Here is a 144,179-nt window from a genome sequence, read left to right on the forward strand (position 1 = left end):
TCAACTAGTACCTGGTATAGTCACAAAGTTATTGTTCCCCCATGTGAATAACGAATCAAGTAGCCTGGTCTCAACAGTCGCTATGAGTTAGAATAGTGTTTCTCAACAGGACCGTACAGCCCCCCAGGGACTGTACAGAGGAGTTTGGGGAACGCTGCCAGCAGTATTTTTTGAAGGGGGGCAGTGAGGTGCTCTTCTATATTCATTATATTAAAAAATATTCAAGTGCACATTTTCTTCACTTCATCTTTGTGTCGAGATGATTATGGAAGGTTGTCTAGATTTGAGAGTGTTGAATGGGGTTTGTACAGGTGAAAGCATGTATGGAAAGGCTACTAAAATGTAATCCATCGTACGACGGCGTTGCTGATCCTGATACCGACGTCAGTAGCATGGTCAGTGACGTCACAGGGATGTGTCAGCCAGGGCCTGACATCATCATTACAGTACCATGTTACCAGCACTGTGACATCCCAGTCACAGGGATGTCACAGTGCTGGTACCATAACAGGGCCTGTGACAGCCCTACCATTCAGTGCTGTGAGAGGGTCCTGTCTGATGTGACAGGGCCAGAAATACACATACTGTAGAATTCACTTATAATCGTGACAGTCTTTTTTCTCTCTCTCCCCCTGGGGTGTAGGCTAATACCAGTCTAGTAAAATCTTATATTTGGAAATGTTTAAGACAATATGCCAGTGACCCCGATAAGGGAGGATCTTTACGGCTCTAGCAGTGATTCCGAAACATTAATTTCATGGACCCCCAGTTTGACACTCATTATGCTACGGACCCCAGATTTAATGGCATTTCTATCTCTCGTACTCCAATTTATATTGTAAAACCGCTGTTAATTTAACTCTGAGAGTGTACAAATAGCTAGTTAGAGCTAGTTAGGAACCAAATGGACCCTAACGGGTCATTTGGTTCCTAACTAGCTCAATTGAGCTAGGTAACCCCACTTTGGGAACCCATGGGCACCTCCCCCCCCCCCCCCCCCCCCCCCCAAAAAAAACTGAGTTAGAATAAAACATGGACATACGAGATCACATTTATAGTATTTTAAAGATTTTTACGGGTACAGTATATTCTCTAAAATCATGACGCCTCTAACTGAGGAGAATAGTTTTGAAGGAGTACAGGCCCGGCTAGTGACTAGCCCGGCTAGTTAGTGACATTATATCCACACCAGGCCGCATGCTAACACTGGAAAACCAGTTGATACAGGTCTAATCAGTCTGGAGACAGGGAGCCAACGGAGGGGGGCAATAGATCAAGCCAGGCTGTCGTCTTGATCACTGCGATTCTTGAACAGGTCATATCTGCTCTCTCAGTGCGTGCCGTATTTCAAAATTAATTGTTCCACCGCCGCAGCGAGAAACCAATAGTGTACTGAAATTGATTGATTCCACGTAAACGGAATCGCCAGCTTCACACATACATTAATGTATATAGCTGCCCCTGTGTCTTTGCTCTTCGCCGCCTAGCCCCACTTGCTTATTCATTCAAAGGTAGGCTAACGCTTAGGGGCCAGGAATGCCGTAATGCTCTCGCAATGCTGCGGTACAGAATTTTACATCGATAGGCTGGGTAGCAGCATCCATCTTCTCAAAGTCCACCAAAGGTCAGGGGCGGCATAACTTAAAAGCTGGTTTGCATTTTATACTAGTCTATATTCTGCATGCTCACTGACAGGGTGGTTCTGTGACCATGCTTGTCACACTTGCTCTGCCAGGCAGACTCTGAGCTAGGATAGCAGCACACTAATGAATAAGCTATGGTAGAGGGTGCTGCTGGGGAGAGATCGTCCTGCGGGCTATAAAAGGCATCGTCGTGAGGAGCTTGGAAAATTGCTAATCCCCTCCCCCCCCTTTCCAAATAGAACATCTTTGAGGAGCATCTGGGGAGACGTGAGCAGAGTTCTCCTTATTCATTTTTTATTTTTTATTTTTTAAGTTAATGCTTTGCCTAAACAATAACCCAAAAAACAGCATACTGAATCTAAACCTCCACAGAAGTTATTGCAGTTAAGGATTGAGCCATGGGAAATCCACACAAGAGAGCCAGATTTAATTCCGAAATAAACAAAGTCAACAATGGAAGCCAACGTGATCACATAATTTCTGAATTATTTACTGTCTCTGTGTCCCCAAGCTGTTCGTCTTTTTCATGTTTGCATAACAATACTAATGGCATCTGTGTTAACTTCTGACAACTCTGTTAAAAAATCAATTGTCATTGTTATCCAATGTTTTGCAAATAATGTAAATTCAAATACTTTGTCAGCTAGATAAAATGTGCAATCTGGAAAAACATGGCAAAAAATGATGAAAGCATGCCACTCACACAGTAGGCTAGTCCTCAGTTGACCTACTGTACAGTAGAGGCAGAGATGGGTGGAAATACATTAAAATGTATTTCATAAAAATTACAAATACAAGGTTAAATTAAAAAAAATCAATAAATGTTATATAAACTAAACTTATGCAATGAGTAGTCAATTCATAGATTCATTTCCAAATATAAAAAATATATAAATTGCCTATATTTAAATTTCTAAGAATAAATGTAGTGTATATTAAGACCCTCTCGTTCCCAATCTCCTTGGTTCGAACTTCAAATCCCACCAAGGGTGGCCTACTCTTTACTGGAAAGCATCTTTTGAAGACTTAGCATCCATAATAATTACTTAAAGACACAAGGAAAAAGGTAAAATACCACAATGAAGAAACACACTGTTACAAGTAAAAGTCTGGTATTCAAAATGTACTTGATTCTTCTTCTTTTCCTTACGGCTGCCCTTCAGGGCTCGTCACAGCGAATCATCTTCCTCTATCTCCCCCTGTCCGCAGGACACCCCTCTGATTTCACACCAAATAACTCTTTCACTACATGTACATCCATAAAATAAATCCTCCTCTTTGGTCTTCCTCTAGGCCTCCGGCCTGGCAGTTCCAACCTCATCATCCTTCTATCTGTCCGCTGTACATATCCAAACCATCTCAGTCTGACCTCTCTGGCCTCTAATGTACTCGTTCCTGATCCTTGTTACTCCCAGAGAGAACCTCAACATTTAATCGTGGTCGCACAAAACATGGAAGACAGTTGACTGGCCTCAAGTAGCCTACCCGCTGCTATATTATTATAACATAATGTTATATCATTATCATTGATCCAGGTGACGCGTGGTTATAGATTCACGGTCGGGAAAACGTGGGATTCCCTACAGGCGTACCAGTGGGACATGTCCCGTGTACCAGCACAGGTACACATACCAGTGGGACATGTCCCGTATACCAGCACAGGTACACATACCAGTGGGACAGCACATAGGTACACATACCAGTGGGACATGTCCCGTGTACCAGCACAGGTACACATACCAGTGGGACATGTCCTGTGTACCAGCACTGGTACACATACCAGTGGGACATGTCCCGTGTACCAGCACAGGTACACGTACCAGTGGGACATGTCCCGTGTACCAGCACAGGTACACATACCAGTGGGACATGTCCCGTGTACCAGCACAGGTACACGTACCAGTGGGACATGTGACCCGTGTACCAGCACAGGTACACGTACCAGTGGGACATGTCCCGTGTACCAGCACAGGTACACGTACCAGTGGGACATGTCCCGTGTACCAGCACAGGTACACGTACCAGTGGGACATGTCCCGTGTACCAGCACAGGTACACGTACCAGTGGGACATGTCCCGTGTACCAGCACAGGTACACGTACCAGTGGGACATGTCCCGTGTACCAGCACAGGTACACGTACTAGGGGTTGGGAACCTCTGCGATAGAGGACAGAGCCCGGACCCTCCTTTATGGTGAAATGTACACACAATGCACTCAACCAAATTCGCTGCATTCAGCAAATGAAAGAAAAAAAGAATATCGTCATATCCCCAAATGGGTATGGACTAGTGATGTAAATTACAGCAACAACATGCACTGACTGTAAAGTGTAAACAAGTATGCATAGCTCTATTGATTGATGCAAACACAGTAAAACACTGACTACTAATGTCTCTCTCTCTCCCTCTCTATAGAGGGTATGCGCTCAGATTTTTCTGTTTTGATGTCAAGGCCAGAAAGTAGTGTTTTGCCACTCAGTAGGCGTTCCTGCATGACTTCCGGGTATGATGATGTCACGCACATACCCTCTATATTTCTCTCTCGACGACAACAACAACAAAGCTTGAATTCCATAGTCGACAGACTCGACACATTGAGCAGCAGTGGCAATAATAATACATATTATTCCTAGTGCGCATTTATACATAAAGAGTAAGACATAAAGCATAGCGTACATCAGCCATAGAACACGTCCATGCTATCCTGGGAAGGGGACAACTTAATAGTTGTAACGCTTGTTTGTAGGCTACACACCCAATAATGAGGGTGTGTGGCGGCTGTGGCCACTAGTCAGCTAATTGCACAATTGACAGGTGCTTTGACGTTGGGGCGGGGTAATTAATGACTAGAAAGTAATGTCATCCCGACACTTTACCAAATTAATTTGGGAAATATTAGATATTTAGAGAAGACATAGTTTTTTAGTGACATTATAATTAAGTAAAAAAAATCTCTAGCTCGAACAAAAAGAAATAGCAAATTCACTTCTAGGATTATTGAAGTGATCAAGAGCCACATACACATATACTAGTGTTCCCTGTTGCAACTCACACCTTCAACGGCAGATATAACACCAGATACAACACCAACAACCAACTAGAATCACACACACAGCAGCATACAACACAAGATACAACACCAACAACCAACTAGAATCACACACAGCATACAACACAAGCAGCAGCAGCAAGCAGAAGCAAAAAACTATGTTCCTACCTTGCCCCCGGCTCTCTCTCTCTCTAGTTCATGTTGAGCCCTCCAGCGGCGTCTCCAGTCATCTCCATCCTCCATACAGTACATCTGGCTAGCTGGCCAGTACTTTCCTCCAGGTATCAATGGCACCTGACCTCACCAGCCTCACTCTCCTGGCTGCCATCTTCTCACTCAGCCTTTGATGTTTAGAACGGCAAACATAGCATTCTGGTGTAGTAGTGCAGTGGTTAGGGATTTAGGGCAGGCTCTAGGGTCCAGCATTCACAGCATGTCACTGGAGAATGGACTCAGGGCTGAGAAGAGGCTGAGCTTGGGGGTCTGGGCTGGGTCATCACCCTGGTTCATGTACCTGTGGAGCAGGTTGAGAGAGACACCATAAGCTTTATATGGAGTATAAATGAGTAAGTAAGGTAGAAACTCACTAGCAACAGCACAGCAGATAAACATACACTGCCTGTACTGCATCCTTCCGGTTACAACAGTATACAGTACATAGCCTAGTATATCCTGTCACAACAATGACATCATACAGTATACAGTACACAGCCTATATGTAATAATGTTAGTTTTATATCGGATAAATAATACATTTTAGGAAGGAAGCTGTTGGGACTTAGGACATGCCCTGGACTAGGGTATGCCTTGGAAAAATAGAAATCTAGATGTGCAAATCAGGTTGTAACACTTGGTTCAATATCACTTTCAATGAAACCATCATTGGTAAACAATAAGAATTACGTTTCTTACAAGGATTTGCCAGGTGCTGTGAGTGACACACCCCAAACAAAACTGTAGTGTGTATTTATTCTATAAATAAATAAATAGGAACCATGCACAGAGCATGCACCTTTGTTTAAATTGTTCATTTCACACTCAACCTCCCTCACTCACCTGCAAAATAAACAAATCGCCAAGCAGCAGTTTGTTTTGAAGATGGATTAACTTCTCTTTCAAACTGTCACACACTTGTGACTAGTGTGACTGTATGAGGCTGAGCCGTTGGCGTTTTCAATTCCTAACAACCAGACTACTACTACACTCAACTTCGATGAGGTGAGGTAAGGTTACATTGATTTATAAGTTGTTCATTTCACTCTATTTACTAGTAGGCTACCAATGTATCCTAATCCTACCAAGCTGCTAGCTCAGAGCACTGAGAGCAGTGCGTGTGGTGGAGGGGGGAGGGGCGTGGCTACCGGAGGATGAAACGCCCGCCTGCCTCTGGTTGGCCAGAGCTCGCTGCCTTATCAAGGCACGTTACTTTGATACTTTATAAAAACAAATTAAACTGATGTTTCAATTACGTTATCTTTTATAATACAAGTCGTTACTCGTTGCTTACCAATTGTTTACTTTCTAGAGAGGTGGTTTTCTTTTCAACCTTTTCATGTCAAGGTCCACTGGACACTGGTCCATTGTTCTCCATTAGATGACTCCCAACACCTGTTTTATATTTTGTTGTTGTTGAATAAGATGTGGTCTACAATTCCATGCTGTATTGATGTAGTACCAATGAGGAGAGATAAAAGGCAAACGTTGAATAAAATAACAAGTAAGTTGCCTACTCAGCCTATAGTGGGAAATTGGAATAGGCATGCACGGCTTGGGAAGCCGTGGATATGCACGGCTTGGCTTGGGATACACTGCCATGTCTTCCTTCTCAGAATGCATTTCTTTCATGTGGATTCAATCGATTTCCCAAAAGTTGCGTGACTGATCTGACAATGCCTGTTCCTCTCCGACGCTGATGTGCATCACTTCAATGTCCACAACTTCAGTTATGATATTTAGCGTGGTGACTTCTCCTTGCACCAGCCATCCAAATACACTTTCCAGTGCAACCAGTGAATTCATTCAGTCTCTCCATTCTTCCTGTGACCATTTTCCAATATTGGTCTCCGCCAATTAGGACTCCTAATTCCACTGCATCCTATGATGGGTAGGCTACATCTGCTATGGGCATTCCTTTTGCTTCCAAGTCCCTCCTTATCTTTTGGCGCTTTTGGCCACTTTTGCCGCTACTGGTACTCTAAACATAGGGACGGACATAGGGACAGGTATAGGGACATTGCTGTTCCTTGGTGTGGTTGCACCACTTAAAAATTACGGCACGTTAAGTTTAACTGGAGGCCACCTGGAACCCCCTCAAGGGCCACTGCATGGTGCCACAGACGTCCCAAATACAAAAACTGTAACCAAGGGCCGCAAAAGGGGCTAAGAACCACTGACCTATACTATTTCAACCTCAAGACAAGAGTCTATAAAAGCTACAAAATTGTATTTTTGGGGTGAATATAAAGTGAGGTAGCAGTAGCAGTCTAACCACATCCTAGGCTCAGTCAGATTGCTCGGATTCCCTTGGGGATAATCCATAGAGGGAAATTGAAGTGCAGAGCTAGAATATCATTTCTTTTCCCCTCTCCTATACTGAGGGTTAAAAAATGAAACAGGACTTATACGTTCTTGATGGATATGAACCCATCTAGCTGAGCATCAGAATGACAATGCAATGCTATATTTTGCCTGTAGACTGTAGATGCTTGGACTGTAGATGCGTTTGGACTGTGAATGTTTGTGTGTGTGTGTGTGTGTGTGTGTGTGTGTGTGTGTGTGTGTGTGTGTGTGTGTGTGTGTGTGTGTGACCTACCACGCCGACAATGGACCCTACTGAACCGCCTGCGCACTGGAGTCGGCTGCTTCAAATCAGCAATGAATAAGTGGGACTTGACAGACAGTGCAGTATGCGAGTGTGGCGAGTCTGAGCAGTCTGCCGAACACATAATTAACACCTGCCCCCTGTACAGACCTCCTTCGGAGGCCGGCCTCTTCCACGTGGGACCAGAGACAAGGGCGTGGCTACTCGATACTGAGTTGGACATTAATGATATACACGAAAGAAGGTGTGCAGACTTCCTCCTTCTCTTTAGTTTAACTCTTTTGTTCGAGCACCCGTTGAATTTCTTTGGATGTGCGTGCACCTCCTGACGACTATTGATTGAGTACATCTCAATGTCAAATCATAGTATGACAGCTGCCTGGTCAGTCCGACTGGTCCATGGACTTGATGAAGTCCAGTATGCAGGCAGCTGGTGAGGCACTGCTAACCACATCCATGTCTATTGGGGCCGGTGCAAAGTTTAGAGTGGAGTCATGAAAAGGCTCTCTCTAAGCTGGCATGCTTGAGAGGAGAAACCATTATATTAACAGAAAGGAGCCACATTAAAAGCAGGCGTCTGGATTGAAAACCTCAAAGTTAAAGGAAGTGACCTTTACTGAACCAAATCTGACTCAGCTGCAGTTAAAAAAGCCCTCTGGGTCAGGCACTTTAGTGTTTAACATCATTTCCGACTTGAAGAACATAAAAATGTGTGTTTCTTCTTCTGGGAAACAGGGCGCTTAGCTAAGCACATTGAGGGATAAGTGATATGCACCAGACAAGGCCATCCGAACACAACTCAGTGGGAGAACACTCAAAGGGTCACGTAGGGGACTATGAAAATACACAAAGGTTTTTGAGAAACGACTGGAATGGATGAGACCAGCGCAGCTAATGACAAGAAAGGCTTATAAAGGCAGTTGTGGCTCAGCAGCGAGCTACTGTACTATAGACATCTGTTGTATTCCGTCCAAGAACTACAACTACTCTTGTCCAATTAAATAGAATTAATAAGCCTTGTCCACATCTATTCAACTAGGTGCAAGTGGCAGCTCCCTGAATTACAGGTCCCAGAGCAACAGAGGGGACAGGGAGAGAATTCAGGGGAGCAGTGGGCTAAGCGGTTCTGTGTTTTGTAACAGCCAGGAACCACAGACCCACTTGTCCCAGGAGTCCAAATACATGCATATTTCACAGTCCCTGCGGGCAGTGGCTAGCCGTGTGACCTTCCTCTCGAGGTCAAGGTCACTGTGGACTGCTGTACTATGCATTCCAAGATGCCAGAGGATACTTGCTCAGCAGTGGATCGATTTGGTCTTTCCACGACCTCTGGCCTTGAGTTACCTAGGGGACGCATTAACAGCACAAGTTTGATAGTTTATTCTTACCTCCCAGACAGCATCATCTATATTCTAAGATCATGGCAGCATTTAACTCATGTATTCAACACGTGAAAACAATAAACAGAATTTTTAATTGGCCTTATTCTAAATTCTGCCAAAAAAAAAAGAACAAAAAACAATGAACAATTTTTCATCTAGTTATTTCCCTGTGAGATACTGTAGAGATGCAATTTGCAACCTCATTAAGCCCCTGAACCAACGCTGAGCTCGAGGAAAACAAACAAATAATGACGCAGTGGTTAGCTCCAAAATTAGCATTTTATTTGGATGGTTGGGGTCAGAGATGTATACGGTAATTTGTATTCCAGTACATAACGTTTCTCCACAAGGCTTCAGTTCAAAACCTTTCCCAGTCTTAAAGCTGATTCAGTAATTAGTGCCCACTGCCTACAATGCCCCAGGACCCTTACTCCCTCCCCCTCCTCCTCCAACCTCTTTTTGGTAGAATTTGGTATTCAAACAGTTGTGCTGACAAGAATGCATTTTTTTTATTTTCTTTTTATTTATTTTTTCACTCAGATGATTTTTTTCTTTTTCTTCTTTTATACAAAAAAATTTAACTTCTACACATTTAATGTCACCCAGATTTTTTCTTTTTCTTTCACTTTGTAAATAAATTTTGGGATCAACATTTTTCTTGTGAAAAGATAAAAACATGCAAAAACTTTTAATTTGTAGTCCAAATTACACATTTACAAGTTTGGAACTTTTTGCACTTCATCATCATACTACATCAAAAGAAAAAGGAAAGAAAAAAAGAAAAAAAAACATTATGTACACACGTCTTTTTACAGTGAAGTAAAAGTTGAAAATATTCAATGATGAATAAGGCAAATGAAGTGTACATGTACTGTATTATAACAAAACACTTTTGTTTTATTTGCAAAATACTACACCACTTCAGAAATAAAGAAAACAAAATCTGCTACAAAAGTATGATTTATGACTCCCTTTATTTGCAACCAGCTGCATAAGTTTAAATTCTTTTTAGTGAAAAAGTCTAAAAGTCTAGCATACTGTACAGTGCTGTTCTTAACTGTTCCTTCCCATCCAAGCTTAACAAGGGATCCTTCATGTCTTCATCTTCATATTTGTATTTAAATAGTCATTTTCAACAAACAGCAGTATTGTGTAACCAAAAAAACAAAAAAAGCATGTAGAAGCATACCATAGTGTAACATACTTTCTTGTTTCGAAATCACTCCAAAAGTCAGTACCATTAAAGCCTTGAACATAAAACTAATCATTCAGATCCAAAAAATGTACAAAAAGGCACATTATATCCCAGTGCTTCTGTACTGTGAAATTCAAGTGTAACTGAGCGCGTTCAATACCAACGATCCCAATGGTGACAGTCCACCAATGTCCCGATCCGCCTTGCTCCAAACCTGGACAATAGCCTATAACCTAAGCCTTCAACAAGCATATGTATGCGCAGACTACAACAATAAGCCTAGGTTGGTTGTTTTTTGAAAAACAAAACAAAAACAAAATTGATACTCATTTAAATTTTTTGTACTTTTCTGTCAAATCCTCCTTCACTCTGTCAGAGAACATCAGTGTATCAGAAGCTGTCCACGTCCCATCAACAGGGGAGGGGGAAAAAAAACAACAACAAGATCCTCTTTCCTTCTCTTCACCGTTCGTCTTCATTCTTCCACCTCTGTGAAGGGGGCTGCATGCGCCCTAGTCGTCACTTCCGCCATACATGTCTGCCAGTTTTCTGAAGCGAGGGCCCCAGTCGTTGAGGTAATCGTAGTCCTGGTCGCCCCCGCTGCTAGACGAGTTGAGGGAGCTTAGGGAGCCGGCGGTGGAGCCACTTCCCTCATAGTCAAACACCAGCAGGGAGTCATAGGGAGGGGCGGTGGGATCGTTGTCCGCTGCCTTAAGTCCCTGGACACAAGGAAATACAGAAACATGGTTAGCTGAGCAGACTGCAGGCAGCGTTGTAAACGTACACCAATGTTGCCTGCCAGGAATAATGGATATCAACACATCACCACCCCACCCTGCTCTGCTCTGCTCTCGCGCGACCCCAAAAGTATAATGTATTTGTGAGCTCCAACAGTGGGGTTTTCCCCCTCTGCACACATGTTCAGGATATCAGGTCCTTGTCCAGATTAGTCAGGCTCTAAAGTTCCTGTGAACGTTTCCACGGCATTTTGGTTGTCGGGATTCTCCCGATGGTTTCTGGGTTGGAGGATTATACATTGCCTGATCAAAAGCCAAGAAAAAGCATGACCAGCCGCCTCAGATCTCTGGAATCCTCTCCTCTAATGAGGCAAGTCAGGCAACCCCTTTCCCCCTCTGAACCCCCCTACCATCACCACTGCCCTCCCCATCCCATCTATCCGTGGGCCGGCATTGGCCAGGATAACTCTGGCACTGACACTTTGTAATCTAGTGCCTGGGTGGCAATCATTTTTCTTTCCATTTCACATTTCTCCTTCCACTTTCTACTGCTATCTAAAACTAGGGGTGGCCATTTTACTCAAAAACATGTCCTTGCGTGAGTGCATGCATACGTGCGTGCACTCCATGCGGCGTGCGTGCGTGTGGTTTGTGGAGGTGTTTCCATTTTAGAAGATTGTGCTTAACATTCCCAGAAGCCCTCATATAGCGTCATGAGAGGTCCTTATGGATTGGTATTGATTTCCCAGCCCATTCCTTAACGGGACTCAGGAGACTTGATGGATTGCTAATCTAGCGGTGGAGATGTGCTTTGGCCATGAAGCACTTTGGATGTGAGCCTGGTGCCTGGTCTCTCTCTCTTATCGCGCAAACTGAGGACATCTAACAAATAATAACTGAATTAGAAGAAACTGTGCAACACAACACAGAGAGAGAGAGAGAGAAGAGCCCAGCTCATTGGGAACATGTCAGAGATTTATAGGGCCCTCTAAGCCTGTCATTATAGAACTGCAATGCCCTCAAATGAAAAGATGGATTGAAACAAAGTGCCTGCACACTTAGTGATTATTTTCTACTTGTTAGCCTTCGTTAAATGTTTGCTCAGGGCTGTGGTGCTGATAATTTGGTGTGAAATATGACAGATGGATCATTCATTACAATTACAGTCATCACTGCTCTGCTGGTTATAGCCGTCTCCGTCTAGAACCCAACGCGGCGCCCCAACTAGCGGTCTTATAAGGTTAGTCAATCATAGAGCTCTCCCTGCTAATTCCATTAAAACAGACTTATTCACTGTACTGGAAACAATGCCCCTCTTAGTCAAATGGTGAAATGTTCTCAGTTCAGGGGATTTGCTCATCACTCTCTGTCCGACTGAGAGACAATGGAGATCTGTGATCAAATTGACTAAGATCCGAGTAAAAAAAACGACCATGCCATTGGAAACAAGGGGTATAGTAGTCCAGCAACCAATCCATCACTTAATTTCCGCTCGCTCTGTGTGTGTGTGTGTGTGTGTGTGTGTGCGCGCGCGCTTTCTCACTGTCTTACACTTAAGATGTGCACATGCCATGGCACTCTGCGCTAATATGCCAGACATTAGCCCCCTCAGTGAAAACAGAATATAAGGTTGAATAAAAGAGCATTGTTGGACCCTCTGAAAGGTTAAATTCCTGGGCAGATTTGCGACCTAGGCTTACTTTTTTTTGTATCCCTCCCATTTAATTAGGAGCGAAAAGCTCCATGGCTATGGGGTTGTATTCACCCATTGCATGCACAAAATAAGAAACCCCCCCAAGCTTCTCTGGAGGCCAGCCAGAGCAATGAATGTTCAGGTCAAATTCCAGCTCCCTGTAAGCTGCAGATTCACCATGACTGAGCTTTAGCGATGTTCAAATCTGGGATTGAACACAGGCCGTCATTTGGGGGCCGTAATGCGAATTTCTGGGACGGAGTCACGGGACACTGACTGGAGCCCCCCAAACCAACACACACGCACAGTTATTGGGGGAAAAAATAAATGTAGGCACCAGCAGAATAGTCACTCCCTTAAGTATGCACCTGTCTTGTTTTTACAGAGCAGTGTAAAGACACTCAACCTCTCTCAATAGCGAGTTGGTATGACAAGTGTATCACAGTATGTGCATTCAAGACACTATGTGGGGAAGGGAGTTACAGAATGTGTGTGTGTGTGTGTGTGTGTGTGTGTGTGTGAGACTGTGTGTTTGTGTGTGTGTGTGGGGGGGGGGGGGGGGAGAGACGATGTGGGAACGAACTAAAAACTGTGCTCCATTTGTACTGCTGTGAAACTCCGGTCTGTTGGAGCTGGTGAAAAATACATGACCGTCCTTTTCATTTTACATTCTCCCTTCTTGCTGGAGTCAATGATGGCCTGGGGCAGCTCAGGGTGCAGAGCAGTGTGCGTCTATGGAAAGCTGAGGTTTCTCTCATCCCTTATTCCTCTACGCTGTCACATCTATTACTCACCTCACTTTAAGGCGAGGAACAAGCGGGTAAACAATTATATCCAACTAAATGACAGTATCATCATGTAATGTTCTGACTTTACATAATGTCTGGGTTGAGAAAAGAACATCATGTAATGTTCTGACTTTACATATTTGTCTGGGTTGATAAAAGTCAGATAAGAAACACTTTCCTGTCTTAGTAATTGCCTTGAATATAGAGGTAAGTAAGCAACCACAAGATATTACACTCGTTTCATATAAACAAATTGTTAATTTAGATACAATCACTGTCATTCAATTTCAAAATGAAATTGAAAAACGAACTCAAAACTCTAATGAACAATTACCCATACATGGATAGAAAAATGTGTTTAACATTTAGTTTTTTCTGAAATTACTTCCTCCGTGTGTGTTTGTGGACACAACACAAACACACACACACACACACACACACACACACACACACACACACACACACACACACACACACACACACACACACAATGTGAAAATCTAACAGATTTGAGTTAAAGACAAAAGACTGATTGGTTTCTTCTCCAAACAGTTCCTGAACAGTCTCAGAACATCTGATACATGCATCCGTTTGACTGTCAAAGATATCCATTTCAAATCTTAAAATAAGCACTGTACATCTTAAATAAACCGCAACGGAGAACGTGATAGATGTGTCATATCATTATTCATCCAGCGTTTATTCCAAGTGTTATATATAGTTTTTATTAACACCTTAAACATTCCTAATTAATCGCATGACTTTAGAAAGATAATCCCTTTTTTTCCTTTTCTTTTTTTTTTTGCATACACAGGCATGCAGCATGTGACGGCTGTTTGGCTGCTGGGTTTTTTTACCTCATTGATGAAGTCGCCGATGTCTCCGGGGTGTGGAGCCGCTGACCTCATGGGGTACTGAGGCTCAGGATGGAGGGGCCTCTCGTCCATTCGGCGGATCCCCACAGGCTTGATGGCGTCGGGCTCTATCGTGTCTGGCTGCTGGAGCTGGCTGAGGTCGTAATCCTGGGGAAAGACGACAAGATGGACAGATGGGGGTTGAGAACCGACCGAGCCAATAGTGCCTGGAGACCCCCGAAACCACTTGACGACAGCAGCTTTTGGGCTTTTCTTTTTGGGCTCGACCGAGAACTAAAAACGCCTCGAGAAAAACGGCACGTCGGCACCCATATGAATAGAGGCAAGAGTGTGTTCGTATCAGGTTGGATTTCTCAACAAAAAAAACACTAAGAGAAGAGAAGTTTATTGAAGTGGGATATAAAAGGTTCCAAAGTTAGAACGCAGGGTTTAATTTGAGCAAAAGGCTACGGCAGGTGGAGGGGAACTTTAATCTGGTTGTTTGTGTGAAGCACAAGCTTGGGGGCGAATTGATGCGTTTAATAAAAATACAGCCAACAGTGAGGGTGTCCAAGCTTTCGGGAGCAAATCATAAGTCGCAGAGCTTTTCCACCATGCGAGGTGTGCTGCAGGAAGTGTGTGTGTGTTAGCGACTGTTTTGCTCTAATCAGGCCCCAGACACGGGATGGTGGATACGCATAAGCTATGGCTAATCCTATTAACATTACCAAGGCAACCTGAATGGCTTGCAGTTTGCACATACAGTCACAGGCAGGGGAAGAGGATGGAGCAGAGGATGAGGTGAAGAGTGAGGGAGTGAGTTTAGAGTAACGCCCAATCTATATAGGCCTACATCATCGCATGATGGAATCATACAAGGAAGTATAACGGCAAGCTGATCTACACATAACTGATCTACAAGCTCATCACGATTTGATACATTGTGGGCTATTTTTAAGCATGAGAGAGAGGACGTGAGAGCGACAGAGAAAGACAATATAGGCAAGAGAATGGGAGACAGGATTTGAGCGAGGAGTACTCAGTGCACACGGGCGAGAGAGAGAGAGAGAGTGAGAAATGTATTGTGATGAGAGAGTGCAGCTGGGTGAACTAGACGGTATCATGGCCACCGAGCGGACACGATAGAGAAAACGCCATCTAAGAATCGGGACATGTGTGCCTAATAGGCGTGCATGATGGATTGTCTCTCTTTAGAAGATTTCGGTAATCCATCCAACTGTGATATCCGTCTTCAAAATTGTCTTTGCCCGGTTTGCACAAATATGTACTTACGCGCGCACACACGAACACGCACTCAAGCACACAGACTGCAGACACTCCGATTTAAAAATAAACATGGGGATAAAATACCGGTATATAAACCCTATGCTGTCGCGCAAAGAAACCGAGACATGCAAACAACACAACTGAGCATGCGGACACTCGACAAACAAACACCTACTCAATTTCACACTAATAAGTATCATCCCAAATCCAAAAAACAAAACGCATAGATTATTCATGTGTAATTCGATGTCACGGCCAATGACAGTAACCCTCAGGCCGGCAGCAAAAAGGACAGTGGCCACCACACATCGCACACACACACAGGATGTGGTCTGTCGGCTCGACTTCACGTCAGCCTGCCCTGACCCCTCTGGGTCGTTGTGGGGGATGCAGAGGTTCACGACAAGGGTCAGGAGTTAGTGACAGCGACTGCAACATGGTTTCATAGTGATAGAGTTAACCTGGAACATCTAGCTCTGCTGCCGCCCTCAGTGGAGGACCTGCTATTCACATAACAGTAACGTTGTTTATGCTACTGCAGAGTTACCGCAAAAGTGTAAAAAGACTTCACTTTAACCCATTTTGACCTGAGATCAGATTCTAAAAATGTCTTCTACATCCTGACAGTTTTCTGAAAAAGCTATGTTTCTATGTCAGTGGTTCTTCGTTTTTTCAAAAATGGCAGACCTACAAGCTCGTAGCGCGCCACTCTACGAGCTTGTAGATCTGCTATTTTTCAATAACTAAAGCATAACATAATGCTAACACCAAATGGGGTTCCCGCCCCCAAAATGGGTTAAGTTAACTTTACCACATCGCTTGGCATTGCTATTTTGGGCAATTATAGGCAACAAATCCATAAGCTCACAGCGTGACACAATGCGACACGTTGTAAGCTCGTAGATCGCTATTTTTTTTTTTAATAGACGCTTGACACTGATGATTTTACTGTGTAGTACCGCTGTACCACCTTATGCCTGATCTACATTCAAATACAATACACTAGCTGGCTGCTTACACACTCCGGTCTGAAAGATAGACCTGAACAACAAACTGTATAATGAATGAATGAAGGAGTGAATATATTACACTAATGGAACTTGAATTTAAAATGGTTTGGCTAGAAGTGGTCTTGCGGTGCAGTTGAGAATTCTGTTTATTTACAGGCACAAATGAGAGAGACACCTGCAGTTTTTGAATAAATAGGCTTAAAATAAATTCAACAAAAAACAGTGGCAGGTTATATATTGACTGGATTTGAAAGGTATTTCCATGCTACATTTTACTGCATGGTCATTTAAAGAGGATTGATCTCCATCCTGTTGCTTTTCACTCTCCAACAGTAACACAAACAACTTGACATTATGTCTACATGATGCGTTTCTTTCTTTGGGTGAGCGTCGCCTGCGCAGTCACCCACTCTCCTGAAAATGATTATCCCGCAAACCCAATACAAACAACAGCAATGGCAGCAGCAACAAAACTCAAATACTGGCAAAGCGACCAATGGTCTGACACTTCAATTTCCTCCCCAGCGGGAGATGGGGAGAACAGAGGTGGGCATTATAAAGACCACATCGCCAGAAAAGTCAGGCTCTTTTTTTTTTTTTACCCAACACTGACTCCTCGATTCTACGGCCGACGAGACCATTTCGTCCTGGCAACCTGCCCTCCTCTGCAGCACTGAGCACTCCAAATGGAAAACTTGTTTTCCTTCGATCAGTCTGTTCTCTACTTTCTCCTTTTTTTGCCTTTCAGAGGCGTTATATCATAAAACGGTTTTATTTCAACATGTTCCCTTTCACAACAGTTTAGAGATCACCGAATGGGATTTTGTGTGGGTGCATATCCGTCTGTGCGTGTGTGTGTGTGTGTGTTTGTGTGCGTGCGTGCACACTACCGCCTGCCTAATCACCACCAGATGTGTAATGGCTTTGCAGTCATATCGTTACCTTAGACAGAGCTCCATTATTACAGCCCAGCAGCTGTCTGTCTCTAAATGACATTAGCTTTCCAATTACAAGTCTCTGAGGCTAATTTAGCCCCGGTCCGGCCCGGGGAAGGGAAGGGAAGGGCTCTCCCACTCATCTCTGCCGTACCTGAGCTCCATGTGGACTCGGGGAACAATTTAGCCAGCAGCAAGAAAATAGCCCATTTCGTACGACTATGAAACGATTCCCAGCTGCTAACCAGAGGTCATTATGACAATTGAATTTGAGAGTGTAGTACGGTGTACGTGTGGCCATGAGGCTGGGCTATCAGCATATTGCCACTGTCAGGTGGGACCGTTGCATATTCCAAACTATTCATTTTCATTAACTAGGAAAAAAAACGGAAAATAAATACATATTTATCTACAAATAAATAAAGCAGGTGATTCCATGTTTTCACCGGACAGTGACGATAGTGTGAAGTGTGTGTGGGTGTGTGCGTTCCACCGTACCTGATCCTCCTCTCCTCCTCCTTCCTCGTCGTACTTGAGGATGTTGTCTCGGACGTCGTCCTCGGGGTCGATGAGCAGCAGTTTGGCGTGACACTCCTTATCGCGTCGCTTCATCCACACCACAAACAGCAGCACCAGGACTGCAGTGAGAAAGAGACAAGACCTCACGTTACTCAAGCAAAAGAACAACGGTACATATTTTCTCCAGATAAAACAATCCAACCCAGTGTTTTTAGAGGTCGGGACAGGGGACTGATCGTGTTTCTGAGCTCGGGACACGGGCCTGATCAGGGCTATCTTTTTTGGTAATCCTGCAATAATCTGGCTGTATCTCGGATGATGTTTGTCTGTTGTTGTCCATCTTTATAATCCCTGTGTCCGTGTGGTAAAGCCTTATTTATACTTAGAAAATACCAGACCGATTTACTGAAAATAGCACATAGCGGAAAATAGCAGATCCACAAGCTCATAAACGCAGCACGGATGCAACGTGTTGTGAGTTTATAGATCGGGTGTTTTCAGTACAACGGAGCATAAATTGGGCATAATAAGTGTGGGCACAGCTGTCCGGAGGAGGAGGCACTCACTGAGGAGGATGATGATGCAGAGGAGAATGGCGATGATGGCGCCCGTGCCCAGGCCGGCGGCCATTATGTGCTGCGCGTCGGTGCAGTAGCCGTTGATGTCACACTGGCACACTTTGATGCGCAGGTAGGACGTGTTGGACATGGGCAGGTTGCCCGAGTCGGTGATGATTATGGGGATCTCGTAGATGCCGCTCTCCAGAAAGCCAATCTTCATGCTCACCTGCGCATAGTCACCTGAGAGAGTGACATAGAGAGAGAGCGAGAGACAGAGAGAGAGAGAGATTTGTACTTCAGTGTTATAAAATAAGCTTTTAGAAGAATACAATGAAGCCATTTAGAGAAAACATTTTCAAGCGAGGGGGATTAAGTCAAAACAGACATTTGTAGTGCCGGTGTTCACAATATGATTATGACCTTATTACCACTTTGCAATGAGTATGCGGCATGAGTTCCTACCTATCTAATCCAAAATATGGCCAGGATTTAGATTTGCAGCTCAGAACTCTACTGAATACCTTTTGATAATACCGCTTAGAATAAATTCCCTGCCACTATAATCCATATGCCCGTTATCCTATTAAGATATACTCACTGCGTTATGACTCACTGCATCTAATCGCTAACGCACAATAATACACGAGCCATTTCCCTCATATTTGTTCTGAATGAAAATAATCAATTAAAGGCCGTTTCCCAATGTAAACATGTATTACCATCTGCATACGGTATATGGAATGTAAGTTATATTTGTACAATGGACGTTTATATTTGCTGACATTGCCACATTTAACTGCAGGTCGTCTCCAGACTGTGGCACGAATTAAACGAAGAACAACATTCACAATATTACAGGCGCACCAATCTTTCAATAAATGAATGCCAGTAATAAGCAACAATGTTCATTAGAGCTCAGTTGTTTTTCTAATCTCCAAAGGATGAATATGAACCGTGATTAAATGATTGGTGATGATTATGTTTTGTTGTTGTTTTAAGGTCATATTTAACTTGCAAATGGTAGTCTGCTAATACAATATACTGATAATACTGTAACTAGTACATGTGCAGTTGTTGTCTGCCTTCTCTTCTATGGAGAAATGTGGAGACTCGTTGTGTGTGAAGTGATCCTGCCTGAAACTTATAAGCTTATAAGCTCTTTTAGCTCAGAGGTACAAATTTGATGGAGACCCAGTACAGTTTGAATCACCACATTGCCGTTTTAAAAAGAGCTACTACCAGTTAATAACAACAATAATGACAACACAATATAAACCAATTGCTATAACCCATTCTGGGCGGGAACCCCTTTTGGTGTTAGCATTATGCTATGCTTTAGCTATTGAAAAATAGCAGATCTACAAGCTCATAGCGCGAGTGGCGCGCTACGAGCTTGTGCCTTGTAAGTCTGCTATTTTTTTAAAATCGAAGAACGACTGACATAGAAACATTAAGAGTGCTCGTGTTATGTTGTGTCTTCTCCCTCACCACTGAGTCTGGTGATGGTCCAGTTCCTCCTGACGTCCAGCGGCTTGTGGGCCAGCTCGAAGGCAAACGGCCCGGCGTTGGGGTTCAGGTCTCCGTCCAGCGCCGTGATGTTGATGGCGTTGGGCTCGGGTTTCTCACACACCTCGGCCTCCTGGGGGAACACCCGCGGGGCGTTGTCGTTGATGTCCAGCAGGAAGATCTGAAGAGTGCCTGTGCCAGTCGCTGTCGGTATGCCTAATGGCACGCATAACGACAAAAATAACAAAGATATTTATGAGAATATTGTATAATGCAACGCAAAAAACACAAAACAAGTCTTTTTTTTCCACATTCAAATAGGGCACTTCAAACATCGGGTTCATGTGGGCGAAGACCGCATACTGATCTGAGAAGCTAATCGCAAATGGGGTGGGTGAGAGAGAGTGACGGACTGATATTTGGGCAATATCTGCACACCCACATTGTGTGTGTGCGCACTCGCGCATTTGCGTGCGCACGTGAGTATGCATGCGTGCGTGAGCGTAAGCACACATGCATGTGCCTGAGGAATATCTTCCTGGCGACGGCCACGGGATGGGAATACTAAAGGGCAAAGACAGACAGAGCCCACTGTCACCTCCTCTCAGCGTCCTCTTCTATGCATTCACTGAGTTAAGAGGCTTTTTTACCATTCGGGCCACGCTCAAAGGGGCTAGTCATCCAATCCTGACCCATTAAGGCTGAGAAACCTCTTTATTGGTGGAGTTTTTAAGCTTATTGGCCTGATCGCATGCTCCACGGAACAGGGTAAACCTGAACAGAGGTAAATCCTGTCAGGTTGCAGGAGAGGTGACTATGCCCCGCACGCCGCACCATGGTTCTAGGATCGCTGCGACCACATTAACCTTCAACTAAAGCTAGCCGGCGTACCAGACATGCCAAGTGCTCGCCGCGGAGCTGCCCTTCAAGCATGGATGCTGCTTTTGTGCCTCAGAGGAAAAGAAATCCTCCACAGATTGGGTGCACTGATATAGCCGTGCCTGGTATAAAAGGCAAATAACAAAAGCAGTCTATTTGGTGTGCCGGGTAGAAGAGAGACCTTCAAAAGATTGTCCACACAAGGCCACCTTGTGCCTCGTATACTTTCATAAACATGACTCTTGTCTGTTCCCGGTGGCGCCGACAATGACAGCCTGCAGTGGGGTTGGCTTTTGAAAAGAGGCAGGCTACATTAAAACAACTCAAACTTTAGTCGAGTGCATTACAGGGACTGTTAGCAACATACCGTTATCCGAGGCCATGAATGTTGCATTGTACAAATTGTTCTTCACAAAGGGGGACTCTCGGTCTAGAACGGCTATCGTGGTGATTCGGCCAGTGTTGGGGTCTATCTTCAGCCAGTTGGCAGGATCCGTGAGTTTTGCGTATCTGAGAGGAGACAAAAGAATGAGCGATTAAACAAAAGGCTCATAATCCTAAGAGTTCAAAACAACATTCAACATCATTGTGACTTTTTAGCACAGCTTTATCCGTAGTACATCCAGAGTAATGGGCATTGCCTTGAAAATGCATAAACACAGGCAGAGAGGCATAAAAAGGGACTATATTATTCTCTCTCTCTCCACCTGGTTTCATGAGCTTCCTTTGAAAATAATACGCTGCTTCAATTAGGCTCCACTGTGCCTTGACAGACACAATGGCCCACCTCCAGTCCTTTTCCTAAAGCGGTGGTTCCCAAACTTTTTCGTTTCAAGGACCCCCAAATCAACATTTATTAGGCCACGGACCCCCCATTTTAAGACAATATGCCAGTGACCCTGATAAAGGAGGATTCTTACGGCTCTAGCAGTGATTCCGAAACATATTAATTTCATGGACCCCCAGTTTCACACGCATTATGCTACGGACCCCAGATTTAATGGCATTTCTATCTCTGGTACTATATTGTAAAACCGCTGTTAATTTAACTCTGAGAGTGTACAAATGGAACCACATGGACCCGTTAGGGTCCATTTGGTTCCATTTGTACACTCTCTGAGTTACAGACCCATACGGGTCCATTTGGTCCTTAAAGTACCTGATGTTTTGCTGCATGAAGCGGTCGGGGTCCTGCGCCGTGAAGGTGGTCAGCGTGGACTCGGGAGGCACGCCCTCCTCCAGCTTCACCAGCTTGGGGTTGGGGTCGAAGTAGGGGCTCTCGTTCATGTCCAGCACGCGGATGGAGACGGTGGCGGTGGACTGGCGCGGCGAGTGGATGCCGCGCGCCAGCGGCACCTCGTTCACCGCCGCCACCGTCAGCACGTACGTCCTGAACGACTCGTAGTCGATGGGCTGCCGGGGGGGGGAAATGATAGAGAGGACGCATGAATGTGAGACGGAGCATAATGTGATGCAAGATAACACATTTTGAGCGGGAACCCCTTTTGGTGGTTATGTCATAATTTAGCTATTGAAAAATAGCAGATCTACAAGCTCGAGCTTGTAGGTCTGCTATTTTTGAAAAATCGTTAAAATGTGCCTCAAATCTTTCAGAAAATTGTCATGATTTACAAAAGAAATCACACCCGTGTGAACTGAGTGGTGCAATTCCCCCCCACCACCCCCCTCTCTCTCTCTCTCATTAGCAGGCAGCAGGCACAGCCCTATGCCTCTCTCTGTTTCTGGCGCCCTTTACTGGTACTAATAAGTCACATACTCGTGCTCATGACCACTGATACATAGATACTCGTATACATAGATACTCATGGACATTGCTGGTTGTAGGAGTGGTTGCACGACGAAAAAAATAATACTAATTTCGACGTCAGGCCTGAACGGGATAAACAGAAGAAAATGACACTTGTCAGAATGTCAGTAATAAGTGACAATCTCCGAAAATGTCCATCAAGTGCAAATGGGGACATAACGATAAAGATGGATTCTCTCGCGTCTCGCCGCTGAGGAGCTCATGACGGGAATGACCCCTAACCGCACAATACCGAATCTGAACGAGAGTCGATGATGATGCATGATCATAATCAAGCTTCGTCATCATTGTGATGATGATGATCACCTTAAATGAAGCAAATGGCATCGTTCTGTGATGACAATTCCAAATCGGCCCCAGCGTATGCCAACGAGCGGATCTCCCATCCGACTCTTATGAATTCCTCTCGTGTGCCTCTCTCTCATCGCTCCCCCTTCCACAGACACAGTGGAATGGAAGGTTCCACCCCGCAGCCGTCATCAGCATACATCAGTGTACTGACAACACTGATGATAGCTACAGGCTGGAACGTCTGTACTCTTGTCAACCCCCTCGTAAAAAACTATCCAAATGCCTTTTGGCCTCCGTGGTAATCTTTTTGAGTGCAAAACCTGCAGAGCGTTTGCACTCTCTGAGCGTCCCGGTGACTCCCACTGTGTGCCTCGAGTGGAGCAAAGCTTCATGATTGGAATTTAGATTAAATACCAGGTCTCGACAGAAAGAAGCTAGTATTGATAAGGTTTTAGTTCAACTTGCGAGCATAAAGATTGACCCATAAGGAGTGAAACCAACATGCTGTGTGCACTACCGCAGAAAGGACCATGTGTATGTAATCTATCTATGTATGTACAGTATGTATGTATGCAAACTATGCATGCATGCACGTATGTATGTCTTTAAACATTTATTTATTTTTCATTCATATTCATTCACACATAGACTGACCGGCACACCACAGCTCACTACAGCATGTGGTGTGGTGCACTAACCCCACCAGCAGCATTATAAAGAATTTATCCGGATCTCATACATTCAAGGTGAACATCTCTCGGGGGAGATTCCAGCAGGCGTGTGGAAAGCTGGTCTTACCTTGACCACGGTTACCAGGCCCTCGTTAGAGGTGGGGTCAGTGGGCACGGAGAACCTGCCCGTGGGGTCGCCGCCGGTGATCTTGTAGACGGTGTTCCAGGCCTGCGTGTTGGGCTGGTCTTTGTCCGTCACCGTCAGGTTGGCCACGATGACGTTCACCCGGTTCTCTGGTACCTCGCCGAAGAACTGCATGAATAAGGCATGAGTCAGGAGTCAACAACGGTGAGCCGTTAGGTGATACTGCTGGGCCAGCAGAAAGTACACAGGGAGAGAGACCCGCGACCGAGCCCCCAACCAGGACACATTCCAGGTAAATAGATATCTACGGCAACTTATCATGTCATCGCGATCATCTCACGCGCTCCCCTGCTACTGATGGCACAACAATTGCAATAGACGTTTCAGTTATTCACAACCGCCATAAGTGCCTCATTCGCCCTGATGTACAGCGGGGCCGCTTGCCATCACAGCGCTCGCATGTGTCAACATTTGGAGCGGAGGGGTTATAACAGCGAACGCATGGCTGGCTGCCGGGTTGTTGACGCGGCACCCAAACATGCTACGCAAGCAAAAAGTGAATGTGCGAGTGCGTTGGCTGAGTGTGTGTATAGCCACACTAGGGAGGAAGGTGGGGAGGCGTCCGGGACGGGTGCTGCGTCAAGGCCTCAGGCCTGATTTATACTTTGTACTAGTGTGATGTGAAATGTGAGCTTTAGTCATATTCCATCATATTCAAGTGCTTTTGGAGAGAAATGAGAGTCACTTTCAGTAGTAGAGCACTGTAGAGGGGAGCTGTGTGTGTCTGTGCCCAGGTGATGATGGTCGTTGATGCTCATCAAGGAAGGCAATTATGTTTCTGCACTGTCAAAAGTAATGCTACTTCTTTTGCAATGTAGTTAAATAAAAAAATCTCAGGGGGGAAGATAAATTATATAAAATTTTAAAAAACGGTAATTTTTCTTTAAAATATATATTTTTTTTGAATATCGTGAAAAGTCGTATGGTGAACCTCATATCGTGATACGAATCGTATCGTGAGTTGAGTGAATCATTACATGCCTACAAATAACCAATGCAAAGATTGCCGGCGAGTACTTTTTGCATCAGAACAATACACGTACTGTACTTTCATATGCGTGGCATATACCGTATAAATCTGCCGTTAGATATGAGTGGCATTTTTACCGTGTCGACCGTGAACTCTGGGGGGTTGTCGTTGACGTCGGTGACTTTGATGACGGCGGTGGCGGTGTTGGAGAGCCCATACATGGGGTTGCCCTCCATGTCGGTGGCCTGGATGATGAGCGTGTACTGAGGCACTTTCTGCAAGGAAACGGGACAGACCATGTTATAAAACATGCACTTTCTATATATATCTGATAACATTAGTCTGAGAAAAAGAAAAAAAAAACAATATCAGTCAATGTATACAGATTTCAATTTGTGATTTGCTCGCCAGTCGCCACCTAATTGCGATGACTAATGCCAGCTTTCCCCAATAACGCGTTCCCATTTATTCCCCCCACAGGAGGAGGAATTTGAGGCGTTATGATTTTGCTACGTGTGAAAGAGACACCTCCGCTCTGTGGAACATCATGAGGCATGATGGGGGATCCGGAGGTAACAAATGGCTCCTTTCACATTAAAAGGCACTCAGGTGACGGACCAGTTGCGAGGTAATGAGAACTGGGCAAATTACTTTCACGGTGGCAACTGGCGGACATCTAACAGCGGCCCCAGGGCGGAAGTGATTGAACAGCCAGCTAGCCAGATTGCTCTCACCAGAATTACACCAACTGGCTCTCGCTTGGTATTCCCCCCCCCACCCCCCACCCCCCACACAGCTGTGCAATCCAATTAAATTATTTTATTGTAAAGGAAAGAGAACAAAAATAAAAAAGGTGGAAAAAGAGATAACATTTTAATGCACAACGGTGCACGTTGCCACCATGTAATAGTAAATAAGTATGACGTGCCTGAGTCCATTTGTACTCATTTTTATACTTACTATTATGTACAACCAAAAAGAAAATGAATTCATGTCATGGATGGCTGTGCTAATGAGAATAAACTCTCATCAACCCATCATTTTAATAGAACTCAAATATACGAGGGAGGGAGGAATTTAATGAGAGAGAGAGAGAGAGAGAGAGAGAGAGAGAGAGAGAGAGAGAGAGACACAGAGAGAGAGAGAGAGAGAGAGAGAGAGAGAGAGAGAGAGAGACAGAAAGACAGAGAGAGAGAGAGAGAGACCCACCTCTCTGTCCAGGCCTGCTGCCACTGTAATGATGCCTCCTGTCTTGTTGTTAATGGTGAACATATTAGAGGTCGGGCTCTCTGGGTTCTGGGACAGGATCTTGTAACGCAGCATTCCATTGGCTGTTTTAGGGTCATCTTTGTCAACAGAAGTTACAGTCATGACAAATGTCCCTGAAGGAAAGAATGACACAAATGACAATGAAATTAGACAGACAGACAGACATGCACGCGCACACACACACACACACACACACACACACACACACACACACACACACACACACACACACACACACACACGCACACACGCACTTCCTTTTGTCTCTCAGTCAAGTACAGTATCAAATTTAGCTACACTTAATGCACTATACTTTGGCAATGAAGAAGGCATTAGAATTGGAACGGTGCAGTGAGTGAGTCTCCAGATTTTTAAACCCTCGTATTATACACCGCCAGAGTACTTCTCGTGAGGTTTAAGAATGGCATAGATCACATCAATACTTAACGGCAGCCACCTTAACAAAGCAGCTGTGCCCGCGAGTGCCCTCAGCGCTATGTGATCTGTTCAGTACTGTGACGGAGAGTAGAGCTGGATTACCCAGACCACAGTACACTACCAGAGCAGTGCTGGATTACCCAGACCACAGTAAACTACCAGAGCAGTGCTGGATTACCCAGACCACAGTACACTACCAGAGCAGAGCTGGATTACCCAGACCACAGTACACTACCAGAGCAGTGCTGGATTACCCAGACCACAGTACACTACCAGAGCAGAGCTGGATTACCCAGACCACAGTACACTACCAGAGCAGAGCTGGATTACCCAGACCACAGTACACTACCAGAGCAGAGCTGGATTACCCAGACCACAGTACACTACCAGAGCAGTGCTGGAGGTTGGTTGGCCTGGCCTTGGACTGGTCGTCTTACCTCACTGTTATGGTTCCCCTTAGTTTTTGTTTCCTACATTTGGTTTTTAATTATTATTATTATTTCAAAATATATATAAAAGAAAAACATTCCAAAAAAAAGCTAAACTTTTCATGATTTAATAACACAATCCAATGATTATTTTTTCAGTAATGTCATGAAGAAATGAAAGAAAAATCTAAGAAATTCTATAAATTAGATAAATTAGATTGTGAAAATAGGCGATCTCCAAGCTCACAGCGTGGCGCGAAGTGACACGTTGTGAGCTTGTAGATCTGCTATTTTCACTAGTTTGGGTCCCGGGCATAATATTTTGTATGTTTTGGGGTCACGGACTGAAAGGTTTGGGAAGCAACTGTCTTACCTGGCTTGGAACCTTCAGGGACGGTGCCGTTCCAGATCTGATGGATGAACTCTGGCCTGTTGTCGTTCATGTCGATCACATTGATCACAATGTCAATGGGATTCTCCACTTGGTTTCCGTTGAGGTCGACCGCATGAGCTCTCAGCTGGGAAAAGGATGTAAAAAAAACATAAATAAACAAATATAAACACACACACACACACACACACACACACACACACACAAGAATGAAACCCATCAACCAACAAGCATAAAAGCCTTAAGGGCCTTACAAACGTGAAGCGAGGAACGCAGGCGTTGTTGCCAGGATCAACACAGGTCTCCCTCCAGGTCTGTTGAAGAGGGGCGCAACAACAACTTCTCCGAGCAAAAACGCAGGTCTCATTGAAAATGAACTATAGGCGTGTTTTATCGCTCCCCGTTTGCAAGGCACTTTAGTTGCATTTTAAAGTTTCCCCTTTTATTCAAACAGACACTGTCTGGAGCTGAGAAAAATACTTCATAGCCATACAGCCTTTTTTTGAAAGAATAGAATGCTTTAAATTCTCAGACGGATAAGTCAGATTTCTTCAAGGACCAACGGCCCAGGCACGCCCCAGGCTCTATGAGTGGACTAGTATGTGCATATGGGGGGCTGCAGAGTGCAGTGTTTGGGCTACGTGGGGTCCTTGAGCAGAGGCCAACAGGCCAGACTGGAATGTACAATCCTCACCATGCAGCCAGAACACATACCATACCACGAGATAAAAGCAGGCTGGGAAAACATTCACAAAAGAGATTGTCGCGGGCAACACTTTAGCTCAGAAAAGGCACAGAAGTAGGTTTGTTTGACAAAAGTGATTGGAACACTAGTGCCAAAACCCTGAGTGTTCAGCTCGCTGCTGTCGGGTGGAAACCTTGTATGTTAATTTTTTTCTTTTTTACAGTCTAGAGACTTACGTGGAAGTTGTTGATGTGCTCTCTGTCCAGGGGCTTGTTGACGGACAGCTCTCCGTCGATGGGGTTGATGATGAAGATGCCGGTGGGAGGCTGGTCGGCGCCGGGCCCAGTCACACTGTACCTCAGGGAGCGGTTCTTATCGTGGTCCGATCGGATCTGTGTGCAGGCACAGTTGAGAGTTAACACCTATGATGCTAAAATCGTGTATACACGTCTTCTCTAATCAAACCGGGATGTGACTTGGACGTGTATACGAACGAGTCTTTTTAATGATATAAAACGGCTGTAATCTATTTTTTGACAGCTCTCGTTGCTAGGCAACGTCTTGTGCAGTGCTCCTGGACATGTTTTGCACTGCATGCTCGCAGCCGTTCACTTCCTTATTTATGGGCCGACAAATGTCATATCTCTGAATATGAATCTAAGTTCTCCATGGTTTTGATCAGAACGGCAAGGTTCTGTCCTAATTTCTGACTTAACCAAGCATCTGGTTTGGAATAGCAACGCTTCTAGAGAGAGATCATAACATCATACCTCCCAGTTTTGGGGGGAAATGGAAGGCGGGGCTTTTCAGAGTAAGATCTGCCCATCTGCTTAGTGCTTACCACTCTAGTGGCTATATTCTGAAGAACTCTGGCAGCATCATAATAATAATTAATATGGATACACAACAGTATTAAGTAGTAGTAAGACCTGTATATAATGGTGTGTGTGTGTGTGTGTGTGTGTGTGTGTGTGTGTGTGTGTGTATAGGAAAGACTAGATGGCTCGCCTGCAATTTTCAACCAGTTTTTAAACGGTTTGGTTTGTTATAAACGTCAGATGATACTGCATACTTATAATAGACTTTCATATAAAAACAACGTTAAGCAGATAATCATCCTGAATCAAAGGCACGTTGATAACGTTATGTAATAAATCAAGATTTCAGAGTGAAGAGTATTTTTGTTTGAGCTGATCACCAGCTACCACAGAACGCACCAGAAAGGTTCACTGTAGCAACTTACAAGATGGCCTCCGGTGAACGACGCCAGAGACTCTCTGCCTTGCTCCATCTAGCCTTATATGTCTATGGTGGTATCTATTTATAAATCCAGGAATCTCTGTCTGTCTGTCTGTGTCAATGTTTTTGCCCAGATGCACAATCATGGTGCACCATAGAATGGCTGACGTCAAAGACTTGCCTCTCAGAGTACTCCGATAAGGGATACTGTAACAGCACAGCACTAAGTACTGTGTGCTGCACAAGTGATTAAAAAAATAAAATAGGACCCAGCAGCTCCCACCCCGCTGTGTAGGTAGCGGGGAAGCGTTTCACTACCGTCGTCAATCCCACTACGCCGGCCGTGTAAGCCAAGACACACCGCGTACGTTCCACACATCCTGGAGCCACGCTGAGCAAACAGGCGATTTCCTCACCCTCACATCATCCATTAAAGCCCAGAAACATCCCCCCCTTAATACGGCTGGATTAAATACAATACATACAGATGGTATATACAGGACTTAGCAGTCAGTCAGGAAGTCAGCTTATGGTGAGAAGGGATCTACTTCTTTAACAGACATGAGAAGGATTTCTGGTGTTCCGTCGGGCCGCCCACACCCTGCCGTGACTCGGGAGAGTCGGGAAATGGATGTGGCAGCCAGTAGTGTCCTTGAGCCATGATAAAAGGAGGATAATATCTCAACAGACAACGTGGGGTAACAGCCCACTGGTGGGCACTTTAGATTCCACTGTGTTTTAAAGTAACGCTGGGTACCGAAAGAAAAGATAAACATCGTGAGCAAAGTGTCCTGACCTTTAGCAACGGGATGGTAAATATTGAGACTTTTGTTGGACGTGGAAGTATATATGCGTTTGAAAGAGTGTGGGAGAGGCGGGGGAGGCTAGAGTGTGTGTGTGTGAGTGTGTGTGTGTGTGTACGTACTGTACATGAGTGCCTGTCTGAGATTTGTCTTACCCGAACAAGTTCCTGTGGGAATGGCCCTCGGGAGTTCTCTGGGACGTTGATTGGGGGGATGACCCAGTCTCTCTTCATGCGCTGGAGCTTGCTGTTTGTTTGTCGTGGCTGGAACGCTATTTCCCTCAAAGTCGGGGGCGTCCCTGGAAGGTCAGCGACATCCTGGAAGAGGAAATGACAACATTTTAGAAGTCAGGTCCATACACGACAACGACATGCTTGAGTCTAAAAGCTCTTTTGGTATGGGGTCAGGGGTCAGGTGTGGGAATCACACCTTTGGTATGGGGTCAGGTGTGGGAATCAAACCTTAGAAACCCTGTTTTGGTATGGGGTCAGGTGTGGGAATCAAACCTTAGAAACCCTGTTTTGGTATGGGGTCAGGTGTGGGAATCACACCTTAGAAACCCTGGAAAGGCCCACGCAATGCATGAGCTAAATTACAATAAGTTATTGGCAGCGAATATTGATTAATGCCTACCCTTAAAGGCCATTCACACCAAGCACTACTACTATAACAATAAATAAAAGATAAAATAAAATAATGTACATAGTGCTTGATTGGTGCGTAAAGCTTTTTGCCATTCCTATTGCAATGGTATGAAATTGTAAATCTTAAATTGCGTGTGGTTTCCTACAATAAATTATTTTAAGACTCCTTTTGTGGCCTTTTGTGCAAGTAATGGTTTGCGATGATATGCCTTTTAAGCACGTGTATTAAAGTCTATGGTGGCACAACTGCAGCAGCCAACACCCCCCCCCCCCTCCCACCCCATGTTACGGAAAAACAGATTGCTATAAATGGCAGACCCCCACTCTCACGTCCCGATAAAACATGCCCACACAGACACGCAGGCTTCCATAATGGATCTGCCACCCTCCCTTGGCTGTAATGAATGAGATCTGAAACAAAGGAGGATGGTACCTGCAAGCTAGACACTAAACACCCAGATGGCTCAAATTGCCTGCGCTGCTCCAGAGACGCGAGAGAGACTGAAGCAGTGCCAGCGAAAGTTAAAATAACCTTGAACAACACAGGGCCAGAAAGCAGCGACAACAGAAAAACATTATGTACAGCTCCTCAGAGTCGGCGAATGACAGCTGTAGTTCTCGTGGCGTCGTTCGTCGTCACACACACCTCGAGAAAAGAAAGACCTACGACACCTACGACAAGGTACCTTCCCCTACCGCTACGGTTGCTAAATGCTATAAAGTAGCGGAAACTTCAGTGTGGAAAGGAAACCGAAATTAATTAAGAATTTGGCGCCTTACGACATGACCCACTAAGATCCGGGGAGGTGTCGAAGTGCTTCCACTAATCATGTTTGAAATCCGATTATACTGTGCTTTCGCACATTTGAAATGCAGAGAGGCAAGCGGACAGATAGCGAAGGAGCACGCTTCAGAGATATCTATTACCCTATTAAAATGGGCACGAGTGAGAGCAGTAATTATTTGCGACCTGTGTCTGGAATGATGAATGACGTGGCTGGTTTTGCTCAGCCCAGCACACATCTATCTCTGCAGTGCTGGAGGTCTGTGCGAAAATGGTGCAAAAAAAACCTCCTTCTGACTAGGGCATGGATCTTCAACAGGGGGTTCGGGGGCCCCTATGGGGTCTTTCGGAGTCACTACAGGGGGTCCGCCAAATACATTTTACATTAAAGGGATATTTCACTTAAAAACACCCGTCCTTTTTTGTTCTGGTGACTGATGCTGCCCTCCTATAATACGTGAGATCGGTGCCCGTGTTTTTTTTTTTTTAATAATTCTTTTGTAAAATGAAAAGCATCAGGGAAAGAATAAAAAAAAAATGAAAAAGTAATAAAACAAACATGGGCACCTCACATATTTGGAGGGCAGTATTCTGAGTCACCAGAAAAAAGGATGGGTGTTTCCGATGAATCGAACATGGTTAAAATGGAGGTTGAAGTTACAATGTGTTTGTATAGGAAGGGGGTAGGGCAGCTAAAATGAATGTCAGATATCTAAATACTGAATCAAGCAACTTAGTGTAACAACTGTCTGGGGTGTTCGCATAAGCCTGAGTAGACGATGAAATGATCGAGAGTTGTTTTGAAAGTGAAATATCCCCTTAACCACTTGAACCCTAGTATCCCTATTCTGGAGGTAACATTAGCCGAAAATAGGCGATCTCCTTTGATCTTTGTACCTAGATCGCCAACTTTTGGTGAAGAGATTTGATGTACTGTAGTGGGGAAAAACAGAAGACCAGAGTACAGAGCCAAATGTCAAGTTGACTAAAGTATTCAAGTGGTTAAATGTCTGAAAATAAACTGGTTAGTCGTGACAGTGCTGTCAAACAAGTCAATCTATGAAATCTATGAAAATGATCAATCTGCAACACAGTTTTATACAATAGGCCAGTGGTTCTCAACCAGTGGTCCGGGGACCACCAGCGGTCCTTGAGGGAGTGCCAGGTGGTCCCCAGCTAAATGATGCAGAGTTGGTAACTAAATGGACCCTTATACAGTACTTTAAGAGTCAAGAGTTCAATAATTGTTAAACATCTGCATTACTTAATTTACAAGAAGTTTACACATCTAGAGAAAGTAGCAGAATTGTACGTTTGCCTGTTATCTTTCCTAATGGCACCAATATCAGTACAGCATGGAATTGTGGACAAAATGTTATCAAACGACGACAAAATATTCCTAAGTTTTGGGTATGCGATGCTAAATGTCATCAAAATGGTGGTCAGTGGCGCAAAGACCACTGCAATAGGCGTATGTAGTGTGTGTGGGGGCGGGGGGGGGTCCCATACATCTCTCAGCTATGTTGTCCTTGGCCGTAAAAACATTGGAGGACTAATTCCGTTCCGACACTAGGAGTAATGGGAGGCTGCTGAATGATAGTGTTGGGTGAAAGAGTGTGGCAGGACCAGAGATTGCTGCGTATACCGTACGTGACTACGTGCGTCTTATGCTTTCACATTAAATTCCGCAAACCGCTCCTGAGGGACCTCTGCAGTGAAGTTGAACTTACAGTAGCAGCAGCTTGAGTAGGGGAGGTCAGTCCCATGCTAATGAGTTTATTGTTTAGCTGTCATTGATTAAAATATTTCCCTGGGGGCCGAGGCATTCATGGTGTGCTAATAAAAAAATCTAATCGCTGATGTGATTATGAGATGCATGATGATTCATGACATTCATTTTTCTGTGGGAGAGATAACCGCTCCTCCTCCTGACCTCATAAACATGCGAGATAGGGGAAACTCAATCCCTGATTTCATTACAATCAAATCAAGGCAAATGGGACAGACTAATGGAAGCGACACGCACGCAACAGCCGAAGGAACTGTAAATAAATGCTTGTTTCCAGTCAAATATATTTACATGTCAGCCGGCATGAGGTTTTGGCCTCTATTTGAAAAAGCTGTTGCATGGCAATGTTTGTCTGTTTTGGACAAGTCTGCATTTGTCTTAAACTAACCGTCAACAGAGACTAATGGAATCATTAAAATCACATACCTGCAGGAGCCACTATAGTAAATGAGTGTCAGTAGCCAACGATGGCGTTTTGAGAAGCCATGGTAAATCACTCCATGCAAGAAGTTTAATTTCAGCCCATGAGAGCGCCGCGCCTGCAGCACTGACAGCAACTAGACATAACTGTCAGCATTAACTTTTAATCTGTGGCCACATAAAATACGACGTTCACCTTTAATGGGATTATCTGGGGCGGCTGCACATGTTGAAATGGCCACTTGCAACCATTCATTTGAGAAGTATGGGGACTGGAGGAAAAAGGCGAAGCGGCACTGTGGTCTTTGTAGAACAAACACGGTTATTGTATTTAGAGATGTTCATTAAGACATCCAAGAGTCCCATAATCTAACATCTCATTGCAGTGATTATACTGTAATACGCATATAAAGGCTCACTGATGGCACAGCAAACACAAGCCACAGAATACTTAGAGAGTGGGAGGCAAGACAGATGAAGGGCAAATGGCATAATTCCAGTAAGTGGCAAGAAGCAACAGATATTATCTAATTGAACCGGCTGATATAATCCGCTGGCAATGAAGTTAAAGCACCTCAACAGTCGATAGAGCGGTTTTCCCATTTCCTGGTTACATAGCGGGGGGGGGGGGGGGGGGGGAGGGCGGGACACGTTCTGATGCTCGATTGGTATACTCCCCTCCTCTCATCTACAGCCAACCACAACGTTGACACACGAGAGCACGGTCAGTCTAACAGACTGCAGATGACTGCACAAAGCGGCCGGCGGAACGGCTGAAACGACACTCTCTCCAGCTAAGACAGATGCTACCCATCTTCCAAATCACCGGTAGGGGGTGTGTCCCCCTTTTGGATGACAAGGCAATAACCTCGCCGGCGCGGGGAGGCTGGCTCATTGAAATCCGGCTTTAACGAGGAACCATTTTGCATCTGCTCTCACTACCCACTGACCGTGTTGAGTATATGTTTGTGCTCCTAGTAAATTGTCACATTACGTTTTAATTAGCGAGCATCCATCCAGTCTCCCGTAACACCTGCTAACAATTTAGGGAACAAGTCATCTGTGAATGTGGTGTGTGCCTAATAAGCGCAAGTTATTTGATGCGAGGGCAGAATTGATTATTCAGAGACTGTACAACAGGAACACCAGTCACGACAAACAAGACCAATGTGTTCTGGAAGGGATGGAGCTAGGTAGTAATAACCCACCGGAAATGTCAGCGTCCTTTGCATCTTGAATCGTTTCTCTTGGTGGACGTGCGTGGCCGTCACCACCAACGGCGACCCTTGCAGTGCAGAGAGCTTTAGGTCGCAGCCGGCGATCCCGAATAGGACCATTCCGGCGGTTTCCATGATCTCGATTGTTGCCGGGGAGGTGCGATTGAACACGAAGAGTCCCGCTTGCTCCCAGCAGTCCTGAAACGTCACTGGAAGAAACACACAGAAAGATTGCGGGTGTTAGATTTTAAGACAGTGGGGATAATAAAAAAAAGGAAAGAAAAAAACACAATGGAAAAGCAGCGACAGAGGAATGAAGACTGACAGGCAGGCAGACAAAGAGACAGAAGACAGAAGGCCTTCCTCCCACACTTCTTTGCAGACTGTGTAGTGCAGTCCACAAAGGTTCTTCCTCTAACTCATACATTATTCACTTCAAGCTGTGCCCCAAAGGTATTGCTCAAAACAGGTGCGTCAGTGGAGGAAAGAGAGAGATGTCCCCGTTATAAAGGCTTTAAAAGAAACACCCAGAAAATACCCAAACATATATTTAAAGCCTGCCCATGTCAATTATAATGTGTCTGAATAAAAGAGGAAACTAAACAAATAAGTAAAAGAATAATCCAAAGGAATTTACGTTTTTCTTTTTCTTCCATCCTTTTTCTCTTTTCAAAACATTTCAACAACAAGCTTTTGCACGCTAGCTTTGTCCCCGATGACAAACAGGGATGCTTTTCGTGGATGGCTACCCATCCTCATCCTCCCAGGAGGGTAAAGTGTGTGATGTTTATTTCATCAGTATGTACAAACACAAGACACATGGAAATTCACACACAAACACACACAGCCTCTCTCACAGACAGGTGGCTCAAGACGGGCTGCCTCAGTGGCAATGACACAACACTGGTTCATGTTACAGGTGAATGACAAAGCGACACACACACACACACACACACACACACACACACACACACACACACACACTTTATAAACAAATACACTACACACACACACACACACACACCTCGGCAGCTAAAAGCTTCGTTGGCAGTTCCCCTTGTGGGGATAAACTTCCCATGCAGCGGTGCCTGGTGTTTATAGTGTGCACCGCGGCGTACCGACAGAGAGAGGACACTGAAGTTACTCCCAGTGCTCCAACATCACAACGTTAAGATGTATCGCTGCAGTGGAGGAGGAGGCTCTGCCGGAGCCGTCGTCGTGAATTATTAAACTCAGACGTGGAATTACTTAACAAAAGCCTTGAGCGAGCAGGGGGGGGGGGGGGACCTAATCTTCCTTTCTCGTTGCTACCTTGTGGACACGGCGATGACTTTTCTGAGCATCGTCTGAAGTCAGAGCACACCAAGCTAGCTCCTATGGGTGATGCTGAGGCTGCACGGTGTGACAGGAACGCAAAAGGCACGACTCAATTCAGCCACATGATGAACCCTGGCGTCCCTATACCGAGGGGAAGGCGACCATTCGCTAGAAATAGTGGATCTACAAGCTCACAAAGCATTGCGCGCTTGTAGATTGGCTATCTTCAGTAAAGATACTTTAGTGCAGAGGGGGGGAAAGGAAGCGGTATAGAGCCCTGGGGGACTCCGGGGCAACTAAGTACAGGGTTTAAATGGTTAAGATGACAATTACATACAGACAGATGCACACACTTGATTACGAGGACTAGAATAGCAACTGTGTCAGTGAGGGCAGGAGTGGCTTTAGCTCTTGTCTGGTTACTTTACAGAGCATGAGTGATGCCAGGTTTTTGGGGTCCGAGTCCTAGACCATCAATTTGAAATTGATAGATATTTTTTGTATATCGGATAGTTTAGTAAAGTTTTCAAAATGTTTGAAATCATATAATATACTGTGTAACCTACTATTACATGCCCGAAATAGGGATACCAGGCTGTAAGTGGTTAAAATCCATCTTTATTACTTTTACTGTACCAGCAGGAGAGGCAACGTTTTACTGAGACACGTACTAGGCCCACCATTGACAAAGTGCATTTTCATTTATTTTATTTTACTTTCGTATTGCACAGTGGCTGAAAGCAGCGCGGCAGAAACTGTTGGCCAATATTCCTCCCAACATAAAACCAGAATGGAAATTAGGTGAAAAGTAGTGGAAAACACATTCCCAAATACAAAAACTTGTCTTCTGCTCCTACTGTATGCAAATTGAAATTGAGAACAGCAAAAGAAAGTACAGTGACAGAAGAAACATCAATAAAATGGAAATACAATTATGTCCTAGACGGTGTATCTACTGTACACAAAGAGAGGGGGAACAAATTTATGTGGACTCTGGTTGCAGCTTACAGATGAGAAAATGCTGTAGCATTCTATATGGGCTTGTTTCACCTGAGGTGTAGCCATTCATCTAAATATTGATGCAAAGCACACAAGGGTTTCACCGTGGGTGAAGTAACATGGAGAGAGAACAAAACAGCGTATTTAATGAAGATACAAGATGCAAAGGATCAAATCTATTCTTCATTGGAGGAACGTGCTTCATATTGAGCAAACCACCTCCTGGCTCCTTTTGTTCAAGCCCTCCTCCTCCGCCAATTACTTTCTCTTTGTCTGTTTGAACAGGACAAAGCCGACTTCAGAACCAACGAATGACCTTCACTCTCTGAAGGTGTTGCCTTCAAGCCAACCACCTATGAATTCAAAGCCTTCGAGCAATCACCTAGCCAGCCACGGCCTGTGCAGATGGATGCTCCGTCGACAGCGATGGAATACAGAGTAAAGGAGTGTCAAAATAACTCGGCTCACAATACAGCAGGATCGCTGTTTATAGATTTGTGAAGCTTTGCAATGTCGAACGGAGAGGTGAGGAAATCTCATTCACGCTTCCCCTAATGAGGTGCTTGGATTATCATATAAATCATCGACTGTGCGGTTCCACTCATGCGTGTGTGCGTGTGTGTGTGTGTGTGTGTGTGTGTGTGTGTGTGTGTGTGTGCGCGAGTGTGCAAGAGTGAGAGAATGAGATGAGATATCTAAATGATATTTCAGGATTACATCTTGGACAACAATATATAGTGGTTAACACAGTTATGATGCACTTTTATGAGAAAACAAGGTAATAGAATCTGGGCCAGTGACAATTCAACCATGCTAGTTGAAATTCAAGGCTACTCACACACTCGGCTAAAATATGCAGCGATTATAATGTGAATATACATATGAGCGTTGATGACGACTAGACGAAATGGGGCCACCCGATGTGATCAGATGTTGTGTTACAAAGCACATGGGTTTAACAAGAACAGGGGCATATGATATCTCAAGAATATATACCTGCAGGATTCTTCATCTTTGTGAAAATGTGCAATAACAGCATGGATATATTTGACTGCTATGTGTCCCCTGTGATCCTTTCCCAGCCCAAACCTTATTGAGTTGAGCCTGAGCTCTTTAGCAATGCCTGGGATTTGAGCCATCGGAAGACCTCTGGGAGGCCATTTCAGCAGTCAGCCGCCATGGCAATTCGCCGCATAAACTCCCAACAGGGCAGCGCTATTTCCAATGATAATGAATGGGGATGTCCAGCATGTGTCCATTCATTTATCACCAACACTCCAGTGGCTTATAAAAGCCCGGGCAACGTATGGTATAGCTCACTGCTGAAAACCTGGCTGCTGTTAAGGTATCGGTATCTAGATGTATTGGCTCCCCAGAGTAGAGGGGTAAAAGAGATCTTGGCTACCACACCCTATCAGACATGCCGTCATGGACACAAAGATAAAGGCCTTTGGTTTGGACAGAAACGCCGATGCAGCAGAGGGGGGCTGCTGGGAGTTTAAAAAAAAGAAAAAGAAAAAAAAAGAAAAAAGAGGGGAAATAGAAAAACAGACCAGTCAGCAGATAGGCTAGTCCAACTAATGCCCCGCAACCGGGGCCCAAAATTACCTCCGACTCAACGATCCTATTCACCGCTCGCAAGCCCCCACCCCTTGGCTGACGAGCAACACAAAAACCCAAGCTAACCTCTCCAAAGTGCCACTCTATTGTCTGCTTCACCACGTGATAACCCTAACTCGGACAAAACGAATAGTGAAAGAGAGAGACACACACAAGCACACACACAGTGTGTGAGAGAGAGAATGCATTTAATTTGGAACACGGCATGTGGAAACACATAAAGAGTCCGTCTGTGATTGCACATAGTACATAAAATGTTCCAGAGTCTCAGCTTTTATGCCCATCGTCTGCCAATCGGCCATACTGTGCATAAAGTGAGTAAAAAAGCTGGAGTTCCCTCTAATGTGCTGTAAATGTAACAAGATTGAACCCTCCCATGTGGGGATCATCCCGATATTACCATCATTCATCTCCGGGAATAAGTGATGTCACCGAGAGGTGAGAAATACCAAGTAAGGGTGTTTTATCACTAGCTGGGGAGAAATGCACACTAGGCAAGTGCCCCGGAGGCAATCAGTGGTGTAACTAAGTACATTTACTAAAGTAAATACAACTTTGGAGGTATTTGTACTTTACTTGAGTATATCCAATTTCCAGTACATTTACTTCTACTCCACTACATCTAAGAGGCAAATATTGTACTTTTACTCCACTACATTATTTGAAAACCTTAGTTACTACTAGTGACTTTACAGATTTTGATTTATGATTATTACAAAACATACGTTAATCACTTGACTTCAGGCCTATATACATTTCGACCATTTAGAAAGCCGATCTACATACATGTCCCGATTTCAAATCGAGTAGTTTTTCCAACACTGAGACCAAGCAAGTGCCCCGGAGGTAATTCCATTGGGCAAAATACACGGACACCGCCTGACAAAATGCATTATTCACAAACACACATGACCAGGTTGCGTGTGTGTCCTGCGAGTGCCGAGTATCCTGCATTGGGAATGAGACAATCTCGACTCTGTATAATATATATATAGAGCAGGTGGAGGCTCAAACTGAACAACATGCAGTGGCAGCATTGGTGTTTTGTTTATATATAAGATGCTGTTTCACCTCAGCAGAGGTTGCAGGCAGCACTCTGGTACCTTTGGTTCAGATTGCAGTGACATGAAATTCTACACTTCTTCAAAAATTGCCAAAATCATGTACAACTCAGGTCAGATGCATGCATACAGATACAAATGTAACCAAATGGACCTGTGTAACACCCATGAATTTTCAGTGTAGTCCAGATAACCCAAACAAAGCTGGAGGAGGTGATGCCTTAACTTCCCTAGTTCTGGACAGAATCTAAAACGTGCTCAGTCATCATGAGATGCTGGGATGAAGATCTATCCTCTAGATATCTGTCAGCTAAAAGGGGTTCTTCAGAAGAAAAATAAAGAGTTTTGTACGGGAAACTGAGATGTGGGGAATGATGTTGCCTTTTTTTTTGCCTAGATTGGGCGCCTTGAAGGCGTTTTACTAATGCATTGCACTTCAAACACACAAAGGACGCCATGCATTTACAACCAACGCCTAAAATATGTAAGGGTTTACATGAAAGAAATGACTAGGAGTACACACAGTACACACGTTGGTTCATTTTCTTAGCTTCTCCCAGCACTTAAGAGTGTTCAGTTAAATGCATGATGTTGGAACCACTTTCCCTTCCTAAAACCCGCTGCTTCAATTAGGGAGGTATATAAAGGGCATTGATACCAACCTCTCTTATCACAAACGGCCCTGCTGGCATATACACACTGAAAAACACCAGCAGCATGGACACTGATGTGGCAATAAATCCATACTGCAATTTCAGATATAACGACTAATAAGCTCCCTTGATATACCATACCAGCCCCTTAGGGGAAGCAAAAAAAGAAAGCATTTCACTTTCAATGAGATTCTCACCCCTACTTTGTTTTAAATGTAGCATTTCTATCACACTGCATGTCTATTTCGCTGACCTCTTTGACAACCACTCTAGTCTGTTCTATGGACAATAACAAGGTATACAGATATTGCAGACCAACTCCCTGCCAGGCCCAGAGAGTCACCTCCATTTCCTTTCATAGCCAAAAAGCTCCACCCTATTAGCGTACAAAGGCTCTGTGTTTTGCCTGAGCAACGGTTGGCTGCTAGGACATTAGCCTTTGCTCTCTCCTCTGGCAATCTGATGTCTTCATGTAGACAAGAAGACCGTCCGCTGCTTGTCGAGTTCTGACTGAATTAATGTCTATAGCTGATGGCAACTGGCCTCTGCCTTTGCTAGTGAACTGCCATACGAGGAGGGTCTCTCCTTCCAGTGGTGGAACAGCCTTTTATACTAAAGTGTCATACTACCCCATCATGTACTTGCACACAGCGTATAATAGGCCTCCAGAAATTAGCCTCAGCAATCTCTGCACTTCAGCAGCGAAGAGGAAGCATGGGGAGATATGAGAATGAGTCTAAGGCATTTGTTGGGTAAATGAAATGGTTCTGTTTTCCAGCGCAATGACAGCCTAGCATTGGGTGGATTACTGTGTCACTGGAGCCAAGAGCTGATAAGGCTAAGCTACATCCTTCTACACTTATCAGCGGCATAGCTACTGGGATTTTGTTCTGTGAGCTATCGAGACAGGGCAGCTTGATTCAATGGCTTCAGTACTACGGTATTAAATTGACCACATTACCAGGATGTCAAATACTTGCTAACTTTATGATGCCTTTCAGCAAAGCTCTGTTGGCCCTGTGATTGTATACAGGTGAACCTCATTATCAGGAGCACTGCATTAGTATGCTGCTGGTCATCCAGATGGCTAAAATGACATCGCCGACAGCTTTATATGGAAGCTGGCCAGAAATAGCCACAGCATGTTTCATAGTGCCTTTTCCTCCAATACTAACAGATACTGAATAACGTCGCTGTCGGTCCAAAACCCAGAGATAGGCATGTCAGTACAGGCCAATATTGAATTGAATTGTTTTTATTTATTTTTTATAGTAGATTTACAAATTCACGTGTCACATCATCGTGAATTTCTATCGGCTATTTTTGCTTGTTCTGCTCAACAATATATATTTTGTGGAAAATGGAAGCAGTAGGTAAATATTGTGGTCACGATGGGGCTAAATGAGAGGGTCAGAGTGGCTGGAGGATTTGTGTTGAGCAGGCAACGAACACCTAGCCTGCTGAACCCCTCACATCTAAAACAAACAGAATTAAAAAATGAGGTTTTAAACTTTCATACGGTATCTATAACGGCTGCACTTCAACCTCACACTATATGCCCTCTTTTATAAAGGTCATTGGCTTTTAATTGCGCTCCATCGTCTTTCTTCCGTCCGCTGGTTCTCTGTCCAGTCTGCACTTGCTGCTGGACTGTGGTGTGTGTGTGTGTGTGTGTGTGTGTGTGTGTGTGTGTGTGTGCCTGAGGGGGAGGGGGGCAGAAGAGGGCGGCGGTGTGGAAAAGCAATCTGTGTGAGGTAGCAGGACAGAGGCAGGTCTAAACACACTGGGACGGCTCTTTGAAATGAGATTGCAAAATAATAATAAGCCATTCTACCTATGTGTCCACATGCAGGATTTGACTGTACAATCCAAAGTGGCAAAAGGCCATTTCTTCAGTGACCACACGGTGCAGTGAAATGCATTTTGGGAAATGTTCCACCGCCTCGAGCAGCATCCATCTCCATCACACACACATCGCCATGGTACTGTAACTACTGTTACACTGCTATTGCCTCGGAGGCATTTCCAATTTGAAGCCTACCCAAGCCATCTATGTGCTTCTATTTAGAAAAAGATACACTCAAACACTCTTCTCATCATGACATTTCTGGAAAATGAAATTACCATGAATGTGAAATCTAAAAGATTGAATGCCTTCCATATTTTGTCGCCGGTGTGCCAAGAAAACAGATTCCGCCAGCACAAAATATGCATCTGCCTAGATCAGTAGGATTCACACAAATATGACTGCGTTAAAGCCTCATGCACAACTTTCATGTATTGGAATAATCATTACTTTCTTTTACTGCTGCGTCGAATACAGAATGCCGGGAGGTTTCTTTGTGCCGACTGTACAATGACAATGAAGGATTCAACTTGAACTTGAGAAGCTGTTTAATATTATGTCATTAGCCTAATAATAAATGTTTAGAGCATCAAATGCAAGCTAGCTCAATAGCTGGATAAAAAATAAAAGAAGCTGGTGTTTTAAAATGCAGTAATGGCACTGCTGGGCACGTCTGCAGTTTTATAAAATTACACATTTATTATTAAACTGTACAATTAACAAAAATAAGAGGCTAAAAAGTCTAGCTTAGCGGTCCCTAGATGCCGCGCTGATTCTTACACACAACAACCAGATCAAAGTAGCCGACCCCGATTGAGCGACTGGCACTGGCACTGGCCCTCCTTGTTAAAACCCTACAGTTTCGCTAGAGGGGCTAATAAAACCTTTAATTCCCCAAACAATTGAACGATCGCTGGTGATTTTCTCGAGTTTAACAGTAACTGGACATTGTAACTGGACAGAATAACCACGATACTTGGAATTGCATCATTTTCTTCAGTCAGGTTATGAACATGGAATGTGTTTTGGCTTATTTAGACAGACGAGAGGCGGATATGTCCCCACGTGTACAGGCTAGTGAGGCTACACAGTACACACTACACAGATCCAATGGCTCTGGCTACACAGTGGTGTGTTTCAAAGACCGTCAATGATGCCCACAGTTTCGTCATTGTAAACATCGAGCGGTATGGCTTTTTCAGATGTTAATTATTTTATCACAATGTAGCATTATCAGGGTAAAAGTAAGGTGCATCCGCTGGATGCAGCAATAGTGAGTTTGCAGATTATTTTGTGTGTCAGAGATGCAGGACACGTATTGTTCCACATCACTGCCTTTAGAAAGTTCTAAAGTTCTTTGCCATGATTAAAGTAGTCTGAACGGGTTTGGCCATCCTTAACCCATTTTGGGCGGGAACCCCTTTTGGTGTTAGCATTATGTTATGCTTTAGCTATTGAAAAATAGCAGATCTACAAGCTCATAGCGCGCCACCGAGTGGCGCGCTACAAGCTTGTAGGTCTGCTATTTTTTGAAAAATCATAGAAACATAGGTTTTTCAGAAAACTGTCGGGATGTAGAAGACATTTATAGAATCTGATCTCAGGTCAGAATGGGTTAAAGTAGTCTGAACGGGTTTGGCCATCCTTAAGAGGCCTGGCTGCACTCTGGCTGGTGGGGCTAAGAAAGAGTGGTGGAGGGAGACGGTAGACAATCCACTGTGTGAAGCAGAAGATTGAACATAAAGGCAGACAGAGCAACAACGGGTCAATTGCACCACCACGATTATCACGGAAAGAACAAAAAGAAGTTTCATGGCAAATCTGCTCATTCGATTTTGACAGTTTGTGTGCGCTCACATTTTTTTCTGCTGAAGAACAAGACCACGGGGTCACCAAAAACCTCCAGGAGGCACGAAGGCAGCACAGTATATTCCATGGAATCCAGACAGAATCCAGTCTCGTTTAAGACCAAAGTGATGGATGGAGAGACCGACATTCCCATCTTTAAACCCACACACTGCTATAGAGGGTACGTGCGTGACATCATCATCAAACACGGAAGCAAAAAAACCCTACTTTCTGGCCTTGACAACCCATGCCATCCAAACAGTCCTATCTGATTGCATTAAACAACATTAAACTCACTTTGCATGTTGCTTTGCCACTCGATGTGCCATTCACTTGCATGCACATAACCTCAATTGGGCTAAATGACTAAAATGAGTGTATGCATTTCGCATCTTTAAACCCACACACTGCTATTGGGCTAAAAAGGGTGTATGCATTTTGCAAGTTGTGCTTAAAAAACAGCCATCCGTCCACATCATCATACCTTTTCATACAGTGCTTTGTTCTGTATGCTGCCACCTGAATGTGTCCTATCCACAGAAAACAGCCTATATAAACCTCGGTGGAATTCCATGGGGAATGAAAACGGTAAAAGAAAGGCAGCCTTATCAGCTGATCACTCTGAACCCCAGGTCTCGGGTGCCAAGCCCAGCATATTTTTTTTCAGAGGCGGCTGGATCATGAGGGCTGGGCACTAAACTGGCTGAGTGCAGCCCTATAATAGGGGCATTAGTTGGCCCTTTTGATCTCCAACCCACAGTTTCAACGCAGTTCATTTCATTCCTTGATCATTTCTGTCAGAATGCCATCATAAAAAGCAATAGGAGACATGGCTGCTGGTGAGGTATCCTCCATAGGCACGTTCATAGGGTCTTGTAAGACTTTTTATTAGACTCTGGCAGAAAGGCACCTATCATTGGATTGTTGCTCACAGCAGACCTGTAGACTAGCCAGGTCTGCTGTGAGCAGACTAGTATAACTACTGCAAGTACCAGAGGTGCTCTGATCAGGGTTTTTTGGGACCGATCCCAATCACTTTTCTCTTCGAAAATTGGCATATTTCCAAAATGATTATATGTCAAAACCCACGTCAAAACTGTTCCTGTTTCTCTCAAATGGACACCAGGGGGCAACTCCACTGGTCGCAAAAACTATGAGAGTAAAACTAGGACACTCCACTTCTAACTTCATCCATCCATCCATCTCAGGGCTCGAAATTAACTTTTTTACTTGGTAGCACTGGTGCTCCCAATTTCAAAATGAAGGAGCACCAGAAAAAAATTAGGAGCACCCACCAAAATCTAAGGAGCACTAATATGTAATCGATTTTTTACATTCATAAAAACAATAATATAACGTGTGGTTTACAAATAACATAAAATGACTAAAGTATAAAAATACATGCCAGAATTTAAAATGTAGTGTCCAGACTTTCTGTCCCTCATCCATCCATCTCTTCAAAGAGGCCGAGGCATCAAACATCTCCAGTTGAGGACCCTCGATCTAGTCTACACTGATTCCAGCCAGTCACATCACCCGTTTTCTTTTTCTTTGTTTTGTGTTTTTCACCTTCATAGCCTATTTAGATCATATAATTAGAATTTCTAATATAAAATAATTTCTATGTAAAACATGGTATTTATAGCTATGCCTACTCACTATGCCTACCACTTCAGTGCTGGAAAATTACTCTAATGTTATACTTAAGTAAAAGTAGCAATACTGCTGCTATGTAGAAACCAGGTAGAAACACTTACAAGTCTGCTATTCTCTCTCCCTCCCTCTCTCTCATTCCCTACCTCTCTCTCATTCCCTCTCTCTCTCTCTTGCAAGCGCGCGAGCGCACACACACGCACACACACACACACACGCCGGTCCGCCTCCTCCTCTTTTACATTCACAATCACAGAGTCCGTAGCGTACCGCTCCGGTCTTTTCTGAATCGCTGCCTTGAAATAATGTACTTTCTGACACATAGTGAAGTTGCGAGCCGAGGCGCTCTGGAATGTGAGCGATGCAGCGCTCAACGTTGTCCCGTACCGTTGTGTCAAAGAGTAGTTAACTACACACGTTGGTTTGTTAGCATCAAGTGCTAGTGCAGCTAGCAGACAGGAGTCTGCAGTGGAGTTGGATAGAGCGGCTGCGGCTCAGAGCGCCCGTTTTTCGAGAATTGATCGTTGTAGCCAGGCGCACCACAGTAATTATTTGTAGTAGCACTGGTGCTCCCAAATATATTTTTAGGTCGCAAAGGTTAAAATTCAGGCGCATTTGCGACCAAAATGGTCGCTATTTCGAGCCCTGCATCTTCAACCACTTATCCGTAGTCTGTTCGCGGGGGTAACAGCTCCACCAGAGAGCTCCAGACTTCCCTCTCCCCAGAGCAACATTAGTAACTTCTTCCTGACGTTCCATAATAAATATAATAGATAGAATAGAAATATAATCCCTCCATCTGAACCTTCGTCTGCCCGAGGGTCTCCTCCCAGTGGGACGTGCATCGAGGAACTCCCTAGGGAGACGCTCGAGAGGCATCCTAACCAGATGCCCGAACCACCTAAGCTGGCTTCTTTCCAAGCGAAGAAGCAGCGACTCTACTTCGAGATTCCCTCGCGTGACTGAACTTCTCACCCTATCTCTAAGGGAGATGCCAGCCACCCGTCAGAGAAAACTCATTTTGGCCCCTGGTATCCACAACATTATTCTTTCGGTCATGACCCACACTTCATGACCAGAGTAGGAACGAAGATTTAGAACTTGATTACAGTTAAACAATAATGAGTTTTCAATTGCTAGTTTCTTTCACGTTTTCTCCAATACAACCGCACAATGTTCATTTAGTAAATGATGGTCCCCATTTAAATTGGAATGGACAACAAAGCAGCGTATGCCTAGAGGGTGGCACTGAACTTGTGATTGACAAGTCTCTGGGGTAGCGACATCATGTCAATTTGCAGAACTTAAGGCTTCAGAACAGTACTCCACACAGTGCATATGGGTGACATGCGGCGGTAACTACGTTGGCAATAATGACAGTGCCTCATATGATATCTGTACTTACTTAAGCATCCTTGCCCAATAACCACGATGCCTCTTATGTCCCGTTAGAGCACAAACAATTCATAATGAAAAATTAAAAAGAAAATAACATTTAGAAACATCAAAGACAAACAACTGACTGAGAGGTTATGTCTGATCAATACTAGTTGGCCTCAAAAGCCTTACTTTGCTTGTTGCTGGCATTCCTATTAAATTCCAGTGCAGAGTAGACATGCTAAAAATTAATGTTATTTCCTACCTAAGGCCAATCTAATGCTGCTTCAGCGAAAGTATAAAATACACACTGAGGCATTTGCAAGCTCAACCAGACATGATTTGCATCACCACCCAATTCAAATTACCTCTCAGCAGCTTGTTGGGTAGAGTACGGCCATGGTTGTTCAGCATATCTGTTCAGAGAAGCATGTGCATTTTCCCCCGCCCCCAAAATACATCCTGGGTGTAAACGCTATGCCAAGTTCATGCACGGTCGCCCTTAAGCCTGATTTATACTTAGTCGTACGCTGGCGTCCCACCCCGAAAATAGACGATCTACAAGCTCACAAAGATGTTGCCGCACAGCACGTGGTGAGCTTGTGCCTCTGATGTTTTACGGCATGGTAGACAAACTCGCAACAAAGTTTGTGTACCATGCCGGGCTTAATATAGATGCCAGGACAAGGGAAGTTCACCCGACAGCTGAATCAGTACTTCTGATGGTGGAGGAGAACATCAGCATCGAGTACTTGTACTCTGAAAGCCTGGCCAGTGCAGATCATTAGGTTGAATTGTTTGTTTCAGTATCGATTCGAAAGAGGATGTGCAACAGGAACAATAAATACGTACTATAGCTTTAAGAAGCCTCCGACTGATTGATTCCTCCACAATAATGGCGATGAAAGGAAAATCAACAAATGCAATTGAGGATTTAATTAAAGTGCCAATTCATCTTTGTCTAAAATTAATTCTTTGCTACATGGCTGAAGATCATTTATGTCAGAGATACTGTAGAAGCAGGTGAACACAAACCACAAGGGCGTTGGTTGGAACTTTGATTTGCAACGGACAAGCACCGTGCAAATTAAAGTGCAAGAAGACAAAAGGCATTTCCCGGGGGCCTGACCAGAGAGGAAGCCATTTGTACGTTATCAATTTTGATAAAATTACCACAGCCGTACATTGGGCCATGATTAAATTCTGACAAATTGTCTAACCTCCCGTGCCCAGTGCTCAACACGCAGTACATTAAACGCTTGCGAGGAGGCAAGCGTCAGCGACCGCAAATAATAACCATCACGCGTGACAGAGGTATGTGGCCCTGGTAATCACACAGATGTGACACGCCCCGCTCATATTTACACACAGCACAGGCTTATTGCTCTCATACCAGTCCTCAGGTTCTCATTTCCTTCGGTCTGGTGATGGAGGAAAAAAAAGAAGTTCCTTCATCCTCCTCCCCAATGCCATTTCATTATACAGAACAGAAATAATGTTAAGATTTCAATTTAAGCTCGCCTCCATCAGGCTACACACAGCTCCTCGTAGCTGCGCGATGGCATATGGACATCGTGTGACGTCTAAGGCAATATGTGACAAAATAACAAGAATATTTCCAAATTACATGCACTGCTTCCCACAAGCTGTTCGACAAGCCGGGTTTGCACAAGTCTCATTTCGTACACTCAGTCACTAAGGATACCCCTCCACCAGCCCCCCCCCCTCACCCTCCCACACTGACAGAAAATGCTAGCACCCAAATGTAAGCATACGCAGCGTATCTTACATGGCATTGTTTGTGCTGTGTTCATTAAATATACATACATAAAATATAAACAACACTAATACTAATGTTTGGAATATCATCGCTGTCGAGCACAAACAAAGCATGTCCTATACATTGTTGTACTTGTAACTGAAAAAATAGCCAATCTACAAGCTTACAACATAATATCGCGTGTGTGGTCTTGCAGGTATGCAATTTTTGAAAACGTTTAAAAGTTTTAACCTATAATGTCATGCCCAAAATAGGGCCACTAATTTGAAAGTTGTCTGAGTTTTATACATAAACAGAGTTTTATACATACAAGTATTAACAAGAGCTTATGACTACATAATTACCATTACTCCATTGGTTCCACTGGACCACATGGTATTTTTTCATTTCCTGAAAAGTGACACTTTTGGACAAGGGTTCCGAACAACAGTGTATCTATGATAGTAAATGCTTATTTTTACCCTCTCTTTTCTGCTGTGCCTGAATCTCTGTACAGAATGCTGTGGACTGACTCACTAGCAATAATAATTTGAATACTAATTAATCTGAAATATATTGCTAATGAAGCAGGCACGGTTGGCACAGCATCTCTACTTTCACTGACTGGAGACAGCATAGGAATGTGCCTGCTTTGCATAGTTCTGTTGCCAATCAAAAGCCATGCAAAGTGACTGGCTCAGGTAAGGACTGACATGGTCCACTGCATCCAATTACAAAACTAACCACACACACACACACACACTGTACACATGCATGTTACGTTCCCTCTCTTTCTCGCACACGCAGTCTCACACTCTCTCTCTCTTACTCTCACACACACACACACACACACACACACACACGCGTGCACGCTCTCCCTCTCTGCCCAACACGTGCATTATGTAAACAACTACTGTAGTCCGTAGCCTAGTCATTATAAAAAAAAATTGTCCTTTTATTTTTTGCTAAAACAGCCAAGTAAATAATTTGGGACAAATGCACAAATAAAAAAAACAGTAGGTGTAGATGTTTTTTTCCACAACGTATTCCGTCTATAAAAAGACCAATTAACGATACTCAAGGGGGGCATGTTTAATTTTCATGTTACGATGCGTTCCCCGCTATAACATTGTACAATAAAAGCTGACGAAAAATGAATGAGACTGGAGGCAGTCCCTGAGCCATTATGTCACTGTGCATGAAGCAGTTTGTGTGTTCATGCCGGCTTCTAGGGAGAACAGCTAATGGGATTCCTGCACTCTCTGCCTTTCTCCTTTGGAGAAGTGAAGGCACGGGGAGGGAGAATAGACAGGAGGGTCTGCATCTGAATCCTCTTTGGCTGGGAAATGAACCGCGAGACAAAGGAAGGTGAGGCTGACAGTCTCTGGAGAAGACCATTATACTGAAAGATAGTGGGCTGGTTCTGTTTCACTGTCAAAGGGGAAAAACTGATTTACTGAGGCGCGCGCGCGCACACACACACACACACACACACACACACACACACACACACACACACACACACACACACACCTGTGTAGCTGTCGTTAACATACTAAATACATTACCGTGGTGCTCAGGCAATGTAAGCAGTCCCTGATAGCTTGTGTGTGTACACACGTATACAGACATATAGATATGTGCTCTGCTTTGGAGTCGTTCCTTGGGTTTATAAACATGCTTACTTTAAACCGACATAGAAAGACGAAAAGAGAACAGAAAAAACATTCCTCGAAAAACAATGAGGCCAAAGAATGCGCGGTTTCTTCAAAGAAAAGGATTAGGGCAGCTGCCAATACACAGGGTGTGTGTGCGTGTTTGCCACTGCTGCACGTTTGAATCAATACGTGTCAAATTCTGCTTGAAACACAATTAGCCTGTGCAAAAATAAAAAAAGAAGAAAAAAAACACACAGCAGGAAGATTAAAGGCGAGCACAATGTTCCACTCAAGAGCGTTCACGTTCAGCACACATACACAGCTTTTCAGACGTATGACAGCTTGTTATGTGCAGCAGCAGCGCTAGTTGAAGAAAGGCAACACATGAGGAAAGCATGCATTTGTGTGCTTTCTCGCGTGTTGTGTAGAGTGTCGACCAAACGAAGTAGCCACTGTTGCCAACTCTTATGAGAGAAATAAGCCAACCCACCTCCAAAAACAAGCCATCTCTTGCGAGAGAAATATGCCAAATCTCCCCTCGAAAAACAAGCCAAAACAAGCCCAATAATATGGCCATATAATCATAATAAAAAAAGATTTGATGCATTTATCATTATAAATACTATGTATGTCTATAATAATTAATGCTTTTGGTCATTTAAATACTATTACACACATACTAATAAGTAGAGACACCAGACGTGGTGTGATTCACACTCCCCCAAACCAATGGGTATTTATAGTACATCAAAGAAATGTTGGCTTGTTCGAAACAGCCACTGAATTTTTTTAATAAAATAAAAACGCAACCAGCACCTCTGGAAAAAAACAAAACCATACAAGCCAACATTGGCGGGGAAACAAGCGGACTTGGCAACCCCGATAGTGGCTTTGAGCGACGTGCTTTTCTTATAACAGACAGTGGTTTTCAACCAGTGGTCCTAAATGGTACCACATCAACACAGCATGGAAATGTGGACAAAAATCGTATCCAACGATAAATATTCTAGGTTGTGCCTGAGAGGCTAAATGTGGTTGAAAACCACTGCCTTATAAGATATCAAGCTATAGTTGACTTATACATGACTCGACCTGCCTGACCCAACCCTCCCCCACACGTTGGTGCTCAAAGGAGGATCAAGTGAGTCTAATGGAACAGAAAGGATGGGGGTGGGAGGGGGGGGGGGGGGGGGATGGGAGAACGCTGTACTGAGTGTAGTATAGGATCATCCATCTGTGCAGAGTAATTAATGTCTGTATCTTCAGGCTGCATGAATCACATTCTTTTCAAATTGATAGCACAGAGTCCTTGTAATTGCACTGATGGTCTGTTGCAGTAGATAAATAAAGAAATCCCGTGTAAAAGCCGCTTAGGTTCTGCCACAGTCTGCAGCGGAGGCTTTGAGGACCCCAAGTGTTTATCTAGTGCACGAGAGAAAGTTAGTGAAAATTGATAGAGATTTCACGTGCAAAAAACCAGAGTGGTTGCAGATCTCTTTTTACTGTCGTCTTTGATGCAGAACTTTTTTTAGCCTTTGAAGCTCAGCTGCAGCGTCAATTTGTAAGAGACACGCATCTTTCTATTAGAGCTGCTGACTGACGTCCATATATGCAGGCCTCCTTTAATCCAGCCCACCATGTTGATGTACTGTACACTACAGTGTTGCAGGAGTGAGGTTTGCCTGACCATAATGCAGTGCTAGCAGTAAGCGATTGGACACTAGAAAAAGAAAAGAAAAAGTGAAAGGAGAAAAGAAAATCTGAAAGGAAAACCAACACAAAAAAACATGCCAATGCCAATGCCAAACATATCCAATCTGCGAGGCTGTAATACATCTTTCTATTCTTCACATGCACAACAAGACGATGACAGGATCTGGTTTTGCTGATGTGGGCACGGTCCATGTAACATTACTAAGACGGATGGATACAGCAACCCAAGCACACTACAAAAGGTAGCCCACTGTGGTCTGCACTCGGTGCAAATGCTGCATCACGATAGGTGTGAACAATTAATCCTGCCAATAGTGCACTAAAGGAGTGAGAAGTCTCTCCGTTCTCAAAGGAACGGCAGAGCCTCAGTGTGAGCCGGAGCATGGCTGTTTGACAGGGCTCCGTGAGAGGAGAGCCCTCTTACCCCAGTGTAATCAGCTGAACTGAGCGGGTTCAGCAAAAGGATCGGTGCAGCTGTGCTTTATTACAGACACAATGAGTCCCAGATTAGGGGATCCGGGAGGGAGGAGGAGGGGACGGGAGGTGGGGGGGGCGGGGGGGTGGCGAGTGAGTATGAGGAGAGAAAAAAAAGGGGGGAAAACGACTCCAAACACATCTGTCCTCGGTTTGTCTTCAGCTAAAACACCAAAACCACAAGCACGACCATGTACAAATCTGTCTCCACTTGGACGGGCCGCCTGCGGAAATGTTTCCCAGACGTTGGGTTTTTTTTTTTTAACGCCGGGACTCATGGGAATAGTCATGTCGCTCATGTCACCTCGCAGCCGATAACAATGTTCGACAGGGTCACACTGGCATGCGCAACGGTGGCATAAACAAGTCAGGAGTGTACTTGCGTGGGGGGTGATGTACAGTGGAATGCTTATAGACAGCCACTGGTGTTCACCGACTAGCCTACAGTACTGTATGTGCCATGCAGGGAGGATATGGGGTGATGCTCCTCTAATTATGACAGAATTGTTTTTTACGCCGTGGCTCTGGAGAGGCTAGCGTCCACAAATTGGGTGTGTCTGTTTGTCCATCTGGGGCTAATCTCGCAAACCACTGGGCCACTCAGCCTCGAGTGCCACATTTATTTGATCAAATTATTCTTAATACTTTTTGTAAATATTTATATTATATGAGGGTCAGATCAGTCTGAAGTCCGAGATCCACATGGGAGCTTGCTATGTGTAAAGTCACAAATATTCCGCTTCCTTGGCAGTTCTCCCCCATTGTTGCTTTGAAATGCATTTGTACAAATAGTTATCGTTCAATTAGGCAATGCCTTTGGACCAGACCGGAAAGCACATTAGTGCAGCAATTACCGTAGCTGTGCAGTATCAGGCTTCGAGAATGTGCAGGCAAGCATGATGCCTCCTGAATGCCACCTGAATCCACCCTCGACTGTACCCGAGATAGACATAGAACATAGAGAACAGCACCGTCTGGCCTGTCCTGTCGCTCGTCATCCCACTTCAATGGTACCTCTCAGACAACAAAGATGCAGGTTCACAGCGTGTTATGCCAACAGAGAAGAGACTCATTGGGAAGACATCCCCTGCCATTAAAGCTGGTCCGTATTTACTGAAAGACCTCTCTCTCTCTATCCTGCCTTTGAACAGCTCCCACACGACGAGCGATTAAACATCAAAACCAGAGCACTTCACACTAATCCACCATCCAAGCTCCACGTGTGGTCTCAGCCAGGTTTAGCTTGTGTTTTTTCTTTTTTTTGCGATATTAGGCATTTACTACCACTACTTTGATGCTAAAACTAAATAATATTCACGATCAATTTGAAATGCATCAAGAAGGTATTTTAATATAGATTTCTGAACCACTTTTATCCTGCATGATTTATTTGCAAATTGCATTAGAACCTCTCAACCTACAAAGAAAAAGGAAACGTCCTTTAGCTTTCTGATGCTTACTGAGTCTGCTGTTTCACTCTCCGGGTATAAGGCTGAGGGCGGAGAAATCTAAACTTGGCAACGACTCGCCTGCAGGCTCCTATAACATACAGTGGATAGAGCGCCGCTTCTACGTTGGAAACAGTCAGAGGATTAAATTGTGCCAGGTGGCGTCCCATTTTCTTCAAAAGTCCCCTGCTAGGCCTCCAGGTATAAGAATAGCAATTCTGGAGTGGGATTGATCCCATTCTTTGGAGCATGCGAACAGGCAGACAGAAACGATGGAGGGATGCATTACCTTGACTGCGGCTGGTCCTATTTAGATTAGTCACCAGCAGCTTCTCTCAGGCTGATTTAGGGGGGGGGGGGTTCTTAGTTACCACCAGGCAGTTACCCACTGGTCTCTGATTCACTGTGTAATCTCATTCTCATCAAGTAAGCTTAGGGAGTTTCTCATTTTATTATTTCGGAATTTAGTAAAGATTATTTGGACCTCACAAATAAGCATGTACCACTCACGAAGCCACCATGTAAGTTACCATGTGTGATGAAAACTGTCTTTTTCTTCATCAATACGTTATGTCCTGTGGCTAGGCAGCCTATAACCTCTACTTATTAACGAGAATAGAATCTCCATTGCCACCCCATTACAATGTAGGACCTCCTCAGATCCTGCAATATAGGTGGAGGGTCAAGACGTACAGCCCAATAACTCATATTATATGAAATTCAATAACACATGCCTATATGGCCCCGGCATGCAGGTTGTTGACGGGAGCAGTAAAACTAAGTTTAATATCCCCCAGTGTGTTAGAATCGCTAATCTTCAGCAGTGCCGAGCTGGGCTGCAGGGCCGTAACTCAGTGTCCATGGCCACCTCGCAGACACCGCATGCCATCTCCCCTCACACTACAACACGGTGCGGCTGCCGTTGAAGAGGTGTTCTCCCAATACACAGATATGGCAGCCATAAATAACACGCACTCCGCCGACAGCTTTAGAGTCTTATACCGGTTCTGTGATGTCAGCACTGTGCTGACATCACAGAAACTGCAGGAACCCTAAACCTTCACATTGCCGGCCGCCTGACTCGCCCCCGTGATGCACCTCCGATGATTTTCTCTGGAAAATACGAAACTGATCATTTTTTGAAGGTTAGACCTTGACAAAGAAGGGCAGTCGGTTAGTTAGAGCTGCTAGACATGGGCTTTGGAGCGAGCAGAGTATTTGCATAATATGGCAGCACTATGAGGTCACACAATGCAGACCCAAGCCTAGCGTGTGGATGCTAACCGCGGTAGCCTTTAAAGCCCCCCCTTCAACAGATGGTTTGAATCATGTGAGCCGGAGCCATGCTGGGTTTTGGAATAGAGTAAAGGTCCCATGTATGTGCAAAGCCACAGTGCCTTTTACACAAATTGAATAACACATCATACCATGCATGTGAAAATATAGAATTATTGACCCCGTTATTGACTTATGTGGTCGTGCTATCGAAAAACAGATGGCACGCGGGAAGGAGAAAGCACCCCCAAACATGCAGAGCTGTTTCGCTGTAATTCATCAGCTGGTTTATTTTTTTTAATGATTTGCCAAACAGTTTCCTTCAAGCGGATGTCACAGTGATGTTTATTATGGAATAAGGAATTAGAAAGGGGCTTGCAGCCTTGCACGTGTGCACAAACACACATCGTACAGTGGCAAATTTACCAAACTGCAAGAATTCTTCTAAAGTAGGACTTTTGAAAGGAATAAATAATAATAATAATAAATAATTTCTTTCTGAGCGAAATTATCCATTTGAATTTGCCTCACTGTCCAGGAGAGGAGTGTAGTAGTGTATACAAAAGACAACTCTGAAATACTGAGCTCTATTAAGTCCACCTGTGCGACTTCCATTACCGAGGTGTCAAATGGAGCACTCTCATATTCATTATGGCCCACACACAAAAGGGAGGGGCAGACATATGTTTCCAGGGTTTGTTTAAAGCCAGGGGGTAAAATAGCAAATGAATGTTAACTTGCTTTCATGGGAGATGTTCAGGGCTATCGAGTGGCTCAGCAGAGAGAGAGTATCCCCCCCTCGGAACAGTAATGGTCAGCAGGGGATACAATCTGGGAAAGGGCGTTGTCTGTGAACCTCAACACGTTGCCCTGTCTTGTATTACTGGTCCCCCCAATCCTTTATGTAGCGGGGACAATGACAGCTTTTGGGAGGGGGGCCCAGAAGGCCGAGGTTGGCGAGCTCCGGTTACCCTCAATAGCGGTGTCATAACAACACGGGAAGGAAGGGCTCGCTTTACACACGGCAACCGGTTTATCTTGGGTGCATTTATTTCTCTAGGTGTACCACGCCGTTTAGATGCCTCCGGTGCTGATTTGTAAGCAGCAAATACGCTTTAGTATCCCAACGCAAACACACAACGAGAAGGAGAGCACTTGCCCAAACAACACAGTCACACACACACACAGTCACACACACACACACACACATTATTTTTCCAACAGCGGTGGGTTGTAAGCACATATAAAATAAACGTGGTTGTGTGTCGTAATGTTTGTATTGTTCCTCCCCCTGATTAGCATACTGTGGGCGTACAGGGGGCAGGGGTCGTCTCCATCACACAGCAGCCCCTTTGAGTGTGGACTCACAATGGGCAGTTCGCTGAATGCTTTCACCCATACCACCCCCCCCCCCCCCCCCCCTCACCCAGAGCACCACCATATCCAGTTATTCTACATGCAGGGTTACCTTTTGAAAAGTATCGTCCAGGGCTGCAGCACTGTAACCCGAAGCTGTCTCTTAGCATATTATCACTTTTCGACCGAAGGGGAGAGTGAGCAGAGGACGGTGTGGAAGGAAGGAGAAGTGGGAAAACATTGGCAGATAAGCAGAAATAACAAAGAGGCGGAGAAAAGGGTAAATGAGTGAAAGCAAGTGGTGCTGTGCTAGTATCCGTTTTGTAACATCCTGGTCCAGGGGGACACCACAGGGCTGCTTTCAGTCGTCACATTAAAAAGACCCATCCGTCAAGGCACAGGGCTTTTTTAGTGAAATCTCTACTGCCTGGCCAAGAGGGGACACTTTCCATTGCATGGGCCAAAAGACCGTAAACCGGCTAGTGTAAATAAGATTTCCATTGGCACTCGCATAGCGGCCAGCAGACAAAGAAGGCTATAACATTCCCCCCCCCAAAAAAGAGGGAAAACAATGCACTTAAAAGACACGGTGGGAGGGAGCATTTTTGCCCTGTATCTAGGGGCAACTACAGAGCATACAGGAGAGTACACCTTTTACCCTAAGCCCCTTTTTAATGAAATGCCTCGGCTGAGCGTGGTTCATTTGAAGTTCATTCTGTACCACTTGGAGAACATGGTATTATGACGACATTAAATCGGATTCCTTTCTTGAAACTACAGTTTGTTGTTTTCCTGGTTTGGGACCTCGAGCCTCAGGGAGGGCTTATTGTGCCGGAAGCCCCAAATGATTAAATATGCACACAGGCTTCAGTCAGAAGAATATTAGCGGATATATCTCAAACCGAGTCCAACCACGAGTGGATATTGAGTTGCATTCTGAACTAGATGGGAGCGGGCAGGAAGGAGGTAACGTGACAGCTGTGGCGACCCGGGATGCCATGGCGATCTGGAACCACAAACATTTGCCTTTCTGCCTCACTGGAATCCACATTAGGAGGTTGTCACCAGAGCAGTGACCCTCAGACATGCCCTCTGGCAGCTGTGCACGCGTGGAGTTTAAGCCCTAAACATAAACAAGAGACAGGGGGTTTCAGAGAGACGGAGGGGCTGCTGCCACATTTCATATAAGCCCGACGCTGTAGTAAGTAAGTGAAGTCATCATTTCATGAGACGTGTAGTTGAATCAAACCTGCATATGTTGGCTCGACAGGAATGAGGTTAAGATAACTAGAGCGGTAACATGAGAGCCCCCATATGCATCATAAATCAATCATGATAACATCACAGGCGTCATACGATATTACGCCAAATGCTGGAATCCTTAATGTTGTCCTTGCATGTGTCCCCCTCAATCAGCCTGAGCTCTTCTTTGGAAGAAAACAGTCGGAGCAGACCAGCAGGAGCCAACCTTTCTAAGATCAATGTTACATATGGCACACTCCAAACTGACGGCAGGGAGGAGCGCCCGTGGGTTCGATTCAAACACGGACGGACAGCTGGTGCCGTGAGCCGCGGCAGCAGGAGGATTCCTGGGGAACTCGACGCCCCCGTCCTCGTTTTTATGGCGGGCTGTGGAATTGCGGGCAAATTGTGGGGCTTCTCTGGTAAGAACATTAAAAGGACTTTTATGGCCCTGACAGCAAAGCCCAGGTCACTTTAATGAGGGACGGTGTCCAGCCCTCGCTCCCCTTTCGCTTTAACAGCCTCCTCCCTCTGCCTCATCGTGCAGTCCACGGTGGACCCTGAGTCACATCAGGGACATCTGGCTCTCCATCTCCAAGCATGGCCCTTAATGGCCAATTACAAACTCCAGGGCCAGGGAATATGTTCCAATTTATAGTTCCAATGTATCCAAACCCAGAATCCTCCGTCTATCATGGCCACATTAGGTTATATGAGACAGGAGGCACATCAGACCTAATCAGCCTTATCCCTTTCCAGAGGATGGCCATTAAATTCCCCCCCGCGCCAAGCCAGCCCAGCCATCAACTCCCAGTACAGTGAATTAAACAAATGAATGACTTCCTCACAGTTACATTAAAAAAAACATAATATAACGTAGAACTTTGTAACTCATTTAAAATATATATATATAATATAACGTAGTAGAACTTTGTAACTCATTTAGGGACTACTTCATCGCATCGACGCAGTCAGTGTTCATTTTAATCTGCGAGTGTACAAACGGACCTGTGACCTGTAACTCACGGATTTTCTGGTGTACACTGCCTGGGTCAACAGGATTATAAAAAACATTTATATAGTTCCTACGGAATCCAACGTGTCTTTACATCATCTCTTCGATGTCTGCTTCGTATTCAGTGTGAATCTCTGCCTAACCCGTGTGTGCATTCAAGTGGACAAAGCATAATACTCAAGTAAATACTCAACTGTTACATTTTCAGAAATTGTCAGAATTAAAAAGTACTGAAAATGAATCTAAAAAAATACAAGCTTTGAACGCTTCACACTGAAAACTTGTATATTGTCCACTGTTACGTTCTTAGCTTATGTATGATTCTTGATGACAATTTTTTCTAGGTATTTGGATGTTTTCGTTACATTATTGTAAATCGCTGTGGATTAAGAGCGTCTGCTAAATACCGAACTCGTAATTTGTGTCGTTTACATTTCTGAAAGTAAGAAAGTTTACTTAAGTACAGTACTCAAGTAAATGTACTTGTCCACCACTGCAGCCAACTGAGAATCAGGCAGGTTATGCACAGCCATTTCAGTTGCCCTTGACAACCCATGTTTTGTTTTTTTTGCCTGGCTGAGCCCTCTTCATTTGAGCTCTTCTTCTTTTCTTTTAGCTTCTTCCAGCTGGGGGTCTCCTGCCTTTATTAAGTCCCCCTCCCCCTTGCATGATAAACACAACAGTGTTATCCATGTCAAATCCATTGGAGAAGGCCTGAGGAAGCCAATATAGATTCACTCTGAGCCCACTCTGTAGGACGGGAGAACGACACGCTTTAAAACAACCGAGGGAGAGTTCAAAAACAGAAAGAACAAATCAAACAATTCTTTATCTTGATCCTGAATCCTCCTAATCCGTCAGGAGGAGTTGGTTTCACGCAAACAGCTCGTCTAGATTTTAAAGGTGTCTATGGAAAACATCCCGCTTACACCGAGCAAATGTTAACAAATGGTAAAAAAAAAAGGAAATGAACATTCCTGGAGACACTGCGTCTAAAAAAGAAAATCCAGACATGTAGTGAGGAAGAAAAATGATAATGGAACTCTTTTCAGTAGTGTTGGTAAGCTCAGAGAAAAGAGGATTTTTGTATAAAACACTTTAATCTCCGTACTGTATTGAAGTGCTTAACAGACAGAGAATTCCACTTCAAGGGGGGGGGCAGAGAAGAACATAACAATAGCATCTGACACGTTACTTCTCCCAATATATATATAAAAAAAGAACGATGTAAAACAATTATGCTTAATGGCATAAAGCCTTTGCACAGACTTTTGAGGAAATGAGGGCCAGGGATTTAATTCCTTGTCACACATTGTTTTCCAGACAAGGCTCTATTTTAGCAGGTGTCTTCAAACAATTAACACCTCCCAGCCTCCCTTCACCTTCCTGTCCTGAGCCGCAGGTGTGAAAACACCAAGTGTGACCTGATGAAAGACACACTCCCAATGGAGTGCCAAATGTCCATTTCCCCTTCACTTATAGGTCGTTCTTTATCTCTCCCTCAGACTAGGGTGGCATGTTTGTTCTTACAAATAGCTTAGTCCAACAGGCAAACACACACACACACGTCACCTCAGTAAAAATAAACAGTTCACACCACTGGCTCACACATTACACACACAAATGAAGAAAAGGAAGTGGACAAAAAGCAGCAGCTAGGAAAATATGACGGCCAGCATCACAGGTGATTGTTTGAATCAATGGTCCACCTGTGCATTTCTCCTTTCATCCAACACTGCCTCCTGCTCGCCCATTGGCCGGAACTCCACCAGTGACAGTGAATACTAAAGGCGGCAGCCGGCGTCTCCTGGGCCACCGTGTGGTAGGCACGGCACGGCACGGCACGGCACGGCCGCCGAATCATAAATGAGCGACCGACACAAAACACACAGGCTTAAGGAACGGGGGAGAAAAAATAAGTAAGGTTGAAGGATGAGAGGTGGTGTAGGCAATGAATTTAGAGGTGGGGGGGATTTTCGATATGACAGGGGTAGTTATTTGCTGGCAGCAGCAAGCCCTTCACCAACAAAGGGCCTTTCATATTTCCTGTGAACAGAGAGACAGAGACTCCCATTAATCCCTGAGGGAGGGCTCATCTGAGCCTTCTCCTCCGCACATAAATTACTCTTCGTATGCCCTTCCTTCTATTACCACTCTATGTTTACAGCACAGAAAGCAACAAGAGAAAGTGGAGGAGCACAGCCACACATCTTTAACGTGTTAGGCCACTCTTAAAGCTGTTATGTCGGCACTAACTCATAACACATGTGCCAACATTCGCTTTGCTCCTCCAAGCCACAGTCAGGAAGCTGTGGCAACTCTCTCTCCCTCTCTCTTTCTAATAGGAAGGCTGCAATCAGATGTTTGGCGACTTGGCATAGACCAAAGCTCTGCCCAGCTGTCGCAGTTTTGAGCAGATGAAACCTCCGTCTGATGGGCACAGAACATGCCAATCCCCACTTATCCCACACAGAATGGAGGTTGACAGCGGTGTGCACACAGCTGCATGTGTACACACACTTGTGTAGACCACCCTTGGTGGTGTGGGTGCCAAGCAGCATGACACATGCCGAGGCAGCTAGCTATCGTGCCTCAGCGCGCCATGCCGCCATCCTCTGTACGTGTACGCCGTGTCTGAGGATGGAGTCGCTTTAAATGGAGGGGTGGTGTGAGGGGTGTGGGTGTGGTTAGGAGGGAGAGGGGAAAAACTCTCACTTATGCGTGCGTGTATTTGTGTGCACAGTGTCCACACCACCTTATTTCAAACAGACACAAATCGATGTTGGTGCAATCACATTTTCCAAGCATGCTGTGGATGCCGGACAATAAATATAGTCCAGGTCTAATCAGAGGCTAGGAATGGAGGGGATAGGCCGAGGACAGGCCACTGCTTCACCAAGTGGCATGGGTTTTCTTGCCAGCTGTTGACAGGGTCCCCGGCACTTAATACTGCACACACGCAGCCTCCGTAATGTCTTCAGAGCCTGGGCATGAAGTTACTGTACATGAAACGAAACTGCAGCCTCAGAATGACAGAATAGCGTGGTTTATACCATGAAAGCCGCCATAATGTCTTGCGTGCGACAGACTGATTCAAGCAGTGTGTGACAGGTGGGTGTGGACAGAACACAGTCATTGCAGAAGGCTCCCCCTGGCTTTGCACTCTCGGATTATTCATCTAGGCAGTCCTACTTTAGCACCAGCCCTGTGGAACCACATCCATTTGTCTGATTCAAACGCTATGAATCATGGGTAGTGTGCACAGCTGCAGGCATGACAATGCACCAGCAGGACTGCATGCTTGCATGTAGAAACCGCTGTAGTCTAAAATATCAAACAGCAAAAGTGGATTGTGACGTGCTTCATCATCGTGCATCCATCACTGTAAAGCCTCGGAGCTCCTCCACGTATCAACACGCCCTGTAGGACATTGATCATTTCCGTGCGCACAAGACCACAACCGCGACTGGTCAATATGTTTTTATCCAACGACCGTGAAAGTGCAATTAATTATCCTGTTAGTCAAAACGGAACACGACTGATACGGAACAGTTTGCAACAGTGCATTCATCACATTTCTATTCAACCGGGCAATCACTCAGAGTGGACACATAAAAAGAGCCCAGACAATGGCCCCCATTGGTTGCTAGTCACTCAGCACAGAATAGGGCCGGTAAATGCAACACAATGGCTTGTTTGTGACGGTGTGACCTCAGTCCTCCTAGACAACGCATTCTCAGCAGGACACAAGCACGGGAAAAAAAACAATCCTCTCTCATTCAGATGGTTTCACCACAGTTGTCTCTCTGCTGATCTTCCAATAAAGTCCACTTTAAAGTGAGGCCTGTAGGAGGGACTAGGGAGCAGCTCTAGTATTAGCCTATAGCCAAAAAAGAAACAGTTGGTACAGACGTAACAATGGCATGTCAACTGGAATGGTTTATGTTCTTGGTCAGCCGTCTACAACATACAGAGGCTTTAGAAGTGCTTATGTGATCCCAGTCAGCTGGCACCCACTTGTCCTTACTCCTCCTGTGAGTGTTGCGATAGGGAGCTTTTCCAGTTCCAAAATAGACCGACCCCTCCCCAATCGCATGCCTCACCTACACACTCGTCTTAAGGACACAGTTCCGTGTCCGCAGCTGCGAGGATCTGCTAGGGTCCACTAGTCCTACTATAGCATGATGTACATTTCGCTAGCAGCTCGCTCAGACACCCGCCCGTGCAGACATCCACGGATTTTGTGGCTGCCTATACTTTATGTCCGGACTGGCGGACAAGTATATTCACTGCACACATGCACTAGAAAAGAATACCTATAGACTATACTGCTTGAGTGAAGAAGATCCATCACTAACAGCAGGTATAACTCAGCATTAAAAGACGATAAAGACAAACCAAATGGGCTTCAATTCTTGGGAGGGAAATTGCCCTGACAGTTGGAAGAGATGAAAGTGTATACTACGCGGGCGGAAGAAGCTGTGTCTCCGTCCGAGAACGATTTTTGATTTGCTGTGCACATGTGTGGAGCGTGTGCACGGCACGCCTGCAGACACCAACTTGTAGTATGTAGTACTATGTACAGAACTGCATTGGGTTAGGGGCGTACACTGTCCCTTGTGGCTGCTACACAGTCATGAAAACTGAAAAGTATACTCGGGCCCACACAGAACCCCTCACCCCATCCCCCGGGAGACGTCACACACATACACACTTATGTGTTGCATATACAGTACACTCACATTTACGCACACCCTTGAATACACACATAAACACACCCTGATACATTTGTCCATGGCAATCTGGCAGCATATAAACAAACACTTGAAAAATTCAACAAGGGAATCTGAATGAATGAATACCTCCGAGGACGGCTGTGACAACATCAGTGCTTCTCCGTTCTTTGCTCTCCAAATCAGCCTATAGCTAAGGCTACATGATGTAATATGTGAAGTATTCCGTATGTATGAATCACTGAGCAGCCCAGGCTAATAAGCTGCGCGTGCATTATTAAAAATGTCCTTTCAAGCTGGACCTCACCAGGGACAGCTTCTAATAACAAACAGAGAAATGGTGCACCATCAATTCAATGTTGTTGTTTTTTTCATTTCCACTGGGATGTGGTGGCGGTCTTATATGCACAAATACCTTAACAATGTATTGCGCCCCGATAAGCTTCTCCAAAGTCAATAAAAATGGTTTTAGTTGAACCCCCACAAGGGACAAAGTGCAAGTATAAACACAAAGTACCGGGGCTGGAGAAATAGGACCGCGGCATGCTGATCCAATATAAATGCATGCCTCGCTTGCCTCCCACTAGGCTCTTTCAGACTGGGGGTGTTCACTCAGAGAGAGAACATGTGGTCCATCTCCCCTCCTGCCCCATGCGTGGCTCACTCAGAGAGGACATGTGGTCCATCTCCTCCTGCCCCATGCGTGGCTCACTCAGAGAGGACATGTGGTCCATCTCCTCCTGCCCCATGCGTGGCTCACTCAGAGAGGACATGTGGTCCATCTCCCCTCCTGCCCCATGAGTGGCTCACTCAGAGAGAACATGTGGTCCATCTCTCCCTGCTCCATGCGTGGCTCACTCAGAGAGGACATGTGGTCCATCTCCCCTCCTGCCCCATGCGTGGCTCACTCAGAGAGGACATGTGGTCCATCTCCTCCTGCCCCATGAGTGGCTCACTCAGAGAGGACATGTGGTCCATCTCCTCCTGCCCCATGCGTGGCTCACTCAGAGAGGACATGTGGTCCATCTCCTCCTGCCCCATGCGTGGCTCCGACTGCTGCTCCCAAGCATTCCTCACATACTTCAATTAATTCAAATGTTCTGGCCCGGCTCAACTCTTCTCCTTTTGTCTTTCCACAGCCAGCCACATTATGTTCGACCACATTGCAACAACAAGCAAATAAATAACACAAAAACAATAAAGAACCGGATAAGATAAAAACAATTGTACTGATTGAAATAAAGCCACGAAGCCACAGCTGTGTAAATCCCCGCAGCGTGAAGGCCTTGATCGCCGATTTAGAAAACCACGGGGGCCTTCATCTGCATCTGATAATGATGACCTCGGTTCACGATGAGCTGCTGTAATACGTTTGTGCCGCGAGTGTTAATCCTTCAATCAGTTGGCACATTTGGGTCTGATCTCTCCTCTCTCTCTCTCTCTCTCACAGAGCGTATCACTATGATCCAGTATGACTCTTCAGTGTGACTGCGTGGGCTCTCCGTTTCCACTTTGGCAGAAGACAATTGGTCAAATAGTGTAAAAGAGTAATGATTTAAATTCCCTGATGAAAGCGGAAATGGGAAGATAGAGTTGCCCCTCTGTATGATTCAATGCCCCGCGTGCCTTAATAAGGCCAATTCATTTTCCTCCAGGGCCCGACTCCCTCTATCACTACTGACAGGCGTGAAAGGTCAATAACCTTGGCTCATAGCCCTCATATGGTTAGCAATGCCATAAATTAATGGGTGAGGCCGTTATTCCAAACTCTTCAAGTCAGCCGAAGGAAGCTTATCTTCTACAAAGGTCACAGTGCTTAGAACACTTAGTGTGAGAGTGAAAGGCTGACACAGAATCTATACACGATTGAGCGTTTAGCTCTCTGGTGGTACTACGTATATACTGGGCGGGGGTGGTGGTGACACGCCGCCAACGAAGCACCTGCAATAACCAGTTCAACTGTTGCCGAGCTCACAGAGACGGTTGCATAATATGGTGTTCTGGGATGTGTTTTGGCATGTTTAACGAAACACGATATTAACTCAATTTCATTCCTCGTTTGGTAAACTCCAGTGAAACTGGGGGAAAAAAGCACCTCGGTTTCCTCATGTTCAAAACTCACATTACACACAAATATGCTGTATTATCCACTACGACTACGGGATCAAGCTGATTCAAATCAAATAAATCACAAAAAAAATTGCCAGCTCCGTATACTGCACTCTCCTATCGGGCATCTCCCCCGGTGCATTCAATGTGCTTAGGTTGCAATACCGGAGCAGCCGATATGCATGGCGTAGTGAGCAGACCTTCAGCTTCTTGCAGTAGTTACACCCTCCAGTGCCCCTACAACCTCTCCTCGGTCCCAGTCCCATGCTGAGCCTGCGATCCTACAGGAAATAAAGTGGCGACATGCTGCACAGTCTTTAATGCCTCTGTAAATATCGACAGAGGAAGAGAGAGAGAGAGAGAGATAAAGCCCAGACAATGCATATGGGCCACGATATGCTGCATTCACCCCTGCAGCGTTCAGCTGAAATAGTAAAGTACAAATCGGTACGGGGGTCAATCATAGGCAGGCACACCGGAGTCAGCCAGTGGTGGGAAAAGTATGTTTTTACTGAAGTAAAAGTAGCAAAAGTACAAATGCATTGGTCAAAATGTACTTAAAGTACCAAAAGTAGAAATTACTCCTGCTATGCAGAATGTCCCATTTCAAGATTTCAACTGTATGAAGATATTTTGAAAATGGCCGATCTACAAGCTCACAATGCGTCGCGATGCGACGTATTGTGAGCTTGTAGATTCATAGATTGGCTATTTTCAAAGGGCCGAGATGTATATAGGGCCGACGTGTTTAATGTTATTTTTGTAATAATAATCAAAGTAACAATACAATATTTGCCTCTTGAGATGTAGTGGAGTAGAAGTAAGAGATTGGAAATCGGAAAATACTCAAGTAAAGTACAAATACCTCAAAATTGTACTTTTAAGTAAAGTACTTAAGTAAATGTACGCAGTTACTTTCCAGCCCTGGACGGCAGGCGCCGCAGTCAGCAAAGGCCTCAGCGCCAGTCGATCACTCAACGGGCCAGACACGAGATACAGACAGCCTCACACACCCATCTGATGAGCAAACAGTTTGGGTAGGGGACGGGAGTCAATGTTTCCTCATCAAGATTCAACTACTTGATCAAATGAGTAAAAATCGAGATAACGACCGGTCCAAATATCAATACCCATCCCTGGCAGCAGGTGCCTGGTGATCTGACCCTTGACTAATGGATGGTCAGTGTACTGTACACAGTCCGTTTTACTATCCTGTCTCTCTCCTCCTCCCCCCCCCCCCGGGCTCGGGGCAAACTGAAAATAAAAGCTAGCAAATATTATCAGCCAGCAATAACCAGAACCTCACACTCTTCTTGACCAAACTCACACTACAGCAGAGGTCATCACACGAAAACGAGCTGGGCTTGTTTGTTTGTTTGCTTTGACACATATAAGAGTCAGGAATGGAATGTCTCACACTTTTCTCAATTAAGCCATTCTGGGCAGGAACCCCTTTTGGTGTTAGCATCATGTTATGCTTTAGCTATTGAAAAATAGCAGATCTACAAGCTCATAGCGCGCCACCGAGTGGCGCGCTACGAGCTTGTAGGTCTGCTATTTTTGAAAAATCGTGAAAATATTTATTTCAGAAAACTGGAGGATTTAGAAGATATTTTTTTAAATTGCGAGGTCAGGCCTAAATGGATTAAGCCAAATCAATCAGACATGTGGGCTCGTACATCTTCAGGGGGGGGTGTGTGTGTGTGTGTGTGTGTGTGTGTGTGTGCGCGCACGCACGCACGTGTGAATGTGTGCGCGCGCGCATGTAATGGGGCAATAAGCTGTAGGACAGCGGTACAGATGAAGGGAGGGTGTTGCATGAGGGGATGTCACAAGACATGACCTATAGCGAGACATCAGAGGTTGGATCCCCGGGAACCGCTGGTGCAATGAAATAGAAGCCTGGGCTGGAACACAATAGTTGGCGTGGCCCGGCAGGAGGCTGGCCGTCTCTTCTCTGCCAGGATATTGGCCTTTGTGAACATGGTTACAGTATCTGGGTCAATTAATGTAGCCCTGCCTCAAATTTCACTTTTGTTGTCAAGAGGAATAATAGTGCAGACAATTCTTGTTGAATTGCGGCTACCATGAGGTTTGTAAAACCCAGTAACACATGTTACATGACAAAAAGTATATATACAATAATAAAACTAAACTAAACCCGAAGCGTATGTGAGAGTCTCTTGTTCACAGCTATGTGACATAGGTCAGTGGTTCCCCAAAGTGGGGTCCGGGGACCCACAGGGGTCATTGAGGGAATTCCAAGGGGGTCCACAGCTAAATGATAGTTTGGAAACAAATGGACCCGTTAATTCCGTTTGTACACTCTCAGAGTTAAATTAACATTGATTGTACAATATCAATTGGGGTCTCAGAGATAGAAATGCCATTAAATGGGGGTCTGTAGACTAATATGCATGTCAAACTGGGGGTCCTTTAAATTAAACAGGTTGAGAATCATTGCTAGAGCCGTAAAAATCTTCTCTTATGGCATATGTTTTCAAATGGGGGTCTGCGGGCTAATTAGTGTCGATTTGGGGGTCCCTGACATGAAAAGGTTTGGGAACCACTGACATAGGTAAGGCAGCCGAATCAAACACTTGTGCAGCTGGAGTCACCAACAAGACTGAAGATAAGAATACATGTATTCCAGCGAAAATAAAGAACACAATAAATAAATCAACACAGAGAGCGAAGTAGTGGGGAATTCTTGTGAACGACCCCAGCAACAGTTTAGAGAGGGACGTAATGGAGACGGCCCGTTGCTCTCCACACCCTCAGCAAGCTCGGTACTATGATGAGAAAAACAAGCACAGCATAGGAGGAGAAAGAACAAATTGGAGGCAGGCATGTTTTAAACGGGGTCGGCATATTGCTCAATGCATAAACTGCCGGAGCAACACTCTAAGCTGTGCTTTCATTGTATAGCTCTAGCAGACGAGGAGTTGTTCATTCTGCGAAGAGAGTCAAAAGAAGCACAGAATGTGCTTTAGTATAATATAACTCTAGTGTTGATCTCTGACATCTTCCACGTGCAATCTAGCATTTCTTCTCACACGGTTTTAATGGCAAGAAATAATACTAGCCATTAAAAATGCAGGTATATACCGTTATGCGGAAAGCCAGGTCAAATACTGCTATTAATACATGACCTCATTTGCTAGTGGGGTCATGTTATGCAGATTCTAGATGTCTTTTCTTATGTTAAATAACTCACACGTCTAAACCAAAGAGTCAGGCCCAGCGGACCACCAATCGCCAGGACTGATTCCAGCCCCCCCGTCATGTCATGACCGAGTACTTCCTGGAAGGGATTGTTTTAGAAAAGGAAATTAATCTTTTCCTGTTTGACAGTCTTTTAGATTGAAGCACACACATCCCTGTGAAAACCTAAGCAATACAGCGTCAAGGCTATATGGGCCCAGGTGTGTTCTAGAGCCAAATCACCCATAAAAGCTTATAACCTTCATATGGCTGGGTGACGGTGCAATGCTGTTAGCGGGGCTGCTCTTCAACTCCACATCTATTCCCCGTGGAATAGAATGCACTCACTAATATGACATTTTCATTTGCACAGTTATACTCCACCTTAACCAATTAAACCCACAATAGTTAGTACACTTGACTTAACCACTTAAACCCTCAATAGTTAGTTCACTTGACTTGACCTTTTAGCTCTTTACTTGGCGGTCTGCCCTTTGTTTCCCTTTACACCAAACCTCTTTGCAGAAAATTTGCAGTAGCCGATCTACAAGCTCACAATGCCTTGCAGCGTGCCGCGGTGTGAGCTGTTGGATCAGTCATTTTCATTGTAGAGGGAAACAAGTTTCAACAACACTTTTTTTCCAACAATATCTCCTATATTTTGGTCCTCACTCACACTCACTCTAGAGTGCCCGAAGTCACTCGTTCATCCCCTGAGTCGCGGATGTTTATCTCTATGGGGTCATCTTAAAATCGTTATCATATAAGCATCATTGTGGTCCGAAAATAAACAAGTTGTCTCGGCGTCGGCGATATCGTCGGGAGGTGCCTCTGTATAGTTTACGATATAGTCAGTTTCTGGCAAAATGTTAACTAATTCGGTGGCGGTAAATTAGCGTTTTCTCACCATGCAGTTGCTTCTTCATATCCATACGAGTCAAACCAGGACAGTACCATTAAAGTCTACTCGTGGATGTACCCGCTTTATCTTTAAAGGTTTTAATAATTAGTTTAGTGCAAAAACTGCAATTTTAGCCCGCGAAACCCACCGATGACATCATGGGCGGCAGGTACATGCTGCATCTCTCCACAGCTCGCCTTCATCTCAGAGACACTGAGCCAAGCAGACAGAAACAACCTTATACCAACTTATAATGAGCAGTAGTGAGGAGGACCGATTTATGGAGATAAGGTTGGGGGGAAAGAAGGTGAAGTGTGAAGAGACAAAAAGTTCATCTACATTTAACCGAAGAGCTGAATTAACAGCGGTTGTCCAAATGTCACGTCGTGTGCTGACAGCGGCGGTCTGAGAACACATAGCCGGCCCTAGTCCTTAAGTTAGTAGCGTTGGTTTCCTCGACTAAAACTACGACAAAGCATATTCGTCGACTACCTATTTTCACGGAGGAAAACCGAATAGAAATGATGACTAAATATATTGACAATTTCGTTGTTTGGCTGCGCTCTGAAAATAGCAGATCTACAAGCTCAAGTTTGTAGATCTGCCATTTTCAGAGAGCAACCAAGTGTAAAATCTGGCATTACGACACCATCAAGGCCTGGCAAAACGCATTTTAGTAGACTAAAATCTTTGACATTTAGTCGACTAAAACTAGACTAACACAAAAACATTTCAGGTGACTGAAATGTGACTAAAACTAAATGAAAATGTATTCAAAGACTATGGCTAAAACTAAATGAAAATGTATTCAAAGACTATGGCTAAAACAAAATCAAAATGTGCTGTCAAAGTGAACAGCGGAGGCTTCTGGAGGAGCCCCCACCTTCCACTGACATGAGACCTGTATGGGTTGAAGTTGAACTAGTCGTACAGTCTGGAGAACGGAAGCTCTGATCATGAGCAAGCGATAAAGCCATACATTTATTCTAAAAATAAATATTTTTAAATGTATTTTCGTGAACCAAAATGGCAGATTCCTTGCTCCGATTTCAGGGGAGGTGTAGTTCCACACTCTATATAGAATTGGAGTGTTTGGAGTAGTTGTCTGGCTATGCGAGAGTAGACTAGGGTTGAACAAGCTAATTATATGCCAAGGACAAACAACCACACACACACACTTACTAGCACACACACAAAAAGAGGCAACTTAACGACTGGCCAATGTCAGCGTCACACACACTCCCAGCCGCCAATAGCAGGGGGCATGGCTCCAGGCTGATATGAACGATACCAGCGGAGGTGCTGAGAAGCCAACCAGGCAATGTTAGCCCCCCAACACAATACTTTATCTGCTTTCAGGCATTTCACGAGTCCCTGTCTGACTCCGAAATGTGAAGAGAGGATATGCAGACTACCTGGTCCGATAAGAAGGTGCCGGCAAAGGTCAGACATAAATAAAATATGTCCTCTCCTGTCACACCACCCAGCAAGCCCTAAAAGCACTCAGTGCCACAGTCAGCTCGCGCGCGCACACACACACACACGCATACACACGCACACACACACAACTGAGTCACAGATGGATGGGCTTGCTTATATGCTAACAACATTATTATTTCACAGGTCACTTAAGGACTGCAATGGAGCCGCAGACGGCGATGTGTGACCGTGTCATGGCCCGACCACTGAATAACACTAGACTGACGCTACTTCCATTTTATTCTGTCATGTAGGAGAATTGCATCAAAAGGTGTAGCCTAGATTTTAAGCCATATGCTACCAGGGTCCAATTAGCCAGCACAATATGTGTGGATGCTATCTAGGCCGTGGCATGCCCAGGAAAAAACCAACAGTGATGGGCGGTGAAAATTTATTGGGTTTCATAACAATAAAGAAGGAAAAGCAGATTCCTCCCAAACCCGCCAGCGATGCTTTGGCTGGGAATTGGAGCGCACTGCGCAGCATTCATTACAACGTATTGATTAGTCCAAACGAAAGACCCTGGATTTATTGATCCGCTTCCATGCTTCCAGAAAAGAAAAGAAAAAAAAACAGGAAAAAAAAACAAGAGCCGAATGAGAAGGAGAGCAATGGACTGGTCTGGCAAACAAGCTTACAGTGGAAGTGCTGCCTCGGCTTTAAAAAAGAAGAAAAAAACGAGGAAGAGGGGGATTTAGAGCCCTATCAAACGGTGAAGTGCGGTGTGGTAGTGCTTGATGTTCTCCGACCATAAAAAAAGAGATGAGAATATGTGAAAGACGCAGAAGCCGCCCTAATGAAAAAAGGTAAGCGCTTCTCGGCTGTCTCCTGCTGCTTTGTGTACTCCATGTCTGACTGCATGACTTCCAGAATCTCCCCTTGAACAGGGATTTGAACATAAAAAAATGTCATGACTGACTGCTGAATTATTTAGCCACAGACATCAGTCGTTGGCCTTACAGTATATGCCTCGAACACAGACTCGCAAGCTCACGTTGTCTGTGACTGGAGGCTACAACAACCCTACTGAATGAACCCAACAGAAAGTGTTTCAAGTTCATCGATCATGCTATTGAATTGGAGAGAAACCAAAACCTTACTGTCTGAGTAAGGTTTTGAAGAATCTGTACAAATCCAGCAGCATTCAAAACGGCGTCCAAATTTTACAATCCTTTTGTACGGCAGCATACAATAAAACTACGTTAGTGTTCATCACTGTCAGACAAAGAACAGGACACGCGACGCAACGTTCTGAGTCGCGTCGCGTCCTGTTCACCTCAGGTTTAATGCCTGGCCTGGCACACCGCTTGTCCCAGTGATAGATGTTCAACTCTGCAGGTCAGGACAACATGTGCCGAGAGGTGCCGTTCATCTGGGGCCTCCCTGGTGAGGGTCAGGACCCCCTTGGCTGGTCTTCCATTCAGCTAGAGCATGGTAAAAAAACACCAACCTCCAGTGGGTTTTTCCTTTTTTTTTTTAAAGGTCGAGTCTGTTGCTGAGCAGTGAGCACTTGGCCCAATTTACGGGAAGGGGTCAAGCAGGGTCACGTTTGACCAAACACTGGGGCCTTTCCGACAAATCCGAGAGTGGCCCCAGCTGTACCAGGGGGGCCATCACGATCACAGCCATGACAGAGTGCAGGGACCCAGAACAACAACATTTATAGATGGACTTAGTCAAAACTATAGATGTGGGATTTCGTTCACTTCACAGAATGTTTTATTAACTTTTAGTACTCTACCTTTATTTTTCTGCGTGTAAAAATATATATTAGCTGAGGACCAATTATATGAAGATAGGTTGAAAACGGGTAATGTTGTGCTTTAAGCCCTATTTTATAGTATTTAAAATAGCTGATCTACCAGATCAGAAAATAGTACAATTTGAGTGCTCATATAGTATGGATACTTTTACATTGGTACTGTAAACATATTTTGATGGCAATACTTTTAATTTAGACTTTATATAAATGAAATTAATCCAGCCCTTTTTTTTGGTAAAAGAACATTTTTATATTTAAAATACCATGGCACAGTGGCATTGCTACTTTCACTAAAGTAACAAACCTGAATAGTTAATACAACAACTATAATGAATGACCTGAGCTCACTACAACTCCACAACAAAGTCTGAATTTCAACTACTGAGACAGATCTCTGGATATTCTAAACATGCTGGTCATAAAAAGCACACAAACGTGGAAGTCTGAACTACTTCCCTCGCATCGCCAGAGCATGCTTAATTGGACACACACACACACACACACACACACACACACACACACACACACACACACACACACACACACACACACACACACACACACACACACACACACACACACACACACACACACACACACACACACACACACACACACACACACACACACACACACACACACACACACACACACACACGATGAATTGGGGTTTGGTTGTATGGCAGAATAGCAGCATAAGAGTGTATTAAGTTCAATTAGGCTTTTGGGCTTTTCATTAACCCAGTTTTGGAGGGGGAAGCCTCTGCTGAATCATTCTCAGAGTCAGGCCGGCTCACTTTACAAGCCGGCCTTTTAAAGGCCTCGTCGAAAGAAGATCACAATGTGTGTGTCAGACCTCTAAAGCCAACAGAAAGCGGTTAGTAACAAGACTGCTATTTGCGCATTTCACCTGCAATTGAAGACGGTTAAACAGAATGACTCAACTTATCCAGGAACTAAACGACGACGTCAGGAAATACCGCATTAATGTTTAAGCCCGTCTATCCGTGTTCTCGGCATGTGCGTGACGTGACGGTGCGAGTATGGGGGACATGAGTAGCCATGTTTGGTCACTCCTTCCCACTCTGTATCAAGCCTGAGTAAATATCCTAATCTTTAAGGCAAGGTCATACGGGGCCCCGGAGAGTAGGCTGGGGGAACGCGCCAATGCCTCACATGGTGATTCAGCCACAAACAACCAAAATAAGAGGAGATCTCCTATGGTCTAAACACAAATTGTCCTCCCTGACTGCTCTGCTAATCGGCCAAATTCAATATCCACCTGGGTTAATCTCTTGAGTCACCCATTTATTTTATTCAATCTCAAAAATCGAAATAACGATATATTTTAATTGTGCTGCCAACCAATGTCATCACCAAATACACAGGATGTGCTTGAGTTAGAACACTCAATTCTGACCGTTTGCATCTGAATGTTGCTTAGTTCCAGGTTTTAAAAGATCTTAGGATGAGTGTGTATTCTGTTAACCATGAGAGGAAGCCTTCAATGATGTGAGAGATATTTAATAGCCTAACCCCCACATCACCTCATGCATACTGTACCATAGGGTCAACAGCAACACAAGCAGGAGCAATGGAGTCACATTTCTGTCACCTAATACTTTGTCCTGGTACTATTACACACACACACACACACACACACACACGCACCTTCTCATATAAGAAATGTACTGTTCCCTACAGAAAGATAGCAGTTGCTCACAACAATCCAGCTCTAAAATAGGGACAAAAAAGTATCTATATTGAAATGAGCTGGCATGGTAATTTTGAACAAAGCAAGGGCATAGCATTGGAATGAGGACTCAAGACTGGAATGACTCCCCAAGATTCACTCAGGTCTCATTCATTCATTATTTACGGCCTCTGGGTGCAATTAAGAAAGATAATGAAATGCATGTAGTCATCCTTATAGTAAAGCATGGTGGCATTCAGCCTGCTTCACCTCATGTGGCTGTCAGAGCACCCTTAAAAAAACCTGACCTGCTGGTCAGATTGTCAGAAACAATATTCCACATCAGCACGGTGAAAGACATTTTGGAACAATGTGGGGCTTTACCGGCCTCCTCTGCACACTGTGGGGGCTTTGTCTTTCAAAAACATGCCACGGGAGCCTTTCATTAGTGAAAGGAGTTTCATTAACATCATCCCACGTAGACTGAGCCCCTCCTGCATTACAATGATGCAGGGGAGCTGCTCCGTCAAGGAACCCTCCATGGAGAGCAACAGCCCACTGGGGGAGGGGACGGTAAAGAAAAGGGGAGAGGGTGAAGGAGATGGTGTGGGGGGGCAAACAAAGGGGAACCTGATTACCCCCGGTCACGGCTCATCCACAAGCCAACAGAGAGGGAAATCCATCACCCAAAGGATCAAATGGAAGCTTGTGCGGCAGGTAAGTTCCAGTGAAAGCTCTCCACTCCCCCCTTCTAAACCCCACAAAGGTAGGGCACACACACACAGTGAGGGGGAAAGACAAAAGGGAGAGCCGCTTGCCTTTCTCCTTACTTTCTCCTTACGTTCGTATAGGCATCTCTATCTCCCCCTCCATCTCTCTGACTCACACCACCAAACAGCTGCCCGTGAGTTTTAGGCACACACTGTGAAATCCAACACAAGCAAGAATGTTTTCTGGGCCTTCTGGCCCAAATGACCTCAAGGATCTGGCCTCTATAATGGCACACAGGTGATATATTCCAATTTTATTGCCATCTGTACTCTGTAAAGCCCAGCAACGTAGCTGCTGCATGGCGATATTAAACAGTAAGGAGGCGATATTGGTCATGCTTTCTGCTATGTAATGGCTTATTACAAAAACCATTCTTTTTCACTTTGTTGTTTGCAAGAGGATATGTGGGTTGGAGAAACAAAGTCATCTAATCCCACTCTGTTGCACTAACAAAACACTTTTAAATAGGTTAGAAGTGTTCTGTGGGTGAATTGTGGTCTTTGGCCACCTTTATAAATGTTTGGAAAATGTAGAAATAACTTTCTGATATCGATATCAGGAAAACATAGGCCTAAATTGAAATTACAAAACAAAATGTTAAGTTTGCCATTCGTAACAATCTGATGAAAAGTAAATGTTTGCTAGTACCATCATGAGCTAGTTTGTTTTTGAGGGTCTGTGTAAACACATACTTTGACAAAGACAAAAGTATTTAAAAACATACATTGAAGACAAAAGTGAGGACACAAATTGTGATGGAGATGATGACGTATGATAAGAGCGCCCCTCACTTCACACAGGTGTGTTTTTTTCTTTGTGTGTGCACAAAGAAAATTTATCTACATTTTAGTTGGTTTACAAGCAAATCTACATAACTTGTAGATGTGATACTGATGCCAAAGCCTTGTGAGTCTCCACTCAATGTTAAACCTACATACGCAAACATTGCCTGCACAACTGCACATGTAACTATGTATTGCAATATGCACACGTGTACACAAACACACACACTTTGCTCCTTACCTTTGAAAACCCACTCTCCCATCTTTACGTCTCTCTCATTTGTTAGCTCCTCATTGTATTCAAAGTCAGAGAAATGTGGATCTTGGCATTTATGCTGGGGGTCGGTGAGAGTGCCCGCCGCTGCGATCTGGGGGAAGACATGGATGAGTCATAAATCAACACTCCGATATGCAGTTGAATTCCTCAAAGAAAGAAAAAAAACTCATGTTCTGTCATGTTCTGAAATCCCTGAAGTTGTACAAAAGCATCTGTTGTTGTTTTAAGGGGGACCGCAATTAGGATAATGAGGCCAAAAGGGTTAAGCATTAGCCAAAAAGCATGGCTAGGCAAGAACAAGCTCCATTTATACTCTGGAGGGGCCCAGGCCTGGGCTTCGGTCATATCCATGACTCCAAGCCATGTATTCTGACCACTACACTACGCTACACAAACACAACACTTTGAAGTGCATTAACATGGTCCCAGTAAAACCTGACGCTTACAACCCACCACTGTTGGAATGAATTAGTGTGTGTGTGTATTTGTGTGTGTGTGTGTGTGTGTCAAACTTTTAATAACAGAGCATAATGATAATATTGTGTGTGTGTGTGTGTGTGTGTGTGTACAAATACACACATATTATCATATGCTCGGTTATTCAGAGTTTGACACACACACACACACACACACACACACACACACACACACACACACTATTATCGGTTATTCAGAGTTTGACAGTGTGTGTGTGTGTGTGTGTGTGTCAAACTCTGAATAAGCGAGCATAATGAGTCTATGACGCTGCCTTCCTGATGATCATTCAAGGAACTGCAAGGTCAGGGCTGTTCATCTAGTGTTGTGAACAGAACAATCAAGCAAACAGTGGCTTTGGAACGTCAGTTTTCCGGGAAATAATTAATCAGGACATACTTGTATGGGAGGAAAACGCTAAATATATATTTCAAATACATTGTGAGACTTTATAACGCAAAGAAAGACAGAAATTCCAACTAAATGTAGGCTAAACCCAGATGGGTGTTTTGTGAAAATGACAAAATAACCCAGTGTGTGTGTACAGGCATGTGCAAATCTCCTCAAGCATATAGGGTGGGCATTAACCCACAGAGGGCTAATCCTATTTTCTTCAGATGCAACCCTCAAAAGAATGTCCCACTGAAAAAGAGCATTGTGGGTATCCGTGCCACTTGTCATTCTAATCAGTGGAATTTAAATCGAGGATGCTTGGGAAGGGGGAGGAGCAGTTAGCCTTTCAACCACCCAATCCACAATCTAGAACACTTTTGTTAACCTGTGTGTGCTGAGGAAACGTTAGATTTACAACTTTAATTAGCCTAATTACAATTGCTTTGATGTTATTTTGTTTTTACTCTATAAAAAAAACGATAACCCGAGTCCCACGTAACTTTAAAGGGACAAGAACAATGCTCTGGGCATGTAGGCTGGCTAGGACATTTAAATAAGCAATAAATCGAACAAATTAAATCAAGTAGACAGATAACGATTGTTCTAGGAAACGTCAGTAGGCTATTTTACCTAACTAAGACAAATTTGAAGGCGTTTGTCTGCCAGTTCACTCTGGCTCACATTACCCAGCACTGTTGATGGCAAACAATATTTGCCAACCCTTAACAGTTTCTGAAGCATCAAACCTGATAATAAATCACATTTGTGTTATTTAAAAGTAAAACCCAGTAACTGCAACAACACACAATACTGTTACGCTTCCTAACTACAAACAAACAAGATCGCGACAGGAACTCTGTAAAAGGGGGCTATATAAATATAACGATATAAAAACGGATCAACTGAAATAAACGGACTTTCAGGAGATTTTCCCCACTGTTTTACAAAGCAATACGTCGACACAATCGGCAGTTTACAAGGGATGTGGATATCCCGTCAACGACGTAGACTTGTTTTCAAATTGTACATCAACCAACATATATCTGTCTGTCCACCGACCGCATGCCTGCTAGAAACTACCAACGGACATGTCCGAGCTAGCAAACGGCTGGACAAGTGGACAGTAGGAAGGCAGATGGATCCTATCGCATTATAGCATCGTCTCAAAAAGCCAAGCGCTTCAAACTGGAACCGGGTGGGTGCAACAACTCAACTCTCGTCCCAAACCGTATACATACATACAAAATGCAGTCATTCCTACCTGCAGTCCTGCCAAGACCGCGAACAGAATGAGGAGACCCCTGCCCGCCGCGTGTAAGCACATGGATATCATGATGCCGACCGGCTAACGGTTCGAATATATCCCCTTGGAATCCGCTATATATCCGCCTGCTTCTTCGGCGTGGTCGTGGTGAAAACGTTCCCCTCTTCGGCTACGACAAAAGGCAGCGGCGGCAGCATGCAGCAGCCTCCCCTCTCTCTCTCTATCCACTGTCTAGTGTCTCCTCCACTAGTAGTAGTGCTCTGTGAGATCACTGCCTGGTACTGAGGCTGCTGCTCAGTGCTGCTGCTGCGAACTCTCTCCCATGCAATCCAACACCGACAAAAAAGGAAAAAGAAAGGCCACTGGGGCTAAAAGCTCACCTCACTGACCCCTACTGGCCGTCTTGCCAATTTCACTGTTCATTCGTGCACAGAGTGAAGACCTCAAAATAGACCTACTCAACTGTATATGAAATTCATGAATTGTGCGCACACACACACACACACACACACACACACACACACACACACACACACAAAGAGAGAGAGTTATATATATATATATATATATATATATATATGGTTTGTGTTTGTGTATCTTGGGAACATCATGTATTGTCTTGGTGTTGTGTTGTTATGTGCTAGATGCTGTTTTGTGCTATATGCATCATGTGCTTTTCTGTTAGAACAGACTGTGAAGATAAACAGTTTAACCTTTTTTCAATGTTATGCCCAGGGAAGTCACAATATTTCCCAACTCTTCGTGCTTACTGCTTAGTATTCTTAAATGCACATTTTATTTTTGTGACTTTTAAGCCAAAAACATTTACACATTCTGTTTTCCCTGAATAGCCATTTGTTCCATTTGTTTGTTTGTTTTTGTGTGTGTGTGTGTGTGTGTGTGTGTGTGTGTGTGTGTGTGTGTGTGTATGTGTGTGTTTTCTCAACATTGCAGTTACAGGAATCACTACAGGGAAGAGAGAAGAAAGGTTCAAAGAACAAGCCAAATAATGGGAAGGCACAGCACAGTCAAATCAGATATTATACAAAGACCAGTGCTAGAGTGCATTATTACTCGCTCTCACCTTGACAAATACTAAAGCAGAACCTGTATTGATCATTAGATGGACAACTTTCTTTACATTGCCTTCAGATAATTGTTTACTACACCCTTGATCATGGCTCTTGACCCATCTTAAGGAGTATTAATTGGCAATTGATTATTGATTAAGGAAGGCTTAATTATATGTTGATGAGATCCTGAACAAAGGGGCGTTTGTATGTCTGTCTGTCTCTAATATACTATACAGACCTTTTGTGCAACATACTGTTTCAGAAATGTCCCTGTTCAATATGGAATTTACTAATTTAGCATTCAGTTCTTTCATCCCTACTTAAGCCTAGAGTCCCTACAGTAAGTAAAGTATTATTTCGTGTTCCCTAAACTTGCAATGAATAATTCCCTTACATTATCTTCTCATATGATGAATCCTGATGAAGGTTAAATTACCTCAGTTTTGCAGCTGACACATAATTAACCATCCAGAGATGGCTTTGTGGAATAGAAAACATCCCTGCATGGCACAGAGATATTTCACTTTGGTCTACTAGAAAATGCCCCCCCCCCCCTGTCCCTACTCCAAGTAATAAACAAGGGGTGACTTTTGGTTTGCTTCCTCCAAGTCCAAGGCAATCTTGTGTTATTGGTGTGTTGAAATGGTAAAGGGAGTATGTGATGAAAACCATGCTGTTCTCCCTCCTACAAACCAAAGCAACCTGAAAGCGTTCTGTAATCCTCAACAAACAGCAGGCCCCGTCACATACGACTTAGGGTTAAGCATACTCAGGAAGGAGAGTGGGTTGGATAGCAGTTGTTGAAAGTGCTCAGTGACAGTTAACATAATTATGCTGTAACACACACAATTACCATTTTCACATTCTTCCCATTGATTTGCATTCATGATCATAGATGTTTGTTAATTTGTTGGTAGTTACTTTGAAGGGATGTGCAACAATTGTTGTTGTAATGTAGATTAATTACTTTGTTTTTCAAACAAGTTTTCAGGAAGACTGTTCTTGATGCATACATGTATCTTGGCGAGTCATACAATTAATTTAATTAAATACCAGTTGTAATGCATAATTCTCCTAACAGAGTAATATGGAAATTAGTCAGAATTTCCGTAAATCGTTGACAAATGGCAGATAGTCACAGCCTTATGTTCCACATGGAATGAAATGGTAATTGATAAATGGGGTTTAAATCAACTGAACAACCTGTATTGTCCTGGCTTTACCCTGCCTATATTGTGCGAGAGATGAAATTGAATGACCTGTTGATAAACCCATAGCATATATTCAGAGCAAATTGTTAAAGTTTATGTAATCTGATCTAATTGAGAGTAGGATAAAAAAAAAGAAAATAAATCCCCCCTCCCCTGATTAACATAGAAGCGGTTATCTTTCATCAGTGCTCATCTTGGCAGGGAGGGGAAGGGGCGTTAGTGGGAATCCAATTATGACTCAGTGCATTCAATCAAACAAGATCATGTTCCATATTTCATAAAGCCATTCTAGGCCCCTGAGAACTATCTGTGCAGCATATTTCTTCCAGAGTGTGTTGTTGTTCTTGTCGATGATTGAAATTGAGGTTGTTTAAAGGTTCAATCGCTGGTGTTTTCAGTCATGATCATGAAGGTCTCAGAGTATTTTCTTTCTCAGTGATGCATTGGTTTAAGTATCTAAACTTAAACAAAAAAAGCATTCTTCTGTGGTCATCTGTGAAGCTGCTGTACGATGCATGTGGGCCATGCTGCTGACACTGCTGTTGACTCTTATAAGTGCCAGTGTCCGAGGTCTGGTGGCCTGGGAGGTCCTTTGATTCCAGGCCTATTACTCTGCACAAATGGATGCAGTGCTGGGCGTTGCGGCACGATATGGCCTTGATGCTGCCCGGGAGTAAAACGGACTAGGTCAGCAGCGCTTTCACATCCACGGCACTTATTCACACCGTGTTTGTGCTGCTACAGGGATATCACAGGTGATTTGACCCTGCACACCCCCACATATACCAGCTTAGCAGAGTTCAGTCGATTTAGCAATTTTTCTAATCTAGTTGAATACCCCTGGTATAGACTAACACATGTTTCTTCTTATACACATGGAGACACAAGCTTCCTTTCACCTGACAGCAGTGAGGAGCGTCACTGGGAGAGTGTAACACCTGGCAGTTTCACGCTATCTTCCCCTGTTCCCTTCCCCGCTGAACAGACCCCCGACCAACCAGAAGGAGTCGCTAGTGCGGCGACAAGGACACATTCCCCTGCCAAACACTGCCAGTTGTATTCGTTGTAGCGCCCGGCCAAGCAGGAGGCAACGCAGGTCTTCGTGGTGAGCGTTTTCCCTCAACGCCCCAAGTAAATTCTGTATAACGGTGGCTGGCATTACTTGGCAAGGTGACATGTAGGCAGTCACCTATAGGTAGGCCCCCTAAGTATCAATCTGTTTCAAAAATATTTTTTTGCCCAATAAAGTAGTACACAATTATACCACAATAATGTATTTAGAATAGGAAGTTAGGAACGCAAATATAGTACCCATACCTAGCCTCGGTACCAGGCTTTCATTTTCGTCGGCGCTCCAAATGATGTGACGTGGCGCTGCACTAGGGGGGAAGAGGAGGGGCCTGGGCCGTGACTGACAGATCGGTGAGATCCATTCAGGGCGTGCGCAAATCTCTGCCGCGACCTGCCCCTCTAGACCAGAAACCTAACACATTAGCTCAGGCTATACCCAACACCCAACACATGAATATAGCGACATAATCGTAGTAGCTGCTGACTGGAAGTTATCACATAATTGCAACATTCCTGGTTGTTGTATATCGCTTCCCTTTAATGTTTAATGTCAGTTTCTTGTCTCTATAGCGTTTGGAGCAGGCTGAGCCGCTGATTGTTCGGTCCCAGACAGTGTTGCTGCTTGCAGTGCTGTTGAGGTATGTGGTCGTTTTGGAGCAGGCCCATTGCTTGGTGCAAGGGAAGTGTACAATAACAATCTGTAAAATGACAGTATAGCTATGCTGCAGAAGAGGGTTACAATGGTGTACTGTTACCCCGAGCAATTCAATCGTCTTGAGGAAAAATCTTCTCTTTCGGAACACATGTTGACCCCCAACCATCGACTAATTACATCATTAGGCAGCCTAAGGAATTCCTAGAAGTGTCAAAGGTTGCCCTCCAACAAATTAGTGAGTGAAGAGGAGCAACCTGGTCTTCAAAGCAGCTATCAATTTCAATCTAGCCTCATTGTTATGCATTCAATAAAGGATCTCCAAGGGCCACAAATATGCGTTCATTATTTTCCTCTCGTGCCAAATAGTCTCGTTCAATGTGTGTGTGTGTGTGTGTGTGTGTGTGTCCTGCACATGTGCGAGTGTGTTGTGTTCATGTCTGATACAGGGGCTTGTCTGTGGCTTTCTTTCTTTTCTTTTTGTCAGGTGAAACCACCTGACTAATGAAAGCTCCTGAAAACTAGACGACCTATCTAGCCCTTGTCATACTGACGAGCCTGATCGGCTGCCTCGTCTGCCTCACGGCATCCATGCACACACGCACCTCTTGGCAATGGGATAGCAAGCAACGGCATGTCGGCATCAAGCCCCCAGTAAGGCTCTCCAACGTTGAAGCACTCGGCCCTACTGGTACAACATTCGGCCAAAATGTCCTCTCAGTACAGGGCTGTGTAAAATGGAATGGACATCCTCTGCATATAAGGAAATGAGCTACATTTTCCTCTTTTAAATACAATCTGAAAAAATGGTTGCTTGAAAACCAAAGCTGCAACCATTCATGATTATTTTAGGTGTATTTATTTTGTATGCTGTGTTAGAGAGATTATTAGAGTAAACCTACCCTAATCTAATATAGTTTAATCTTTTCTTATTTCTTATTCTTACTAGTCTTATTACGTTTGAAATGTACTAGGTATTTGTATGCCATGTCCTGTATGTCAGTCCTGTTTGTATTGTTTGATGTTTTTTTAATGTCTGGGGACTGCAGATGGAAATTAGCAAGTTTTGCTGAATCTGGTATATTTACACTGCATTTTTAATGTAATGTTCATCAATATACACTGTCCCAACCAAATAAACAAATAAAGTAAAGTAGTCCAGTACTATTTGTTTTTTGTACCATATTTAACAAACATATGTTTCCAACAGACATGTTTAAATGACCGATTTCATGAACGCCATGAATTTGCGGTGTGACATGTTTTGATGGACCATCTGGGATTAATGGATCACTGCACGCAAAGCGAAGAAACGCTATATTGTTCCCTGCAAGAACATCATACATATCTAATTTCAACCAAAGAGTTTCCATTTTAATTCCTTGTGAAAAGACACGTCAAGTTCAGAGGAGCTGCATGCAGAGCAGAGCCACCGCCTCGCCTGGACAAATGTTTCTGTGCAAGATGACAGTCCCCCCTCCTCATCATCCAAGCAAATTGATTGTCTGGCCTAATTTAGGGGTTGTAGTTTTAGCTGGGGGCCACATCTGCCTGTTGAGTGTTGCTTTGGCATGGATGACTAATGGCGATTGATTACCTGATTAAGGTGCACTGAGAAAACCGAGGAAAGAATCGTGTGATTTCTGTTCTTTAATGAAGCAATAAAAGTGTGGCTATTGATTTTTGCTAGCACATGTGGCAACAGAAACCGATGATTTGTTTGTGTGCACCACTTGTTATCTTGTTGCACAATATGTCCAGTTAACCATTCCATTGTGTACCTAGTGTTACCCGGCTGTAGAGCACCGAAGTTGAAGATCCATGCCCCACCCGGCTATGCAATACCCGTTGTACCCGTGTCAGAGTACCCGATCCACCAATATGTCTGTGTCCCTTTTATGCCCATATATGGAGATTTCAGACAGAGTCAGAACTATCTTGAACACATGCCCATAGAGATAATATGTAATAATTTGCCTGATGTGTGGATAAAATCTGTAAGAGTAATATGAAGGGGGAAAAAAATGGACTGGCGGAGACAAAAAAAAATCAGAAGACATGTCACATACCGCATACTGTACTGTGTACAGTCAAAAGGACAACCACACTGTAGATCATTTGCAATAACAAGCAATGACAAACACGGTGCATGCAAGTATGCATAATGAGGGAACCTACAGTACAGTATACCCAGAATCACAGTGAGGATCATATGACAACCATACATCATCCCAGCGAGGCCTTTTCCCTTCATTGTAAAAGTGATGCATTGCTCGTGTTTATCTACTTGTCTACAGTAGCTCTCACAGGTGTAAATGAAGTTAACTAGGTCATCTTCATCAGTCTGCCTGTATAATGTGCAATACTTCCTCTGCTGCATTCAAATATACGTGTATGTGTGTGTATGTGTGTGTGTGTGTGTGTGTGTGTGTGTGTGTGTGTGTGACTGTATGCTGCGTGTGCAACCTGAGCACCACTTCCTTTAACTTTGATATTTGTGGCTTGAATTCTATTTCCCCTTATCACTATTGATCTGCAAGGGGGACGAGCTGTCAGGCCCTGACAGCTCGGTCTGTCTGATTTAGGAATGGGCCATCAGCCTGCCTGCCCTGGGATGGATTTATATAAAGACTGCTGCTGCTGGGATAATCCAAAATGTCCACCCACTTGTGCCTCACACATTCGTTAGCCTGATTTATACGTCGTTGCGCACCGGTGTCGTGCTATTTTCAGCTTTGTACGAGAGAGAACAAAATTAAGCAACACGGCAGCAAAACCTTTGTTTCGGAGGCACCCAGGGAATGACGCAATGGCTCTTCTAATCATAAAGCTAACAAGATTAGAAGTTCCGTCAATAAGCGTTTCATTTTTTGTTGTCTTAATGGTTTCAGCTGGGATAGCTTAGTTTTGACATCCATTTGCTTGCTTGCATGGTATATAATAATTAGAAGGGATGGTCCTAAAATACCGTGGCCAAACAAATTGGCAACGGACTGGATTGCTTTCAGTAAATTTGAAAGATTAAAAGAGAGGTGCCCATTTCAGTGGATTAAAATCACAATGGGGAGGACAACCAGGTCACTCTGGTAGAAAGAAAGTTCTGTTTATTAGTTAGGCACTTGTCAAAATCACAATGCTTCTGTCATATTATTCAGTCATATTATATTTTTAGATAACGTCATCACATGACACACATATTATTCAGTAATGTTATTTGTTCATGTTATTCCAGTTGTTTATTTTTATTTTGTTTTTCAAATCAGATATTGTCTTGGTGGAAATTGTCACAGTACCTTTTCCAACGCACTTGCCTTAGGGTATCGGTATCTTATTTTTCTCCTGCTGTCAACATAAACAGGATTACAATCTGGTGCATAACGCCGCCAAGCTATTCTCAACCACTCATGAATAGTCAGCAGGTTATCATATGCTTAGATGCCGTTTCCATTTGTTAAATCAGAAATAGACTCGGCTCTCTCTTCACTAGAATTATTGCTGGGGATTTTTTTTCCTTTTTAATATATTATGCATAATATCACACTTTGCACATGAAGAGTGCTGCTGCTGTGGTAGCCTATATTGTACAGACATTGCTGTCTTGACGGACACCGAAAATAGGAGATCAATCATGGCGGATTGTGAGCTTGCCGTTGCCATTGCTATTTTCACACCAGTGTGCAACTGAGTGCAAATCAGGCTTAACCTTATGATCAATGAAAGCGTGTTTGCTGCATTGATTTTCAGCATCCACCAATTAGTACAAGAAGTCTGTCATTACCAAGAAAGACCTTCATTAAACAGAAATATTATATAATATGCAAATCGTCGTCACTGAATTCGATCATGGTCATTCTCGTCTACCAAAAATGTATGTGATTATGAAGATGTGAGTATTAATAATAAATAAAAGGCATCACCATTTGGCCAAAACAGCAGATGTTAGCTGTAGGGCCCTATACTCAGAGCCAAGGGTTCCTCATTTGGCTGGCTCAGGAAGTGATCATGAGGCATATTCCCCTTCCTCTTGCCCTGCGTGTGGGCACATGACTGCAGTCTTCAGAACGTACATTGCCAGAGAGAGTGGATATGGCAGCCCTTTCTTCCAGCTCCGCCCCTTCACTCTGTTACTGTCTGGCAGACGGTACAGTGGAGCAGCAGCGGGCCTGATGTAGCAGGTTCATGGACCGTTTCTATCCACAGGCCATGAGACGCAGTCTATACGCACTGTGACTCCCAGATACCATCGCACACGTACTGGCACACCCATGCAGTTACAGTATTCAGTACTCAGAATTATTCTAAACTGGTCAGTATTGCTGCTACTTTTGTGACCTGTGATATCTATTATATGCATACAGTACAGTATACAGTATACAGTGTAATATACTGTATATCTATCTATGAATGCACCAATTCTCTGTCTGTGTACACAAGAATGTCATTGCCTGCAACATTGGCTCAGATAGTGTCCCAGTAAATTGCTTGCAATAAAAACCTTGACGCTTGAGTACTTACAAAATTCTGAAAGACTACATCACAGCCTTTACAGGGTCACCTGGATCCAGAAAATGTCTGAAATATCAAACAATGCAATCAGTTAGTATTTCAGATGCCTCCTCTTATCTTCCTTTCGCAAAAGACAAGTTACATTTGTAACATTACACATTATCCTACAGCCCACAGTGTTTGATTTCGTTCAGCAGAATCAAACAAAGGCCTACATATTTACTGTATATGACACACAAAACACTCCTCCACACATACATTTCCATACTTCACATTGCCTTTCCACCCACAACAAGACATCTGTCTCCAGTGATAGGCGGCGTCAATGCCATTTTAAATGGCACTATCAGTGATACTGCGAATACATTATTTAATGCATTCCTCTCTCTATGATGCACACGAGACATGAGGTCTAGCAGAAAGTATAGTCATTAAATGAATGACTATGTCGATCTCCGGTATTTCTGCAAAAAAAATAGATAACAAAAGAATACCGGAGGTATAGATTCGCTTCTTTTTGAGCTATTCAATTTTCCCTCTCACCTTGGCTTTTCTCTGTGTCTAATTGGGTTCTATTGATTTATCCACCATGACGCTGGTTTGGCCACAGCTCCACTGACCCTGCAGAAAAGCACTCTTCCAGCTCCCAACACTCCCTATACAATGAGCCCTGAATGATTGTGTCAGAGAGCTGGAAGCGAGTCAGCCTGCCGCTCCACTAGCCCACACAACAGAGTAGTAGTGCATTAGCACCTCAGCCGAAACAACGAAAGGCTTGAGGGTCTGCTGTGTCTGTGTGTACTACCCACTGTTCTGGGTCTCCTGTTCAGGTATATGGGCCTATAGTAGAGGGAGCGGGTGAGCAGGGCGAACGCCATGGTGGCAGACTGGCAGTGAGACCCGGGGACAAACACAACCAACACTCATCCGCCAGCCGTGCGCCCGCCACCGTCAGCGTGTCACCTTGGGATCTCCTGGAGGATGTGTCCGGAGGACGCACACCTGCCGGGCCAACCTGTGCGTGAAGAGGAAGGAGAGAGAGGGAGAGTTGGAGCCATGCAGCTCTCTGGCTCGGCAACAAACTGTGAAAGAAGAACGCTGCTGGGTAATAAAAGTGTCAAGAGATTCAAGCCGAGTGTGTGGAGGAAAAAAAAGAAAAAGAAGGGAAGTAAGAAGCGACCAGCAGCGCCTCTGTGCTTTTGCATACAGCAATAGAGAGGATAGGAAAGTGTATATTACAGGCAGAGCCCTGCCAACTGTGTCCTCGTTTTCACTTCGTCCCTCCTGTCCTGCATTATAAACGGTTGATTATGACAGTGACAGCTCCTCAGGTGTGCAGCTTGCTAGATTCCTAATACAGCTCACAGACTTTGCTGTCCCGAGTCTCTCTTACCACCTGCATGGGTACACGCAAACACATATGCTCATGCACGCACGCACGCACACACACACACTCGCACGCGGACACACGCGGACACACTCACACACATGGACGCAAGCACGCACGCTCACATGCACGCACGCACACACACACGTACACACAGCACACAGCTGCTGTGTCAGCGGGACTCTGGGGCCAGAAGGTAGAGGATATTACATAAATCAGTTTCCCGATGACATACAGAATTGTTGTGTCCATGCACAGTAACATGTTCATTTAAGTCCCCAAATGTACAAATTGACATTTAACATAAAGTCACATACGTTAATGAGACTATTTTTAACGAGACTAGAGTTTAGAAAAATGCTTTTAATCTTAAACACATTACATTTGGGTAAATCTGTAAATACATCCTGAGGGCTAATCTTGGATCAGTTACTGTACACACATTCTAATCACATTGATGTGTCTAAAATCCTAATGTCCTCATTCACTACTTCCTAGTCCCTATATGGAGTTCTATGAGGACTATTATAGTGAACTTTAAAAAAAGAAAGAATAATAAAAGGGGGGCGGGGGGGACACTACCCGGTTTGCTGTTAATGACATCATTGCTGTCGCACAAAATGTGCCAGATGAATATTGGCTGGTGAACCATCCAAACACAGGCATTTATGAACAGGTTGCACTGCTCTCTCTCCTCTCGGCCATCTGTCAATTATTCCAGTGCAATGCATGATGGTATAGTGTTTACTTAGTGACCATGGCCGTGCCCAAAACCAGTAACTCATTCACCACTCCTTCGATACCCAGTTTTATGTAGAGGAATATCGACTTTATGACTCAGTCATAAACTTTTGTTTCTCTGTCACAACCTCCCGGGCCGTTGTTTTCGTTCGTTTCCGACGTTCTTTTGTCGGTTCACTCACTCACTGTGTTTTGTTATGGCTTTCCTCTATAGCTCTAGTTATTATATTATTACATTATAGCTCTTTTGCAGCGTTCCACTTGCCTTCTCATACAAACCCCTTACACAGCAGCAGCCAATACGGCTCCACCTTGCGGCGTTCAGATTATGGGCTTTTTTAAAATGCCGTTCAGGTCTCCCATTGGCTTAGAGGCAGCCAATCATGAAAGTGTCCACTACGGTCGTCATTACGCGTCACTACGATCATCGGTAAGGTCGTTAGTAAATGTAGTCCAATCGCTTTTCAAGCACCTGGCAAAAATACATTATGGACACTACTCAGGTCACTTTTTATGACATCATGCCAGTGTCAGTATTTTTCTTTCAGCTCAATGCATGGCTGTGTATATATAGTATGTTTGCGATATAGTGAACATCGGTTTTAGCTACTCTACTTTTCACAACGCAATTTGTGGGTTAAGACGAGTTCACTCTAAAGGGTGCGGGTTCGAGCCCTGCTGGGTGGTCGTCTGGTCGATGTCAGCGAGGGCATGTGGTCACAAATGGTAACAAAACTCCAAATCAAATGGGTTCAGATCAGAGCCCAAGTCTCATGCAGGAGGCACGTCTGAAGCCTGTCCTGTCCTGGTTCAGCTATTTGTGCTGATGACAACACAACGTTCATTCGAACATTGCACATGTGAATACATGCTCTTTGAGTGCCCAATGGACATGATACCCAAACTTGATCCTCCACTCATGAAACGCTTTCTGTAGACCTGGCTGGCTCTTGAATTAAAGTCCTTCATAACTTTAGCACTGTGGTTCTGCTACTCTTTATGGTGTTGTGTGTGCGCACGCGCATGTGCGTGTGTGTGTGTGTGTGTGTGTGTGCTCTTATGTACACACACAGTCAGTATACTGTAGCTACAAACAAAGCTAAGTCAACCTCAGCCATGAAAACAGAGCAGATCCTACGGCCTGCGGGGACCGTAACTCTGCTGCTTAGAGTATGACGGAGCTACAAAAACGCAAATAAACAGCTTACATTTGGGGGGAAAGTGAAAAACTGGCTCCATCACCCTTATCGTGCAAGTTCAGATCGATCGGCGAGGGGACGGGCACGCACACACGCGCACACACGCACACGCAAGCAAACACACAAGCGCACACACACACACACACACACAGAAACAGAGAGTGACACATAGAGAGAGAGAGAGAGAGACACGCACGCACACACGCGCGCACACACGCACACACACACACACACACAAAGAGAGAGAGAGAGACATAGAGAGAGAGAGAGAGAGAGAGAGAAGAGAGAGAGAGAGAGGTTTCGTCATTAGTAGGATTGCATAAGCTGATTATGATGCATAATAAATATCTTTATGGCGCATTAAAGTTTTCGGCAAGCGACGCAGTCTCACGATAAGACTGGCCAGTTGACACAGAGCATGTGCATCTGCTCCTGCTGCTCTCGTAATCCTAACGTCTCCTCCTGGTGCCTATTTTTAGCATGGGGTGATGGGGGGGGTATTGGTATTATAAACTGAAGACTGAGAGGGAGATGTGCTGCTGCCTGGTGTAGACACAATCAGGGTGAGTGCGTACGTGGTATTAATTTCGGGGGCATGTTTTACAGGAAAAGCCTGAGATTCGAGGAGTGTTGCTTTTGAAGAGTACACACAGTGTTGCTAGACGTGCCTAGTGTTGTTCCTGCAGAGCCTGTGGGGCTAGTCGGCTCTTTAATTTGCTTGGGCTTTGGCTCCACTCTACCATGTAAATGCAATCAAGTTGCTGACAAAGTATTTCTGTTGGCAGCGTGGCCGTCTTGCCTCCTCCATTAGAAAAAAATAAGTACGTAAGTAAATAATTAAAGTAAAGCTGGGAGAATTGTCTAAAAATAGAAACGTTAATCACTCCGCGGTGCCTGGACCGCCGTGGGAGCAGTAACTTACCGAGGTTAAGGCTTCTCCGTCTAAAAAAGCTGCATTGATTTCATCGGTCAGTTCGTTATTTTGCTCGAGCTATGGGTTCTTTGTCTGTCAGGAATAGTTTAAACCTAATACGTCTTGACAGGGTTAATTCGGCAAGGCCCTGGTGTACAATAAGACAGATTGCTGACCTTTTGACATACAGATACATGGTCAAATTTTAATTAGGTCCCATATTCAGTTCATTACTCTGCGTTTCTAATGCGGCCAGATTGCAAAAGGCAGACTTATTAGATGTGATCCAACCTGAGTAGGTTAACAGAGCAGTGGCCTCCCCACATTAAGACTGATTGCCCAACCTTACACATGTAAAGGTTACATCAACCTTCAATTAATGCCTCTCCAATGTTATTTATTCATGCCTTACCTCACATCTCTCTCTCTCTAGCAGCATATGAAGCACACAGTAGCCTACTCCAGACGTGATTTGAGTGATAGGGTCAAGAGCCCAAATCTTTGCGCCCTTGTACCCAATTAACTCTGTTTCCTTGAGAGTCAAAAATTACCTCTCATAAATGCATCATTAGGCCCTAATTTAAGGTCCGCCTCAGGGGGCCAGATTCCAGAGACGTCACCTTGATGGTGGGAGGTTGCTTTTTACAAGCGCTGCATGCGCTGCTTGGTTCAGTTACACAAGAGTTAATTAATTTGCATAATCTGGACAGGGGGTATGATACATATTTGCATAGTAGGCTGTACATTTCAGCATGCAAATGAAGGGATGAAGGGATTTGTGTATCAAAATGGCATTTCATAAGAGCATACTGGTGGCCTGGCATGTACAGCCCACTGATTATGACTCATGGTATAAATACTTGACATTATACAGCCGGCCATTTTCCGAAGCATTTTTTTTTGTTTCGATTTTTTTGGTCGTGGCAGACGTCATGGATGAAGTGTTATCTGTTTATTTCAGTAACTTATTTATTTTTTCTTCTTCAGATAGGTAATCCAACACCTTTTATTTTGGTCAAAGTTACCTTATCGTTGCATTTAAATGCATTTTAAAGTTCAGATTGATTTGATGTGTTTATGATATGGTATATGGGCTTTTAAATCAAAGAAGAAAGATACTCTTCACAGTTACATCTTTCCGTGTCTGCGCTGAAAATGTTGACGTTAGGGAAATATTGTGCTAGATCGACCATTTGTCTTGGCCATGGATTTACTGCAGGTTTGAGCATCTTTTGGCAGGTAAGCTGAGTTCCTGGACTCTTAAAACAAGACAGGAATGGATAGTGACAGAAAAGCTTGTATGAATGTCACGGATTCCTGACTGCAGTGACAGATTGTGCAGTGGTTCCATTTAGGATTCTGGAGACAAGAGTGTCGTCTCACATTAGCCCCGTGCAGATGGACGGGGCAGGCTCAACAGGGTGGCAGCGAGGTATAACTCACAGGATGAAACTGAACGCTCTGCACATACTGTAGGTCACTTTTTAAACTGAACACTCACATACTGTAGGTCACTTTTTAAACTGAACACTCACATACTGTAGGTCACTTTTTAAACTGAACACTCACATACTGTATGTCACTTTTCCCTCAGACGACGAGTTGGGACCATAGGGTTGGAACCCATTTTTGTGTCGCGGACCCATTTTTCAAATATCCCTTTTTAAAAACATATATTAATAAAAACTAAGTGCCATCTTATTGTTATATAAGGAGGGATAATTCTTTTTTAAAAGTGTACAGTATTTGTTAAAATGTTGTTATTATGTGGGCACGCCCACCAGTTCATTAAGTGTGCCTGGTTTGCCTGGTGGGTTGTGATGGGTGGTGATCCACCTGAACTGAAGCCACACCCACAGCTGTAGTTGTATGATAAAGGGGGAGGGGTTAGGGGAGGGGCTGATGTCACTATATTACTGTTTATTTCATTGGCCCGTTTGACTGTCAAGGGTTCAGCCTCCAGGAAGATACCCTAAATACAAAGTTAATACATCATTGCACATAAAAACGACTCCAGGGTGTCTAATGAAGTACTGTCACCTCATAGACACGTGAAAAACTGGAAAAATACAAAAATTGTGGCACTCCCTCTTTAAAAAAAGTTACAATATTATATTACTTATTACTTGGAATCAAGAGTAATATATTATATTATTATATTACATATTACTCCCCCCCACAAACACACCTGCAAAAACACGACAACAACACAATCTGTTTAGTCAGCTTCTTTTAGAACTGAATCAAATTGTTTTGAATAAGAGTCACCAATCAGCCAAAAAGGTTACAAAATAAAGCAGCAATTTCTCTTGACCTTTTAAACTAAATGTTTCCCAACGGTAGCCAAAAAAAACTTGAGTAATACTGTATGTAATATGTGCTTTAAAAAAAAAACCATTAATAATTCTACTCGAGTTGGAAGCATTGACCCATTTTAACCCTCAATGTCTTACTTTCTGAAAAATAACGTCGTTGTAAAAAGATTCACGCGTTTAGATATTCTATGTACAATGAGATGCGGACGGGAGCTGGTGCCACTTGGACCCGGACGTAACATAGCACTACAAAATGACATCAGACTTAAATACTGAATATGTGAAAAGGATTCAGAGATTGGCTTACGTACTGACAGCATAGATTCATCTCTGATCGCACACACGCACAAAAACTGTTTTAGAAGGTGTGCCCCCTACCAGTCATGCAGTAAAAACAACAAACTCTGTTCTTTATAGTTATTTTCATATGTACAAAAGCACACAGCCCTGAGTGCATGTTACCTGTGTTTTGATATTCAGATCCATATGACTTATAACCTTGTTTGTCAGATAACAACAATAAGATCAAAGCTTTACGCTCCTCTGCTGATCAACAGGCTTCTATGTTGTGAACTTGAAACGAAAATCCAAGCCTCCCCCCACCACGGCCGTGCACACACACACACACACACACACACACACACACACACACACACACACACACACACACACAGACAGAGAGAGAGAACTCCACCCCTGTGGCTTCTATCTTGTCATGTTACATACATACCACAGAACATGGTTGGCAGGGTGGCGAGGGATGGAAGTCACTGCTCCAGGTCACTGTCCTTTCATTGGAACCATATTAATTGTGTCACAGGCATATTCGTTTTGATGCATGATGCCTCTGTGCATTCATGACGGCCTTTTTTGATGATTTTGCCTGATGGGATGAAGACCTCTTTTTACTTACAGGCAGGCGGATGGAAGCAGGCATCTCTGTGGCGTCCTGTCATGGTCTCGGCTCTGCCAATGCTCCGAGCCAACCAGCTGGACCGCTTTATTGTCCTTCACCAACCTTCACTGGGAGTTTTGATTAAATTAGCTGAAAATGCGGCTGAAGATCTGTAACGTGGCTCACATCCATTGCCAGAAGACATTCCTTCTCGCGTGGCGTGCTCTGATTCTCTGTGCATTAGCGTCTGTACGCTGTTTACAAAGCACATCAGACATTCGAAATGCCTTTCCGTCATAAGCATTCACTTCAGCTCCGGTCGCTGAGGGCGGAAGAAACCCAAACATAATAAACTGTATTAATAGGATGTAGAAGATTGTCCCCTGTAACATCATCACGATGTTAATTCATTCTGGGCGGGAACCCCTTTTGGTGTTAGCATTACGTTATGCTTTAGCTATTGAAAAATAGTAGATCTACAAGCTTGTAGGTCTGCTATTTTTGAAAAATCGAAGAAGGACTGACATAGAAACATAGCTTTTTCAGAAAACTGTCATTTTCAAACAGACGTTTTTAGAATCTGATCTCAGGTCAAAATGGGTTAATTCAATTCATATTCTCATCCGAAGATTTGAAGGGGCAATCAGACACGTGAATATCTCTCTGCATGCAAAATAGGAGAAATATGTTATCTGATAGTGGCTAATTAAATTTCATATGTGAATACTGGCATGTTTAACTAGACTTCTCCTCCCGGTGTCCTTCATGCGCCATCATGTTTATGATCATCATTAATCATGCTCGCACAGTTGACACATCTTGTGCTGTTTTCATTGTCAGCGAGGATTGTTTATCATAGGACTTCTCTGTGCCTTCAGAAATAATTACTTGCGCTGATGAATCTTCAGATGCTAAGCGTTGGGGCAGATAGGCGTACTTCTATTCAAGTGGATGGAATTTCAATATAGAATGAAATGTCGCCTTTTATACACTCAAGGGACTCAGCGGCCAGCTTCTCTCTAGGTCGTCCTCAGACGAGGCCTCCATCGTCACTTCCAGTCGTCCCGGTTCTCCATACATCTGGCCAGCTTGTTGGTGCTTTGCGCTCCTGCGTCTTTCTTCAGCACATCCACACACATCCACATGTTAATGAACGTGGGACGTCTTTGTGACCAGTGCCCGTGTGTTGGTTTCCACAGCATTAGTTTGCTGGCTGGTATAGGCAGCTCTTGGTGTCTTTGGCAGTGTCCTGCTATAGTCTCATTCTCCTGGCTGCTATTTTCTGGCTCACCCTTGGCATTCCATCATGCAGATTGTTATTGGTAACATGTGTACTCTTGCTGATGTTAAGTACTGCACACAGCATTCTGGTGTAGCACCCATCGAGAGACTTCTGTTGGCTTCAGGTCCAGCATTCAATGCCGTATAGGAGAACAGACTCTAACGTTGAATAGAAGAAGCTGAGTTTGGTTTGAAGGGGGATGTTGGAGTGCCATACACTAGCCATGCTGTTCAGGGTCCTCCAAGCTTCAGCTGCATTCAGCTTCCATTACATAGGGAAATAGCCAATAATGCGCTTTTGCACAAAATAACACCTGGACCTCTTTGGTGGGGATGTAACAACTAAGTGCAATGCATTGTGAACGTTCGCCTAATTGCCTGTGAAAGGGTTGATGTGGTTTAATACTTCAGTGTCAGTGAGAACCACAACCTTTACTAGGCTATAATATATCAATGCAAGTGATAATGTGTCAAATAGGGTCTTTGTCCTTTTTTTTAGATTTTTCTTTTTTGCTTCTACAGAGTCACTTCTGCACTTAAATTACATTCACAAAAGCGTTTGACGAAATGATAAAACTCATATCTTCATCTGACGCCATGTGATGTCGTGGCAAAAAAACGTTTTAGTTTGTGGTAAACAATAAGGAGATATACAATAGCATCCATATGGACAAAACGCATCAGTAGTATTTGCAGCCGCATCAGAGTCTTCAACCTAGTCCTAGGTCAAAGCCCACATGCATTTCTTCCCCCTTCTTTTTTATTTAGTTTTACAGCCATACAGAGCGAGGTAATAAAGCTACATATTCAGTTTCCAATGATGTTTCCCAAATTAATATGTCCCTGTTGCTGGGCACTTATCTGGGTTTCTGCCGGTGATCCTCCTGTCCAGTCGGAGCATATATGCTCCCTGCCTGCTGCTCTGTTAAATGGGATGTCACTAATGCCGGCTCACAAACTGAATTTGTCTGGCGAATTTGCATACCACTGATCCAACTAATATCATTGCATTCAATAATCCCTTTGATTTGAACAGAGCTCTGTTATGGCTCTATGTATTGGTGCAGTACAGATTGATACATCACAAAAGTATAGGTGAAAGCGGACACTTTTACGCGACAAATGTAACGTTGTTTGATGAATGATGTCTCCTGAGCGCCTGCAGGCTGTAATGTGAGCTATCACAAAAAAAGCACACTGGCTAATTATGTTTTCCGTCAGTAAAGGTGACTCCGCCATTTGCCTGACAAAACTCACTCACTCTCACTCACTGACATTTTGTCAGGAGGCTTAAACTAGTGAATCATGTTGTGCCACAAAGGTATAAATAGGGTGAGCTGGTTTCATTGACCTTTCTTGAGATTTCTTTAGCTGATAGGGACTGCAGCTGTACCGAGATGCAGCACAATAATGGCCTTTTGTTGTGAACTGTTTCCAAGCATAATTCAAACATTCAGCACTTTCATAAATGGAGCAGCTGCTTTTTCACAATGCCTGCTTCCCATGTCAATATTTGATATCATAATCATTCTCCATTTATCTGAAATGGTGGTAGTGTGTTCCCGGTACAATGAAACCAATGAAGTCATTCCATGCAGATAAGCTGAACAAATACTCCACACATTCTACACCTCTTGGCCTTGGCTCCTACAGAGGTTATACCCCTGAGCTCTGGCTGAAACTGCTTCAGCGACATTATGACTTCACCATGGTGCCGGCAGCTCCTAGACCTCTCTCTATGCCAACACCCTGCGATATCTCAATACAGGCCTCACCCTGAATGCCTTTTCTGTGACGCCTCACACACTGTGGAGAGGAGTTGGACATTGAGTAGCGGATTTATTAATTCCTCAGTGACGATTCCTCCCCAATCTGGCACGGATCATGATAACCTTCCACTGTGTTTATCCCCGTCTAAATTACAGTAAGGAACGTACAAGGAAAATAAACAGGCGTTCAAATTCCAGTAGAATTGGGGGAGTGTGAAATCATACAGTGGATGTAAGCCTGAACCAAAATTATACAACAGCCTGGTCTCCTCTCCTCTCTTCATCCTCTTTAGCAGAAATATGACACGACTCAAACGTTAACACTGGTAAATAGAAGTCGACATTCAGGTTGAAGCCTTGCCTTGATAATGGGAAGAATATATTCAACAAGAGTCTAAAGATTGAAGTGAAGGTCAAAATAACAAGACTAATGCCGAAAATATATATTTATTCTATTAACACCAACACCAATGCCAGTGCAGAATAGCACGGCCACTCTCATGCTCCGTGTTCCCCATTTGATTCCTCAATGAAAGCGCCATACTTTGGCCTCACAGAACATCATTCACTATCATTCCTGTGTAACGTTCACAAGGTTTACTCCAGTAAACAGGCAAGGGTCAGAGCAAGAGAATCAATGAACGAAGATTAGTGACCATGAAAACAGACGAGTAGACTTGAACGAATGAAACATGACTATGGCGAGATCAGGAGGAATTCACGGTGAGTGAAACCCCCCTCTAGGGACATCCCCCGACATCTCGCCAGGCTTGTCCGAGGTGGTCTCGGTGGACAGAACCTCCACTCACTAGGGATGTCACTTGACAAGTGGTCCAAGTGTTCTCAGAGGAATTTGAAGAAGAACTGCCAGCCAGCAAATTGGTGCTCTGGGAACCAACACACGGGCATCGATCACGAGGACGTCCCACACCAACATACGTGGATGTACTCACGAACGACACAGGAGCGCAAAGTACCAAAGAAACTGGCCAGATGTATTCATATCATATATTCACTAGAATACAGAACATACAATCTAGTTCAGCCCATTTCCGCCTATAACTAGAGTGGAGCGGCCGAAGGCAATGTGTTGTTTTCCGCTCCTGTGAGTCTGTGAGCTAATCTCTGGCACTGTTGGATTGATCGGCATGAAACTTTGCACACACTCCCAGTAGGACAAGGTCAAGGAATAACCTATATTTTCTAATTGGCCTCATGGTAGAGCTATAACATGAGAATAACAGAGAAGGCAAACTTAACTGACAGGGAATCAGAGTCCAGGTAATCAGGCACACGCAGGCAGGGAAGGTTCAGGAATCGGTAATGAGTGCTGGAAGGCTTAGCATAAAGTATACTGTGCATGTAACACATAAATATGACCACAATGGAAAACATGTAAGCACTCTGGGCTTTTTGTGTTATCCTTTTAGCATTATTGACCATGAAAACAAATAAGCAGACTGAATGAATGAAACATGAATACAGGGAGATCAGGAAGGATTCTGGATATAACAAGGACAAAAACAACAGCTAGAGAGAGCATGGAGAACAAGTCAGTGGATCATCATCATCATACTGTTTCTCTGTTTTTGATTATGTTTATGATTATTACCTTCACACTTCTTTCAGTGAACATTATGTTTGAAGTTCCTTTTTTTCCCTCATTACAAGTAGCTGATCATGACTGATATGATCCCACAAGATGAGGGAACAGATTGTACCGCAAATGAATGGATCGGCCCTCCCTCGAGATGGGGGACATTCAAAGCCAGTGTTTTTTGCTTTAATGAGTATATATCTTCACGGGAGCAGCAAGGCAATTTTCCCGATGCCTAAATTTAGTTGCGCGCGATTAGCATCAAAAGCTGTTTTGACAGGGAGAAACAAACACGGGAAGCTGATGAGAGAAGACAAAAAAATATATAAAAAACTTGTTAAAAGGAGAAACAAAGTATCTCCTGTGTCTAACTGTCACTAACTGCCACTTATGAAGGTGTCAGGGAGTATGTTTCCAAACCGGAATACTATGGATACCTCTGCTGCTGTCACCTGCAATGACAGCCACGATCTGGAGGGATCTCTGATGAAAATTATATTATTGCACAACATGACACTGTGAATCTATTCTTCTTATAAATGACACCATTAAATTCACCAAACTGATGGAAGTCAGTATTCAATCAGGACATGCATACTTTGAGTGGGAAGAAAGTCCCCCTCTCTCTCTCCTGGAAGCACAGAGAGACTGCTTAATGTTTCAAAACCAAAGACAGTACATTATTTCCATTAGTTAAGAGGATCTAGCCTACATTTTGGCAGTGTCTCTCACACTGAGTAGGTGGTCTGGTCATCAGGGAGTTCTCTGTACAGTCCTGTGCATAACTAAATGCATAATAGTGATATTCAGTCTTTCAAGGACAGGACAGAACCTATGAAACTTAATCAGGAATGGCTGTGCTATAGCGTCCGTGAGATTCTTACCAGGCAGATTGAGATGCATTACCTTGAAAAGGAGATCATGAGCATGGAAGCATTCTGCAAATTCATAGCAGGATTTAGGGGGTATTTTTCTCTGTAGGGAAACAAATACTTCAGCCAGATATTCTACAGCCTTTCAGGCAGCATTTACCATTTGCCTGCATGCGATAACCATTGGAATCAGATGTTGAATTGATAGGTTGTGTGGGAAGGCAAGGTTTTCTCGAGCTGCAGCCCAAATCCAATGGTAATTATGGAGACAAATCACTTGAAGCACATCCTCCACATGGTGGGGAACCAGTTTACAAATGCTTTTGAGAGAAGATTTTTACGCTTCTAGCAGTGATTCTCAACCATTTTAATTTCAAGGACCCCCAGTTTTAGTCTACGGACCCCCATTTAATGGCATTTCTATCTTTGGGACCCTCAATTCATAGTGTAAAATCAATGTTAATTTAACTCTGAGAGTGTACAAATGGAACCAAATGGACCTGTTACACTCTCAGAGTTACAGACCCATAAGGGTCCATTTGGTTCCAAACTATCATTTAGCTGGGGACCCCCTGGAACTCCCTCAAGGACCCCTGGGGGTCCCCGGACCCCACTTTGGGAACCACTGCTATAAGTGAGATAGAAAGCAGTTTGGAGCTGTAGAGAGTTGTGGTAAAGTATGTAGTAATTGTCAGGAAGCTTCAGTTTTCTCATTAAATTAACTTTAAGTGCATGCTTAATATAGACTCAAGGTAAGAACAGCATTTTTGATTATGGCTCCCAGTGCTGTGCCTGTACAGTATATGTCCTTACTACTGTACTACAGTATGCCAAGAGCCTTGGTTTATCGTTTGAAGTATGACACCCCATCAGGCAGTGCCACTGAAATTCAAATGTGGTGGAATGCACTGTTATGATTTTCATATATCATGCATAGATGTCAGCTCAGTGTCAACTCATGGTCACGTGATCAACAGCATGTAGTACTGTACTAGTCTTGAGATATGCACGATGTTGACCATAACACCTCCAGCCGGGCCTGTTTACCGCAAGCCGTCCATCCTGTGTGTTTTTACACCTATGACTTATCTAGACAGTAATCTATCGGTATCAGGTTGGGTGTACAAACCCCATTCATATCACCTTAAAAGAGGTGATGTTTACAATAGCGTGTGCAAAACGTGCCTAGATGATATCTTTGCAGGTCGCTCGTTCCAATGAAGAGAGGCCAGCATCCTCTCTGCTTCACCACAGAGGAAGGAGACCGTTGGGCCAACTCACGCCCTGGCCCAACGGTTGGTGCAAACCATAAATTATTTCATCATTTTTATACTAGTTAGTCAGTGCATGCTTAATATAGACTGAAGGTAAGAACAGCTCCCAGTGCTGTGCCTGTACAGTAGATGTCCTTACTATGCCAAGAGCCTTGGTTTATCGTTTGAAGTATATGGCACCCCATCAGGCAGTGCCACTGAAATTCAAATGTGGTGGAATGCACTTATCTTTTTTTATGGGGATTTAGATGGAGCTGTTTGGAGTGGGGGCCTTCCTATTCATGCATTCTGTCACCGTCCTGCCGCTCAGCTGTATTACGGAATTGATGTGCTGTGACAGTCTTAAGCTATTTTATCTCCATCCTCCATCGTATTGAGAAATTAGGGCCTGATATGGAAAAGTCATGGTTTTCCAGCCCGACAACGCGAACTCATCTTGATATGGCCCATAACGTGGCCTAAAGCCTGCGTATTGAGTTCTGTTCCTCTGTGACCTGTAGATCAAAGTAATGGACCACTGGAGGCTGCACAGACAACACTGCATGAAGCTCGGGCTTCGCAGTGGTTTAATGGTTTTGGGCAGTTTCGTAATTATAGGACAGTCTCTCCTGAGTGATTCCTCTGCTATAGAAGAGCAAGGGAATTGTATATTTTCACCTGATCAATAGTAAGAGGAAGTTTAACCCATTTTAGACCTGAGTTAAAAACATTCACTTTGAAAGAATATATATTCAAAGATTTGCGCCACATTTTTACGATTTTTCAAAAATAGCAGACCTACAAGCTCGTAGCGTGCCACTCGGTGGCGCGCTATGAGCTTGTAGATCTGCTATTTTTCAATAGCTAAATTATAACATATAACAACATATGTTTAAAACACCAAAAGGGGTTCACGGCCAAAATGTGTTAATAATAAAAAGTACATTAAAAGGCTCCATCGAATCAATTAAGGGGCTATTACCTGAGCACGTAATGGTCTGGCAGAGATGTGATACATTAATGTGACAAGAAAGGTCCACTTAATACAGACATCAGAGTAACAAGGACATTTAATTCAGAGCTGGTGCTCTCAGTTCGGCAGGTGCCAATAATGGTGTCCTTGCTCCTTCGAAGAGATATATTGTCTCTATACAATGTTATTTTCAATATAACGAGATAGCAACAGCACAGCTGGTAGGGAAGAGTATGTGGCATTCTTAATAATTTGTGCCCTCTCTGTGGCCTCCGCGTGCTGAAGGTCTGTCTCTTTTGTTCTCAACCTGCATGAATGCTCCAGTGGAGCCCACAGTGCTGTTCCAACAAGTGCTGCAGGTCAGATGCACCATCCATTTTACTTTGTCCTACTAGGTATTGATCTCAGTCAAGTGTATAGCTTGTTTTTCAAACCTTCCCAGGGAATCTCAGAGCAGCCAGGGGAAAATGCTCCAGGGTCAATTCAAGATCTATTCAAGATCCTATAAGTTACATGCATTATTCCTTCGAGGAAAGCTGTAATCCATGAAATGATGGCAATACACTGGTTAAAATGGTTAGAATTATAACACCATTGTTAAATGTGATAGTTTGGGCTGGCATTTGTAGCATGACAACACATTGTCATTGCATGTGTGAACCAAATTAAGTGTTTTTTATTATTATATAACCGTACAACTGTACATAGGAACATGTTTTAAGATGTAGAACACTACTTGTTGTTTTCCATTTTTAAAGATGTGCAATACATTCGAGAGATTACCTCCAGACAAAAAACACACACACACACACACACACACACACACACACACACACACACACACACACACACACACACACACACACACACACACACACACACACACACACACACACACTTCTAGTTGGCTCACCTCCTACAGTGCTATTCTGTAAAAAAGAAATCAACCTCTAATTGAGATGTACCACATGTTGTGTGTCCTCTTTTGAAGGCTCATACTCCTCTTTTGGATTTATGATGCACACTTTCCCAAAGCAAAGACTTGAATAATTTATTTGTTAAGCAGGATTTGCCAAGTGAACTTGCCCAGGAGTGGTTTTCTCGTTTCCCGTGATACGAGAGAGAGGCTACTGCTGTCAACTCCAAAAGTTCCATCAGCCATGCGTGCGCACATTGTTTTTCTTTGATGCATGTAGTAAATGATCAGACCTTGCACTAGGTCACAGAGTGACTGACAAGGCAGTTCTAGATCTGCACGATGACGGCTCAGTGGGGTGGACCTCTTATCAAGGCTTCTGTTATGATGTATTCATCAAAAGGAGGACAGTTCTACTGCTTTTCAAGTTGCCAGCTGTCACTCTGCAATGCATGTTTTGTTTTTTTACAGTAGTATAGACCTACTATATACAGCATGGTATGGTTTGTGTTCCCTCATATGTCCTGTCATTTTCTCTGAGCTTTAAAGGACCTATAACATAAAATTCAACTTAAAAAAGTAGTGCTGTCGTCCTCACAGCTAGAAGGTCCTGGGTTCGATTCCCGCTCGGGACGCTGTGGGTGCTGGCGGCGTGTTTCCTCCTCCGCGTCATCAGTGCCCATACGCGAGGCGGGGTTGGGGAAAGGGCCTTTATGTGTGGAGTTTGCATGTTCTCCCCATGTCCCCTAGGGTAGGTACCCTCACAAAAAACATGCAGTAATCCTGGTCTCTAAACTGCCTCCCCCTGGCCAGCCGGGGTGCCTGATGGAGGGGAAAGGAACTGGTTGGAATAACATGTTCCTTCCACGAGCTACGTCCAACCAGGGAAACTCCCCCCTGTCAGGTGTAAAAGGAGCAACTTGGACACTCAGGCATGAAGGAAGCATGAGTTCAAGTCCGCTGCTCTCCCCATGTTGGCGGAGGGTGTGTAGAGCCCAGGATCACATTGCAATTCCACTTTGTTTACAATGTCCGTCATTGTTGATTTTCCAAGCTGGCATGGAATGGAAACAAACCTGGGTTTATCTAGCGTCAGTATTATAATGACTCAAATATTAAATAAGTTGCATATCAGCACCCCCACCACCTCAGGACATTGTGGTACTGGCAGCTAAAACAGCTTCAGAAGCAAAAAAAGAAATGCCATGGTTAAATCAGAGTGGTGATTGAGGCTCAAACCATAAGTTTGAGGGACATAGACAATATGATATTAAATATTAAAAACAGTTTTAAAATGAATGCTATAGCTGCTTTAACCCATTCTGACCTGAGATCAGATTCTAAAAATGTCAGTCGCTCTTCGATTTTTCAAAAATAGCAGACCTACAAGCTTGTAGCGCGCCACTCGGTGATGCCAATACCAAAATGGGTTCCCGTTCAGAATGGGTTAAGTGATAAAGAATATGATAAATACTACTCAGGTAGAGCAACTACACGAGCCTCAACAAGTGTAACAAGTAACAACTCATTCGGACAGTCTGCCTTCTCAGTAAAGGGGGCAAACCTTTGGAACTCCTTGCCTATACTGTTCTAAAAGTAGAGACGGATGGTAACGTGTTCTACAGAGGACTCAAACTATGGTTGAAATCAACTGTACTTGATTGTTTTTTTTGTTCTTTTTAAACTAAAGTGTTGTATTTTTAGAAAAGTCTTCTGTGAACAGATGGTGAAAATTAGCACTTGTGCTAACACACTGTAACCATTCATCTACTAATTGTACAATTGTGCAACAATGAGCAATGTAATTTTGATGTCCATAAAAAAGAAGAAAAAGAAAAATGAACGTGTTTTTACACAAAGACCTTTTACACAAAGACTGTTGATTCAGTCCATGTTTGTGTGCCACCTTAATGCCTCCTATCATTGAGGCACAACTGTATAAGCATGAAGGAACAAATGAAATGCTCAGAGGTGAGTAGATCCGGAGTTTACATGAAGGAACAAATGAAATGCTCAGAGGTGAGTAGATCCAGAGTTTACATGAAGGAACAAATGAAATGCTCAGAGGTGAGTAGATCCAGAGTTTACATGAGCATTCCCACCAGTCAACTCATTCTGGGACTTTGAGGAGTTTTACACTATGATGACACCTCAAAATAGTGCAAGCTCACCCAGCTTGTAGATTGGCTATTTTCAGTATGAGACACTGTTGTGCAACTAATGACCAGTGGTGGAAAAAGTACTCACATTTGTAGTATTAATGCTGTAATGTAGAAATACTCCTACGTAAACGTCTGGAATTCAAAATGTACTTGAGTAAAAGTAGAAGTATTTGTATCAAAATGTACTTAAAACAACCAAAAGTAAAAGTAGTCATTGAGCAGAAGTTCAACATGTATAATAAAAATCTTTTGAAAATAGCAGGTCAACAAGCTCACAATGTGTCGCAATGTAGATCTGCTATTTTCAAATGGCCGAAATATAATATATAACATATAATTGTAGTGGAGTACAATATTTTCCTCTGAGATGTTGTGGAGTAGAAGTAAATGTACTGAAAATTGTAAAGTAAAGTAAAAGTATAAAGTACTTATTTAATTTATTTATTTTCACGGCACACATTGTCATCTTACACAGCACACTAAAGTGCTGCGTCACAATGGTTGGGAAACTGTATCCCAGAAACTGGTATGCAACGTTACATCACTGGTAAGCAACGTTACATCACTGGTAAGCAACGTTACATCACTGGTAAGCATTGTAACAATAGCTGCTCTTTTGCAGTTGATCATGAAAGTCAGCTACCATACATATTTGATACTGACATACTGTCGTGTGTATTTAATATGGGAGGATGGGGTGATGAGGATGCAACCTAACACCCACAAAAATCAATAAACACAAGAAGTAGCTGTCACCATTACTTGTATTCAAATCTCCTGTTTCTTTAGCTTACTGTTTTATGTAAAGCACATTGAATTGTACTTAAGTACAGTACTTAAGGACAATTTTGTTTTTTTTCCAACCAAGGTTCATGTTTTAGGTTGATATTAAAGAAAGTAAAAGATGAGTGTTAGATTTTTTTCATTTGATGCTTTCTTTGGATTAGCGATTTTAGCTATTTTTGATGGGGGCGGGGGCATTTGAAAAAGTGGCTAAATATGTCTTTTTTGACAACATTTACAGTGATTTCTTTATTATCATTTACTATAGTCCTACTACACCCCAGGAAATTACATCTGGCCACAAAATATCACGGGATCTACTGAATGAATAAAGTAAATTATGTACTGAGCTGGATGGAAATAATTCAAGACGGACAGATATGTCATCCGTCAGCCACTTCACCTGCTGGGCCTAGAGGCTTGCATTAGGCTGCCATCTTTGACTGTGTTTGATGTGTGCATGCCAGCCCACGCTTTCATTTCCAAGTAACTGCGGGGCGGTACCACAGTGTCAAGGCACACAAATGGATTTTATAATCCACTTGTTTGCTGGGAGTTCTTTCAACCACCTTTTTGAAGCTCCGGCCAAAAATGTACTTAAACACGAACCTTCCCTTAGACTCCTGTCTGTCTGTGGTCTCTCCACCCAACCCCCCTAAACTGTCATTGTGTGTTTTGACTGGCTAATACATTTCCGTAGGCAGAGTGAAATGAGACCTAGGATAGGTAAGGCGAAGGACATCAGGAAAGCTCAAATAATGAGATGTCAAGCAGGGCCGTCCATAATTGTTAATTACATTTATCCCAGTGCTTTTGGAAAGCAGCCACAGCGCTTTCAGGAATATAAAGTGGTGTCCTCAACATGTTCCAGGTTAGAGCCTTTTAAACGGGCCTGAGCGATCACTCCTGAAACTCAATAATAAGGCCTTATTTCATTCTACAGACACAGACAGAGACAGAGCCACCGCGGGGCCATCGTTGGAACAGAGGCAGAAGTACATGTTAAAAGGCCAGATATAATCTTTACAGCATTAAAGCTGAGTGAAACACATGGCTTCAGGCAACAAGGCATGCTGACCCGTCGTCAATGTGCTGTGACTGCCGTCGCTTTGTTCTGACATATTTGAATATGTCCCATTACCTCTAAGTCCATCCCGGGATGTTTGTTTTGACTAAACGCTGTTTGTTTGGTGCGCTCTCTTTTAATTTGACCGATAAGATGAGATAACTGACGTCTGTCCACAAGCCCAGGAACACGTGTTCTCCCATGGCTTCTGGTGTGCAAACAAACACAGACGTGACCTTCAAAAGGTTTCTTTCTCCGAAAGTGAAATGGCTCATTCTATTTGTCTCCCGAGGAAGAGATTTGTCTTAGACAAAGGGCCCGCATGCAAGCGTAGCCCTTATGCCCATGTCGCCGCAGAGCAGCGCCAATACATCTTTCTTGCAACATCAAAGAAAAAGAAAACAGAGGTGGGGGGAGAGTATAGTAGGGTGTAAGTAATGTTTAGGGTGAGGTGAGCAGCATGGGTTAGCGCCCCAGCCTGTGTCCTCCGTGAGGAGGAAGCCCAAAAAACCCACGTGAGGCCTTTAGGAGGGCCATTCAAGCCGCAAGCGGAGCCTGTGGCACCACCGTTTCCCTGCAGGTGGAGCCTGCAGAATCCACCACTCTCGAATGAAGTGTCTGGTGCTGGGAATCTGGTGCAACGCACAGGTCCTGGCTGCACCTGGTGAGAGCAGGGGTGGGCCTGGTGAGGCGTAGGAGGTGCCCGGCCAGGAGTCAACCCAAAGAGCCTATAGTCCCTCCACGCGCCGGATGGTTCTACCTCTCTGCAGTACCGGCAGAGTAGTTCTGGAGCAGCGGATTGTGTGGCCCTGGTTTTTCCCTAATGGGACTGAGGGTAACTACTGGGATGTAAGTTGGGACTTGATCACCCCGGCTGGGTCACCTGAGTGAGGGGTATGTAGGATTTTGCGGGACCCGAAACCCTGAGGACCTTGGGATACATCACTAAGGATATGTCCCAGGTGCATCCATGGGATGTTTTTTCGTTCTATGCTTGTCAAGAGGGACTTTGAGATTCCACAGACCGACCTAATGTATGCACCCTGGAATGAGGTCTCTTTTCCCTCTTTAAAGTGCAAATAGTGTCATATTCAAAGGCTAGGCTGTGACAGGTGAAATATGGATATGCCCTTCAAAACTATTCATAATGTAGAACCATGACAAAAAAAACCCTAAAATAAATAAAACAACGCACGCACGTTATTGGCATCTTCCTGCAGTTGCAAAATGTAAAAGAACTATGGAAAATCTGTGGATTAGTCACCTGTCAGCGGCTGATGCAGGCAATTATTTCACTTTTGAAGATGAATGTGGTCGATTGAGACCGTATAATGAGGACTGTATGTGCTATTAAGGTGCAGGAAGAAATGCAGTGTTGGCCAAGGTCATTGGTTGCCTACTGTGATTGCTCAGTGCGTCTTCTGCCAATCTGTTTTCTTTGTAGCAAAAAAGGAAAAAAAAGAGAAGATAAATGTTAGACCTGGATGAGCATTCTGCCGGCCCTGTTTATTAATTGAATTCTAAAGACATCCTTGTCAGTCTTTCTTTCACTTGTCTGTCACTGCAATGCATTGCTGCATGGGGTAATAAGTATACCTAAAGTCAGGCAGACTGAAATAACATATTGTTGGAAATCAACAACACACACACACACACACACACACACACACACACACACACACACACACACACACACACACACACGTATACTACTGTGTGTGTTTGCCATCTGCATGTTTGTGTATGTGTATACTATTATAAGTATGTGCGTGCACACAGACACACCTTCCCGATATTACTTGCCACCCCCAAACCATCTGCTGTCAGACATTGGTAATTAGTTTTATGGAGTTCTTGGCAGCCACAGTATTGCTGCGCGATGATTACCCTTTTATTGTTTTGCATGCTAGTGTTAATGCGGCTGTTGTTGTTTTGTGGATTGTCCTAATTAAAAGTTTGGAGCTTCTCGGAATCAACACAGGGTGCCCTTTTTGTCCTTCTAAATTGCTCATCTTGCGAAGATAACATGAAAAAGATATAATAAATGAAGTTGTAAACAAGAGTATGCGGTGAGCGTCGGTGACTGACAGTCAGAATCCCATGCACTATAATGTACATGTAATATGTCTTTTACAGCTGTAATGAGCATTTGTTTCTGGCAGGTTAAATAAGCTCTGTGGACGTCGTGAGAAAATAGCAGTTGGATAAAATGTGCACCCTTTACCATTTACAAGATCAAGCTCACAATGTGTCGCGGTGTCGCTCATCGAAAAATTGTACTGCAATTTCCACCATTTTGGAGAACCTTTCACAAAAGATTTATAAATAATAACATTTATTAAGAATGATCTTCATGTATAATGACATGTCCAAAAAGGGTACACCAGGTTTAATGTGATTAAATAGAGCAGGAACAACCACTACGGTATAGAAGATTCTTGTCAGATTCTTGTCAGACCAGAACAATCTTGTAAAGGATTCAACTTATCATGGATCCATCCACCATGTTATTCAGTGGGTAGACACCCTGTGCTCTCCACTCTTTAGATTTCTGTGACATTCCTCCGTTTCTTACTAACCGTCCCTTGGGAATGGTACATGTCAATATCCTCTTTGCATCTCCGTGCTCCATGCGTTTTTAATGAAGTTTCAGCTGACTGGCGATCCGATCAGAGCCTACTACTGTCTCAGGCCTGCAGACATCGTCTGAGAGGTCCCTGGCAGTGGTAGACAAAGTATTCAACCCCCGTACTATAGAGTGAACTGAAAATACAGATACCCCATGTGAAATACTACTCAACTAGGAGTGAAAGTCGCTCAGTCAAATTTGTACTGCAGTACTTGCTTTTACAAATAGTATTCAAAAGTAAATGCTCTATAAAATATATATGTACAGAAGTATTCAAAAGTACAAATTACAAAGTATATTTTCTTCAATATATCAATGCATTGCTGTATTGAAATTTAGCTATTTACCAAAATATTCAAAGAATAAAAGTAATAGTGAAAATAACCGATCTAAACGCGTCACATCATCTCAATGCGTTGTGAGCTCGTATTTTCACTGAAGTACAGCCTTAAGGGGTTAATTTATGAAGCACATTTTCCTTTCCTAGAAATGTATTGAGTCAAATACTGTACTTAAGTACAGTACGTACATTAAGTAAATGTACATGTCTCTGGTGCCAGGTCTTTGGTCAACAGCACAGATAAATCCACTTACACCCAACCAGCCAAGCTCTCACATTCAACAGCTCTCACATTAACCTGAGCCGAAACCTCACCACATTAAATGGTGGATAGAGAAGAGAAAACACTTGACCTGATATTTGGTGGGCGTGAAGTTCATCCCGGCTTTTGGCAATAATAAAATACTCTTATGAGATTAGGCCAAGAGGCGAACTAAAAACACTGTTTAAATGCCTTAGAGATGAAACAATTGAGTTACATGCAGATTTACTTAATTCGAAAACATTTGCATGTTGATTGAGAGGTGATGGTGAATGTAGCCATGCATTATGCAAGGTCACACTGTCTGTCATGGTGAAGCACGTACAGTGTGAGTTTGGCCGTTCATGTGAAAAATATACCCAGCATATACATGTTGGTTACGGTTTCTCATCACATTTCTGAAAGCACGTCAGAAAAGTGCATAATATTCCCGGAGGTTCAGATTACGGCTCGCCTACAGAATAAACGAAATAGTGATGCAATGTAAGCTTATATTATGATTCACATTACTTATATTGACAGCCACCATGATGTCGAATGTGTTGTCCATACCAGTGAACTTTGAAACATGTTGTGCCAGGGATGGCAGGGAAAACCATGTTTTGAAAATGCTATTTCCCATTGCATACGTCAAGATTTTAGGCTAAATTCCCAATTGCATTCACAACTTACATTTACAAGCAACCAAGGATGCCATCAACAGTATAGATTGATAGTAAGGGGTAATATAATAAGGGGTATCAATTGTAGGGACAGGGACATTTGGGAAAGGCAACTGGGAAATAGGATAATATTAATTTACAGCCACACCTAACTCTATATTGGTGTTCAAGCTGAACCTCAGTCTATTTTCTGACACGTCAAAAGGGTACTAAGTTGCCAAATGTATAAATCTTCACTCTGAAGTGCTAGACAAGGGGAAAATGGTCTAGAAAATATAAATGTCATTTTTCCACTTACAGCACATCGACATTTGTGGCTCCCACCTGTAACAAGCCCTGAATAATAATCTCTCCCCCGTAACAAAATGGACAATAGTATCCCTGTTATGTGCACGTCATAGTGTAGCGGTTACTAGCATATATCTTTCATGCGGAAGGTTGTGTGTTCGAACCCTGCCTGGGGTCGACATCAGCAAGGGCATGCAGTGGTTGCAACAGGTTCCTATAACGCCAAATCAAATGGGTTCAGATTTGAACCCATACCCTGGAAGGGGTATCCGGACGTGAAAACAAGTCCATAGGCAAATATTTGGTGAAAAAAAAAATCTGATTTACAAGCTCACATGTTCCATTCTGGTCAATCAGAGTCAGGGGGCTGCTATTGTGTGTGTTGGCTCGCTGGAAACACTCTGCTACACCAGTGGGTCTCAAATCAGGCTTTACAGTGTCCTTGATTGAGTGGGTTCCAAATGGCAATGTGTAACTCTGAGTGGAGTGTGGAGGTCCTTGAAATTAACCCATTCTGACCGGGCACCCATTTTGGTGTTAGCATCATGTTATGCTTTACCTATTGAAAAATAGCAGATCTACAAGCTCATATCGCGCCACCGAGTGGCGCGATACGAGCTTGTAGGTCTGCTATTTTTGAAAAATTCGAAGAACGACTGACATTTTTAGAATCTGATCTCAGGTCAGAATGGGTTAATCAGACCAGTGTGTGTCCAGTGGAAACCTCGTATGAATCTGATCTCAGGTCAGAATGGGTTAAAAAAGTTTGAGAACCACTGCACACTAAATGTAGTCTCGCGTTACCAAACTGTTGACTCTCGCAATTTCCAAATGCTTCATCATACAGTCTGGACCAACGGAAGAGCCATCATGTGTAAGCGACAACGCCTTCTTTACAGTCACGCCAAATGTATTCTAATATAAATATAAATTTAAACATATATAGCTTGTTACTTAGCAGAAAATAAAATACAAAAATAAAAGATATTTTAAAATATATTTTCGTGAACAGAAATGGCAGCTTCCATACTCAGCTCATGGGGGCTATAGTTCCAGACTCTATATAGGATTCTGAGACTGTGGAATAGTTGTCTGGGCTACGCGAGACTACACTAAATGGAACAAAGCCTTAATTAGTATCATCGCTAACACCTGTGAAGGAAGTATAGGGAAGCAGCCCGGAAGTAGGAATAAGAGAAGAACTGGACTATACGGTAGGAGAGATGATGTTAACAGAAGCATGTTTGGATTGGAGTTGTGCTTTGCTTGTGTGTGACTCAGTACCGGCAGTCTGGGCTCTGGGGCGACAGCCTCTGCTATTAAATCACCTCCACTACTTAATCATGGTGAGTGAGTCAGAGGAAAAGGCTTTTAGCTTTGTTGACATCAAACAAATAATCTTTACTCATTTGCCATTAGGAAGAAAAGTTCAACACAATCAGCGGCTGATTTGGGATTTTTAGGCCTGTCATCCCCCCCCCCCCCCCCCCCCACACACACACACACATTGCACAAAGATTATTGCGACCATAGTCCCTCACGCCTCGTGACGTGTCACACCACCATATATGGCCATCAGTCCCTCACGCCTCGTGACATCTCACAACACCATATATGGCCATCAGTCCCTCACGCCTCGTGACATCTCACAACACCATATATGGCCATCAGTCCCTCACGCCTCGTGACGTGTCACACCACCATATATGGCCGTCGGTCCCTCACGCCTCGTGATGTGTCACACCCCACCACCATATATGGCCGTGAGTCCGTCACGTTTCGTGAGCCGGCCAGCAACTTTACATCTGACCTCAAACCTCAAAGTCTTAGATCTCCATATATGCAGCTGACCTGTTCTGACATTACACATGTTGATCCTCCCATACCAGTCCTTCCTCTTCGACTGATACCTGTCCATTCAAACTCGCAGCCGGCGAAAACTAGAATTCTCAACAGGCCCGGAAATGTAGGCCCGGCCCTACCTGGTCCCTCATCAAACCCTGTACCCTCAAGACACTGCCCCTCGACCTCAGGGCGTCTTACTGGTTTTAATGAAATAATAATCGTTGTGTTCACATGTTATGCATTGGGTTGTGCAAGCTTGTGTTCTCATACTGTACATGTTGTGTTGGCCCAGAACAGCACTGCTATATTCTGATGACTGGAACTAAGCACTTTATGAATTGTACAGTATGTTGCACATATTTACAAAGATAAACAAATGAAACAGAGTGTGTTGTTCGCAAAACAGTACATTTTGTACATCTGTGATGGCAAAGTGCACATGCAGGCGGTGCATTTAGCTATGGGTGCACGTCTCTTGAGATGTATAATGGCTCCATTTCACCAGGACCAGAACAGAGAACAGAACAGCTCGCCGACATGAAAAACATTGCAATAATAATAAATAGGAGTATTAAATAAATAATACAAATAAAACATCAAAAGCCATGAAGGCCACACAGTTAGCGTGACTTTAGATAATCATCTAGGATTCACTTGGTTTTATTTTTTTCCCCAACATATGTACAGTACGTCATTTGCGATGCTCGAAACATCATTATTTTGAGGTCTCAGTGTCAGCGGGTCATATGCCACCCAGTAACACTGTAGTATGTTTTTATTTCCCACCATGGTGAATCAAATATTCTTTCCGTGTTCAAGTACTGTAGCCTACGGCATATCTGCTTGGATTCCGCGCAGTTTTGCTGATCTTAAAAAAAGAAGAAAATCTGACATGGTTTGCAAATAGGACATAAAAGAAGCCATATATGCTATAATGATGACGTTAATGAGCACAATATGCTTTATTCAAACCCACCACAGTTTGGGGAGGAGAGAATGTGCCTGCGGGGGGCCTCCTGTATGTGCCTCCGGAGGTAATATTAACCTCTGCCATCGCAGAGAGTATTAGATACAGTATATTGTTTCTCAAACTGACATTGCTTTGATGTATAAACATATAAGTCCACAAACAAAGTCTAACATAAAAGCATCTTAAACAAATTAGAAGTGTTTGCCTGAGGTGCACCAAAACCTTCAGTGCTTCAAAACAACAAAGACATATTTGCATGAAAGTAAATTATGTGGTCTTTCAGTTATCAAACTTACATGCAGCACAATAAATGTTTCTCAAATTCAACAAACGAGCAACAAATTCAACAAACTCTCTTGGTAGTTAGCAGTTGCATTCTGTGGACAATGTTCTGACAGTAATTAGACAGAAGTTACTCGTTGCCATGATTGCTGTGTCAACTACTTTAGATTTGTCAGTGAAAATATGGTGTTTTGTGTACATTTTAAACATTATTTCCCTGACATTGTTCCTTAGGGCCACTCAACTTTGGTATTCACTTGAGAGAATGATGATGATTCATCATGTAATGCAAACGAAAGACATGGAATATTATATAACCTATGTTTTGGGGGGTGCAAATATCCACTGAAATGAGAAATACTGGTAAGAAACAGCAAAAACAAAGGCAGCTGCATCTTTTCTCCCCCAGAAGGATAATTCCTCAGTTCGTCCACATAAGAGCCGCGTACCTCAGGGGAAAGGAATGGTACACAGAGTGAACCTGCACAGTCCCCCTGGAACCGGCTATAGTGATGACCTGCAACGAGAACATCAATCACTGCTTGGCTTTTTTTGGGTTCCAGCATACTGTAGTAAATCAAAAACAGCTGCAGCCAGTGGAGCGATAGTTGTCACACTGCTTGCATAATGGCAACGTCGTGACACTTCGCACAAGCTCCCCTCTGGTTTTTTTTGTCCCCTTTGTGATATATAGTCACAATTTATCAAACATAGTTTAGAGGAGAAGTGATGTTAGCCATAAGCTTCCCACATAACAACTCTCACATGTCATCGTGCCCACGGATTAGTAGTCCATGAGTATAAACCATTCAAGAGTCATTTATTGCTTCCTTAAGGTTTCTTTTCACGTCCAGAGCAATGGGCGACCATCAGCATTGATTCAAGGATAATTGTTTCTCGTGGCTATGGCTATGAATGCTGGTTATGCACACCACTAGTTTAATATCTAATCAGTTTGAATGAAATATGAGCCGCTGTCACGGCTATTAGAAATATAGACTTGACCATTACGTTTTTAATTAACCCCAAGTACAACGTATTGGAGAGCTGTCTCAGATGTCAGCCTGTATATCTCTGGGTAATGGAATGAAATGACTTCACATATTTCACACATTGGAATTGATATCATATTGGAAACTGGACATCTTTGACTCAAGTAGAGCGGGTTCTGCAGCACTTATCGAGTGATTAAGGCTCCCCCTTTATTCCACTCTAGTTTCCATGGAGACATGGACTTGATTTCATGAAAGTATTGTGCGTGTGTATTTGAGTGCATCTGTTTCTCTGTGTGCATAATGCATTTCTCGAGTGGCATATAGACAAAAACAAAAATTATAATCTTAAAGTCAACCACACTTTGTGTTTCTTAATGTGCACGGCTGCTACTGCAATGTTTTTAGGATCATAGTATCCAGGGCAACCGAAAGGCAGTCAAATACAAGTGCAGATAAATTCTATGTCAAAGCCTACACAATCAATCAACTGTACGTTGCTGGTGCTAAATATGAATCATAACATTGCTCTGCTGGACTGTTGAACATATACGCCTAACTTTTGCTCAACTGTCTATAGTATAGCCACACCAGCTACACGAGTCTTTTGAGTAATGCTACCAAATCAAATGTAATCGAGTGAATAGACATTGACTTATTGCTGGCCTTAGGCAGCCTTAGAATGTCAGATGTGGGTATGAAGAGTTTAGAGAGGCTTTCAATCCTGCTTTATAAACAAAACAGCAGTCAGTGGTGAGAAGAATTCATCCAGAGGCAAGTTCTGTATGATGAATAATGCAGTCACGCTCGATGATCAAGAAAAACACAGAGATTTATACAGCACAAGTTTCTCATGCTGAGCATGCAGCCGGAGAGAGAGGGACACACACGCACCGCACACACGCACGCACACATTCACGCACACATTGCACGCACACATGCACGCACACTGTACGCACCTGCATGTGTCGCGCACACACAGGTTTGTCTGAAGAGAGACTATGTGAGGGGAAGAGAGTTTGCGGAGTTGCTTGGGGAGCTGCTATCTGAAATCGCTTGATCCTAATTGCACTGTCCTGCTGTGGAAGAGCGTTCATCATTACAGCTATTCACTATAATCATGGCCGATTAAGGCCAATGCTCACAGCATGCCCACATACCCAACCAACAAGGCTGCTGATAGGCTCATGAACCCGAGCTGGCCGTGCTGTGACAGCTCCCCGGTCAGTCTTGCGAGGTATTGTTGTGACCGCACGCTTCCATTTCTCCACTTCCGTGTGCGGATTACATTCGCCAGTATTACTCAAACACGGATGGCATTGTCCGCATTGTCTGATTGGACAAAATGATTTATGGCTGCAATTGATTGGTAGATGGCTGTCATGTGTCAGAGTAATGGCTGGCATATGATGGATCGTGACAAAGAAAGGTCAAATGTTCAGAGCTTCAGAAAAGGCTTTCGAAGGTGGGGAATGAGATTCCTCTGACACAATACCTTCACTCGCCACGGAGACGTCCATCCTAAAGACTGACGTGTATACTTTGACGTACGATAGTGTCGCTCGCTGAAAATAGAAGATTTGGCCCCACTTGGGTCTGTTGATGTATGAACATGGTACACTAAGTACAGGACACGTAGCACATCATCTGACAGATTAGGGGATATTGAGAGTCATAGCGCGTACTTCATAGTACAGGGGTCAGGAAAGGTGCATCAGTACTACTGTAGTCCTCAGACAACGGGGAAAAGGTACAGTAAGGATGAGTAACAATAATGTACTGCTGGCTATTTAATTAAAATGAAAACTGGCAGCTTCTTTTGGCTTTCCTCTTTTGCCAATGTGCTCTTAAAAAAAAAAGAAGACAGACATACTGGCTCCTGTTTAGCGGAGACTCACTGAATCCGCAGAGTGCGTCTCGTCCGTCCCTCTCTCTCTCTCTCTCTCTCTCTCTCTCTCTCTCATCTATTAGCCCGTTCTCTTAGGGCATACAGCACTGCAACGGAGCAGCAGAGGTCAACTGTAGTTCAATGTGCAATTAACACCCCCTGCAATTAATACTGTGGCTGATTTTAGAGGAATAAAGTGGTAGCGAGAAGTAAAAGCGCACTCTGGGGGATTTGGGGTCTGTGGTGTGATTGCCTTTCATGGTAGTTTAGGCCGAGATAGATCAGGCCTAATGCTTACAACAATGCGTTATCGTGTCATTAGGTCCACGTGGATGAGGTTGAGCATGCGTGCGTATATAATTAAATAAGCCCTGTGTGTTTGTAATGCGGTGGGAAAAGAGGGCACTTATTGTATTATTCGTCTAGGCTGCCCATTAGTTATCCTTGACTTCCACACAAATTAATTTTGCCCTCAGCACAGAGAGGAGGAGGTTGCAGGTATTCAGTATGCCATAACTGTGCCGCAGTATAATTGTATATACGGGCCATGTGTACAAGCACAGGTCAAGGGTGAGGGTCAAACACAAGCATGTCTCTCTGGAGGCTGTGGTTCTCTGCATGAAGCCCAGGGTGAAATCTCTAGATGCACGGTGGTGGTGGGGGTGTGTGGGTGTGTGTGTGTGTGTGTGGACTGTGGACCTGTGTGTGGACCTGCACTATACCTGCATCGAGTTATCTTGGTACACAGAAGTTGATCTATTGAAGATTCTGACCTTCAAAGTACATCATTTTTGTTTTGATTGTATTGCTGTATTGTTGTATTGTTCTTTCTGCTTTGGCAATGTAAACGTATGTTTTCTCATGCCAATAAAGCCCTTTGAATTGAATTGAATTGTGTGGGTGGAATGCACACACTCGAACCCATGCTCCCAAAAAGGTACCCTTTCTACACGCCGTTTGGAAGAGACACGGCCATTCCTTTACAATTAGCCTAAGGTCCGTCCCCCCTTTCAGAAGAACAAGAGAGGACATTTAGAGGGGGTTATTCGTCAATGACAGAAGATACTATAAAACGCGGAAAATCCTGGAGGCTTTAAATACCCTAGACTGGTAGATGGCACGGCGCTTAGCTTTAAGTTCCAGGGCAGATCAGAATAGAAACGGCTGCACGGGGCTGTGCTGACTGAGTGTGAACCAGTGACCTCTGATGAGAGACCTGGCCATCAGCCAGCATGGCCCTGAGACCCAGAGGTTTGACAGGGGACATCTCCCCCACCATGACCTGTGAACCATGTTTGACATAATGATTGTGCTGAGCATGTGCGCGTGTGTGCGTGCGTGTATAAGCACACTTACACTTACACAAGAACTTGCTGGGGTGCATAGTTGGGTAGAATATAATAAAAAGGGGAGGAAATAGAACCTGGTGCCAGGCAGGCACAAACGCACGGGGCCTGGCCTGTCAACAGTCTCTAATGACCAGTGACAGGCCTTATTAGGGGGGACACAGGGCCGGAATGTCTTGCTCTCACTTAGATCCCCCTCCTCTTAGTGCAGATCATTATACTCCCAACGTGTTAAATAAGGAGAACACGCTGTATCCTGGATCTGTCACACATGAGCTGAGATCATTAACCCAGTGTAAATATAGAACCCTGACATTTCAGGCCCCAGACGTCATGTGTAAACAGCAAACAGCTGATTTTACTTCATTTTATTTTTTAATGAGGTGGAACAATGAATGGAACGAGGCATGGAGTGATCAAGTAAACGCACATGTTCCTGTTCAAGTAGAGATGGATATCCTCCCCTCGAGTGATCCGCTGTCGTTGTAATTACATCCCTGTTAACCCATTTGGGACTGACGTAGACATTTTTTTAAATGTCTTCTTTCTGAAAAGCCTTACGTTTCTGTATCAGTGGTGCTCAATATTTCATGTCAAGGACCCCAAACATTATATGTAATATGCCCCCCCTCCCCCACCCCATCTGAAAGTATGTTGTTCCAGGGACCTCCCCAGAAGCAAATATTTTAGTTACAATGTTCACTCTGTAATAATATATATATTCAAAGATTTGAGGCATATTTTCACGATTAAAAAAAAATAGCAGACCTACAAGCTCGTAGCGCGGCACTCGGTGCCGCACTATGAGCTTGTAGATCTGCTATTTTTCAATAGCAAAGTGTAACATAATGCTATAAACACCAAAAGGGGTTCCCCGCCCAAAATGGATTAAGGAACAATCAGATCTGGTCCGTGGGAAATGTCATCCGAATGCAACACAAAAGGCGCTGGCAGACCTGAGAAACGCATAATCAGATTCAATGAAGGTCAAACAGGATTTCCTGCTTCCCTGTCGATAATGGCATTTTCATTTCAAATAACAAGGCTGCGGTCATTAATCACCTCTTTTCATTTATTTTGTTCGTCATTTGCGATAATCCAGTGCAGCACATCTCTCGCCTGAAAATGAATCACCGTCGGGTTGTTGAGGATACAAGCACAGCATGGCCTGTCACAATCATTACATAATCACCTGGGCTAATCGCAATTATTTTTGCATGATCGTTAGTGAATTGTTTCCAGTAATCTGTTTAACAAACAGCTGGATGAAATGAACAGAAATGTCATATGTCTATCATTATTTCCACAAAATTGTTCACTCCTTGCCCGATTTTGGGCATTTATTTACAAAAATGTTGAACATTTTCAATTGAAAGTAGCAGATCTACAAGCTCATCCCAACACATCTCATTGCAAGGCTTTGTGAGCTTAATGCCATTGGTGCTATTTTTCAGGAAAAATAAATATTATAAAATGATTAGGGGTGTGTGTGTGTGTGTGTGTGTGTGTGTGTGTGTGTGTGTGTGTGTGTGTGTGTGTGTGTGTGCACACGTGCGTTTGGGGTGGGGGGGGGGGGGGTGTCATTCAATCAAGAAGTTACATAACTGCATCCGTAGCGCTTGAACTGTAAGTGCTGATATCTGCAGAAGACAGCAGAGGAAGCACGCCTGCCAATTTCTCATATCCCATGAATAACAAATTGATATAGGACATAAATTATGCAAATAAATGAAACAGTCTGTCTTCATTTAGAGGGAGATGGGAGCATCAAAAAAGAGTGACGATCTGATGAGCATTTTCAGCCACAAAGCTTTTTAGGGGCGATGTTATTGGCTTATGTAAAAAATCATAATGCAGTGAATTAATAAGCCATGCATTATATGCGTACAGTATTCTGTTTTTTTGTACACAGACCTAAACAATATAGCTTATATTCTTATTTCTGGTTTGCGAACAAACCATAAAAAATACAAAATAAATCACACCCGTGTGAACTGAGTGGTGCAACTCCCCTCTCTCCCTCTCTCTCTCTCTCTCTCATTAGCAGGCAAAAGTGCAGCACTAATACTATCTCTTTCTCTCTCTCTGTTTCTGGCACAACAGCGCCCCTACTGGTACTCATAGGCTCATTAACTAACGTCACATAGGTGAACACAGGTGAACACGGACATCGCTGTTCCTTGGAGTGGTTGCACAACTCAAAAACACACACACACACACACACACACACACACACACACACACACACACACACACACACTCCGTCACCTTTATACTTAGTTTTCCAACAGATGCTGTCTGCAAATGTTGTAGAAAATGAGTGCATGTTGTAGTAGGATGCATTGCACCGTTTGAGGTAATTTCCTGGGGCTGATTGAACAGGAGGTAGAAAGGAATCTCAGGGAGATTCACGGCAGCATAATTCTCCCCCCACACTCATTAAACACACAACCTGCCGGATCCCGAGTTCATAGTGGAATATAAATGCAATGCAAATCTCGCAGTGGACAGAACATTCAAAGTTCATTTCCATGTCCAAAACAAAATAATTGCATGCGAAGAAAAACTAGTGTTTAACTACCCTGCCTGTGCACACATCTGCTGCAGGCTATAATGAACAGAAGAAGATGAAAACCATTTCCACATTTCAGTACCAACAGACATTTTCAACGAAACGATCACGGCCACATTTAGGGTGAAGTGTATAGAAAGTAGAAACCTTTCAGTTGTTTTAACAATGTGCTTAGATGTATATGTTTCTTTTCCCTTTTTACCTCCTTTATGATGAATTCCTGTTCTGTTCTTTTACTACTGTATATAGAAGTGTCTATTTGTACGTCTCTAAATGTTTTGATGAATTGAACATGGTGGACCCTCTTGTAAACAAGTGTAATGCTTAATTGGGTCGTCCACTCACAGTTAACAGTCTTTGTATTGAGTTTGCGCTTGAAATGTACTGTAATTCTGCAAACTGTTAATAAATATTTCAATCAATCAATGGCCATATATCCTTGTGATATGCCTACAGCGGGCCCTGTGGGGCCTTGAAAGTATTTGGGACATTTAGCAGTTTTGGCTGCCTCAAGAGAAAACAAAATGCGTCAAATACTTCTAAATATATCATCAAATCTCAGAGGATTTGAAAGTCTTCAGGGCATTCTGACGATGGTACAGTAGGAAAGCTTGCTTCTATTTTTGTTCCAAAAACTCCAGCTAAGTGCAGTCAAGTGAAATAAGAATGTTGCCTTAAGCCTACAAGTTGGAAAAACAACATGAAATGCATAGATCTAGTCTCTAGAACAATCCTTTCAGTGGATGGTATGCCACATAGTAGTGCAATTTGTATGCAAAATATTCATTGTATTGAACTGGCAGGCTTCCGTTTACTTTGACCTAGTGATAACTACTGTATGAATAACATTAATATTCATTGATAATTCCAGTGACAATAATGCTATAGGAACTTCTTTCCATATGACGCTTTTGTACTTTTGCCACGTCTAATTTGAATATTCAATATTTCAAGCAACGGATGCTATGATTGACCTTGCCTTGTCTGATCATTTCTGGGTTTTCTTTGGTATCTCTATTACTCCTGATATCCAAATGAGATCATAGCGTTAGAACAGTAGATCAATGTGAACACACTAGTTTCACTCGAAGGTCATCTGATCAACTTCCAACCCTAACTTCAATCTAAGTAAATTACCTTCTAGTAGATGTTATGGCTGTCATATTGCACCAGTTAGGGTTAAAAACTAAAAAAGCTCCATGGAGAAATGCTACTTCTGTAAATATCCAGAAAAGAGAATGCCAGAAATGGCAGGACATCTATAAAGAGACTGCACATTTACAGCTTGTCAGTCACTGATAAAATCTAGTCTAGACAATCCTTTTTCCCTAACATAGTTTACAAAACTTAATACTGTTGATATACTGACAAACTCCCCATAGGACTGATATCCCCCTGAACTCTCTGTCGTAGTGCTGCCTTTGACACTGTGTGGAGAGTGTAGACCATACAATATCGCTGGAATACAGATTAGAAAACTGTGTTGGACGTTCTGGCAGGGTCCTTCTTTCAAATATACAACACAATAACATTGACTATTTTGTCTCCGTTGGCAACTAGGCTATAAACAATAGAAGTGAAATACCGTGAAATGGAGTTAACCAAGGTTGAATACTTGGACCTCTTCTATTCTACCTTTACAAAAACAAATTCTCAGAGCTACCAGTGAGTCAGCCTTGTCAAGGCGCACAGCAGACAGACAAATAGACAATTTCAGAAGGTGAAGTGTTTTTTTCCTCCCTGCATGTGTAGCCCCCAGCCAAGACCCAGCCCGCAACAGCCCTGCCAATCGGGCTCAGCCCTATTGGCACGACAGGTTGCGCGTTGGTCTGGCGAGTGGGAGCCCCGGGTTCAATCCCCGCGTCCACGTAATGCTACAATCTGGCGTAGTAACTGTGAACTGGTCTTGGAGGGAAAGTGCAGAATATGAGTCTATGAGGTGTGTCATTGCACTGCGATTTGGGTGTCGAGGACCACAGCTCCTGCACTAACCCCATTTCATGATAGGCAACATTCATCATGGAGAGGTCACATGGACGCATGTACACAAAACAAAAAAACATACTGCTGCACAGCACAGACCTCCTGGGCAGACATCTGCTCAGGGCCTGCTATATGTTCACGCGGAACCAAAGCAGCAGTCATTCGTAGATCCCTCCGCCCATCCGTCCCTCCGCTTCTCATAGGACCAGTGCCAGATGTATTAACACTAAAAGCATTTGTTATTTCCTCCCAAGATGATTTTACATCATCTGTTCTTGGCAGCCTGTTTGAGGTGCCTAGTGTAGGTAGATTTGTTGTTGACTACGGACATTAATCTTAGGAGAAATGTCTTCTTGACACTTTAGAGATTTTCCCAGTAGAACCAGGACAAGTACGTACATAGTCATCATACATATGTTATAGTTACAGTTAGTCATTAGTGCTTGGTGTGTGGATGCCCATTGGCTAAAGTCATGTGCTATAAAAATGCACTTACACAATACGTTATACATATACTCCTGATGAATAACCATAAACCCCATGACCTTCGTATGCTTATTTTGTATAATACGGTATTTTCTTCTGCTATATCGTTATGCTTCTAATACCTTTTTATGCCTTAGGTAAAGCAATTCCCTTTTTGCTATATAAATAAACTTGCCTTAATTACCCTCTAAATATTGTACAAGAGACTATAGGGCTAGTCTCATGGGTAAGTTGGCAGACTGGCTATAGTATCTCCAAAACCAGACGGTGTTATCTAACAAAATCGCAGTTGTATGTGCAGCTCACTGTTCTGAAGTCATTTATCTCTTGACATGCAACATATGTCACTGTAATCTAACAGTTCTAAGATTTTTCAACCATAGAAGTAAAGTTATAAATTGTGTTTTATTCATAACAAAAACAGTATAATTATGCAGTCTGGCATTATGAATGAATAAAAGCAAAAGGGTACATATTCGTGTCCCTTAGGGTAGGTAACCTCACAAAAACATGTAGTAGACTAATTATAAAATACAAAATAGTTCCTTAATTGACCCCAGTTCTCTAATGATGCTTCACGCAGTATTAGCAGTAGTAATTCAATTGTTGTAAATGATATGGCCACAAAATGCCCTATTCTCAGGGACTCACCATCACCATCACCACTCAGCCATGCCAGAACCAAGCAACACTAGGTTTTTAATGTGTGTAGCCAGAATATTGGAAATAAATGTTTTATTTATTTACACAATCTGTCTTGCACATTGTCATTTGTTGAATTAATTAGTTAACATTGTGTTGTTCCTGTTTTTTCATGCATTAACACTGATGAAGCCATGGTATTTGAAACATCTGTCTAAACAAATCAGTCTTTTAAAATGTCACAATTTACCCTGCATAGTGTGACAACATATGTCACAAATTTACTTTACTGTAACTTAATTTATATTTTTACATTAATGTGAGAAATACCCATTTAAAGAATAGATATTTGTACACAAGGGTTTATTTTATAATTGAATATGAAATGACTGTGATGTTACCGAAAGCAAAAAGCAACCATAGTGCTGGTCTCCCCTACAATATGAACAGAATGTTGAATCTGTCAAAGCCACAAGCCAGACTCTCTACCAACAGATCCTAAAACTTCTACCATCTGTCTCTATTGTTTGAGCTTAATAGATAGACGCGTTTATAATTTGTAGCATAATTAAGGAAAAAAAGAGATGATACGTTCTCATGGCTATAGATATTCCACAACATAAGCCATGTAGCCTTCTCTTGTAATACTGCTAGAATCAATACAATGGAGGTCAATTCATGGGCAACTGTAGAGATAGAAATGAGACGAGGAGGCACACAAATGAGGGTTTAATGCCTCGCTAGATCCTCTTGTTTCTTCTCAACATGGTTTGATGTTCGCCACGTCAAGATAATTACAACAATTCTTGTGGATGTAATTATTTACACTGTATGACGTAAATGTAATGATGACATTTTAGAATTCCACGGGCTAATAATGCCCTAGAAATTCTTACAAGGATACAGGGATTTTTGAAATGCTGTTATCTTCAAGGCTTTATCCCAATGCTGTATCACTTTGAGTAGCATTGGGCATAGAATTTTAGTGTTTTGGTATTGTCTTTTTACCATGGTCATGACCATGTATTGAGTTGTGCTTTCATGTGAAATGTACTTGTACCCATTCTGCAAACTGTTAAAGGACCACTTCACCACTTTTCAACCTATCTTCATATACTAGGTCTTCACTAATAATCATGAAGAAATGGCGCAATGTTTTTCTATACTCGGTCTGTGTCTCATAGGAGGGCTGTGGGCAGTTCAGAAACCGTCTTCCAGTGACATCATCGATGGGGAATACAAGCTAATAGAAACTGCAGGCTTTCTAGTCCTGAAAAGTTGCAATGCGAAAATGGAAGCCATCGTTCTCACGATAATGAAAATCTAAACATTTTTGTAAAAAGAATCTGCCTAATGATGATGTCACTGGAAGACGGTTTCTAAACTGCCCACAGCCCTCCTATGAGACACAGACTGAGTAGGAAAAAAATCGTGCCATTTTATCATGATTAGTGAGGACCTATTATATGAAGATATAGGTTGAAAAGTGGTGAAGTGGTCATGATTGATTGATATTTCAATCAATCAACTACATTGTTCGTAACACAGTTCTTGTGTCATAAACACTGCCTTCGAAAGAATAGAAACAAACAAGCTCAAGAAACACGTATGTACACATACATACAGTATGTCCATTGTCCAAACTAAAAGGAGATTATGGTTACTCGCTTGGCTTATTTAAAGCACAAGATTGTTTTAAATTGTTTCGTATGTGATTCGACATTACACAGATATTGTACCACTTCAGATCCTGTTCTGCTGAATGGGCCCAGTAAAATCCTCGTTAACCCATTCTGGGCGGGAACCCCTTTTGGTGTTTTAACTAAGCATTATGTTATACTTTAGCTATTGAAAAATAGCAGATCTACAAGCTCATAGCGCGCCACCAAGTGGTGCGCTATGAACTTGTAGGTCTGCTATTTTTGAAAAATTGTGAAAATGCGGCACAAATCTTTGAATATATATTCTTTCAGATGACTTATTTTTTTTATTTCGACGTCAGGCCTAAATGGGCCCCCCTTTTTTTCTCTTTTTACATTTCCACATGAACACTGAGGATTGTACTGTGTGGTGTCAAGAATATGCATATGCCCGGGAAGTTCTGGCTAATTGCTGCTTTCTCAGCAGGCCTTGACCCTGCCAGGGGAATGATGTTTGCGGCGGCAGCCTGCCAGACAATGTTCGTCTGATACAGGGCTCATTCAGGGCTATATGAAGAACGTTTGCAAAAAGAATCCCACATATTCTCTCTCTTTTTTTAAACAAGATACAGAGTGCTTTAAAGTTTCACTGATTGATTCATTAAACTTTTCTCATTTTTCGAGCACAGACATGCAAAGCGGACATGGTCTTTGGAGCACGTTTTGCTCAGCATACCAGCCACTCTCTCCCAAAGGTGCAAAGTAACTAAGTACATGTACTCAAGTACTGTAATTAAGTCGATCTTGTGGTACCTTTTGTGATTTTGTGGTACTTCCATTCAGCTTCCAGGTTTTTTTTCTTCTTTTTTCTTTTTAGACTTTATGCGTCTACTCTATACGCTATCGCAAATATTGCACCGTTATATATTTTGGAAATTTGAAATTCGCTGATCTGCAAGCTCCCAACATTGCGACATGTTGTGAGCTTGTGGATCTACAATTTTCTAAAACGTTTGCCAAATTTGTACTTTCATATTGTGTATTAAGTGTATTATGTTTCGTATTGTGTACATCGTGGTATTGCTACTTTTATTTAAGTAGCAAATCAGAGCACTTCTTCCCCCTTCACTATAGCTGCTGTCTCTCCTCTCCTCAGTGGGAGGACAGGCTGAGGAGAATGAGACAGAAAGGGGTGTGTGTGTGTGTGTGTGTGTGTGTGTGTGTGTGTGTGTGTGTGTGTGTGTGTGTGTGAGAGTGTGTGCGCGCGCGCGTGCGTGCGTGGGTGGGTACCAAGTTGAAGGCCAAATTAAGTTTGAACATTTTCATATGGTTGAACGCCCTTTTCAGAGCTGACACCACCTCACACAGTATAGAAAAGAAACATGACTGGAGTTCACCCATTTAGCAAAGGTGAACTGTATAATGATAGCTCAAATGAGGGTAGCCTTTCAACCACTTCACGTTTTAAAAAAAGACCTGAAACAACTGGTGTGTGTGCCTGTGTTTAAAAAGACCTGAAACAACTGGTGTGTGTGCCTGTGTTTCAATCAGATGCATGAATGTGTGAGGCTAATAAATGCAGATGGCAGTAAAGTCTTTGAAATGATCCGGCGTTAATTAAATTCATTCCCTGAGAAGATTTTGTTTGTACCGACTAAAAAGCCTTAATTGTCACAATCCTACCTTGGTCACAGCCAGGAAATGATAAATATAAAGCCGTATTTGATCTACTAAAATTAGATTCGTACGTGACGCAAGTTATACAAATGGATATTTTACGGGATTCAGAACTCAACAGGCGGCATTACTTATCTTTTGGAAACATGTACTAAACGTCTAAACCACTCATGCAACTCTGCTATTAGCAGGCATTGTTTGAGCAACACGGCCACTGCAGAGAGAGTGGGTTTAAAAGCATCATTTCGCAGGTAAAAGCGGATACATTACTGTATGTTCCACTCTGTGTCACTCACTCACAGTACAGTTAATACATCACCGGCGGTGGTGGGACTATTCACTACATGTGCTCGCTGATCTTTCTCGCATCAGATGAAATATGAAAAAGGTGATTTTATTTAACAGCTCATTTAGCATTCACGTACGGTACCTTTAGCCCAGGTTCTTAATGGCCCAGATCCCCCAGGATTTGTCAGAAGATGTATGGAAATGCTAATTTACCAGCAGGAAGCATGCACTGTGCATGCCTGGACGTGGGGAGAGATTCAATAGGACTACAGAAAACCACTATAGTTCCCCTTTTAAAGTGGGAGACTTCCACTTGATTAGGACAACGAATGCTGAATTAATGTTGAAATGTGCTATATTGTTTGAGATAAGTTCAACTATCTGCTGTATGACAGCAGAATAGTCCAGGACACTTGTCAACGACCCCCAAATTAACCTGTATTTTGCCATGGACCCCTATCTGAAAAGACTTCAAATGTTTAAAAAATAAAATTTCAAAAGTGTTCAAGTGTTAACACCCTGAGCGCACAGGACGGAGTTCTCCGCCACTGAGAGGAACATAATGTGGCAACAATTAGCATAACCTCACAGTCACAGACCAGTGCCCAATCTGTACATATACCTGTGTCTAACGACACCCATGGGCCCAACACCAGAGGGAGCTCCACAGATCTAATTCCTCCCGTATTTGGCACAAACATGGAGATCAATTCCTTCTACTACTGTATTATGCCACTGAAAAAAGAAGAAGATCCTGCACTGTCTTGCACTGCAATTAAAGGCTTTAATGGGAAATCACAACGTTTCGGTCTATTAGACTTTCATCAGGCTATCTTAACATTTACACTTTACATAATCATAGCCTGGTGAAGGTCTAATATTTCTCATTAAAGCCGTTAATTGCATTTGAAGACCGGGTGCGGGATCTTCTTCTTTTCCATTGCGTGGGACCATTGTTTGGTCTTCTCCTATGCAACCTGTCGCCTTTGTATAGGTGTGCAAGAGACTTGCCCTCAGCTTTAGGCGTTATCTGTTTAGCATTATTGTACCTCTGTACTTTTGCAAAATGTTAATGAAGTAATCAATCAATTGATCACATAATTGTATGTGCATAGTGAATACATTGCATTTACATTGCATAGTACAATAGATGTGTAGGCCTATGTTACAAATTAGTAACCCCTGGGTCATGAAGAAATGTTCCCATTACAAAATCCTATTCATATGCACACGTGCGCGCGCCGCACGCACACACACACACACACACACACCCTACAATGCGCTTAATTTGAATGGATAAATGGGTGGGATTAAATCTATACTGTACTGATTCTGAAGTGGATGGGTTTTGTCTGCCTTTCCCATAAACAGCCAGCGTGCTAATAGAAACTTTAATAGGCTATGGCTAATTCCCCGGCCACGTGACAAAGGCATAGAACGATCTCTAACTTTGTGATCAAGGAAAGTGCTTTGTTTTCAAAGCAGCATCTCCTCACGTTCACCTTCAAGGCATAGTGCAAAGTAACTTTTATGGGGCTTTTTTTTCTTTTCTTTTTAATCACTGATTAGCTTCCTATGCATAATCCCTTCAGGGACATGACACACACATGCACACGCACACACACACACACACACACACACACACACACACACACAACTTCAGCAGTGTGATAAATCAACAAAGCTGTGCATGTGTTGTTCCAGCCTTTTGCATCCAAAAACAATCCAATTAATTATGGCTGCATGCATCCCCTCCTTGCTTTGTATACAGTACGACTAGGAGGAAAAGGTCATTGCTATCTTTTGCCTGTGTTGTGCTGGCACACGCACACACACACAGTCACACACACACACACACACAGTCACACACACACGCACAAAGAGCCAGCCAGCGCCATCGCTTCAGCCAATCCCATTAGGACTGAACTCCTCCAGGGCCTTGGCCCCCTATCAGACAATTAGATACCAATGGCTCCTCTAATGGGTTTACTACAATGTATTACCTGGCACCAGCAGCCTGGTCGAGCTCCAACCTCCGGCTCTCTCGCTCAGTTATAATGCAAAGCATGCAGGATTCCACTTTTTATGGACGTTTTCAGAAGGGGTAAAACCCCCCCCCCAGAAGTGGTAAGTTCTGGCGCGTTTATTGCCCATTGAAAGGTGTCAGTCCTAAGTGTTTGCAATGTTCGGCGGTCCACAGTGTCAGCTCTGTGCTTCTCCCTGTGGATGTTGACTGGATCGCCGCCAAGCGGGCCTCGACTCCTCTGACATAAGCGTTATTCCCTTTCATCTCAAATTCGCGGTATAAAAAGGCGATGCCACAGTGTGTGTGTGCTGCTCTATAGTTCTGTATGAGCCCCCCCCCCCCCTCTGAGATTCCAACCTCAGCCTTGACTCTCCATTACAGCTCCGTTGGCCACGTCAATATTATTGGAGTGGTCAGGCCCGGCACCAGATACCGTGTACCTACACAGTCTCCCTTTCTTTGTTGCATTTCGAGAAGAAACTCGCTCGCAAGGTCAGGAATGGCAGTGTGTGATTGAGCCCTGGCATGGCAAACAGCAAGGGGGCCATGTTCCTCTTGCACAATGATGAATCGAAAAAAATACAAACATACATACTCTGCTAAAAGCCACATTTTTTTAAAGGCTCCTGGAGACGGGAAGCAAGGTGAGTCAGACAGGCAGCATCGAGGCCATTACTTGAGCTACGTCCAAATGTTCCCACGGTTCTCGCCAGTTGCCTGATAAATGACACGGCACCGTGGGAGGTATATTAATCACTAAAGCCCCAGGTAGTAACACCAGGCCAACCAAATCCTCCACTGCTTTCCTTACTGAGCCCACCTGCTTCATTTGAACAGGCATGTGGGTTAGTCGCCTCGGAGTAAAACAAAGCAGGGTGTCTTAACATCGATACAGCGTTCAAAGCTAGTCTCAGTGTAACTCTGTGTTTGTGCCGTGCGGGTGCGTCAGTGTTGTTTTCCTCGACTGAAACTATAGACGAAAAATGTTCGTCGACTACCTTTTTTCACTGACGAAAACTAAATGGAAACTACATGAAAACTAAGCCATGATGACTAAAACTATGACTAAATATACTGACAATTTTGTCAACAAATAAAAACTAGACTCAAATGTTAGGAAGGGACTAGTGGATGAGATCCAGTATAAGTCATTTTACACTTGGTTGCATCCTGAAAATAAGCTCACAACGCGTCGTAGCTTGTAGATTGGCTATTTTCAGCAAATGTAAAAACAGTCATTACGACGGCATCAAGGCCCGCCTAAATACATTTTAGTCGACTAAATCAACTGTACATTTAGTCGACTAAAATCCTATGTTATTTAGTCGACTAAAACTAGACCAGGTGACTTCAAATGTGACTGAAACTAAATGAACACTATTCAAGAGACTCTGACTAAAAGTGTGTGTGAGTGAGTGAGTGAGTGAGTGAGTGAGTGAGTGTGTGTGTGTGTGTGTGTGTGTGTGTGTGTGTGTGTGTGTGTGTGTGTGTGCGCATGCGGAGCACGCGTGCGTAAACTACAGTGCGTGCGAACCAAAGGGGCCGTGTCTCGGTTTGGAGAATTTTAATGTTTCTCTTGCACTGTAAGAATCCCCAGTAAGATGAATGCCCTACATTCTGACACTGTCTTTGTGTCTCTCCTGCAGCCCAGGAAGTGAGGAGCCCTGCTACAGACGGACAGGTGAGGAATGTCATCATGTTTAACAGCCACATAAAGAACATTCTCCTCGGAGGCACAGCCGCTCCAGGGACAACACAGGACTCCCGCTGTCCGGCACTTTTTTATTTTATTTGAACGTATAGTTGGGGAAAGTGAAGTCCAAGTGGGAAAAAAAGGCTTGTTTGACTTTGTCTGCAGGCATAAAGTCATATGCTGGACCATTCCACATGCATACGGTCATGAGTGGGTGTTTCAGATGCATCTTTGCTAGTACACATGTCATGACTAACGAGTCGTATATAAAACCTCCATAGCAGCGTGTTCTAAAAATAACCCGTTTTTTGTTTACTTTATTTTTCTCCTTCTCTTCTACTTCTACTATACCTCTACTTGGGAGGGCCTTCACTTTTGCTTCTTTCAATGTCTGAGCACACAGTCTCCGAGTTGGGTGCTTGCTCAAGTTGATCCCTCTTTTTTCATTCCCCTACAGTACGCTTGCCAATTTTCCTGACAACTGAAGCAGAATTCACAGTGAGAGACGTGGGGGAGGGAGGGAGAGAGAGAGAGAGAGAGAGAGAGGGAGAGAGAGGGGAGGGGGGGTGGCTTCAGAAGAAAAAACATGGCATGACTGTCTCTGCCCTTTGTAATAGCTGTGGTGCTCAGCCTCTACGCCTCCACCTCGATCCCTCCCTCCAGCCCTCATTCCTTACCAGAACAGGGTTTATCATCTGTGATAAAGTACTTACAGTCTGGGAGGAATCAGCCCTGGATGTTTATTACATTAGGTCAGTGCGTCCTAATGGAGAAAGTCCTACAGACCATGTCATCGCCACAGGGCAACAGGGGAGCGGATGCAGAGCAATATTACTCCCCTTTCCACCATCTCTCTCTCTCTCTCTCTGTGTCTGTCTTGCTCTCACTCAAACACTCGCACGTGACGCATGTGTGTGTGTGTGTGTGTGCGTGCGCACACACACTCACACACACAGAGGAAAAGAGGTCAAACTCAATTAGAAAGCTATTATAGTCTTTAGTGTGTGGCATTTATTTGACTTCATGTAATTTAAAAAATAAATAAGCAATTACCCATGTTTCCTGCTCACGCGCAACTCTGTCAGATTCCATTTACTTGGTGGCAGCAGAAAATCAGTTGACAAAACGGTAAGAAAGGGGTGTGTTTTGTGATGTCATTTGTGCTGGGGTGTGTGTGTGTGTGTGTGGTGATGCGGCGAGTCCAATAAAAAGGCTGTAGACAAACTCATGGGACCTTTACGAAATGGCATATTTGATGATTACAATTATGGGACCGTGAAAATCCCCTTCGTGTTATGAACATGAACAGCAAATGAACATGATAAAAGCAGATACGACCTGTTATATCGCTCCATATCAGTCCATAGGTCCCTTGAAGCGCAGGGCCCTGTCATTGTCTGTCCTGGAGAGCTCTCACGTGTCTTTACTTTTTCAGACACTATATAGAAATCTTTCTGTCTCTCTGTGACCTTGATGAGCACAGCTAGTGTGCACACTCTTATAAGTAATGGTAAATGCTTTAAAGGTCTACTTTATCTCATCGGATATGTGCATATGCATGCACATATGTCTCTATTCGTAATGTGGAAGATTACAATTAAGCCTATCCTTGTACAATATTGTCTTGCTGTATACATTAACAGACTCTGGCCTACATTACTGTACATGAGCCGATATGCAGGAGACTGTGGTTTCCAGGGATCGTACTGTATACGACACAGGTATAAAACAGCCTCTTGAAGGTCACGCAGCGTCCAAAACATAACGCCATCCTCCAGTCTGCTCGTATAGACTGACATATTTACAATAGGTAAAGGATCCCCGCGCCGTTCAGGTGTTTGAAAGAACATCAGCTGCCACCTCACCTGAGGCCCGCAATTAGCGTTCAGCAGCTGCTGTGTTTTCTGTGCCGTGACAATCCAACACACGGTGGACACAGTCTGTCAGCCTCGCAACATCAAACAGAGAGAGCGAGCGAGCGAGCGAGAGCGAGACAAATCCATCTTCCTCTCCCTCTCCAGCGCTCGGTATCTCTTACACATTCTACGAGAATTGCAGTGGCGTGTAATGCATACTATCGGGTTAATACTTTGGTGTTATTCATGCATTGCATGTTAAGTGCCCAGAGTGTGCCGCACATTTAAAAGCCATTACCATTTGTTTTCGTCAGTGGCGGCGAAGGCGAGGCAAGGCGACGGGACGGTTTTACATTTCAAATTGCCGGTTGACCCCCCCCCCCCGTGGAGAGAGGGCCGCCACTGGCCCCTGGGTGACCCTGGCCAGTGGACGTGGTGGCACCTTTTAATGAGAGACACTGACTGTGTGTGATGTGAATCATAGAGTGTGCTCGCATACACTCTGGTGTCCCCCATGTCCGCATGCCGGTGCTTCGCACACTGTCTTTTAATGATTATTAGGAGTAGCCGGTTGAGAAAGGCTGGACAGATGGCTTCTCTGGAGGGATTCCCCATTAGGAGCAGCTGTCACAAGTGAAGACCAGTTACCTTAAATGATGCATGGTCTCCCACATCAGCCCCCTTGCTGTTTGAGAAAGGTGCAGAGAGGCATAAGAGGAGCATGAGGAACACACGTCCCTCTGTGAAGGTGCTTTCATCATCTAAAGATGACAGCTCAGGACCATGGATTGATTTTTTTTTTTTTAACAAAGAGAATGAGCTAATAATATCGAGGCTGTTCTGTTTGTTGTGGTGCCCCCAGGGCACTCTTGCGTGTGTGCCTGTGTGGTAGAATTATGGAGTTAGAAGACATAGAGCCTTCTCTGTGGCCGCCCTTACCCTCTGGAATGCTCTCCCCATACATAATCCGAGATGCCCCCTCACTTCCTACCTTCAAATCTGCACTGAAAACCCACCTGTTCAGAATTGCATTTCCAAGCTGATGTATATGCACTGTTTCATTGGTTTTACTGTTTTAATTGTTTTTTCTAATAAAGTTGTCCTTTTTCTTTTCTTGTAAAAAACATTATTTACATCTCCCAGGGATATGCACACTGTACGTGAGTGCACTGCACACACACACACACACACACACACACACACACACACACGCACACACGCACACACGCACACGCACACACACACAAGCAATATAGGGCTATAATACACTCCTGAACTACAAAAGCAACAATTTCCTCCCAAGGGCTTTACCTGATATCGAACTGTATCTACTTTGTCTTCATTACTGTGCATCTATATGTGGTGCGCTCTTTATGAATCAAGGTCCACAGCATGAGTTAAAGTTACTTTATGTACATGTTCAGAGTGGAACGGCATGATGAAAGAAACCTTATCAGCTCCACCGTCCGCCCGCCTGTACAAAACCTTTCCTTGAAACGGTGTGTGTAATGTACCTCCCCCCTCTCCCCCACTCTCCTTGTGTGAATATGTACTTGTTCTTTTGAGGGAGTGAAGGTGCATATACCGGTATCTGCATCAGAGAGAGAGAGAGAGAGAGAGAGAGAGAGAGAGAGAGAGAGAGAGAGAGAAGGGGGAGGAGGGTTCACATTGCTACTGTATAGCACCAAAACAAACAGGATAAATCTCAACCAGCGCACAGAGGCAGTGGTGCAGAGAGAGGAACCTGACAACAGCCGCTGGGCCCATAGCGACTGCTGCACTCTACCTAATCAAGCAGCCCTTTGAGAACCATGTGTCACTTTTACCAAGGCAGAAAGCAGAGGATAAAAGTGGTAGTGGCGGGGGGGGCATGTGAAATAATGGAAAGGCAAAAGAGAGAAAGGATAAGATTTATTTCTCTTTATATTTTCTTTCCCATGCTACAGCCTCGCTCCAGGTACAGTGTGGGAAGTGTGTAGCGGAGCGCGGCGTGGGTACAACCCGCCGCCTCGGCAAATAATGGGCTTGATTTATTGCTGTGAACATTCTATGCAACCTCTATTAGCTGATCCAAGGTGAACGCTCGCTGTTTTCATTTAGTCAGAGCCTTCATTTAGATTTGTATAAATGTTGTTGTTGTTTTCCACCTCTGAATGTGCCATGCGGTCATGTCATCAGTGTCTGAAGGGTGCGTTACTTAGTAGCAAGCATACAGAAAACAGCAAGCGTATCTGTCTGAACCAACAATCCACCGAGAACCTTCAGTGAAGATGATAATTGCCAGACTGCATGTGATGATGGAAAAATACTATTGTATACTTTTGTGAGCACACCCGACCGACGGCATTATGTATAGGCTACTGTAAAATCAAGGTTTTCATGTGATTAATATCAACAATAGCGAATAGCCCATCTATCTTTTCCTCTCTCGGATAAACCAGCCAGCCTCATACCACCTGGAACAAGGGGGAGAAATATTCGATTTTTACCATTACCCAATTCCTAAAACGTTGCCTAGGGGGCTTGTTAAAAAGATCATCAGATAATAATGGTAATCTGTGGAGCTGTGTGTCCATCACTTTCAGGGTACGTCTTCTATCACCTCTCCACTGCAATCAACCAATCTGAACTCACTCAAAAATCTTCCTGAGAGCACCTGAGAGATGTTGTTTTACTTCAAAAGTAAAACTGAACAATGTTCTTATCTTGTTTTTAACTCTTCCTGCTTGCACTGTACACTGAACTGTTATGTGCACCTTCTGCAAAGCATACTAATTAGCGTAGCAGTGCCATACAGTATAGTGGTCTCTTTAGTTCTAATGCTGATGTTCAGTTATCCAGTTCACATAAAACGTATAGGCTATCTACAAGCTCACAAAGCATCACAATGTGATGCACTTTGACTGTGAGCTTTATGCCATTTCTGACAATTTCTCTGCTTACATTATTATGCCTAGAATAGGGACGTGAGGGTTCAAGTGGTGGTTTTCATTCTATGAGCAGGCAAAGGCATGTGTCTCTATGGCTGGCCCTGTGCTCACACAAACAAATGCATGTTTTAGTATTTCTTTTAACTATGTAAGTGAAGTGTTTAGTATTTTTCTTCCAGAATAATTTCAGCAATGCCGTCTTTTGATGGCAGTGAAAAGAAAATGGAAGAAATGCTAAGTAAATAGAAGAAGAAAGAGAATCAAAATAATCAATCCAACGAGAGTAGCTACTGTAGCCTACTGTCACATCTGGATTTGAACACCCTCACACAAACATTCAGTCACTGAACTAACACCCATTACATGTGACGTTGTAGGGGAGGGTGTTCCATTCTCTGCCACTTGACCACCCAGAATTAAATGTTGATGCTGTATATTTTAGTTAGCAATAACCTTAAGGCCAGTTTTGTTTAGTTTTTCACCTTTTTGAGTACTTTCTGCGCAAAGAACAACAAGGACCTTTTAATGTTTTTTGGACCACACATGCAACTGTAGCCTATATGTCTCCATGCAGTTAGTGAAACAATATATATATATATATATATATATATATATATATATATATATATATATAAATAAATAAACGTATATGCGAATTTTGGTTGTGCTCTTGTACTTGGCAGGGCTTTATCTCAACCATGTGACGTCTCAAGGTTGGGGAAGGGAGGGTGGTGTTGGTTTAGTCAATACAGAAAGAACAATATACTCTTTGAGAGCATGTAAGATACTTTGTTGTTAGTCCCCCTGCAGAAGGAGCAAAATGCATTCTCCGGCAGAGGCTTCAGCCGGAGGGAGGGGCAGCGACTGTGGAGGGTTGGATTATGACACGGCAACAGCAGTGTTCCCTCCTGCCGGTCCGTGCGAAGACAGATTTACGACATTGAGGGGGCAGAAACCTGCCCGGTGCACGTGGTTCATGTAACTCATTTGTCACTGTCCAGACGCGGCAATTACCGTGGGGGGTAGAGTGGCCGGATGGTAAACCGCAAGGTTGCCAGTTCGAACCCGGGCTAAACCCAGAGTTAGTGTCGAAGTGTCCTTGAGCAAGACATTGAACCCCTGATTGCTCCCGATGTGCTGGTTGGTGCCTTGCACGGTTTCCGCCGCCATCGGTGTATAAATGTGTGTGTGAATGGGTGAATGTAATGCACAATCTACCGTATGTAAAGCGCCTTGGATACCCGTGGATCCCGGCATGCGTTGCTGGTTAAAAATCACCCGTGTCTTCCCTGTGAGGTTAGGCTTAGGGCGTATGGCTGGTTAAAACTCACCCGTGGCTCCCGACATGCGCTGCCAGTTAAAAATCACCCTGTGAGGTAAGGGGTTAGGGTTATAGGGATTAGGGTTTGGTGTAGGGTGTCGGACTAATGCGTTGGCGATAGCGGTTAACACCGCTGCCGGAAAATGCACTCACTCTCTCTCTAGTCTGAAGGTCATAACTAAATGTTACTATAGTTGTTGTTTTCTCAAAACTAAATTATTTATAGTAGCCTAAGTCTGCAGACAAACTGCAAAATGTAACACAAAATAAAGTAAAACAAAGGGTAGAGTAAAAGTAAAACAAAAGCAATTTTTTCACCTTCTAGAGTTGGTGAAAAAGTTCAGTAAAATTAATTGTCCACACAACAACAACCTGTGACAGGCTGTGAGGCCATGTGTTTACACACATTGTAGAGTCTATACAGTGTGCTACAGTACAAAAGCATATGCAGCCAATTATCACTACAGCCTGTTGTTGCAGTAGCTTTAGCAAAATATGCAGTTCATACTGTGCACACACATTCATTTTGCCAATTCATTCTTCAACAGGTCCACGTGTGACAAAAGGGAAAGGAAAATCACTTTAAAAATGCATTATTATTAGCAATCATGGCAATCAGCTGGCAAGTACTCCAAAGGAAACACTCTGCCTGGAATAACAGTGCCTTTGAGGGAAAAGTCCAACACATGTAGGTGAGCCCAGTCTGAGCCGAGGGCTTAATGGGGACCATGTTTACAGGTCTGAACCCAGAGAGAGTCTCTTAAAGGCTGCAGTACAGTGCTGGGGAGGGGGGGGGGCAATGATCCATGCCTAGTCCTCCACCCCCAAAATCCCCTCAATCTCCACAGGCTATCTAAGGCAAATAAAACAAATGTTCAAATTTAGTCTGTCCTCCCTCCGGCGGGAGGAGGGAGGAACGTTGACTTTTCTTCCTTCCCATCAGCACAAAAAAATGTATATAAGTAACGAACTCTCCTGCAGCGAAAATAAAAAAATAAAGGTTTGTCCGGAGCTGGAGGAGAGATGAAAGGAAAACCTTGGAACATCTGGCGAGCAGACGCAGCGCAGGTTAAGATAAACACCATGTCCTTTTATGGTAGTGCTCGGGCCCTCCGCAGATGCAGAGGTATGATGTGGAACCCCTTCAAAGGAGAGCGGGGGCCGCGCACATCTTGTTTCCATTTACCACCGTGGCCGAGACGCCTCTCATCTAGCAGACAGATCCTCAGCCATAATATACTCCCACAAAGAAAGGTACTTTGGCGATACACAACCGCACTTACAAGCAAGACATGTTCCCCCAAATGTACACATATTGACACGCTCGTGGGCGCTGCCGCTGCGCCGCCTATATACGACATCGGATATTTGCAGACTATATTTTTCGGAGTGACCTTCTGCATGTGGAACCAGGGCGGGAGTACATTAGATTAATTAGTTCATGCCCAGCTCTTGAATCCAGCCTCATGCCCAGACCGGCACGTCAGCCCCTGTACAACATCTGGCAGCGGGCATCTGGTACCATACATCAAACTTGGTCCTCTCTCCGTGTACCACGCCCCGTGCACAGAATGTTGGCCTGATCAAACTAACTTCCAAAACTAACATTTGCCTTTACAGGGGAAGGGGGGGGGGGTGCAGAAGCCGAGTTTATTCAGGGTTGGTACCCGATGGGATCCCAAGGGTCACATTCGGTCCAAGAAACACAGCGCTTTATTTAGTTCTCAGGGGAAATAAAAGGCCGGACAGGGAAATACACAAGGAACATGAAGACAGACGCAGCAACAGAAAAACATTTTGACCCATGCATGTACTCAGATCGACTTCTGAAGGGAAGTCCAATTTTTCGCCTCCTTCCTTGCATGAAGAACCAATGAGAATTCAATTGACCAGATTCAGATTTCTGCGAATGCTCCAAACACATTCAAATATCAAATGAGCATCAACAACAACAATTCTTTTTGTTAATTCATCCATTTTTGAGGGGCGCTAGCTCCTCTAATGGGACTTTTAATGTTTGTTTCGAGCACTTATGAGGTCAATCTTTTGCCAGCCAAATCTATGGACTCTAATGTTTGTTTAGGGCAGTAACTGACAACGTAAGCCGTCATGTGGCCAATATAAATACATCTTGCAACTAATTTTGTTTCATACGAGAAACAAGTCAGGGTGGATAAAGCATGTAGCAGCCAAGTCTATGGACCCCTTGTGACAGAGAAAAGCAACCAAAAAAAAGCGCCCCTCACTTGACACGAGTGTGATTTTTAACTACCTATTGTGCTACATTTGTACACCGAGAGTTAAATGAACACTGGGGGGGGGGGGGGGGGGTTGACTGCAATGACTGGGCTGAAGCCCTGTCACTGCCAGAGGGGGGTTTAACCATGCTGAAGCTGCATGATACAGGCTTCCACTGTGATAATAGGTACCAGGTTGAACTGTACGCTGCTAAACTGGGTCACTTAGTACAGTGTGTGTCTGCAGAACACTCTCTACCTCCTCTCCTCTCTCTCTCCCACACACTCTGCTTCTCCACCATCTTTTCTCTCCCGCCCCGGCACAAAGCCCCCTCTTTTCTTCCTCTTTATCCTCCAACCAGAGCCCCCCCAAAGCCCTGCATGCTCTCCTCTCACCTGGACAGCGGTAACCACCACATTCCACTACCGCCATCAATTGTCCCCCCGACCCGGTGCAGGTGAGGCTCCACAGTGCGAGACGAGACGTCGGGCCACATTCTTCTGGTCATTAGGTGGATATGGCGGTAGCTCTTTCGCCCTGCGGCGTTGCCTACCTGTCCGCCTGTGTGTGGTATTTCATTATCATGTCCCACTGGGCTGTGGGGCCCTCATTCGCTGTAATGAGACAGTGAGAGGAGGCTGTATGGGGGCCTGTATGGGGGCGTGGTGCAAGGCGCCATAGCGGTGGGATATAATTGAATGATATTGTGGAGGGATAAATGAGATTAGGGAATGTGTTTATTCCTCTGTCACTCTGGATTAGTGGTCTTTTTATGTGTGCTGTAATGTCCTTTGGAAAAAAATGCCTGTGTACACACATACTGTATACGCACTATACGGATGCATGCTAAACGCATACAATTGATTGGGAAGAGAGACACTGACATACTTTGACAGGCGGGATGTCAGTGAGGTAACTATGGCACTGGAAAGTGTCCATATTGTATATCTGACAATGGCATGGCCTCCTTATTTGCAAAGAATGTGTCAGGGAAGTGACAGTAGTGTAAATTACCCTTGACACCTCGGAGGGTAGCTCTTTTTGTTTTTCAGAAAATATAGAGATCTCTTATTCCTGTGCATGAGAGGAATTGTGAGGTTTGTTTGCATGCTTGCACATACTGTACATGTTTACACGCACTTGCCTAATCGTGTGTGTGTGTGTGTGTGTGTGTGTGTGAGAGAGAGAGAGAGTTTGCGTGAGGCACAGGTAGAGAAACAGTTTAAGTAGAGATTCCTGGGGGATTTAGTTTCCATGCACTGTATTCTGAAGGTGGGTGTATATGCACATAACCTGTTATTGTGTAGGAACGGCCCGAAGGCCTGGCTGGCCTGTCTCCTGCATTGTGGGTAAAAGGAGGGCTTGCTATTATTAAGCAAGCTATGGAACCTTTCCACCCAACGTACCAAACCACCAGTAATCCTAATAAACCAAAGCTTGCATTCTCGTTCCACGGTAATAGGTGCCAGATGCTGATAGCGGTACAGATAAACAGAAGGAAGAAAGAAACGTGTTTTCTATATAAGGAAAATAAAGTGGAGGAGCCCAAAGGAATATATACACAGTTACACACTGGTGATGAGAGTAGACAAGAGCAGGCATTTTACACCTACTACACCCAGGAATTCTCTCATCAATATATAAAGGTGTTATTACATCCCGGCTGCCATTATTTCACACGCCGCTTTTCCTTTCTACGGAGTAGAAAGAGACGAGAAAGAAGCCTGCGAAAAAACCAACTACAAAAAGCTACCTACCGCGCACATGGACTCTGAAGGGAACATAACAGGATGAAACAAAAAGGGCTGTTTCTGATATCGTGTGCTGTAGGTACACAGGGAAAACAAAAGGAACACACACATACAGTATACTCGCACACACAAGAGGAATGCACTGCAGTCAGTTGATGTGGTAGGTTGGGAGGGAAATGCTTATGGGTTACATGATGTTTTTATGGCTGGGTTTTCACCTGAGAGCTTTGGGGGAGAGAGAGAGGAGCCTTAGTGTTGTATTGTTCAAAACCGTGTCCTGGGGGCTTTTGGGTTATACAGATTGCTTTCACCGGTCCACAGAGAGGCAGGCGCTGCTGGAAATAAAGGAGTGCAATGAACCCCACCACCACCACCACCACCAGAAAGCTCAGGAGCAAAGGATACGACCTCTATAGGAACATTTCAAATGTTCACACAACCACCAGGCGAAGATTCACAGAGTTATCATTCTGTTTCATTCAAGCGCCGTTTGATCGATGCGCCGCGTTCGCCGCGTTCTTGCAGGAGGTAGAAAAAGGAGATGGTTCTAAAATACAAATGCAGAGTAACTCATTTCCTTTTGTTTGAGGCGACGCACCAAAGACAGCTAGCAGGAAATGAACAGTGAAATCTAATTTAAGGTACATTTTTATATAGCACCTGGGCGACACTACTGAGGAATAATCCACAGGGCTAATTAAAAGTAATTCTCAGAAGTATAAATTTCTTGTACGCCTCTGAATAGACTTTTCAGCCGAGTTTCATTTGTCACTCCTGATCGGGATTCATTTCCATTCGTATAGGGTGAATCCCCCTGACCCAGTTGCAGCGACGCTTTGTTTTTCTTGCCTCTTTCCTTTTTCCCTCCCTTTTTTGGTCTTTCAGCTGCTGAGCAAGCTGGCCTTGACGAATAGTTACTCCCACACAATGCATGACTTTTACAGGCATGTGCAATGGTACTTGATTCCACACTTTTCTATATATTGTTACATATAATGTTGAACTACTGTAACCACTTACTGTTGCCTCTTGATTATGGAGACACAATAACAAACACGATAACAGAAGATGAATTCATTTTACCGACAATGAGCTGCCAGTGACCTTGATGACGGAAGCCATAATGACGCCGATTGAAATAGTGGTGACAATAGCGAACACGGTGCTACACGATGAAGACAAAATGGAGACATTGCAGGCAGCATACATTAGCTCCATCACTGTACCTGTGTCAAATGCCACTCTTACACAACAGAACGTTAAATGGCGTTCTCCCACCGACATTGTGTTTGAGTAACGACATTGTCTCCCCCGTACAGTACAACCTCCAGCCACGAGCACGCTTCCCGCAGGCAGGGAAACAAGAGAGCCAATACCAGGAAAGAATCGATCTACAGAAATGGTTTCTCAGAGCCAGCGGGCAGGTGACATATCCTCCCTAGTCGTACGCTGCATGCACACCGTCCACTCCATCATTATCCGTAACATCACAAGCAGTACACGCCGATCATTGCGTCCAATCAAATGTCTCCCATCTGTATCGCTCTCGCCAATCGCTTTGTTCTCAATGGCGCCTTATCACCTAAAAAACAATCTAAACTCCTTTAGTCGGAATCATCTGCACTTTGTCATTCCTTGAGGCATGTACATTCTTTGTAAGATGACAGAGTATAGGGACAAAAAGGGACAAGGCACACACACGCTTATCTTGCTGTGCATGTGAGAGACATGCAGGAACAACGGTAAATCCGTTTGTTGGCAAGCTATGGAAACAACATTTAAATGCAGTTGTTTGTAACAATGTCTTTGAGGCCTGTACGTATTCAACAGTATGTTGAATTGCAGATACC

General features: G+C 43.8%; 1 protein-coding gene across 1 annotated transcript; it reads right to left on the reverse strand.

The window, feature by feature from the left end:
• Positions 1 to 9,397: 9,397 nt before the first annotated feature.
• Positions 9,398 to 79,362, reverse strand: LOC308325911 (cadherin-2-like). The gene is made up of 16 exons (XM_080778673.1): positions 79,085 to 79,362; positions 76,921 to 77,047; positions 34,923 to 35,140; positions 30,233 to 30,394; positions 28,272 to 28,427; positions 27,333 to 27,477; positions 26,034 to 26,206; positions 24,962 to 25,099; positions 23,777 to 23,962; positions 22,019 to 22,272; positions 21,227 to 21,369; positions 19,963 to 20,196; positions 18,481 to 18,714; positions 17,894 to 18,033; positions 14,167 to 14,331; positions 9,398 to 10,810 (listed from the first exon to the last, which is right to left on the reverse strand). Exons 1-16 carry the CDS (start codon positions 79,154 to 79,156, stop codon positions 10,604 to 10,606), a joined length of 2,754 nt encoding a protein of 917 aa, XP_080634799.1. The 5' UTR covers positions 79,157 to 79,362; the 3' UTR covers positions 9,398 to 10,603.
• Between the last annotated feature and the right edge of the window lie 64,817 nt (positions 79,363 to 144,179).

Source organism: Protomyctophum bolini, assembly GCF_963924005.1.
Source record: "Protomyctophum bolini genome assembly, chromosome: 12".
Taxonomy (NCBI): Eukaryota; Metazoa; Chordata; class Actinopteri; order Myctophiformes; family Myctophidae; genus Protomyctophum; species Protomyctophum bolini.

Bases quoted from the DNA above. Each gene is read 5' to 3' on its own strand.
- LOC308325911 (XM_080778673.1), bottom strand. From the start codon at position 79,156: ATGATATCCATGTGCTTACACGCGGCGGGCAGGGGTCTCCTCATTCTG. The intron at 30,395-34,922 runs GTGGGTTATTAC...TTCCTCTTCCAG, and splicing joins AAAGGACGCTGACATTTCCG to GATGTCGCTGACCTTCCAGG. The intron at 27,478-28,271 runs GTAAGTCTCTAG...TCCTTTTCCCAG, and splicing joins AGCACATCAACAACTTCCAC to CTGAGAGCTCATGCGGTCGA.